The following is a 129,800-nucleotide window of genomic DNA, read 5'->3' on the forward strand; positions in this document are numbered from 1 at the left end:
TCAACGACGGAAAAGAACAGGAAAAGAGGGAGGGAGGGAAGGGGCCCCCAGGGGGCGCCAACGAGCAGGCTCCCGGGGCCGCGCGGAGCATGCGCACATTAGGGCGCTCGGGCTCCGGGCGCGGGTGACCGACTCTCCTTCCGGCTGAGGTTGACGACTGCTCCCCCGAGGGCCCTGTGGCCACCTGCGACCAGATCAGCCCTCAGCCAAGAAATGCAACTTAGCATGTGCGACACGCTTGCTTGGCCAACCAGTTCGCCCATTGCCCTCCCCAAGGCCCTTAGTGGCTTCTCACGTCCCCGCTGGCCGGGCGCCTGCCTCCCTCCCAGCAGACAGAGGGAAACGGTGCCCCGGCCACCCCAGCCTGACCCCCCAAAGGCAATTTCCGTGGAAGGTTGGGCCACCGTTTACCCACCCCTTCCCCCACTGGACACTCCGTGTGTCAATCACTCAGTGTTTCCAGGGCCAAGTGCTAGTTCATGCTCACAAAGGTGACTGTGGTTCCAGGCCCATTGCTGTCCCCACAGCCACCTTACACTGCGGCGCTATTATCGTCTTCGATTTATTTATTTTGAGGACTGGGGACTGAATTCAGGGGCACTGGACCACTGAGCCACCTCCCCAGCTCTATTTTGTGTTTAGAGACAGGGTCTCGCTGAGTTGCTTAGGGCCTCGATAAGTTGCTGAGGCTGGCTTTGAACTTGTGATCCTCCTGCCTCAGCCTCCCCAGCTGTTGGGGTTGTCTGCATATGCCATCGCGCTGGCTATTGTCATTTTACAGAAGGGGATGTCAAGGCACAGAGATCTTCAGGCCCTGGTCTTGGGTCCCATCACTGGGGATGAGCTGAAGGGGACTCAGCCATCCTTGGCTAAGTTCCAGCCCTGGTCTGGCCTCTGGTGGTCACCCCTGCCTCTGATTCCGACCTCCAGCTCCTCAAGCACCATGGGGGACCTCAGCTGCCTGCCTGGCCCCTGCCCTCCACCCTCTCTGGGTGAGTGGATTCCCAGAGCAGCTGGACCTGGGGGAGGGTGTTCCAAGTCCCCAGCCCTGAGGATGTCCCAGGGAGGATAGGACAAGGCAGGAAGCCAGGAAGGGGACCTGACTCAGGGTGGTCTCAGGGTGGGAGGAGGGGCTGGTCCAGGTGAGTGAGAGAGGCCAGGGGCGGGAGGAGGGGGAGGGCAGACCTGATCAGGACTGGGGTCCCTGGGGGCAGAGCCCTGGCCAGACCTTGGCGAGGGGTCCTAGCAGCACCTGCACAGGGTGGGTAGGGAGCCCAGGTGTGGAATGACGGGGCTCAACTGGGGGGATCACAAACTGATGGCCCTGGAGCCGGGAGGCCCCAGGAAAGTCCCTCCCTGGGTCCCTCTGGGCTGCTGGGCTTGCCTGTGTCTCCCTGGGTTCTCGGGGGGCTCTGGGGGCCTCTGGGATCTTGAAGATCTGCTGGGTGTCCCTGGGGGTGTCTGGGAAGATCCTGGTGTCTCTATCTAGAGCCATTTCTGGAGTCTTGGAGGTCTCTGTGCTGACAGGTGGCCCTGCCTGGGGCCCAGGTGTGGCAGGTGGGGAGGGGAGGGGACCCAGAGGTCTGCCCTTGGCCACCTCCTAGCTCCCTGCGTCAGGGTGGGGCCTGGCAAAGCCCACAGCTGGCCCCTTCCGGAGGCGGGGCTGGGGCTCCCAGGAGGGCCCAGACCCCAAGTCTTCCAGACTCCAGGTCCTTCAGGCCTGAGACCCCAAGGCCCCCAGATTCCCGGACCCTGGAGGCCCCAGAACCCCCAGGACCCCCTGAAAACCGAGCGTCCCAGGCCCCAGCTGCCCATCCCCCACCCTCTGTGGCAGTGCGTCTGGTGTCCCCTCATTTCCGTATTTCCTCATTTCCTCCTTTTCTGAGAGGCCCTGAGCTAGACACCCCACCCCCCAAGGCTGCCCGAGACATTCCCGGGCCCCTGGCCCCCTCCCAGGGCTTCTCCTCCACACAGCGCCTGGCTTCCGGGTCTGCATCCAGGGCCTCCAGGAGACTGCGCTCGCACGCCAGGGTGGAAACTGTGACCCGGCCCCAGGGAGGGTCTCTGTCCCCTTGGCTGCCACTCAGAGGTGACCATGGGTGTCTGTTCCTTGTGTTCCTTGTTTCACCCAGTTTCTTTATTCAAATGAAATCTAGAAATTTTTTGATGGACTTTTTTTTTTTTCCATTTAGCATTTTGGTGCTAAGGGACCGAAATTTTGTGTCCCTTTCCAAGATTGATATGTTGACATCTAGTCCCCTTTGGGATGGTAACAGGAGGTGGGTGCAGTATCAGGGATTGAACCCAGGGTTGCTCTGACACCCTGGCCTACAACCCCAGTCCTTTTTAATTTGTATTTGATTTATTTTTTTTTTTAAAGAGAGAGAGAATTTTGATATTTATTTATTTTTTTAGTTTTCGTGGGACACAGCATCTTTGTTGGTATGTGGTGCTGAGGATCGAACCCGGGCCGCACGCATGCCAGGGGAGCGCGCTACCGCTTGAGCCACATCCCCAGCCTTCCTTTTTATTTTTTTATTTTGAGATGGAGCCTCACCAATTTGCTGAGGCGGGCCTTGAACTTTGGATCCTCCTACCTCAGCCTCATGAGTTGCTGGAAATTCCAGATGTGTGCCACTGCTCCTGGCAATATCTGTGCTTCATAAGCCGCCCCCAGTTTATAGTATTTTTGTTACAGCAGCCTGAACTAAACCCCTGAAGACATCTGATGTCTACTCAGGTCTGTTCCCATCACAGGACCTTTGCACAGGCTGACCTTTTTCATGGAAGTCCTCCCACTTTCACACCTCCTTACTCAAAAGCTGTTTTCTCCATAAGAGCTTCCTTGATCACACCATTAAAAAGTTGCTATTAGCAGTGTTATGTACCTGTCATCCCAGTTACTTGGGAGGCTGAGGCAGGAGGATCACTTGAGCCCAGAAGTTCAAAACCAGCCTGGCCAATATTGAGAGACCCCATCTCTTAAAAAAAAAAAAAAAGTTGCTACCATCCTCTCTTCCTCCTGCGTCTATGTTTCTTTCTGTCTCTCCCGCTGCTTGGCTTACTCTATTTCCTGCTTCCTGATGGATTCTGGATCCCACAGCTTCCCTGTCCCCACCAGCTGTGACACCCCTCCCCCCCCAGGGCAGAGGTATATCTGTGTTGTTCACGCCTCTGTCCCCAGCTCTCAGACCCCTGCCCAGCTTAATAAGGACTGGTGGAGGCTGGGTGCCGTGGTGCACACCTGTAATCCCAGCGGCTTGGAGGCTGAGACAGGAGAATCTCAAGTTCAAAGGTAGCCTCAGCAACTCAGCGAGGCCTGTCTCTAAATACAGGGCCGGGCTCAGAGGTGAGCGCTCGCCTGGCACATGGGAGGCCCTGGGTTCCATCCTCAGCATCACGTGGCTGCGGGTGTCCCAAGGAAAAAAGAATAGACTTGAAGAAAACTAGTGAGTCTTTCCTTAGGGGCCCCAGAGATCCTTTCTTCTCATCACCCCCGGGAGAGAGGAACTCTGAGCGATGGTTTCTGTATAATAAACAAAGCTGGGGTGAATGATCTCACGCCTCTCGTCTTCTCTGCTTTCTATTTATTTTATTTTTGTTTTTTTTTTTAAGAGAGAGAGAGAGAATTTTTAAAATATTTATTTATTTATTTTTTTAGTTCTCGGTGGACACAACATCTTTGTTGGTATGTGGTGCTGAGGATCGAACCCGGGCCGCACGCATGCCAGGCGAGCGCGCTACCGCTTGAGCCACATCCCCAGCCCCTCTGCTTTCTATTTCATCTTTTTTTATATTTATTTTTTAGTTGTACACAGTGCATTTATTATTTTGTTCATTTATTTTTATGTGGTGCTGAAGATTGAACCCAGGGCCTCGCACATGCCAGGAGAGCGCTCACCACTGAGCCACAACCCTAGCCCTTGTTCCTTTTTTTTTTTTTAAGTAGGGTGAATTTATTTATTTGTTTTTATTTTTTGATACCAGGGATTGAGCCCAGGGGTGCCCCATCCCCAGCCTTTTTAGATTTTATTTAGAGACAGTTGCTTAGCGCCTGGCTCTTGCTGAGGCTGGCTTTGAACTAGCGATCCTCCTGCCTCAGCCTCCCGAGCCACTGGGATGATGGGCTCACGGGCGCCCTCGCCTGGCCATTTTAAGTTACTTCAAAGTGAATCACTGGGGCTGGGGGCGTGGTGGTGGGAGAGTGTACTTCGCAGGTGCAGGGAGGGCCCTGGGTTCCCACCTGGCGCCCAAACAAACACTTCAGGGCCATTTAGTCCATGTACCGTCGCCAGGATCCTGTCTCATTTTCAACCCAAGAGGAAACTGTCCCCACTAGGGCCACTCCCGCTCTCCTCCCTGGCCCCTGGCATCCATGCAACTGCTTTGCAGACTGAGAACTGTGTAGCTTCTGTCACTCAACACCCCCCACCCCCATCCCACTCCCGCCTCCCCGACTCAGCCAGGTTCGAGCCACCACCTCTCCGTGCCTCTTTGTGACCATGGTGTCCCGCGGCGGGACAGTTCACAATGCCCAGAGGCCCAAGGGGACATTCCCCAACACCATTCTGGGTCGCCTGCGTCCCCACTGTCCAGCCAACACAGACTGTCATTGTGCTTTTGGGTCTTTGCCCATCTGATAGGTGAACCATATCTCAGAGCTGGGATTTGTGATTTGCAATTTTCTTGTGAAGAGCAAGCTCGTTCCCCCCCGTCCCAGGTCTGAACCCTGGGTGCTCTACCTTGGAGCCACATCCCCAGCCCTTTTGATTTTATTTTGAGCCATGGTCTTACTGGGTTGCTGGGGCTGGCCTCAAACTTGATATCCTCCTGCCTCAGCCTCCTGGTGTGGGAATACAGGGGTGCACCATTGCACCCAGCTAGAGCAAGCATATTTAGGTGCATCGAGGAACAATTTCCAAGACTTCTGCAAGGTCTTGGCCCAAAATCTGTGACCATTCCTTTGAGTTTGGAGTAGACTCTCATCCTCTCAAAGTCCAGGAGAAACCTGTTAGCAATCACCCCATTTTACAGATGTGGAGGCTGAGGCTCAGAGTGGCTGGCGTCACTCAGTGAGTCGCGGCTGGAATGAATTTGAACCTGGCCTGTCTGACACCAGGGCCTGAGTGCAGCTGAGACCCTTTCCCAAATTGCACTTTGGTCACTGTCCCTCGGATGGAACGCTGGCCCTGGGAATAAAGCCCCGAGATTTAGCCTAGACTGCCTGCCCCTGCCCACACCACCAGCTCCTCCTGCCCTGGGATCTTTGTGCCTCAAATCTGCAATGTGCTCCTTTCTGTTAGTCACTTGAAGTCATTGTCCAAGCCTGAGAACCATGTCCCCTCCCACAGGAGCCCTCCTCTCAGCCCCTCCAACCCAGAGGCACCCTTGAACATAAGCTGGAGCTTTGTGTCTACACTGGCGGCTTGGAGCTTGGAGAGCCAACTGGATTCTAGGAATCCTCGGCAAACTCCTACCCATGTGTTGAAGCCCCGATCGTGACCCCTCCTCCTCCAGGAAGCCTTCCTTCCAGGATCCTGTCCCTCCTTGTGGCCCTGCACAGACTCCATGGAGCAGGTGTGTGGGTCCAGCTCTGTTCTCTCCCAAGGCGGGTGCCCTGGAGGCCCGGGTCCTGGCTGAGGCCCCTCACGAGGCGGTCATGAGTCGTGTTTGTTGAGTGACTCGATGAAGCACAGGGGGAGTCACCTGAACTGAGATCTGGGAGTCTGTTGACGAGGTGGCAGGCAGTTGAGGTCCAGATGGGGGACGTGAGGTCACTGGGTTCCAGCAAGAGGGAAGTGGGACCCTGGGCCTCCCCTCCTCCCCTCCTGAGAGACCGCGGCCCTGCCGAGGGCGGGTCTCACTGCCATCTTCAGTCTTCCCCTCTGCGCTCCACCCGGCCACCAGTTCCTCTTCCCCAGAGTCGCTGGTGCGAGGCCTGAGGAGCACTTGCCACCACCCCCTCCGGGCGCTCGGCGCGGGCGTGAGCCTCTTGTGGGCACCAGAGGCTTCCTGCACGGCCGAGGCAAAGGCGCGGGGACCCGATCCGAAAGGTCAGACCCAGGCGCTTGGCTTCGGTCCTGGGATGGGGCTGCGAGCCGAGCGGGGACCCTTTCCGCAGCCCCATCCCAGGATCCGAGTTCTGGGAGAGACCCTGAGCTGGGCCGGGGGAGGGGCTAGCCGTTCCCAGAGCAGCCGCTCATTTGCATAGGGTCCCGTCTTGGCCAATGAGGGGGCCCAAAGAGGAAACCCGGCGAGGCCCGAAGGTCGGGGGTGGAGGGGCTGACAGCGCAGGGTCTCCTCTCTGCCTTCCCAGCCCGCGAGGGACTGTGGTCGCGTCCCCATTCTGCAGAGGGGAAGACTGAGCCCCAGCGTCCCTAGCCAACCAAGAGGGCGACAGACCCGGGGCTGCATTCAACTATTTCAGCAGAGGCCGCGGCTGGTTTGAGACAGCAACAGAGGCGGGAGGGTGAGGGCAACCACAGGCCTTTGAATCGGGCCATTCTCCACCCAGGTTGCCTGAATGGGGGGCGCCCTGGCGTGGGTGCTGCCGGTGCGGTCGCTGCTGCTGCTGCTGCTGCTGCTGCTGCTGCTGAACCCAGGAAATCAGGGATGGTCATGCAGCCTGTTCTCAGGGCCAATGCCCGTGGACTGGACCAGGGAGTTTGAGGGCACCTGCCTGAATTTCAGTGGCCTGCTCCGGAGCGGATCCTCCAACCAGTCTCTCCCGAGCCTGCCCTCCAACCAGTCTCTCCGGGCCAGCGGCCTGCAGATCCTGGACTTGTCCGCCAATGACCTGCGGGAGCTCCCGCCGCTCTTCTTTGCCCACCTCGACAAGCTGCAGCTCCTGGATGTGACAGGCAACCGGCTGAGCAGGGTGGACGGGGCGCTGGCCCTGCGCTGTGGCCTTGAGCTGAGGGCAGACTGCAGCTGTGCCATGCTGCCCTGGCACCAGGTCTGGCAGAGCAACTGCTCTGGACAGCAAGCTCCGCAGTGCCTGCTCAGGGCCACTGGGGCCTGGCAGAACCTCTCAGCCTTCCTGGAACCCAACTGTGCCCCTGGCCTGTCCCCAGTGACTATTGGGGCCATTGCGGCCGGTGGGGCCCTATTTCTTGGACTTGCTGTCGCTGGTCCACTGCTGGTCTGGAGGCTCCGGGGGAGCCGAGGGGCCAGGAGCCTGGGCCCGGGCAAAGCCTCGGGTGCTCAGGATGGCTCCAGACCCAGCTCGGGCTCACAGCCAAGGTACAGCAGCCGCAGCCTGGGCACCAAGCCCCCAGGGGCCACCCTGCACCGCATCTCCGTGCCTGACTATGAGAACATATTCCTGGACCAGCAAGAGGACAAGCACCAATGGGCTGGACATGGGTGAGTGACCCCCAGCCTCGCCTGCAGGGGCTCATGGTGACGTTCCTGACCCACAGAGCAGGATGCAAATCCCAGCTGTGCCAGACGGGCATGGGGACACGCACCTGTAGTCCCAGCTACTCTGGGGACGGAGGCAGGAGGATCCTTGTAGCCCCAGGGTTTGAGGCCAACCTGGGCAACATAGCAAGACCCTGTCGAAAAAAAAAACAAAAACCAGCCAGGCGTGGAGAGCAAGTGCCTGTCATCCCAGAGGCTCAGGAGGCTGAGGCAGGAGGATCTCGAGTTCAAAGCCAGCCTCAGCAAAAGTGAGGCTCTAAGCCACTCAGTGAGACCCTGTCTCTAAATAAAATATAAAATAGGGCTGGGATGGGGCTCAGTGGTCACGTGCCCCTGAGTTCAATCCCTGGTACAAAAAAAAAAAAAAATCCTAGATCTTCTGCAGCCTGGGTGACCTCAGGCAAGTAGCTTTCCTTCTCTGGGCCTCAGTCTTCTGTAAGATGAGAAGGAGTTGGGGTAAGAATTACATAAGTCTTGGTGTGGGATCAGCGCCCATTCTGTGACCTGCAAACCCAGTTTCTGACTTCGGAGGATGGGGAGAGGGGTGAGTCTGAGGGACAGTGAGGGCTCTGTGGTAGTGGTGAGCAGCTAGGATTCAGGTCCTGGGTGATACAGACTTTCTCTGAAACTCCATTTCCGTCCCCATAAAATGGGGACAGCCCTCCCATCTCCTTTGACACACATAAGATGCTAAACAGGTCATCTGGGTTCCTCTCCCCTAACCCCAGCCTCTAGAAGATTTTACTGGGCTTCAATAGATGAATTCAACTTTCCTGGATTGGAGAAGAGAGAGGTGGTGCACACCTATAACCCCAGGGGCTCAGGAGGCTGAGGCAGGAGGATCACAAGCTCAAGGCAGCCTCAGCAACTTAGTGGACTCCGACTCAAAATGAAAAATTTGAAAAGGACTGGGGATGTGGCTCAGTGGTTAGCACCCCTGGGTTCAATCCCAAGTACAACTACAACTAAAAGGGAGAGGGAAAGAGAGAGAGAGAAAAAAGAGAGAGAGAGACAGAGACAGGAGGGAATTTCAAGGGTTGAGGCCCCAAGGTGGGGAAGAACAGAGACTCCATGGTCAACAGTTCCTGAGAGGGCAAGATGTGAGGCTCAGCTCAGCGTGGTGGTGCACGCCAGCCATCCCAGGTAGCCATTCACACTTTAGTAAGAGTTGCTTGGCCCACATAAGTGGCTGCAGAGGCTGGACAGAGCTGGGAGTCACAGTTGATCTTGTGCCTCTTCTGACTCACTACGTGACCTGGGCCGGTCATTCCTAGGCCTCCCAGGACCTCCATTTCTGCAACCAGAAAACAGGGTGAAAGTGACCTTCGCCTCCACCCAGGGTGTTATCGGAGGCCAGGTTGGTCCTGAAAGGACATGAGGGCCAGGCGAGTGTCCCCCACAGGGTGCCGTGGGAAGCCCATGCCTTCGAGTCCCTTCCCAAGACCACTTCTGCTTTTGAACCATATTTGCAACTGCTTTGCATATTTTCTCCTTTCTCATCAACAGCCCTGAGTTCCCTTCCTGCCGGGCTGCCTGGAATCTCCCAGTTCCTCCCAGCTATAAATATATATGTTTGGGATTTTTTTGACACTGTTGACCATGGAACCCGGGGCCTTACATATGCGAGGCAAATGCTCTGCCACTGAGCCACATCCCCAGTCTTCTTTATTTTATTTTGAGACAAAGTCTTGCTAAGTTGCCCTGGCTGGCCTTGAACTCATGATCCTCCTACCTCAGCCTCCCAAGTAGCTGAAATGAGAGGTGTGTGCCGCTGCCCCTGGCTCAAGGTAGCCATTTATCAAGAGGAGGTGTTAGGATGTTCTGGACAGAGTTCTCCCGGGGTCTCAACGTAACTGGACATTCTAGGCAGCTTATGGACTCCTTGACTCCTTCCATGGATGCCAAAACTCAGACTCAGAATTTTTGTTTTTTTTAATATGTACCAGGGATTGAACCCAGAGCCACTTAACCACTGAGCCATATCCCAAGCCACCACCACCCCCCCCTTTTTTTCCCCCTAATTTTGAGACAGGATCTTGCTAAGTTGCTGAGGCCGGCCTTGAACTCAGGATCCTCCTGCCTCAGCCTCCCAAGCCATTGGGATGGCAGCCTGCACCACTGTGCCTGGTCAGAAATTGATTTTGAGGTGGGAGCCTCAGTCCCCTGTTGCTTCAGGGGACCTGGGCCAGACAAACATCCCATTTATAGGATTTTTTCAAGAGGAAACTGAAATCTACAATTTTTATGTGAAAAAGGGGAGCTACCTCGACTTTAGGGAAGGAAGAAATAAAACAACCACCTCCCCCCAAAACCCCCACCGCGGTGCCGGTCCGGAGGCGAGGTTCGGAGGCTGAACCCGCGGGTCCCTGAGTCAGTGGCTCCTCCCTCCCCAAGGCGACCTCCGTCGGGCAGATGTGGAGACGTGGTGCCTTCCCTTCCCCGCCACCCCGTCCTCCCCCAGCTCACCGCCGTGTGTCTGTCCCCAGGGCTCAGGCTGCAGAGGAAGGCGACTTCTATGTGAACTTCGAGGGCGGCCACGGCGACTCGCATCCCGTCTACTGCAACCTGCTGTCCCTGCGCCGCGCCACCGGGGCCGGGGAGGCGCGCGCCACCCCCAGGCGCTGAGCCGGTGGCGGAGCCTTGGTCCTCCAGGCCCTGCTGGGGCCCCGGGCCTCAGTCTCCCCGTGGGACCAATGGGGACAGAGAAGGTCCATCCTGGAGAAGGGCCATCCTTTGACAACACCATGTCACCCCCCTCTCGATGTCGCGGAGGTGCTCAATAAATGCTTTGGGACACACACGCGGCTGGCTCAGTGCCTGTGGGTTCCTCCTGGCGGGCACTCCCCACGCTCCCCAGACCACGGCTCCAGCTGAGATCCCCAGGCCCCCACCCCCAGCCCTGCCCTGTGCCCTGCCCTCGCCCCCTTCCCAGGTGTCCAGGCTGGGCCCTGACCCTGAAGTGGCACCCCCCGCCTTTCTTCCCAGAAAAGTCTTCACTCGGCTTCTCCAGAAATCTTCCCCATGGCTGATTTGGGGACTGTCAGCAAAAAAGTTTCTGCAAAAGAGTTCAACGTAGAGAAACTTCCCGTTTTACTTGGCCACTGGCCGGGAGGATACCAGCACTCCAGGTGCTGGACACCCCTTACTAGTTTTCACAGACGTAGCCAGTCTAGTAGTTTGTAGAAATGTGCAAACAAGGCCTCTGGCCCTGAGCTGGGCTTCACAGAGATGTCTACATTTTTAAGATAAGTCACCAACTGGGCTCCATGGTGACAGCTGGCAGGGGGAGGGAAGAAAGGGGAGAAGAAGCTCTCCCTTCTCAGGGGTTGTCCTTGAAGGGTTAACTTGCCCAGAACAGTGAAAGAAAAAGCTGCTTTTCTGTGAACTTCTGCAGACTGTGAACTTCTGGGCCCCTCCCCTTACATGCTGGGTATAAAACTCTGAAACCCCCTGAACTCGGGGTTCAGGGGATGGATTGATGACAGCAAAAGCTGTGCCCTCTGAGCCTGGCTGCAGCCAAATACAACTGCTTCCTGCTGTCCTCGGTGCCCTGCCTGTCTGTCCCTACAACAACCCCACCGGAGGGAACATTGGCTCCAAAAGCTTCTTTCTTTCTTTCTTTCTTTCTTTTATTATTATTATTTTATTTATTTATTTATTTTTTTTTGCTGTCATCCCAGTGACGGACCCAGGCACACTTTACCACTGAGCCACGTCCCCAGCCCCTTTTCTTTTTCTTTTTTTTTTTTTAAAGAGAGAGTGAGAGGAGAGAGAGAGAGAGAGAAGAGAGAATTTTTTTTTTTAATATTTATTTTTTAGTTCTCGGCGGACACAACATCTTTGTTTGTATGTGGTGCTGAGGATCGAACCCAGGCTGCACACATACCAGGCGAGCGCGCTACCGCTGAGCCACATCCCCAGCCCCCCCAGCCCCTTTTCTTTCTTCTTTTGAGACAGCGTCTTGCTGAGTTGCTTGGAGCTTCACTAAGTTGCTGAGGCTGACTTTGAACTTGTGATGCTCCTGCCCCAGCCTCCTGCGTCACTGGGGTTACAAGGCATGTGCCCAGCTCCCAGTCCTTTCATTTTTTAAATGAGACAGGGCCTCACCAAGTTGCTGAGGCTGGCCTGAAACGTGATCCTCCTGCCTCAGCCTCCTGAGGAGCTGGGATAGTAGGTATGTGCCAGGAAGCCCCACCTGCCTGACCCTCTTAACCCACCTTCCTTCCCTCACTAGTGAACCACCGGGGTTGAGTCTCCACACATTTCCTCTACAGTGCCCACTTTCTTAGGATTTTTGGTGTGGTGCTGGGATGGCACCTAGGGCCTTGCCCAGGCCAGGGGAGCTTCACCACTGAAGTGCGCCCAGCCCCCCAGGATTCCCTCCAGACTCCTGTGTCTCCCCCACTCCATCAGATCATCAACAATGGCTCTTGTCTGTGTGGTTACTGCTGCATGCTCAGTGCCCAGCCAGAAGCTGGCACAAAGCTGGCACTCACGAAATACATGCAGGGACACCTACTGTCATTCAGGTTGGCTTCCATGGCAGTGGCATTCCCAGGGACACAGCTCATTGCTGGAGATCCTCTATCCCTCCCGAGCCCCCTTCAGTATTCCCCTCCAAGGCCCAGAGGGGGACAGGCTGGTAGGTGGGGTGCTGCCTTCAGCACACCTCAGCAAACGCCAAGAAGATGCTTATGGAACCTGGGAGATGTGATGTGCATGAAAGTGTTCTTCACCACTTATTTATTTCTCCCTGCTCTTTTTATATGAAAGAGCGGAGGTATCATTAACATGGAAGGAAATGCCACAAACAGGAGGGGTGGTGGGTCTCTTCAGGGAGGGGCGGGGGTACAAAATGATGAACTCGATGGCAGATGGGTCTGGCTCTGGGCGGCCTGTGCTTGGAAAGGTGACTCCACTCTGGGGCAGAGACAGAGAGCCACCTCTGTCCCCCAGAGAAGAGTACTGAGAGATGAGGAAAGACAGAGGCAGACTGAGACCCCAAAGGGTCCCAGAAACAGAAGAAAATATAGAGACAGAGAATCCCCAGAGCAGTCAGGGAGACCTCCCTGGCCATGGACACCTCTGGTGGCTGCTGTTTGAAGGACATCCTGCCACCCACGCTCCAAACCTTCCACTCCCCCCTCCCAGCTCCCCTGGGGACACTGAGGCCAGGAGCTGGGAATCTTTCCCAGGTCCCCCAGCCCCATCCTGGACGAGAATCAGTTCAGACAGCTCCATTTTTATTACATATCCAGAGTTTTTAATAAATACACCTTCCACCGGGCGTCTCCCAGGCCGAGACCCCAATAAGTTAATAATAAATACGTCATAAATAGGCGGGAGGGCGGAGGGAGGCAGCGGGAGTGAGCTGACGGTCAGGACCTGCGGGCCCCCTCCACAGGCGGGACCACTGAGGCCACTTCCATTGCGCAGGCGCCGGACTGAGTGGGGCCGGGGCTGCTCATGCGCAGTGGCAGGCTTTGGCCTGGAGGTCGTCGTAGGTCCTGAGCGAGACGCCGCGGTCGGTCTTGTGCAGGAGGACGACGAGGTCGTAGCTGGAGGGCACACAGCACGGGGCGGGCACCGCGTCCGGCCTCAGGCCGTGCAGACGCGCTTTGATCTGCGCATGCGTGTTGGCCGCCTGGTAGTGGCTGGGGCACTCGCCGACGCACACGCTCACCTGCAGCTCGCGCGGCGACAGCACCCAATCAGTCCAGCCCAAGTCCTCCAGCGTCGCTCGGACTGTCTGCAGGCGACAGCAACGCCCGGGCCCGAGCGGGCAACCGTCCGAGTCGCGAGCACGCGCGCTGCGGGGCCCCCTGGCGGCTCGTGCCAGCAAATGCAGTTCCAGCTGAGGCCCGGCGGAGGGCGACAGTGCCAGTGGCAGGTCCGCAGGCGGCGACAGTCCCAAATGTAGCGAGGGTGCCCGGGATCCTCTGAGGCTGAGCTGATGCTTCAGCGGCCGCGTCACGTCCCACGACTTCGTCTGTGTCGGGGACAGCCGGAGCAGGGCCCGGTGCACGCGGTAGGCCTCCGGGAGACCCTCTGTCAGTGAGGCCCGGGAGAGGCGCAGGTGCACGTGGCCGTCGGAGCCGAGTCGCACTGGGAAAAAAAGAGATCAGAGAGTTGGTCACCCTACTGTGCGCGAGGAATAGGGGTTACCATGCTGCCAACACACCAAGCAGGACCCCACCACAGGGCCTTTGCACAGCTTCTTCCCAGGAATCTCAGCGTGGCTGTGCCCCATCCCTTTAGACCACCCAAATAACAACCATCTTGTTTTATTTCGTGGTAAGTACTTCATCTTCCCTAGAATCTCAGTCCCTCTTGGCTGGGTTGCCACCGTGCCGGGCACACAGTGTACACAGTAAATATCTGAAGGAATGAATGTATATCCAATAATCGGTGAATCTGAGATTCAAATCTTGGCCTGCTTCCTTCTCATTAAAGAAGAAAAAAATCATTTATTTATTTATTGGGGTTGGATGTTACTGTGTCGCCCAGGCTAGCCTTGACCTCCTGGGCTCAAGTGATCCTCCTGCCTCAGCCTCCCAAGGAGCTAGGACTACAGGCACAGACCACTGAGCTAAGCTCAAAAATACCTCACAGGAGGTCTGAGCCTGATTCTACAAACTTGCCAAGACCAAGGAGTGAGGAGCACCAAGCCCCCCATTATTCCAGATGACTTGGTCCCAAAAACACAGTCCCCCAGGGTGGTGCAAGTGTGGAGGGTCTGCGGAGACCCGTCTGAAAGCCTGCAACCCAGCTCTAGGCTCAGCGAGGGCTAGAGATCTACCAGGAGTCACACAGCAGGGCAAGGATTGGGAGCGTGTGGGGAAGTGCCCTTCTCTGCCAGACCCCTGCTTCCACCCCTCCTTGGTCCCAGCGGCGCCCCCTGGAGCCTCCGTGGAGGGTGCGCAGAGGGAGAACCTCCCTCCCCTGTTGGGGCGCCTGCCCCGCGACTCCAACATCTTGCTGAGGGATTGCGTCAGATTCCCATCCGGCTCCTGCAGGTTCTGCTGGTCGCTGGCCGCCCCGCTGCTCCCTCATCCCTCCTCCTGGACCTCTGGGCAGGGACAGGGACCAGCCTGGCCACCGGGTCCCCGAGGTACCCAGGCCCTGTGCGCACTCGGGGGACATGGCATCTCTGAGCCTGGCTTTGCACATCTGCAGCCCCTGACTGAGGTCCCACCCCGGGGGGAGCCTGGCCCTGGCCCGTTGCAAACAGGTGGCGGCCACCTAGCCCATCGGACTCCGGAGGGGACAGAGAGTTCCCACCCACCCATTTCAGAGGCGGGAAAACTGGCGCCTCGAGGCGGGGCCTGGGCCCGTGGGACCGTCAGACACGGGGGAGCCCCGGGGTCCCCAGGGCCACTCACCTTCTGGGCTGAGGATTCGCACGGCGGGGGCGGGGCCGGGCGCGGCGTCGCGCGAGCGCTGCTGTCCCCGGAGCCTGGCCCGCAGGTCCTCGTAGCGCATCCTCAACTCCCGGGACCAGGGATCGGGCTCGGCCTCGGGGTGGGTGTCCGATGGCCCCGGGAGGCCGGGTCGGCGCGGCTCGGCCAGGGACACCGCGTCGCCCGACGGCGGCCACCAGATCACCAGGAGCAGCAGCAGCAGCAGCAGCAGCTGCGGTCGGGGCGGAGGCGCGGGTCCCCGCCGGGGCCGCCGGGGCCGCGCTGTCGGGGCTGTCGCTGAGGCTGAGGCTCCGGGCTGGGGCATGGCGGGCTGCTGGCTGCGCTGCGAGACTTGACAGCGACGTTGAACAGCGGCCTTTATAGTCCCGGACTTTGTCCGCCCCGCCTGCCGCCCCGCCTGCCCCTGGGCGCCCCCGGGAGGTGCTGGGGGACGGAGTCTCCGGGACAAGCCCGGGCTCCTCCCCGAGCAGGGACAGATCCCAGCCGCGGGGCTGTGGGAACATGATTTTGTGCAAAGACCAGGACTGTGGGAAATTGCAGGCAGGAGCCGAGAGGTGGCCTCCCCCAGGGGGACTCCCGCGCCCCTCTCCGTGGGATCAAAGGCTGAAGAGGGTGAAAAACAAAGGAAGCCGAGGAGCAAGGTCAAAGCTGGGAAGGGCGAGTTCAGGCTTCACTGTCCCCACCAGGATAATGGCCTTTCTCTGAGGAGGTGGCCAGATGAAGTGTCAAGGACAGCATTAGGGACCTAGTCAGTGCTCAATAAACTGCTATTGCGGTGACTCGGCCTCCCGGAGAACTCCTACTCCCTCTTCAAAACCCTGTTCCAGAAACCCCTCCTCCAGGGAGCTGCCTCTGACCTGCCCTGGGCTGCTCAGCGGTGCTGATCCTCCTGCCCCCCTCCTCCCTGTCCCTAGCGCTGTCTCCTTTGGGGACAGGAGTGCATCTTCTCTCCAGTGCTGCAGTCTCCTGGTTGGTCCCAAAACAGAGGCAGCAGGAAACTGGAGTCCTAAGGTGTGAGGGCGGGGGCTGGTGTCAGTCAGGCCCAGTCACCGGACGGGAGAGTTGGGGTGCCCAGGAGCGCCCTGCCCCCTGCTCAGGACTCCTGGCCCCGACACCGCCTCATGGCTGCTTCCAGCTTCCCGGGCACAGAAAGGCTGGGCCGTGCCCACGGGTACCCACTGCACACCTCTCGCTGTGTGTGCCCAGACAAGCCTCCAGCCCCACCCTGGAGGTCGAAGCCTCTGTCCCACGGGGTCACGACTGTGCTGTGGCGGGGGAGAGGTCCCCCGTGAGACACTCTGGGCATATCATAGGTGCTCAGGAAACGTGCCTCTCAGTTCCATCCTGACTGCTTGGTTGGGAGGAGGAGCCTCTGGCCTTGCCCCCCACCCACGTGGTACATACAGTAGGCGCTCAATGAAGGGTGCCACTCGGAGGAGGCTGAAAGCTGGCAGGCTACGAGGACACTCCCCCACATGTGGCCCGTCAGGAGAGATGAGTAATCCTGATGCGCGTGGCCTTGAGCAGGTCACGAGGGTCACCGAGACCCAGGCTTGTTCTGGGGTGGCATTGGGGCCAAGGGACACTGCCCAAGTTGGCAGCTTTTCAAGTTCAATAGCGGAGATGGGATGGCTGCGGTCATGCACTCCCAGCTGGGCCCTGTCCAGACACCCCTCTTGTTCTACAGGGAGATGCAGGGGATCAAAAGGTGCATAATAAGTGCTCCTTCTTCCAAACCCTGATCCGACCCCCTCCTGCAGGGAGCAGCCCCCCCCCCACTGTGCCGGCCAGCAGTGCTCATCCTCCACGAGGTCTGCCCGTCCCTGGCCCCTGCTCCCCGTACTGGGGCCCCTTGAGGGCAGGGACGCACCTTCTCTGTGCTCCAGTCTCTTGGCGGGGCCCAGAATGGAGGTGGCAGGGAATCGAGGCGCTGGGGTGGCACAGCGGGGAGGGCTGGTGTCAGGTCCAGCCATCAGATGTGGCGGCCAGGGGTGCCCCAGGAGCCCTCCCCCCACCTTCTGTCCATGCTCAGGGCTCCTGGCCCCCGACACCGCCCAGGGCCGCTTCCAGTTGTGGGTGGGCCGCCGTGCCAGGCCACGATGACGAGGAGTGTGTCTGGGGGTGACAGGTGTGAGCAGGCAAGCAGCTCTGGGGCTCCCTGAGTGCCCAGGACTCCCAGGGCCTGCAGGCCTCCCCTCCGCAGCACACACCACTTGCCGAGTGGGCTCCTGCCCGGCACCCAAGGCGGGCACCAGCCTGTCCTGTGGGGTTACCCCGGGACCATGGCAGGGCTCTAGATGTCCCCCATGTGACACTCTGAGTACATAGTAGGTGCTCAGTAAATGCACCTGCTCACACCTGTCGATTCTATCCAGTCTGTGGCCGGGTGGGGAGTGGGTCAGGCGAATCTTGCCTTTCAAACGCAGGGCTCCTGGGGGTGAGGGACCCAAGCCCAGGCCAGGCCAGGGGTCCTGGAGTCCGTCAGACGAGCACAGAAGGGAGAGGGCTGGGATGGGGTTCCCGAGGCAGCTTCCTGTCACCCCAGGGCTGCCCTGGAGGCCATTTCTCTCTGCCTCCCAATTGTGAAGCACCAAGAAAAATCAACTCAACATCCATCAAAGTTTAAAGTTTACCACTCACTGGGTGTGGTGAGGCACTCCTGTTATCCCAGGACCTCAGGAGGCTGAGGCAGGAGGATCGCAGAGTTTGAGGCCAGATTTTTCATGTGCTGGGGATTAAACCCAGGGACCTGTCTACCACAGAGCCACATCCCCCGCCCTTTCTATTGTTTTAGTTTGAGACAGGGTCTTGCTAAGTAGCCAGGCTGGCCTCAAACTTGTGACCCTCCTACCTCAGCCTCCCGAGTGGTCAAATAAAATTTTCAAAAGGACAGAGGGGTGGCTCAGTGGTAGAGCACTTGCCTGGCATGTGCCAGGCCCCGGGTTCGGTTCCCAGAACCACAGAGTGATAAGCAAATAATAAATAAATACATAAAACATGTGATGCAGGGCTGGGGCTGGGGCTCAGTGGTGGAGCGCTTCCTGGCACGTGTGAGGCACAGGGTCTGACTCTCAGCACCACACATGAATAAATAAAATAAAGGTCCATCAACAACTAAAAAGTATTTTTAAAATGTCCGATGCAGTGGCCTTTAGCACATTCATTGTGTAGTATAAGCATTGCCTTACATCTTCCAGAACATTCCATCACCAGCCCCTGGAGCTGCTGGCCTATTTTCTGTCCCTGTGCAGTCATGGGTTCTGGACTGTTCATGTCAAGGGGGTGGCCCACTGGTGGCCTTTGCCTCTGGCCTTTGGGCTGAGCGTCGTGGTTTGGGGCTCGCGTTGAGGCAGGTGTGGGCACTGCGGTCCGGGCACCACGCCTGGATGGCGCACTCACCCTGGCGGACATGAGGCTCTTGCACCTTGTGGCTCTCGGCCGCTGCGAGTGCGTGAGCACCAAGATTCCTGCCCCTGCGTTCGGTTCCTTTGGGTTTGTGTCCAGAGGTAGAATTGCCGAGTCTCGTGATGATGAGGCTTAAGGTGTTTTTTGGAGGCTGCTGGGCAGGGACCCCGGGGCTCCGCAGGCTAAGCACATGCTCTTCCCCGGGCTCCGCTCCAGCCCACACCTGGAGAGTGTCCGCACCTCCACCTGCTTTAAAAGTTTTATCAACATGAGTTATATAAGTAGGGCGCAGAGGCTCAAGCCTGTCAGCCCAGCAGCTCCGGAGGCTGAGGCAGGAGGATCCTGAGTTCAAAGTCAGCCTCAGCAACAGCAAGGTGCTAAGCAACTCAGTGAGACCCTGACTGTAAAGAAAATGCAAAATAGGGCTGGGGTGTGGCTCAGTGGCCGAGGGCCCCTGAGTTCCATCCCCAGAAATCCCCCCTTCTAAAAATGATGAGTTACATGAGACCAAAAGGATCAGTCTGAGGTGTTTAGTTCAATGACATTTTTATAAATGGTGTCTCCATGAGACTTCTCAGGGATGAAGTTCCAGAACATTCTTCCTGGCCCCAGGGAACACCTCCCTAACATCACCCTCCCGACCTCTAGATAACATGGATGCGTTGCCCGTTTCCCACCGTGACCTGAACAGAAGCAGCCGCAAGCTCCTCTCCCACCTGGGGCCCTTCACTCAGCCCAGGTTCATGAGCGATGGCGTTTTGGGGTCTCTCTGTTTGGGTTCATCCTTTTCCCTTGTTATGTAATATTCCACGGCACATGCCCAGAGTGGAGCTGCCAGGTCGGGAATGGGCATCTGTCACTTTAAGAGCGGGGTCAGTAAATAGCTCACTTCATTCATGGAATTTCCCCCAGGGGCATAAAAGCCATGAGTCCCCTGGAGAAGGGCCACCTGTCAGGTTTCCGCTCCACCAAGCTCCAGAGCTCGTGGCTGGGCCGACTCCCCAAATTCTGTAAACGATGACCTCATTCGTGGCCATTCCCGTGGCTGAGCTGCACGGGGCGCCGCAGCCAGCCAGGGGTGACCTCAGCCCTGGGGACCCTGACTGTCCCCGGGGGTGCAGGAGGTGGAGGTCAACTGCGGGGCCGGCTCAGGTGGCTCCTCTGCCTGGTGGGGCCCCGGCCCACGCAGGCTCTCGGTCCCCGGTCCCCGGGTCGCCTCGTTGCCAGGGAAACCAGAGCCTCCCGCTGAACGGGACGAGCCGGACTGTTTCCAAAGTCCAGCGAGTCCCAGGGGGACAGGGTGGATGGCTGTCCTGTCACTCGCTGTGACCTCCCTGGGGGTCGGCGTGTGCCTGGGTCCTGAGGAGTCCCCACCGCTGGCTCTGGGGGGCACCTGGCTCAGTCCCTGTGTTGCCGGGCAGATCTGGGGACCGTTACTAAGGACCCCCAAGCAGTGGCCACCTCTGGAGAGGGACGGCTCTGAGCTCGCAGGCCCTCCGCCAGCCGCCGTCCAACACCAGGAGCCATCGTCACCTGTCCTGGGCCGTGGTGCTTAGCCTCAGCCGCATCTGGAGCCAGTCAGGCTCAGGCAGGTGGCGGGATGGAAGGGCCTTGCCGCCACCCGCTCCTCTCAAGCCCCAGCCCCACGGCCCTCCTGCCCCCTCCTGTCCCCTCCTGAGCCCCTCCTGTCCCCCCCAGCTCCTCCAGGCTGACAGTGCCTCCTGCCATCTGCCTCTGCCTCCCCCACCAGGGCCTTCTCAGTGACCTTGACGTCCACTCCACGGGTGAGACACTAGGACCAAGGTCCCAGGCTGGGAGGCAGCGGGGCTGGGTGGACCCCTGCAGGCAGCCCCAGCCCACCCCACCCCAAGCCTGTGGGGTACGGGCAGAGGGAGCCCCAGGACGGGGCTGGAGACAGGAGGCCCAGGTTCAGGGCCCCGCTCTGCGGCGCCGGGCTGTGTGATGGGAGCAGGACTGGGCCTTTCTGTGCCAGCTTCGTCAACATTCTGAGCTGTCCCAGGTCACACCTCAGGACCAAGGGCTCCTTCTGCGCGCTCACAGGGCTCTGAAGGGACATGTTCATTCGCTCAGTGGATGGAGCCACAAGTCTTCCTTAAATCCCTGTGAACAAGGCTTCCAGGCCAAAGAAAGAAAGAGAGAGGCGTGGAGGGAGAAGAGGGAAGGGAGCAGGTGGAGGGGCACAGCAGGTGCAAAGGCCCGGGGCGGGAGCTTCTCAGGCAGCTCTAGGCACTGGGTTGGCCCAGGGCCTGGAAAGCCAACCCGGGACCAAGAGGATATTGACAGCAGGTGACTGGCTTCTCAGCTGGGACCTGGGCCAACTCATGCACATCCCAGAATATTTTCTTTGTCAAAGGTGGCTTCCTCCCCTAGACAGATTTATCTGCATTTCCTGCAGTTAGGGTTAGATTGAAAGTCATGAGCATGGAAATGAACCTCCAAAAGTGCTGGGTTGATGGCAAGAGTGACATTTGTCTATTTATTTGTTCAGTGGTGCTGCGGATGGAACCCAGGGACTCCTGCATGCTAGGCAAGCTGAGCTGCAACCCCAGTCCCTTCTCAAGACTCTTGAGTCTTGAGAAGTTGCTGAGGCTGGCCTCCAATTTAGGATCCTCCTGCCTCAGCCTCCCGATGCCAGGATGACAGGTGTGCACCATGGTGCCTGGCTACAATTGTCTTAAATATGCTCAAAGAGCTAAAGGTAAACGAAAGAAAAGAACTAAAGGAAGTCAGGGAAGGTAAACATACAGAAGGACACCATCCACGTGTGTTTCTGAGGAGCAGCCCATTCACACAACACGAACAGAGAGACGCAGCGCACGCTCAGCTTCCCTCCACCCACAGGGACCACACAAGGAAGCAAGGCCCAGAGGCGCAGCTCAGCGGGCTGCTTGCCCAGCAGGAGCAGGACCCCAGGCCCAGGCCCAGCGCTACAAGAAAGGGGCGGGGGAGAGAGAGAGTGAGAAAAGAAGAGAAAGGAAAAGAAATCCAAACGCCTGGCACATGGAGTGGGACCGTGGTGAGCCAGGGAGCATCTGAGGACAGACAGACACATAGGACCTGGGGTGATGCAGCCACAGGCCGAGGGAGGCCAAGGATGGCCAGCAGCCACCAGAAGCCAGGAGAGCGGTGTCCTGGGACAGACTCTCCTTCAGCGCCCGCAGAGGGACCCAGCATGGCCACTGCCCTGACTGAGCTTTTGGCCTCCGTGGAGGAGGCTGAGGCCGTGGAGGATCCGTTTCTGTCGCGAGTTTTTTATTCATCTGTTTTGTGGCGCTGGGATGGAGCCCGGGCCTAGATGAGCGCCAACCACCGAGAACCTGGGCCCTTCCTGTCGTTGAAGTCCCCGTTTGGCTGTCCCCTCCCCCCTCTCCCCCGCCCCCCAGTGGGCCTGGTGTGACATCCCTGGGGCCTTCAGATGTCCAGGAAACTCCGGGGTCCGCTGCACAGGAAGTCCCTTCTCTCAGTCCATAATCCATTGGTTTATTTTGGCTCCGGGAACTGAATCCAGGAGCTTGACCACTGGGCACAGCCCGCCCTCCCTGAGCTGCCGAGGCCAGCTCCGAACTCGCCATCCTCCTGCCTCAGCCTCCCGAGCTGCTGGGATGACAGGCCTGCGGCTCCGTGGTCATCTTTTTGGTTTCTTTATTGACATCCAGACATTTGAAGCTGTGATCGCGTCTCGTTTCTGTCCCGAGCCTCCAGGGTTTCACCTTGTGGCGGTCAAGGTCGGTCGAGGGCGTGTGGCAACTCAGCAGGCTGTTAAGGAAGTGAAGGGTTGGCTTCCCCCAGGTGTGACCTCCCTTCCCTTCTGGGTCTCTGCCAGGTCCCCTGAGGGTGTCCAGTGAGGGGGGACAGATGGTGACAGCTGAGCATGACTCAGCAGGTCTGGGCCGTGGGGGAGGAGTGGTCAGTCAGCCCTGGGACCGGCTGTGCGGGTTCCTGCCTGGGGGTGGGGGCGCAGGGCAGCCGGAGCCCAACAGGAAGTGGGTCACCTCGGGATCCAGCGCGAGGCCCCACGTGCCTCCTGCCGGAACCCAGCAGCTGGGCCACCTCCATCTCCCTCCTGCGCTCCCCGCACCCCACATCCTGCTTGGTACCCTTGCGCCTCTGTCCTAATGCTATTCACTGTGTGCATTGATGGAGCACCTGCTGGATGCCAGGCCCTGACCGAGCTTGGACCTAGAGCCCTACCAGGTGGGTGCAGGGACCAGCTTCATGTCACAAGGAAACACTGAGGCCCTCAGGGCACAGCCCAGGCTGGGTCCCTTGGCACAGAGCCAGTTATGCCTGTGACAAGTTCCTAGAGAAACTGCATCCGCCACAAGGTCCTGCAGCCGGCCTGCCCTTGGCCAGCGGGAACGTGGAGATGGCGGAGAGGAGGAAGGTTGCAGGCCAAGTGCAAGTTCGTGGGGCGACATTAGTCCTTTAAGAGCCCTTTACCTCCTTCACCAGCTGCGTCCCTGGACTTCTGCGTCTGGCCTCCCTCCTCCTGACCAGTACGGGAGGCAGTGCTCGGGCCTCCACCAGCCACGCACCTCAGAGGCCCAGGAGGAGCTCTGCCCGTCGCCCCCCCCACCCGGGCCACCAGACTTGGTCAATGTACCAAGGTCACCTTCTTTTGTCCTGTGACTAGGAAATCCATGGACCCTCTTCAACCGTGGGACACGTCCTTCAGCCGACCCTGAACCCACTTCCCAGACCACGGCCGCTCACGTTTGCTCCAAAATAAACTATTCTATTTGAAAATGCTGTTTACGTCCCAGCTATTATTTTTATTTATTTATTTTGCGTGGTGCTGAGGACGGGCCCAGGGCCTCGCCATGCTGCCTGAGCGCTCTGCCACCGCAACATTGTCTTATGTCCTTTAAGAGTTCCTTTCTGCCTGCGTCCTGCTCTCTCTGTCCCTCGCCCTCTCTGTCTGTTCCCAGCCCTCTGTGTCTCCTGCTCTCTGCTCCCGCCCCTCCCTCTCCTGTCTGCCCGCCATGGGCACTGCACACTGGGGGTGGCAGGGCGACCCTCCCATTTCCGGGGCATGGACATGTCTGGGCAGGTCCCGGCTCCAGTCCCTGGCGGGAAGGAAAGCACCTGAAGGCGGAGGGGGCGGGGGAGGGCTCCCCAGGGCCCAGGGCCAGACTTTGCCCCTCGGCTCCCTCTGGGCCTGGGACCTTCAGTGAGTTCCCAGGATGACCTCAGCATGGCCCCCAAACTCTGGGTTCGGAGGGGTCCCGGGAGCTCTCCAGGCTTGACGCAGGGGCTGGGAGAGGCCTCCTGGACAGGAGGACGGGAACACAGAGAGCCTCGTGTCTCCAGAAAGGAGGGGACGGGTTCGAATCCCAGCAGAGGAGTCGGGCTTTCCCCTGGGGACAAAGGGGCCAAAGAGGGTGTCAGAGACCCCAGAGCTGAGACTCCTGCCTCTGCCTAAGGCGAGGCCCCGGATGGGACTGAACTGGCCTCTCCCAGCCCCTCCCTGGCATGCGCCCGCCCAGGACCCTTCAGCTGCCCCTGAATCCCCGACAGCTGGGACCCTGTGCCCTGCACTGCCAGCCTGGGGGCTGCTGCGTCCTTCTGGGTCCCCAGAGTAGGACCCACACACAGTGGGTGTGACTAGAGCAGCCCCAGGGTGAGAGCCTCCTGAGGCAGGGACAGGGTCCCAGGGACCCACATTCCCAGCTCACAGCACCCCCTCTCCCTCCTGTGACTTACCACCGTCCCAGAGCAGGGCCAGGCTCGGGAGACACAGGCCCAGGCAGACCCCCCCTCCACAGAACCTGCTGGCTGCCACCCAGAGTGCTGTGATGCAGGGCGCACAGGCAGCCCTAGGAGGCAGAAGAGGTGCCTGGCATCCAGGAGGGCTTTCCTGGAAGAGGAGACAACTGTGTCGACGAAGCCGCAGCTCTGTGCCCGGCACCCGGGGAAGGCCCCTGAGGTAGGGGGAGAGCGAGGCTCGGAGACGCAACGGGAGGCCAGGTCCCTCTTGGGCTTCTGAAGGCCCTTAGGACCACACGCAGCCTCCCCCTGCCCACCCCAGGAGGCCACTGTTTTGGACACAGCTCCTGTTCGAGGCCCTGGGCTGCCCAGGCTTAAAATCAAAATGGAGTCCCTCACACTAAAGCTCCCTGTCCCTGAAAGAGGTGGAATTAAGCTGTTTACATGATCTTCCAAGAATTCAGGATCAGCAGCCAAGTTGACCGAACAGGAGGCCAAAGAGGCACCACCACGAAGTCCCTTCTGCTTTAATTCTTTTGCAAAAAACCTTATCAAGGTCTGGGGTGCAGCTCAGAGGTGAAGGGGTTCCCTACACGCCCAGGGCCCTGGGGAAAGAAAGGAAGGGAGGGAGGGAGGGAGGGAGGGAGGAAAGGAATAGGAGGGAGAAGATGATACCCCAGAGCTTTGTCAGGCGGCGTGACCCGTCCAGGGTCACGTCCCTCTAACTGCCACATGGTTGAGTGTGTCCCCAAGGGGTATGTGCTGCAAGTCTGGTCCTCAGTGTGGTGGCGTGGAGGGGGACCCTTGAAGAGATTAATGCAGTTCTTTTGGGATCCTGGTTAGTTCCCCCCAAGAGGGGTTTGTTGTAAGAAGAGAGAGCGTCTCCCCACCGACCCCTCCCTCTCATGCGGATTTCCACCATCGTGTGTCCGCCATGTTGTGATGGGGCCAGAGGCCTCCACCAGAGCCCGACAGATGGGGCCTCCTGATCTTGGACTTTCAGCTTCTAAAATTGTGAACGAACAAATCTCTTTACAAAGCACCTAATGTCAGTACGTGTTACAGAAAACCAAATCTCCTTCCTCCCCCAGGGCCAGGAGGGGCTCTCTCTGAAGTTCCTGTGTTAGTCCGTTTTGTGTGGCTATGACAAAAGACCTGAGATAATCCACACAGTAAGAGAGAAGCTTAATTTGGGATCATGGTTTCAGAGGGTTCAGTCCATAACTGCTTGGTCCCCTTGCTTTGGGCCTGTGGCAGAAGGTCCATGGTGGCAGAAGCACATGGTGGAGGAGGCCTGTTCACTTCCTGGCAGCTGGGAAGCAGGAGAGGAAGAGGAGGGGCCAGGTCCCGGGAGGGCACACCCCATGACCTCACTTCCTCCCCTGAGGCCCCACCCCTAAAGGCTCCACCACCTCCCAGTGGTGCCTCAGGCTGGCGATAAAGCCTTTAATTCCAGGGCTTTGGAGGACATTTCTGATTGAAAGCAGAGCCTTTCCAGCCGAGGAAGGTCTTCCAAAAGAAATGCCATTGTTTTGAGCCTTTTCCCTAAAATCCATTAACCAGGAAAGATGAAGCTCGGATGTCAGGACAGAAGGCTGGGACATGTCACCACACCCAGACAGGCATTGTCACAGCCTGTCTTCTCTTCAGTTTCCAAAGAGAATCATTTACAAACTGGAATGTGTTCTTTGGACCTGTTCAATTCCCATAAAAGTCACTTCTTACCCCTCTGAAATTGCCCACAATGTTAGCCAACTTTTTGTCACTGTAACAAAATGCCTGAGGGACTCGATTTTTAAAGAGGAAAGGTTGATTTTGGTTCAGAGTTTTGAAGGTTTCAGTCCATGGTCAGCTGGCTGTTGCTTTGGGCCTGTGGCAGGGCAAAGCTGCTTACCTCATGGCCAGGATGCTAGAGAGAGAGAGAGGAAGGCCTAGGGTCCCTTAGTCCCCTGCAAGGGCACCCCCAATGACCTAAGTAAGACCTCTCCCTGGCCCATCTCCCAAGGACACTGAGCTGGAGACAAATCTTTGAACAAATGGGTCTTTGGGGACATTCAGGTCCCACTGCTAGCAGCCCACGACCCCTCCTCTGTGCAGAAGATGTCTAATCGTCAAACCTCTGGCTCTTCTTTGACGGCCACAGGTTACGGTGCTCTGTGCTCTGGGCTTGTTAACACCTTGTTTTTCTCTCTCTTTATTTCATTTGTTTATTTCTGGGCAGTGCTAGGGATCAAACCAGGCCTCACCGATGAGCCACTTCCCAGCCCTTTTCAAGTTTTCTGATGGTAAGACAGGGTCTCCCTAAGTAGCTCAGGGCCTCGCTAAGGGCTGAACTTGGCCTTGAACTTGGATCTCCCTGCCTCACCTCTGAGTCATATCATATCTTAATAAATTTCTGATCAATCTGTTTTCAATTCAGTTCAGTGAATTTTCAAAGGAGTCGGGGAGTCTCTCTCACCCCTAGAGCACCTCTGTGCCACCCAGACACCCCTCAGTGTTGGAGATGGGGTCTTGCTACGTGGCCCAGACTGGCCTTGAACTCCTGGGCTCAAGTGGCTCTCCTGTGGGTGGTGCCACCACTGCACTGGCCTGGGCCACCCCTAGGTCTCCTGTCTGAGAAACTGCAAAACAAGAGTAGCTTGGAAAAGCTGCCCTTTTGTACAGGACACTGGCATCTGTAAAGGACACTGTCGTTGTGACCGGTCCCTGGGTGAGCGCTCCTGCAAGTCATCCTGCTTTTTTGCTATAGTTTCTTTCTTCCTTTTTTGTGGTGCTGGGGATGGACCCCGGGCTTCACGCATACACACATGCTGTCGCTGAGCCCGTGGTTTGGGTCTTCAAGGTCCCCAAAGAGCCCTGTATTAACGGCTTGGTTCTCAGCATGGTACTCCTGGACGGTGGAGACAGCTTTCCAAGGTGTGGCCCAGGCCAGCTCAGGGGTGGCACCACCTACAGTCCCAACTACTTGGGAGGCTGAGGCAGGAGGCTCACTTGAGCCCAGGAGTTCAAGGCCGGTCTGGGCAACATAGCAAGACCCCATCTCAAAAAATAAGCAAACAAAAAAGACTCTGGGTTCTCAGTGGCTCCAAGGCTTCCCTCTCCCATGGGCCTCATGTCCCCCCAAATGCTTTCCTGACTACTAAAGCCCCACCTCAGGGTGATTCTTGAGACATCCATGGAGCCGGGGGGTGGGGGGGGTCTTCATCCAGGACAAGGTCAGACATGATCGAGGAAAGATCCTGTTGTGTTCCGAAAACTGATCAGCTCTGGAGAGTCTGGTCTGGCTCATGCCCCAGCCCCCTCTTCTCCACAGCTGTGGCATGAAGACGGGGGGGGGGGGGGGGGGGGGGGGGGGCTTCCACAGGTGGGGCCCGAGTTTCCTTGTCTGTATAAGGGGCCATGCCACCCACTGTTGGGGGTTATACATGTACAGGTTGACAAAGATCATGGTTCTAATTCTAGCACCTGCTCCCCCTTGCTGTGTGACCATGAGCAAGTTCCTCAACCACTCTATGCATTAAAACAAAGGCCACTGGTTTTTATTTGTTTTTGCCATACTGGGCATCGAACCCGGGGCCTCACGCATGCTAGGTGAGTGCTTTACCGCTGAGACACCCCTGACCCCAAGGACACAATACCTTTATTCATTTATTTTTATGTGGTGCTGAGGATCGAACCCAGGGTCTTGCACATTCGAGGCAAGCGCTCTACCGCTGAGCCACAACCCCAGCCTGTCACCTGGATTTGAGGACAGAGAACAGGCAATAAGAAGTCCTCTCTTCTGGGGTACAGTAGTGACAGCTACTCAGGAGGCTGAGGCAGGAGGATCTCAAGTTTGAGGCCAGCCTCAGCAACTTAGCGAGATCCTGTCTCAAGATAAAAAATGAGAGGGGCTGGGGATGTGGCTTGGTGACAAAGCACCCCTGGGTTCAGTCCTCAGTAGCAAAAACACCACAAAATCCCTCTTCTCATTCATTCAGCACCCTCTTCACAGCTGCCACGAGCCGAGTACCACGTCCTCCACCCGGGATGGAAAACCTAGTGAGAGGCGTCCCCTCTGCCCACTGACGCCCCAGGCTGCGATGACCGCCACCAATGCCAGCCTCACACAAGGACACACAGAAAATGACACATTTCAACTATTTTATTTGCTTCTGGGGTGTCAAGGGTGGGGTCTCCCAGAGCCCAGCAGACCCTCCTCTGCTCCCAGGGACCCCGGACACGGAACGGGGTCTCAGACAAGGCACTGGCAGGCCCTCAGGTGGGGGGAAGCCACACTGGGGACGGAGGGGCGGGGCCTCCCCAGGGGACAGAAAACAGTCACTTTCAGCAAGAACAACTATTTCCTAGGAATCGAGAACAAAATGAAAACCTGAGATTTGGGCGGGCCCCAGAACAAGCCAGGCAGAAAGGGGGCCCCTTCCTAAGGCCCAGCTGTGGCCTCTCCTCGTGGGCCAGGACGGGGACGCCACAGGCCGTGAGGAACCCAGAGCCGGGGGACTTCAAGACAAAACCCTGGCGCGGGCCAACCTGGGTCCAGGTGGAGGGGGCCGTGGCCACTGCCAGCACCAGGACTGTCCCCTTCTCTGTGCCCCGGGAGCACGGGAGCAGGGCAGGCACTTCTGTGTGTCGCTGGGCAACAGGAGAAAGGTCAGGGGAAGTGGGGGAGGGGGAGGGAGGGGGAGAGGACAGGAGGGGGCTGGGCTGCGCCTCCAAGGTCCTCAGAGGGCCCAGACTGTGTGACAACCAGCCCAGACACAGGCCACCGGGATGGGGACGCCTGGGTGAGGGCGTTCAGCACCCCCCACCCCCAGGCCTGAGCCCTGCAGACAGGGACGTCGGCCAGGCCTGCCCCCAGGAGCCTGTGCCCAGGGTCTTGGGGGTCCCCAACTTCCCCACGGCAAACACACTCCCCCCCTCGCCCCCAGCCCGGCCCCGCGAGGATTTGCACCTGGAGAAGGAGACAAAGCCCTTTCACTGTCCCCGGCCACTCCGGGCGCCCACGTCTGTCTGTGAGGCCATTGGTGCCCGAGGCCGGCTGCAGCCTCCGAGGCTGCCCTGCAGTCTGGGGCAGAGGCTGAGGCCACAGAGAAGAAAGGAGCTTTGTCCCCGACTTCTGGGTGCAGACGCTGTGAGGGGGCGGGGAGGTCAAAGGTCAACAGTCTAGACAGGCAGCCCCGAGAGGCGGGGGTGGGCTGGATCTCCTGCAGCCCCTCCAGCCCCAGAGCCACACACCAGGTGGCCCTGCTCCCCAGGAGGCTCCTAGGACAAACTGCCCCCCTGCCTCGGAGCAGACCCTGGCTGTTCTAGATGTTTCCACGCCAGCAAAGAATAGAGCAGGGGATTTCCCTTCGCTGAAACTATTGCAATGTGACATTTTCCCTTTATTTTCTTTCTTTTTTTTTTTTTGGTCCTGGAGATTGAACCCGGTGGCCTTAACCACTGAGCCACATCCCCAGCCCTTTTTGAGACAGGGTCTTGCCAAGTCGCTAAGGGCCTCACTAAGCTGCTGAGATCAGCCTTGAACTTGCGATCCTCCTGCCTCAGCCTCCTGAGTTACTGGAATCACAAGTGCGTGCCAACCCCGTGCCTGGCACAACATGACATTTTCTTAAAAAATCTGGCACTGACTGGGAATTCATGACTCAGCCCTCCTTCCCCTGGCCAGCCTTGCGTGAGTGGCCTCGGGGACCTTGTGTGCTCCAGTCCTTGACCGGGCAGGTGACCCCAAGCTCAGTTCACAGGTCAGACTTCCCCTCGCCCTTCTCCCCTCCCACCCCCCAGTCTCACTTCCTTCTCAGGCTACAGCCCTGCACACGCCACCCACCTCCTCCCCAGGCCCCAGGGCGCAGGAGACACAGAGGTCACAGGCTGTGGCATCTGTGAAAAAGGAGCCATCGTCAGGTCAGCTCACCGTCCCCTCCTCAGCACCCCAGGGGCTCCCCCGCTGCTTCCCACAGACCCACCCAGCGTCACCTCCCTCCTCCCCAGCTGCCCGCCACGTCCCCAGCTGCCCGCCATGTCCCCAGCTGCCTGCCACGTCCCCAGCCTGACTCTCCACCATGAACACCGTTATCACCTTTCCCATCTCAGACTGACCGTCTGCCAGCTCCCCGGGTCTGAAGATGAGGGGGGACAGGGAGACTGGGTCCTCCCTTCTCACACAGGGACCAACACAGACAGACCGACCACGGAGTGAGCCATGAGTTCGCCCAACAGAAACGTCACAAAACGTCACCCCCTGAGGAAATAAAAGCTGGCAGGACGTGAGTGACGTGTTTAATGGCATCTGATGACGTGAGAGCCGCCCCGTGTTGCGCATGGCAGGGGCAGCTCATGAGGAAGGCAGGACGTCACACCTCTGAGGGGCAGAGCCACACAGGACCAGGAACACAGGGAGGGACAGGGACAAGAGCTGGAAAGGTCTGGGCAGGTGCCCAGAGAGCCCAGGACCGCCCCTCCTGCCCGGGGGCCTCTGGGGGACAGAGATGGCCCGACGGAGCCTGGGTCGGTCTGAATGAGATCCCTCGGCCCCACGTCCCGAGAGCCCCACGTCCTTCTGTCACAGAAGCCGCTGAGTACATGGCTCTCTGGAGACCCTGTGCTCAGGCGGGGGACTTGGGGGACAGTGCCCAACAGAGCAAGGGCTGGCATGGAGGTGGCAGGGTCCCAATCACCTTAACCTGCCAGCCACAGTCCAGCCCGCTGCCCAGAGCAGAGCCGGGTCACACAACCGTGCCGCTGGCCTCCCAGGGAGAGCCAGGGCTCAGGACATGGTGGCAAAGACCTGCCAGGTCCCAGAGGACCACCGCCCGGTCCCAGATGGCCAGGCGACCATGCGACCATGTGGCAGGTCCGCGAGGCCCCACCGACCTGGGAACGGGAGGGAAGGGGAAGGGAGTCAGAGAGCCCAGCCAGCCACCTGGGGCTGCAGAACACCTGCAGAACACCTGGACCCAAGCAGGACTCAACCAGGTACAGGGTCCAGCGGGCACCCTCCCAGGGCAACAGGGAAACCTCGTCCCCAGAGAAAAGCCGATGGTTCCCCAGACGCGCGTCTTCCTCCCTTGGTGGCACTGCTACAGGAGGACGCTCTCTCCTGCAGGTGTCAGGATCGGGCTGAGCGTAGCCACCTGCTAAGGGAGGCCGCCAAGTTCAGAGTGGGCAGGGAGCGAGGTAGAGCGACTCCGGAGTCCTGGGGGCGTCCCAGAGACCACTCACATGAAGCCCACCAGGGCCCGCCAGTTCCTGCAGGGACACGTGGGGACACTCCAGGACGCCAGCTCCAGGCCCCAAGCCCAGATGCCCAGCGAGGTGGCGGCTACTTTAGGTGTCAAAGGACCCCCAGCGGCCCAGAGCGGCTGTCCCATGGGTGCAGGAGGCCTCCAGGGACGGCGCACGGCTCTGGTGTCAAGGGACCAGGTCCCCGTGGCTGCACTGTGGCCTGGCCACTGTTGTCCCGACACAAAGACAAGAGTCAAGTCCAGTTTTGGGGGCCAGAGGCCAAAGAGGCCACACCCTGGGAAAAAGAAAAGGCCCGTCTGTCCTCAGCTGAGCCAAGGGTTGGCAAAGGGGACATCAGTGGCTCTTGGCTCCCAGCTCCCACGACTGTCCTCAAAAATAGAAAAAAAGAGAGAATAAAACCAGCCGTCCCAGGGCGGCCCCATCTGGGGCCACCCAAGCTTTGGGGGACAGTTTTGGGCTGAGACTCTTCATGAGACTTAAATTTGAGAGAAACCAGCCAGGAGCCGGGGGCTGGCTCTCCTCCACCCACAGACGAGGGAGGCAGAGGAGCAGGCGGCCGGCAGGAGGTCACAGAGCATGGGCCACCTGACCAGGAGTCTCTGGACGTCTGGGCCCACTGGTTACCTCCTGGCTGGGGCGGCTGTGTCCCCCAGTGCACAGGGGAACAGGAGAAGTCCCAGCCTCTGCTTCAAGTCCACCAGAGCTTCTGCAGAGGGAGAGGAGCTGGGTGACCCGGACGACCGCTTGTCTTCCTGGCCAGGCCCCTGAGGGCGATGTCCCTCTTGGGTCCAGCGGGGCGAGGTCCTGGGAGGCCTGCGGCTCTCAGTGTTTGTGGCAGTAGCTGAGTTTGTCTTCTGACTGCTCCAGCAGGTCCAGCATCTCCTCGATGATGGCCCGCAGCGCCCTGCCCAGCTGGTCGGCGTTGTAGGGCTTGCCCAGCGGGGGCACGTGGACGAAGGCCGAGCGGCCGTGGCTCTGGTACAGGGAGGTGTAGTAGGTGAAGTCACACAGGTACCTGACCCACAGGACACGGGAGCAAGGACAAACCAGGTCAGCCCGGCGACATGCAGGTGGCCGAGCATCCGACCCGCGGGAAGACACCCCGGGCACACAGCGATCTGCCAAATGGGAGACCACTGTCCCCTTCCCCACCGGCAAGCACGGAAAACCGGGCTAACTCCAAGTGCTGGGGTCCATGTGGAGAAGTGGGCAGGGTGGGACGGTGCTGGTGGGAACCACAGCTGCCTGTCCCCGGGGAAGGCGACAGCACGGGCTAGTGAAATCCTAACCGTGCGGACTTTTCAACCTGGCATTTCCAGGTTCGAGAATCTCCTCTTGGGAAACATCCGCACGAGGGTCCAGGAGAGTAAAAAACAAGGACCTTCACGGTTACGTAACAAGGCAGAAAAACTGACGGCAATCTCCACGTCTGCTAACGGAGGGGGCTTGATGGACTTTGGTTCTCCCCGCCCAGTGGAATACTACGAAGTCGTCCACAAGGAAGGCAGCAGAGTGCGGGGAGCAGAGAACCCACCGAGATGCATGTTGGCTGCTCCCAAATGGAAACTGGGGAAGGGGATTCCCAGGGAGATGCATGTGATGTGCCCCACCCACGTGAAAACAAAGCAAAGCCAGATGAAGTCCTAGACCAGGTTACGGGGACCTGGTCCAATCCCATGGATAACACTGCCCAGGGATTCTCAAGACCCTCCACATGGTGAGTAGTATTTGCACAAAACCTATACACGTCCTCCCGGGGGCTTCAGTCCTCTCTAGAAGACTTAGAATATCAGATACAACGGAGATACTATGGGGTCATCGTTATCCTGTGATGCCGGGGAATGACCAGGAAAAACACCGGTCAGCACAGATGCACGCAGCGTCGACCCTCCAACACAGAGGCCAACAGTGGCAACTAGTTCTGTGCTTCATGTATGTTGAGTGCTCCATCCAAAAAGGCCAAAGCCGACAGACTGGGCTTGCCAGTACCAGCCTCAGCCAGCCAGGGAGACCCCCTCACACCCACCACAGGGCCCACAGCACCCTACCTGCCGGCATCCTGCGAGATGGTCACTGTCACATCCAGACCCAGTGTGGTGACCCTCTTGCACACCGCATCCATGTCAATGATGGAGTCGATGCTCTCAGGCCCGTCCTCCACGCAGCACTGAGAGCCAGGACAGAAGCGGCAGTTGTCCAGTCCCTTGTAGCCCTTGTTGTGTCCACACTTCTCCAGTGTGACTGTGGTTGCCATGCCCGATACCCCCACATGCACCACCAGCTGCAGATAAATAGGTAGAGCTTAACACAGCCTGGCCATGGGACTGGGGGTGACCCTGGGCCAAAGAGAACGGCAACCCCGCCTCTGCTCTGCCTGGGGTACACGGTTTCTGACTTCTTGCTGCTGGAATAGACCTTGCAGTCACTCTCGCAGAAAAGGTTACCAAACAAAACATGCAAGGGAATGAACACTCAAGGGTGCTTACGGCTGCTTTGTGTGCCCTTACAAATATTGCAAACAACCTAATTAGCCATTCCTGAGTGGAGGATAAATAAACAATGAAACTTTACGCAGCTGTTAAAATGCCCAAGGCAGTTTTAAATGGAATAATCCTCAACACTTGTTGCCAAGTGCAAAAGGCATAGCTTCTAGGCATCTAGCCTGAAAGGTATCCAAGATGAAAGGAAAATGGTCACTTCTCTTCATAAGTAACTTTATTTTACACATAAATTTGGATTGTTTAGAAAAGTAAGATTCAAATCTGGGTGCCACCTCCCCCCAAAACCCCCAAACCCCAAAGCAAATGAAAGCAAGAAAAAGCCCAGAAACCAGTATGCCCAGTAGGAACAGAACAACTCCACAAATGACCCAAAATTCCCCAGCCATGAGGCTAATAATGCCAGATGTTATCCCAGAGACTCAGGAGGCTAAGGCTAGAGGATCACAAGTTTGAGGCCAGCCTTGACAACTTAACAAGACGCTGTCTCAAATCAACTGAAACAGGGCCAGGGATGTAGCTCAGAGGTGCAGCAGGTTCCATCCTCAGTGCCACAAAAACTAAAATTTAGGCTGAAAAGAATAAAACAAAATGAATAATTCATAAAATACAGTTTAGGCTGAAGAACCTGCTGTTTCTTCTCGTAGCTACCCATGGCCACAAGTGCCTTCTAGGCCCGGGATATGTACACTCAAGAGTGAACTGTGTCCTTTGTGGAAAATGTAGTCCAAGTATAGAAAACCGGCACAAAAGACTGTAAAATATCTCATCAGTAACTTTTCCCCTAAAGGCTGGGGGTGTGGCTCAGGGACTCGGCACTTGCCTAGCACACACGAGGTCCAGGGTCCAGTCCCAGCACCACAAAAAAATAAACATCAAAAAAGGCGTGGGAAGGCCACCCACGCCACCTGGGATACAGAAGTGCACTCCAGGATGTTTACACAGTGACAAAATCACCTGACCCATCTCTCAAAATATATCCCCACATTAAGCAACACAGGAACATGTGACGGTAATTTGCTTTTATTTGTTAAACTGGACGAAGACAAGATTACCTAAATGTCACAGGAGGGGAAAGCATCTATGGAACCCCTGGTCCACAAGCTTCCAGGACCCCCTCTCCAAGACAGAGAAAACTCCACCTGAGACCAGTGAAGAGGCGTCCTTGGAAAAGGAGATGCCTGCCAGGTACAGTGGCGCTCATCTGCAATCCCAGAGACTCGGAGGCTGAGGCAGGAGGATTGCCAAATTCAAGGCCAGCCTCCACAACTTCCCCTGACTCAAAAAATAAAAAAAGGGCTGGGGGCGTGGCTCAGTGGTAGAGCACTGGCCTAGATTTTGGGATGCCTGGGTTCCATTCCAACATTGGCAATAAAAATAAATAAATAATAATAATAATAATAATAATAATAAATCAAATTAAAAAGGAAGACCCTCTGGCCCGCTCTGGAGCCCCTAAAGGAGGCACGCGGGAAGGCAGGAGGCCTAGGACCCCACTTCCCAGCTAGGCTCCGCCCACCATCTTGGCTGGGCGGCAGGACCCGTGATGGGAGGCCAGCACTGCTGCCCCCTGGACTTCCTTTTCCGCCCCAGGCGGTCTGGGACACGTGACCCAGGCTTGGCAAATCAGAGTAGGCCTCTCCTCTTCCACCACAGTGATTGGCTCAAGGGCCAGCACGTGACCCCAGCTAGCCAATCAGGATCAACCGTGGACCTTGGGGAAATACTGGGGGGAAGGTTCTCTTCCTGTCCAGGGGCTAAAATGCGAGGTCGCCGAGCTGCCGCCACCTGTACCCCCAGAGGCGCTTCCCAGCACAGAGCAGAGCGCAGCTGAGGGCCGGAGGATGCGGACAGCGCTGGGGGGACCTGGATCAAACCTCCCCTGAAGCCCACACGCTTTTCTGTTCAAATCACATCGAGAGGGGCTTGGGCACTCTGTCATTTATGGTTTTTTTGGTGCTGGACATTGAACCCTGGGGTGCTTAACCCCCAGCCACTGCCTCACCGTCTTTATTTTTTATTTTAAAATAGGGTTTTGTAAGTTGCCGAGGCTGACCTTGAACTTGTGATCCTCCTGCCTCAGCCTCCTGAACTTGTGATCCTCCTGCCTCAGCCTCCGGGTCGCACCTGCCCTGCTTCTGTTTTTGCGGTCCTGGGGGTGAACCAGGGCTGTGCACGCGGACACCTGCCCTGCCACTGAGCTGCACGACCTGACCCTGCAGCTCCTGAAAGTCACTTGTAACCAAACCCAAGTCCTCACTGAGGGACAGAACCAGGCTGTGAGGTCCCAAAGACAGCGCTCCTCCCTCACAGAGACCAGAAAAGCAGGTCCCTTTTGAGGCGGGGGCTCTGGCACTGCCCTGATGGAAGGAGGCGGGCCACACAGCGTCCCTGGGTGTGGTGGAGCCCCGGGAAGCCCCGCCCTCCTCACCTGAGGACTGTGCTTCTCCCACAGGGCGGGGATGAGCCTCTGCACCGTTTTGTACTCAACCGGAATCTCGTACACGTGCAGGTCCACGCTGTCACCAAGACCCAGCTTCTCCAGCTCCTGGAGGAGAACAGAGGGAGGCTCGTGATACCGGTGAGGGCCGCAAGGAGAATGCGCTCCTGGGGACAGGCTTGCTTGTCCTCAGGACACAGGCAACGGCCCTGACCGCTCCGTGGAACAGGCGGAGACGTATTCTGTGTCCCATGGCTGCGTCTCCCCTCTCTCATCACGTCTCAAAGGAAGGTGGCATGAGTGTTGTTAGAGCCAGGCTCCTGGGTTTGAACCTCACCTGTGTGACCTTAGGCAAGATGCTTAACTTCTCTGAGCCTCAGTTTCCACATCTGTAAAACGGGGGTAATAAAGTCCTTCCCTTACAAGGGAGTTGTTAAGAATTAAACGGACCAATTGACACAGTTCCAAGCAATGCCAGGCACATTTTAAGTGTTCAAATAATGTTAGTTGCCATTACTAATATGGTTTTGTTGTTGTTGTTGCTGTTTTGGTTCAGGGGATGGAACCCAGGGCTTTACATATGCTAGGGAAATGCTCCACCCCTGAGCTACATCCCCAGTCCCCCTTTGTTGTTCCGGATAAAAATTATTTTAGACTTGGTGCGTGGTAGGGAGCAAGTTCTCAGTATAGGTTTGCAGATGGACTCCACTCTTGAGGGAGCTTCCAATCATCTCAGGCTTGAGATGAAAAAGGTCAGAGGGATCGCCAGGTACAGTGTGTGATCCCAGGGCCTGGGGAGGTTGAGGCAGAAGGATCTGAAGTTCAAGGTCAGGCACAGAAACTTAGACACTAAGTAATTTAGCAAGACTCTGCCTTAGAACGCGCGTGGTGGTGCATGCCTGTAATCCCAGAGGCTGAGACGAGTTCAAAGCCAGCCTCAGCAACTTAGCGAGGCACTAAGCAACTCAGTAAGACCCTGTTTCTAGATAAAATACAAAATAGGCCTGGGGAGGTGGCTCAGTGGTTGAGTGCCCTTGAGTTTAATCCCTGGTACCCACTCTCCCAAAAGAGTTTGAGGATCGAGAGACGGAGCAGGTGTGGTGCCTGCAGCTCCAGCCTTGGGCCTCCCTGCCTCCACTGCTTTCTACACCATCAAACCCCGATTCCCGTGCCTGCTCCCATCACAGCTGCTTGCAGTGGGGTGACATCCTGATAGCCGCATGGGGCCTGCCTCACCTGCTGTGCACCAGCTTAGCCACACTGTGCACTGTAGTGTGGCTTGATTCCCCTGATACAGGGCTGGCTGGGATCCAGGCCTGCCGCCACCCAGCATCATGACAGGGGATCATTAGCCCAGAGAAAATCTGTATTAGTCCATTTTCTGTTACTATAACAAAATGCCTGAGGCTGGGTTACTTTATAAAGAAAGGGGGTTTATTTAGCTCATTGTTCTGAAGCTTGAGGGCCTGGCTCAGGCTTTGGCTGAGCTCTGGTGAGGATCTCAAGGGTAGAAGCAGGTGCGAGGTCACACGGCAAAGCAGGACACCAGACGGCAGTTAGGGGTCAGGCTCAAACCCAGGGGTGCTCTTCCACCAAGGTCCATCCCCGGCCCTTATATTATTTGAGACCAGAGCTCACTAGTTGCCCAGGCTGGACTTGGACTTGAGATCCTCCTGCCTCGGCCTCCCAAGTAGCAGGGATGACAGGCCTGAGCCACTGGCCTGGTTCGGCTCACCCTTCTCTCACAGCCTTCTCTGGAGGACCAGCCAGGGTCCCTGAAACTGCCTGGGCTCCTTGTGCAGGGAGCAACCCGGCCGCCCACCCTCCCCACTGGGCCCCTCCTCCTGGAGGTCCACCATCTCTCTTTTTTTGGTGCTGGGGTGGAAGCCAGGGCCCTGTGCCTGCTAAACCCCGCCCCTGCCCTCCACAGGCCACACCCAGGACCAAGCCTCCGACCCGTGAACCCGGGGACACACTGCCACCATGTCCCAACCACGGCGCGTCCACCCTGTGTGCACAGCTCTCCCGCCAGCGGCGCGTCCAAGCTGCTGTCCAGCGTCCTGCCGTAGGAACCTTCTTATCATCAGAAGTCACCAGCTGCACTGCCACACAGGGGGCGAGGCCGCCGGCCACACAGAGACCCTTCTCCGGGGTTTCTCAGATGCACCCAAGTTTTCTGTGGCAAAGGGATTTGGAGACCTAGACCCCACCATGGCCACCAACAACCCCAACCCGTGAGCCCGGTCCTGCTCCGGGGATCTAGAATCGCTCAAGGATGGGGGAGCGACAGAACGCAGGCTGCGCACTCGGGGAGCCGGGGCCACCCCAGCACCCACCGCACAACATGGTGATGATGGTGATGATGAAGAATTGGATTACATCACATTCCTCCCCAGCTCCAGCCTTGTCCCAGATTAAATTGCAACTCTCCCGCGGTGGCCCTGGTGCCTGCAGGGGGCGCTCCTGTCATCTCCCCGCCCTGCTCTCCCCCCGCCCGCTGCCTCCTGCACCCCTACAGCCACAAGTCCCTCCTGGCCAGGGCCTCCATCTGCAGGCTCTGCTTCTCCCCCCACCTGTGACACTGCTGTATGCCCCGCCCCAGCTTCCTGCCTCCGGGAAGCCCTGAGTGGAGAGTGGCCCCTTGCCACTCTCCCCGTCCTGTCCCACGGGAAGGCTCCCTCACGCAGCAAGTGCTTGCTATGTGGTTGAGGAACCTCGTGGCTCAAGTTTGGACTGATGGCAACAGGACTGTGTGGTCCTGGGCATGTCCCCAAACCTCCTGCAGGAGTCTTACCTGCCTCAACTGTAAGTAGGGGCTGGCTGCGACCTCACTCTCCTTTTCATCCTTTGCCACATTTAAAGTGAGCTCCTGACCATTCACAGTCATCAAATGGTAGAAACAACCCAAACGCCCGACAACAGAGGGAGGATAAATGAAATGCGGCCTGTTCGCCTGGTGGAACATTATGCAGCCATGAACAGGAATAGAGCTGGATGAACCTCCAAGACCATCCTGAGTAAAGAAGCCAGTCAGCACAGGAAACAGCACGTCCAGTTCCACTCATAGAAATGGACAGAACAGACACATCCATAGACAGAAGGCAGAGCAGTGGCTGCCAAGGACTGGGGGTGGGAGTAGCAAGTGATGGCTATTTGGGATGGGGTAATGGAATGTTCTGGAAAAGATAAGGTGATGGTTATGCTATTGGATGAATGTGCCAAGTGCCGATGCATTGTATGCTATCTACTTGTTTTTTTGCAGTACTGGGGATTGAGCCCAGGGTCACGTACATGCTAGGCTAGACACGTGCTCTGATCCTAAGCTTCACCCCAACCATCAAAATGATGACTAATTTTATGTTACATGAATCTCACCTCAATTTAAGAAGAGGAAGAAGAAACAGTTCTTAACCGCAAGGTTGGCAGAGGGTAGCAATAAGGAGAATGGCCTCTCTAGAGTAGATGATCAACTTTGTTCCTTCCTTCCCCCACTGATTGGCTGGGTGTTGCTGGACAAGTTGCTCGCCCTCTCTGTGCCTCAGTGCTCTCATTTGTAAATGTGGTTAACAGTAGTGCCCACTGCACAGAGAGAAAAAAAATAACAGAAACGAAGGGCAAGTACCTAGATCCAAGCTAGCTCAGGGTTTTAACACACCAGTGGGCTTCCTTTAAGAAAACCTGGGGACTGGGGCGTGACTCAGTGGTACAGCAGGTGCTTGGCCTGTGTGAGGGCCTGGATTCCATCCCCAGCAAGTCAAAAAAAACAAAGAACAAAAATGAAAGCCACTCTGGCTACAGTTCAGCAATCAGATGAACCCTCTTGTCTGGAATATCTAGAAAGAAAAAAAAAAAGACAAAATACATAAACTTACGTTCTTCTCGTCAGGCCTCCCGAGACAGTATAGTGGAGCACCTGTTACAGAGCACGCCGCTGGATTAGGTATTGGCTGTGGTTTGGATGATTGTCCCCAGGGACCCAGGTATTAAACCCTGGTGCCAGCTGGGTACTGTGGCACACACCTGTCCTCCCAGCGGCTCGGGAGGCTGAGGCAGGAGGATTGTGAGTCCAGCCTCAGCAACTCATCGAGGCCTGCAGCGACTCAGTGAGACCCTGTCTCTAAATAAAACACAAAAACGGGCTGGGGATGCGGCTCAGTGGTGAAGCACCCCTGGGTTCAGTCCCTGGTACCAAGGGAAAAAACAGGGTGATGCCATTGGAGCTGGCAGAACCTCTGAGAGGCGGGGCCTGGTGAGAGGTGGCCGGGTCCCTGGAGTTGTGGCCGCCCCCTCTCTCCCCTTGGCCCTCTGGGCACGGTGAGGTAAGCAGCTCGGCTCCTGCCCAAACGACCCGTGTCACCAAGGCCCAAAGGCAGGGGTTCATCAATCCTGGACTGAACCCTCCCAACTGGGAGCCAAGGTAAACCTTTTCCCTTTAGAAGCTGATGACCTCAGTATTTGCTCTAGTGACAGAAGGCTGACACGGTACTCGACATCTAGAGGTGACCTCATCCTCGGAGGATGTGGGTTGGTTCACGGAAAGGTCACAGCATTTCATAGAAGGCACCTGAGCGCTCTGGGCGCTGGGATCCCAGGGGCCTTGGGATCAGCCTCAGACACTAGGGGACAACTGCAGCTGTGTCTGTGCAGCCCCAGAGAGAACCTCTTGCTGCAGGGTGTGTGTGTGTGTGTGTGTGTGTGTGTGTAGGAGCCCAGGAACAAGGCTGTTCTGATCCTGCTAACAAACCCAGAGGATGAGGTCGTTTCCAAGTACCTCGGCTGCCTTCCAGACAGAAGCCCAGAGGCGGTCACAGGAAATCCAAGAGGACCAGCATGTGGCAAGGACACGCTCACAGTGCCTGGCACCAAATCAGAGCTCACTAGGCACCAGGCGCAGTGGCGCACGCCTGTCATCCCAGCAGCTCGGGAGGCCGAGGCAGGAGGATCACGAGTTCAAAGCCAGCCTCAGCAAGAGCAAGACCCTAAGCAACTCGGTGAGGCCCTGTCTCTAAATAAAATGCAAAATAGGGCTGGGGGTGGGGCTCAGGGGTCGAGGGCCCCTGAGTTCCACCCCTGATTCCCCCCAAAAAAAAACAAAACAAAAACTCCAGAAGAAGGAGAAAAAATGATCAATAGAAGCAGGCCGAGAATTAGACAGTTGCCAATTTCTTAAGAGCCTGACAGATTGTGCGTCCCCTCATCCCCACCCCACCCTGGGCCCTCTCGCCACACTCCAGAGGGGGTCCTTTAAGACCCCCCTTCCGCCTCATGCACAACTATCCAATGAATCACAGTATGGAGACCCCTTATCTTTTTTTTTTAAGAGAGAGAGAATTTTTTTTTTTAATTTTTTTTTTTGAGAGAGAATTTCAATATTTATTTTTAGTTTTCGGCAGACACAACATCTTTCTTTGTATGTGGTGCTGAGGATTGAACCCAGGCCGCATGCATGCCAGGCGAGCGCGCTACCCCTTGAGCCACATCCCCAGCCCTGCCACATCCCTGCCCTCCTAATCTACAAGGATATGTTCCAGTGACCCCTGTGGATGCCGAAATCTCCGATACTACCCAATTCCATCTTAACTAAGCACTTAATTCCTTTTCTATCCCCCTCCAGTGCCAAGGATAGAACCCAGGGCCTGGCTCATACTAGGCAGCCTCTACCACTGAGCTATACCCCCAGCCCTTTTTGAGACAGAATCTCACTCATTTGCCCAGGTTGGCCTCAAATTTGTAATCCTCCTCCCTCAGCCTCCCAAGTAGCTGAGATCACAGGCATGTGCTGTTGCTCTTGGCCTCCTTTCCTATTTTAGCTAAGTATATAGCACACACTGTGGCCATTACTTCTGCACCAGAACTGGCACGAGTTTCTTTTTCCTTCTCTACAATTTAAAGGGCAGAAGAATCATTCTTTCCATAGATCAGAGCAAGCTCAATATCTGATTTCTTCTTTACTTATGAGCAAACTCTCACCTTTCCACTTCAGGCAGCACTTACAGCTTCTGTACGTCATATCTGAATTCTCAGCATCACTACTCTTACGCTTTGGGAGCACTATTAACTGTCAAGTTAGTAAGGATCACACAAGCACAATGGTACCAGGGCAGGCCATCTGGTAACTGAGATGGTTACTAAATGACTAATGAGTGGGTAGCATATACACTGTGGATACACTGAGCAAAAAGATGATTCACATCCCAGGTGGGATCAAGTAGGACAACAAAAGATTAATCAACCTACTCAGAACAGTACACATGTTATAACTTATGAATTGTCTATTTCTAGAATTTCCAACTTAATATTTTTTGGTCCATGATTGACTGTGGTAACTGAAACCAAGGAAAAGTAAAACCACAAATAAGGGGGCATTACTGTATTTATTTTCACATCAATTACAAACTTCAGTAATTATTTTCTCCACTCTGCAGTCTGTTTCAGAGATCCATCTGCATATCTACACTCTCTGCTGTATAATATTCCACCTCAGAAACTGGCTCTCATGGATTCAACCATTTTCTTATGTTGGAACATTGAAGTTTCCTCAATTGTATGCCATGCTGCAGTAAATGTACTTGTGCACATTTCTCACACAAATGCCAAGAAGTGGCATCACTCTCCTGCAAGATTCGTACATATTTATTATCGAGAAATATTGTTGGAATCCCAGCTACTCAGGAGACTGAAGCAGAAGGATCACAGGTTCAAGGTTAGCCTAGGCCACATAGTGAGAACCTGCCTAAAAAAAAAAAAAAAAAAAAAAAAAAACTTAAGGTAGCTTAGTGGTAGAACACCCCTGGGTTCAATCCTCAGCCCTGAAAGAAGAAAAAATGACTTGGGCTCTACACTGAATGCGTTAACTCACTCATGTGACTAATGGATTAATGGGTCATTTGCCAAGTGGGACTGCCCTAAGAGCTATGTGTGGCTGGATTCCCCCCCTCCGTTACCTGTCTCTTGCCATATGATGTCCTGCTGTGGCCTCCGAATTCTGCCAGCAGGAAGGCCACCCTTATTGATAAGACCTCTGAGCCTTGGAGGGGAACCATGAACCAAAATTAACCTCTTTTCTTTATAATGTATTCAGTCTGTGATATTGTGTTACAGCAACAGAAAATACATTAAGACAGAGACCCACTGATCTCTTCTCTCTTAAAAATAAATCAATAGGCTGGGGATGTGGCTCAAGCGGTAGCGCGCTCGCCTGGCATGCGTGCGGCCCGGGTTCGATCCTCAGCACCACATACAGACAAAGATGTTGTATCTGCCGGTAACTAAAAAATAAATATTAAAATTCTCTTTCTCTCTCTCTGTCTCCTCTCTCACTCTCTTAAAAAAAAAAAAAAAAAAAAAAGAAGGAAAAAAGAAATAAATCAAATGTGCACCATGGTGGTGGATGTCTGTATTTCCAGCTCTTGGGAGGCTGAGGCAGTAGGTCTGCAAGTTCAAGGCCAACCTGGGAAACACAGGGAGACCCTGTCTCAAATAAAAAATAAAAAGGGCTGGAGGGCCGGGGCTGGGGCTCAGTGGCAGAGCACTTGCCTAGCATGCGTGAGGCACTGGGCTTGATCCCCAGCACCACAGAAAAATAAGCAAATAAAATAAATTGTGTGCAACTGAAAAAAAAAAAAGGCTGGGGGTGCTGGAGATGCAGCTCAGTGGTAGGAAACTGGCCTGGATGCAAAAGGCCCTGGGGCCCATCCTGCGGGGGAGGGGGAGCAGTTTCTCTGTAGGAACCTGGAGGAATCTCCAGGTGCGAATGGTGAGAGGGCGCCGCCTGCTGGACAACGAAGGAACGGCCGCGGGCAGCGGCACGGATGGACTGTGCAGAAACTCACTTGGCTCTTGGGCTCCTTCTCCTTGTCGCAGTTCTGGGGATTGAACCCAGGGAGCTCTACCGCTGAGCACATCCCCAGCCCTTTTTCCTTTATCTTGAGACAGGGTCTCCCTGTGTTATCCTTGGTCTGGAACCCGCGATCCTCCCGCGTCAGCCTCCTGTGTAGCTGGGGTTGAGTTTGACTATGAACCAAGTCAGCGCTTCCCAAGATCAGAAAGAAAACCCACCCACAGCCCCTCTCCTCCACACCCGGTTCCTGCCCTTCCCCTCCAGGAGCTCAAGGTCATGTCTTGAGTCCCAGGCCACAGGTGCTGTTTTTAAAATCAGGACGGAAACCTGGACTAAAGAAAAGCAGCAAGACCCACACGGTGGCCCACACCTGTAATCCCAGGGGCCGGGAGGCTGAGGCAGGAGGATCGCGAGTTCAAAGCCAGCCTCAGCCACAGCAACAGCCTCATCCCTCCAAAAAAAGATATCTAAAACCACCTAATTTTTAAATATTTGTATATTTTAAAAATTATTTTATAGCACTTCCTTCTTTCCCTCTGCCCACCCCAAAATATTTTCAAGTTACTCCTTAGAAAACAAGTCATTTTTAAAATTTATTTTTGCCCAGCCTGGCCTCCTGCCTCAGCCTCCCGAGACTCCAGGAGTGCCCCACCGTGTCATGGGATACTTTGTGGTCACAAAGGACAACAGGGGAACTTTTCAGGGAAAAATCCAGCAGATCCCACCTCAAGTCACAGAAGGAGGTCAAAGGCACCAGTGACAAGACGCAGTCACAGCTGGTGTCTCCTGATAGGACCCACCAAGAAGGTTACACCCAGAAATGGAATTCTCACCCAGAAATGCAGCGCCTGAGGCTAATCGTGAGGAAACAGTGACAAACCTGCAGCAGAGACGGTCCACACAGTGACTGGGCGCTTCTCACCACACGTCAACCCCCAGACAGCAGGGAAGAGGGGGAGAGTGTGCAGAACAGAGGGGCTGGGGGAGGGGAGACTGCTCTGGAAGGCTCTCCCTGTGGAAGGCGAGATCCGAAAACAGGCTGCAGAGTTCAGAGCTGCACTGACATGAAATCAGTCTGAGCCTGATCAGGACCCTTTTAGGGCATTCACTATGAACTGCTTAGGGGCACGGGGTGGCATGTCAGCAGTGACCCTTCTGTGACTCAGAGAAAAATTCTATTTAAAGAGAAAGAGCCAATGTAATAAAAGATCGACGTTTGGGGAAGCCGGCGATGGAGCTCTGCTCCCAGATGAGAGGCGCAGACTTGAGGTCCCTGTTAGGAAGAGTGACATGGTGACAAGTGTATAAATGTTTCTCTGATTTTCATCAGAGTGAGAAAACAGTTATAACCTGACTTGCAAAAAACAAAAGGAACCAACACACAGACTCTCCCTCCCGCTTCCTGAAGCGCCACCGGCCAGAGCCCCGGGTCAATCATCTACCAGGTTTGTTCTTGCCGTCCCTAAATCCTGTCAACCATGACCCTGTCCTCCCCTGCCTGGATCCTTTCTGCTCTCCTGTGGCCCTGGTGGAACGTTCTGGCAATGCAAAGCACTGTTAGGAGACAGGAATGAACAGGATCCGCGTCCCAGGCCGAGGACTTTAAAGACCACTTTTACGTGTTCAGAGTCCCTTCGCCAAGCGTGCTGCCCATGGCCTGGCCACCTGCAAGCCCAGCCAGCCCGGTGGCTCGATTTAGTGGCACTGCACTGACTCACTGGTGCAGGGGACATGAAGGTAACCAACTCTACAAATCTTCTGGGGGCCACCAGGACATATGACCTGCTGAGACCAGATGCCCAGCTCAGGGAGCCAGACCTCCCTACCCACCCTCTCCTGGCCTCTCTTCCTTCCAAGGAGTGGGCGCGACATGCCCCATGACTTCACCCCCTGAACACCATCGCCACTGGGAGATGTTTCCCAAGCACATGGGGACTCACCCACGTTAATTTTTCTTTTTCTTTTCTTTTCTTTTCTTTTTTTTTTTTTTTTTGTGCCAGGGATTGAACCCAAGGGTCCTTGATCACTTAATCCCTGAGCCACATCCCCAACTCTTTTTATTTTTATTTTTTAAATTTTGAGACAGGGTCTTGCTAGGTTGCTTACTGCCTTACTGTATTAGTGAGGCTGGCCTCGAACCTGTGATCCTCCTGCCTTAGCCTCCCAAGCTGCTGGGATTACAGACACACATCATGACCTCTGACTCGCTTTGATGATTTGAGGCAGAAAATGAGGTGGCCTGGCAAAGGAGCCATGGAGGGAGTCGTCTTCCTGGCCTGATAGTTGCTCCTCATGTCTCTGGATCCCACCCAAGTAGGAGGGAAAGTCTCAACTAAGAAAATCAACATCAAGGGGCTGGGATTGTGGCTCAGTGGTAGAGCGCTTGCCTAGCATGTGAGAGGCCCTGGGTTCGATCCTCAGCACCACATAAAAATAAATAAATGAAATAAAGCTATCTTGTCCAGTTACAAACAAAAAATAAATTAAAAAAAAAAAAAGAGAGAGAGAGAACCACCATCAAGCCCTGTGGTGATGCATGCCGGTCCTACCAGCAGTTTGGGAGGGTGAGGCAGGAGGATGGAAAGTTCAAGGCCAGCCTCAGCAACTTAGTCCCTGAGACCCTGTGTCAAAAAATAAAAAGGGCAGGGCTGGGGCTGGGGGTAGGGCGCTTGTCTAGCCTGTGCAAGGTCCCGGGTTCCATTCCCAGCACCAAGACCAAAAAAGAACCCAGGATCGTAAAAAATGTCACATATGACGACCCTGCTTAGGATGGCACTCCCTCTGGGGCAGGCTGGGGAGCGACGGGTGAGGGGCACGTCCCTGTCCCGGCATCTGCTCATGTGAATTGTTCCCTGGTTTTCAAAACGGGGAGAGCCCCACGGGGAAGATCTGGATGAATTCTTTGCCTCTGGACGCATCCTCTTCCAACCCGGCAGGACGGGTCTCTTGGGGAGGCGGGGTGCTGCAGCGCACCCCGAGTCCCGCAGTCCTCGGCAGCGGCCCGGGCTGGGGCTGGGCTGGGGCGCCCCGACGCGCATTGTCCCCGCCCCGTCTACCTGACAAGACCCCGCTGCCCGCGCCGCGCCTGACCGATTCCCTTGACCCCACGACAAAGACCCTCTTTGTTCGCTGGTAATATCCTTAGCAGGTCTGTCTAGACTCACTGTGGCAGTAATTGTCCCGGGATGTCACCACGGTTCTGTGACCCGCTCAGGCAGGGAATGCTACAGACAGCCCCAGCCTAGCGCTCCCTGGCCCTCCACACCCACCTGAGCCGGTGTCCCAGCCCATCACCCCAGGTCTAGGGGAGCAGGGACACGTGAAGGGCACAGGCCTCCTGCAGGAGGTGCTGGGAGGAGGGAGGGGTGTATCTCAGCCCCTGGGGAGGCTGAGGCAGGAGGATCACAAGTTTGGGGTCAGTCTGGACAACTCGGACCCGTCTCAAAAAAAAGTAGCTCCGAGGCTGGGCGCTCCTGGGTCCCATCCCCCCACTGGGGTCAGCCACCATCCTGGGGAAACATTAAACGGGGAGCTCTCTCCCAACTCCCACTTCCCAAATGAGGCTGGTGGAAACAGTTCACTCTCTGTGGGGTGCGGCCCCCCCAAGGCACGAAGAAGAAGAGTCAGGAGAGAGAAAGGGTGCAGCGCGGAGACAGAGCCGGCCGCCGGTCCCCACTGGGGACAGGTGCTCCTTCCACACAGGAACTCTTGGGCTTCTGAAAATTCAGTGAGGCCACAAAGCAATGGCAGCTGGCACCTTCAGGTGCAGGGGGACACCCGTCCACTGTCGCCTGCCTGCAGCTGCTGTGGACACCAAGAACAGCCCAAGGCTTATCTTCTTGAAGGATGGGGCTGGCCATCCAAGCCTTTTGTAACAGGCCAATCTGCCTTCATCCAGGGCAATGGAAAAGAACCCACGGCAGCTGCAAGCCACCCCGGGGACACGTCTCACAGATCCCGAGCAGCCACAGGTCACTAATGGTGCCAAGTTCGAAATCGGCAAAACTCACCAAGCAGCGAGCAAGTCAGCAGAGGGCTTAATACCTGGGCCTGGGGCGCAGCCAGGAAGGGATACAAGGGGCTTCTTGGAGCAAACATGGAAGAACCACAGAATGTTCTAGATCTTGATCCAGACTCGGGGTGCACATACATAAGACTTCACTGATCCTACACACAAGTGCCTCCAGTCTGCGTGTTTGTTTTTAAAGGGAAGCAACCAGATCTGAGAAGACCAGCATCTTTTAATCCGGGGAATGGAGGAGAACCTCCTTATTTCATAAACTTCAGGAACAGAGTGGCACATGGAAAGGTCAGGCCTGGAGAGACGAGGAACCCAGCAGAAAGGGCTTTCCCCCAGGGCCACAGGATGAAAAGCTGCCAGCCTCCACCAGGAGCCCCGAAGCTCAGAGGGATTTCCAAAGATTGTTTAATTGATTTTTCTTCTATTTAGATGCAGATCGCAGTGTCTGGGGCCCAGGAATTCAGACACTCGGCTTTGTGTCCACTCAGCCCCGTGAAGGCTCCTGTCTGAAACTTGTACAAAGCCAGACACACAAGTCTTCAGAAACACGCTGTTTCTTTTTGTCTGGGGCTCCGGGGAGCGGGTGCGCAAGACAGGCCTCGGACACGCTCCCATCTGCAGGGTCCCGGGACCCCGGCCCTCCATCCTGCTTGCAGAGTGGGGTGGGAAAAGAAGGGGGGAAGCAGCCAAGACTCTGAGGTCTCGAGTAGGGGGTGATAAAATAGTGGGGAGGAGGCAGCTGGGGCTCAACACCCTGAGAGTTCCATTTGGATTTCTCTCCAAATCCAGGAGTCTGGGCTGAGAAGCATGGAACACTTTAAATCAGGCAGCTAATGGGCTGATTTATATAAGGGGGAAACATGTCTCCCTTTCTCTCTAGTCATTGTTCCCTAGCTGCCTCCAAACGCCCCATATGGCATAGAAATGAGGACAATTCTGCAGGCTGGCACCCTGCTCGGGACACCAGGGAGGACACCCCCTCCCTGCCTCCACTAGGCAGATTTTTTCCATTCCCAATTACTGGAAGGTGACAGTCAGGGTCATTGTACCCTCTCCTACAGGTTTAAGACACCTCCCCCAACCATGTCCCCATCTGGTCTCCCAAACCTTGGAGACACCTGACCAAATACCAGGGCCTCCTCAGGTTGGCCATCTGGAGACCAACCAGAGTCCCGGTTTGAGTAAATGCAGATGATTTTTGATAAAAAGAGATGAAGATTCCCTATTTGGATGCTTTCTAGGTAAAGAGGGGCCCAGCCCCACTTATGCACCTGTGCTGTGGAAACAGGTAACCCTGACATTCGTGTCACAACCCCCCAGGACCCAGTATGTAGCTCCCAGCCAGAGCTTGGGGGGACTTCTGAAGCCGTGCCACTCCCGTTTCCTCGTTGTGTGACCTCAGATAACTCCCTTGATCTCTTCCCCAGGCCTCAGTTTCTACATCCATAAAGTGGCCACAAGAATAACTGCAACTACCTTGCAGGGGGAATTGAGAGAATTCAAGAGAGCCGGGCAGAAAAAGGCACATGCAGCGGCGGCGAGGACTCTGTGAGGGGTGTGTACCAGCCTTGAATATTTCGAAGGAGACTTTCTTCAGGGCCAAGTATTTCTGGAGGAGCCCGGCTCCAGGCCCGACTCCTCCCCTCGGGATCTGAGTTACCTGGACTGCAATCCAGCTGGCGTTCACAGTGTGTTCCCCAAAAGGGCCGAACCCTGAAAAGTAGTAAGAGCAACGTGTTACCGTAGAGCGTCCTTCCCAGCCTGTCCCAGGACTTCTTTTGAATCCCAGCTCAGTGTCCCCCTCCTCTGCCTGTGTGCTTTCAAATGAAGTCCAGGAGTCCTGTCTTCACGTCCCCCTGACTCTCATTTCTCACACCCAGCAAGAGGCCAGGAGCCTCCATTTGCCCCAGAAAAAAAAGCTGGTCTCCTCCTTTCTCAAGTTCTTTCACCATCCTCCACCCACCCTACAACTATTTTATCACCCTCCAGTGTTCGGAGTCTCCTGACTCTGGAGACACAGGGCCTTAGGCACTCCGTGAATCACCGCTGTGTAAGGAATGACCCAAGTCATCTGCATGACAGTGACATTCAGCCTCTCAACTTTCCTTTAAGGCAAGGCTACTTCCTGGCCCCACTTTACAGGAGCAAGGACTGAGGCACAGGGGTCAATCCAGATGCAAAGGTCACAGTGCAAGAAGATGGAAGAGCCGGGATTCCAACTCCCATCCGGGAGGGTTCACAGCCTGAGCCTCCCTCTGCTAACCACGGGGTCATACTAAACTAAGCATCTCTTAGAGCAGGGCCAGCTGGGTAAGGGTTCCTTATGAGGTCAATGTCATGGGAGAGAGACAGTGCCCTGGGATAGCAGGTGGGAGCAGCAGTTCAAGAGGGGACCTCCGACTCCCTCCTTCCACAGATTCTTTGAGTCCCAGCTCAGTCACTTACAAGTGGGGTGACCTCTGTGGGCCTCCGTTTCTCTTTACACAAAATGGGACCCTGTGAAGATGTCAAGAACCCAGGAAAGGAAAATGCCCTGGGGCAAGGGATGCAGTTCAGCGACAGAACCCAGCACAGAGCCAGCCTGCATAATGAGAGCCAGAGTAAGAGATAACAAGACTGAGGGCAGCTGCAGGGGGCAGGGACGCTCCACACCTGTTAGGAAGGGGAATGGCTTCCTCCAATTTCCTGGGACTTACAGCAGGCCCGCCTCTAGACTCCTAGGCTCACAAAACACCTGTTGGAACGTTTTCTTTTTCTTTTTTTTTTTCTTTTTTGTGGTGCTGGGGCTCAAGCCTGGGGCTCCGTGCCTGAGGCAAGCGCTCTGCCTGATCTGTATCCCCAGCCCGGAGCGTTTCATTGACTCCCCCCCCCCCAACCTCTCTGGAGAGCAAGTCAAAATGCCCCTGCACACGCACACACACTCCGGGGCCTGGCGGATGTTGACGGGCCACTTGGCCCCCGAGGTGGAGTCTCAGCGAAGAGGAACAGTTGGTTTCAAGAGAATCAGTGACAGCTGGAGCTTGGCGCACCGAAAACAATCCAGGCTGAAAAGGTTTTGGCTGAGACAGTCCCTGGGACGGCCAGGAGGGAGCCCGGCGCCCTCGGACCTTGAACCCCTACCAGCCCCTGCCCGAGGGGAGCAGCCCCCCGTTAACTCAGCACCGGGGAGCAGCGGTTGGGAGGTTCATTTGTCACGGGGGCACTTCCTGCCCGTAAGTCAGCCTTTGTCCCCTGGGGCCAGGGGGTGGGGACAAGCCCGATCTCGGGAAGGGTAGGAAGGCAGGGTCCAGTCCAGTCCGCTGGCTGGGCAAACAGAACAAGCAGGTAGGTCCCTGGAGGGTCACTGTCCTCAGGGGTACGAAAGGACTCCAGAGGGGGCCTGATCCACGCGGGGTACTTGCCCGGACCCTTCCCCAGCAAGTCCCGCCTGTCCTGACCCCCCGTCCCGGGGACCGCGGAGGCGCCCCCTCCTCCACTTTCCAGGTCGCCCGAACTGAGCTGGACTCCCCCGGGCGATGACATCTTCCCAACCTGGGACGACGTGCAGCACCTGCCCGGTCCGGCCCGCCACCCCGGAGCCGCCCACCAGCCCCGGCCGCTGCATACCGGTCACCACCACCGCCTTCCTGGGCTGTTCCATGGCGGGATCCGGCTGCGCCTCGGACCCGCTGCTGTGGGGACTGGCGAGTCCGCCGCCGCCCCAGCCGCCGCCGGGACTCCGCGCAACCCCGCCCGGGCCCCGCCCCCGGCCCCGCCCCCGGGCGCCCGCTCGGCGTGCGCGCCCCCGGCCACACCCCCAGCCTCTCCCCCAGCCACGCCCCAGTCGGGCTTTCGGGACGCAAGTTCCCAGTCCCGCCCCGGCCGGGCGCTCAACGTGCGCGCCCCCGCAGGTTCCAGCTGTACCCCGGCCGGCCGATCGGCGTGCGCGCCCCCGGGCTCCAGACGTCGCAGGCGCAGCCTGCTCGCCGCCACCCTCGGCTGCGCCCCAGGGCGCCCGCCCGGCGCTCACCAGCGGGTTTCCCTACCTGCCAGCGGGCTGCTCCGCCCCGCGGGGTGTGGCAGCTGACCGTCTAGGAGCCTGGCGCTGCGGACCCGCAGGTCGTTTGTACTGTCAGTATACATTAAGCGCCTACTGTATGCCTACTGCCCAAAATTGGGAGCAGGAAGAACCGGGGACAGTTCACCACCCGCTTATTCACGGTGTTTTGCACATGGGGAAACCAAGGCACAGCTCCAGACCATTTGCCCTGGGCCACTTCTGGAACTTGGAAGGGGTCACAGAAGCTGCATTCAGGCCAGGAAGTTGAGGGGAAGAGCGGAATTAAAGAGGAAAAGCACTGACTGCATTGGGCTGTTGCTAAGGAACAGCCCAATGTGGCCTCAGAGACCTCAGCTTCCCGTCTCCCCCACGCTGTCCCCGAGCCCAGCTGCCTCCTAAGGCCTAACACTGTGCCCTCTGCCTGCAACAGCCCCCAGGTACCTACCTGCAGCTGGACTGTTCCTCCTCCTTCTCCCTCCCCAGGGGCCCTCCCCAGGGGCCCTCCCCACCTTGTCCCTGGTGGTTACCTCCTCTGAAGGTCACCTATCTCCCGGTCACCTCCTGCAAGGGTTCTTTCCCACCCAAGCTGAAATTACCCCACCCACACCGAGGGTCCTTCTCATTTCCTGGTTCCATCTCTTTGTTAGCGGTGAAGCTCAGAAGTCACCCCTTTCTCCTCTCTGCCTTTCTGTTTAACTCCTCATTTCCATTGACAAAGGGATTAGACCTTCCAGAGCAGGAAGTGTCTGTTAGAGCTGCGACCTGGTACCCACAGCATCCCCTAGCGCAGGGTAAGCGCCCTGCCGACGTGCAGATTTCCTCCAAAAACAGCCAGAAAAGTACAGCTTGAGTTTCTGGCCAAGTCCTCAGAGACAGGGCTGGACCTTGGACTTGGATCTCTGGCTTCTCATTCCAAAGGCCTTGGCTCCGCCCCCATTCACCAGGACTCTGGGCGAGGACTGGCTCCCCCCTGCACCCTTCCAACGTCCAGGGCAGAATTCTCTGGACTGCCCCGGGGCTTTATTTGCGAGCTCAGGCTTGAGATCACATGCTCAGAAGCTATTTTGGTGTTTGGCAGCTTCAGGTAGAATTCAGAAAGTCTGAGAGCCAGCCTGGGCCGGTTGCGAGAGCAACAGCCAAGCCCATGAGAGCAGAGAGCTGACCAAAACACCCGCCCAAGTTTGTTGTTTTAAAATATTATGTGGATTTTTAACCTTTATTTTATTTATGTATTTTTATGTGGTGCTGACGATCGAACCCAGTGCCTCGCGCGTGCTAGGCAAACGCTCTTGCCACTGAGCCACATCCCCAGCCCCCAAGTCGCGTTTTATAGTTCAGATATTTATAGGCAGTCTTCCCTATCCACAGTTTCTACAGCCCCAGATTCAACTAACCCCTTATGAAAACTATTTGGAAAAAAAAAACAGTATCCGGCACCTACGGACCCTTTCCCTTCTCATTATTCCCTAAACAATATGGTACAACTATTCACCTGGCATTTATATGGCATTAAGTATTACAAATCATCAAGAAATTATTTAAAATTTATGGGAGAGCATGTGTTTGGTGGCACATGCCTGTAATCCCAGCTATTGGGAGACTGAAGCAGGAGAATCACAAGTTCAAGGTCAGCCTCAGTAACAGTGAGATCTGGTCTCAAAATAAATAAATAAATAAAAACAATGAATCAATAAAAGGGCTGGGGTTCAGCGCTATAGTGCCCCTGGGTTCAACCCCCCAGTACTGCAAACAAAAAACTAATAAAATGAAATCTATGGGAGGGTGGGCATAGGTTCTGCACAAATATCATGCTCTTTGATAGGAGGGACTTGAGCATCCAGATTTTGGTATCTGCAGAGGGTCCCGGAGCCTGTTCCCTGCGTCTATCAGGAATGACTGTAAGAAATGCCTGGTGCAGAGTCTCTTGCTAGGAATTGGGGACAGGCAGAGAGAGAGCCCGTGGCAGTTTGCCATTTCCCCTGCTGCACTGACAGAGGGTGACAGGAAGCAAAAACTCAGAGTCAGAGTGATGGGGAGAAATGGAGTCACACACTACTGTCCCATGTGACCGCTGATAAAGGGGAATCTTCAAGAACTGACCACACACAGGCTCGGAGCTAAGCACTTACAAAATTTCTCTCTCTCTCTCTCTCTCTCTCTCTTTTTTTTTTTTTTTGTACCAGGGATTAAACCCAGGGACTCTTTTTTTTTTAATATTTATTTTTTAGATGTAGATGGACACAATACAATGCCTTTATTTTTATGTGGTGCTGAGGATCGAACCCGGGTCTCGCCCCTGCTCGGGCAGTGCTCCACAGCTGAGCCACAATCCCAGCCCCTAAACCCGGAAACTTTTAACCACTGAGCCCCATCCCCCGCCCTTTTTATTTTATTTTTATTCTTTTTTATTTAGAGACAGGGTCTGGCTGAGTTGGTTAGGACCTCACGAAGTTGCTGGGGCTGGCTCTGAACTCTCAATCCTGCTGCCTCGGCCTCCCTAGCCGCTGGGACTACAGGCCTGCACTGCCGTCCTGGCTGGGAGGGACTATTTTTAGCCCATTCTGCAAAGTGAGCCAACTGAAACCCAGAGTAGTCAAGTCCCAGGTCCCACACGGGTGGGGCTGGGATTTGCAGCAGAAGTGAACAGACACATCCTTAGGGGAAGACCGTCCTCCCCAAAGTCCTTACTGGAGCTGCCAGGATGAAAGTTCAAGGGCAATCTGCAACAGTCCACCTGAGCAGGTGGAGGTGGAGGGCAGCAGGAGGAGGGGGTGGGAGGGGGGTGGGGAACGGGAGGGGTGGCCCCTGGGTAGGGTGCTTGCCCAACATGCAGGAGACCCCGGTCCATCACAACAAACAACAAGACTCCCACCTCACTGAAAAGTCAAGTGCAATAAAGCAGGCAGCTGCTGCGGAACAGCTTGGCAGTTCCTTGGGAAGTTAAACACAGATTTAATTTAGGACCAAGTAATTCCACTCCTAGATTTAGAACCAGAGCAACTGAAGACAGGTGTTCACAATGTTCATGACAGCACCATTCACAGTGGCTAAAAGGTTGAGTGAAACAAATTCCCAGCAATGAGGAAGTAAACTGTGGCATAATTTATACTATAGAATATTACTCAGCCCTAAAAAAGAGAGTGTAATATGGACACATGCCACAATGTGGGTGAACCTTGAAAACACCCTGAGTGCCAGGTACAGGGACACACACTATAATCCCAGCAGCTCCAGAGGCTGAGGCAGGAGGATGGCGATTTCAAAGCCAGCCTCAGCAACAACAAGGTTCTAAGCAACTCTTGAAGACTCTGTCTCTAAATAAAATACAAAACAGATAAAACAGGCTCAGGGAGATGGAAACAGGCTGGGGATGGGCTCAGTCATAAAGCACCACTGCATTCAGTCCCTGGTACAAAAAAAAAAAAAAAAAAAAAAGAGTTCAAGTCCAGTCTGAGCCTCTGAATGAATAAATAAATAACAAAAATTTAAAAAGCCAAGTGTGTAATGCAAAATGTAAAAGAAAGAAAGACACTTTCAATGTGTTCGTAAATGCATAAACTATCTAAGAAAGGAAACATGGGAAATTAACAATCCCATGGGTCCCTGGGAGGGAACCAGGATGGGGTGGGGTGGATGAGTACCCCAGTGGATGGAGTACCCTAATGTGTTTTGCATCCTATACACACATTAACCACTCAGAAATAAGTATATACATCTTCCTTTTTCTTAAAAAAAAATAGAGTTTTTTAAATTGTTGATAAATACTATAACATAAAATTTACCATCTGAACCATTTGAATGTCTAGTTCAGCAGCATTAAGAATAGTCATAATTGCCAGGTGGGGGAGGCTGAAGCAGGAGGATCTCAAGTTCAAAGCCGGCCTCAGCAACTTAGAGGCCCGAAGCAACTCAGCAAGACCCTGTCTTTATTTATTTTTTTTAAAGAGAGTGAGAGAGGAGAGAGAGAGAGAGAGAGAGAGAGAGAGAGAGAGAGAGAGAGAGAGAGAGAATCTTCCAACATTTATTTTCTAGTTCTCGGCGGACACAACATCTTTGTTGGTATGTGGTGCTGAGGATCGAACCCGGGCCGCACGCATGCCAGGCGAGCGCGCTGCCGCTTGAGCCACATCCCCGGCCCCAAGACCCTGTCTTTAAAATAATTTTTTTTTTTAAAAAAAAGGGCTGAGGATGTGGCTCAGTGATTAAGCTCAATTCCCATACAAAAAAATAAATAAATTGGGTCACCAGCTAGTCAGCTTTCTGTTAACTGTAACAAATAGCTGAGATAATTCACTTATAAAGAGAAAAGTATATTTTGGCTCATGGCCAGAGGTTTCGGCCCAGATTGGTTATCACCATGGCTGCTGGACCTGTGCTGTGAAGCCACAGCACATCATGGTGGGAGTTGGTGGCTGATCAGGATGCCCGAACTCATGGTTGAGATGCGAAAGAGAGAGGAAGACGAAGTAACTAAGGTCCCCCTGTCCAGCACACCCCAGTAACGGGACGACCTCGTGCTAGGTCCCACATTTTAAAGGAGCCACCACAAAGCTAGAAACTAAATCTTTTTTTTTTTTTTAAAGTTTAATAAATTTATTTTTAGTTGAGTTGGACACAGTACCTTTATTTTATTTATTTATTGTTATGTGGGGCTGAGGATCCAACCCAGGGCCTCGCACATGCTAAGCAAGCGCTCTACCGCTGGGCCCCAGCCCCAGTCCTGGGGAAACTAAATCTTGAATGCATGGGCTCTGGGGGACATTCCAGGACCAAACTGGCATACAAGAACAGATGAGGATTGCTGGGCACGGTGGCACATGTGATCTCAGCCACTCAGGAGGCTGAGGCAGGAGTATTACAAGTTTGAGGCCAAACTCAGCAACTTATTGAGACCATGTCTCAAAATCTCTGGGTTCAATCCCCAGTACCCCACCCTGAAAAACAAGAAAAGAAAAAGGAAAGAAAGGATGAGGGTTTATGAAGCACCAGTTTTAGCTAGATCCAGGGCTAAATAAAGGATGACTTTATAGTGGGGAAATGGCCAGGTCGTGTACATGAACCACATGGCTCCAGACTGCAATCCTAGAACACTCCAGCGAAGCCCCCAGATGGGCCAGGCCTGGGTCGTGTGTCCATGACGACGGTGGAAGGGAAACTACTGAACAGTCTCCTGTTAGAGGCCCATATAAACTCTCATACTCCGCTCCTGCAAGTCAGAGCCTGGAGGTCTTAAAATGCAATTGCAACGCAGCAGAAAGCAAATAATGCTGGAAGTCAGGGCCAGGTGCTGAAGTTCAAAGTATAAGAGATGGATGGCTAGATTTTGGAGGGCGGGCAGTTAGGGAAGAGGTCATGAGGCAGGTATGCACTGGTGAGGGTTGTTTTGGTTTCTTTTTTTTTTTTTTTATTGTGGAGTGAACCCAGCAGGATACTTTACCTTTCCGCTACATTCCAGTTCTTTTTATTCCTTTATTTTAAGACAGGGTCTTGCTAAATTGCTGAGGCTGGCCTCAAACTTGCAATCCTCCTGACTCAGCCTCCCAAGTGGCTGGGATTACAGGTATGTACCACAGCACCCAACTTAGTGTAGGTTCTTTTTTTCCCTTATTTTTAAAATTGGTGTGTTATAGTTGTACATAATGGTGGGATTTCTTGTTACACATTTGTACATGTACACAATAAAATTTGGCCAATATTGCCACAGGTGGTGGTGCACGGCTGTAATCCCAACAACTCTGGAGGCTGAGGCAGGAGGATCATGAGTTCAAAGCCAGCCTCAGCAAAGGTGAGGTGCTAAGTAACTCAGTTGAGACATTGGTCTCTAAATAAAATGTAAAATAGAGCTGGGGATGTAACTCAGTGGTTAAGTGCCCCTGAGTTCAATCTCCAGTATCTCCCCACAAACACACACACAAAACCCCAACTTAGCACAGGGGATGTGGCTCAGGGGTAGAGCACTTGCCTAGCATGCATAAAATCCTGGGTTCTATCACTAGCACCAGAGGAGGTTAAAAAACTTCTTGGGCTCACCTTAGTGGAAGGTTACAGCTCATGAGTTCAGGTATATATCCAGGAACTCACCTGTGCCCTTCTTTCCACTGATTAACTCCAGTGTGTTTTGTGTGTGTGTGTGTGTGTGTGTGTGTGTGTGTGTATTTCTGCAGAAAGTTTCACCCAGAATATTGATCTTGATGGCATTGAATTTTCATTATCTTATTTTATGCCTTTCAGCTTTCAGTGTTATTCTTATGCAGAGTTTTTATTTGTTTTTAGGTCCTGGGGATGGAACTCAGGGGACTTCACACATGCTAGGCTCCACCCCCAGGCTCCCAGGGCAGAGTTTCATTGGTCTTGATAAATCTTCTTTTAACCAATCCGGAGGCTAAGGGGAGGGCGAACTCTCAGGGGCCCACCTATGTTGACAGAGCTCACAAAAACTGCAGTAACCGAGGTCGGCCACATGGTGTCGCCCAAGCTGGGGTTTTAAGACTGTTCGCCTGTTGGGGGGAAAGGAAGACTTAGAAAAGTCTAGAAAAAGTCATAAAATGGTGACCCAGCATTCAATTTTCTTCCGACTTCCATCGCCATATTGATGCTGGGACATCGCCTGGACCCAGTTTCTCTTGTTTACATCCCTCGGGGCTTTGCCTTTGGCAAACGAGGCTTGGCCAGGCGCCGGGATCCCTCTAACCCAGTTGGCATCCCACCCGCGTCCTCCCGTCTCCGACCTCACCAGCGTGTCTGGGCCACCCAGAGCTGGCCCTGGGCAAAGCTCATCATGAACGTTGGCATCTCCTTCAATGCCTGGAATTCACACAGCCCTCCTCCTAGGGGAAGCCCCGCTCCCCAGCGGCCTCCCAGGAAGGGAGATGGGGATGAGGACTTCATCTCCCACGTCTCCTGAGCCACGTCCCCTCAGCCCTCAGCGTCCACAGGGGGCTGCCTGTTGTTAGGGACCCTGGGTTTTCTTAGACACTGGAGCCCCTTCTGTGTTGCAGGGCCAGCCCCCAGGGTCAGGGAATTCAGATGCCTCGGGAGCAGCCCTGAGCAATGATGTGAGGAACTTGGAGACTAACTGTGTTAGCCCCCTTTCCCCTGGGGCGGAACCACCATAAGGCTCAGGGTCCCTGAGGTCCCCAGTGGGACTGACCCCTATTGCCACCGCACCATCTGCTCCTTGACATCTCATGTAGGGCTCCTTCCTGCTCTGTCCTTTGTCCTGCTCAGCTCCAAAGGGGCTGCCTGGGATCACCTGTTAAATGAACCACATGCCCTTGAGTCTTTTTGTTTGTTTGTTTTTTAGTTGTAGATGGACACAATACCTTTATTAATTTAACACTTTTTACACCTTTATTTTATTTATCCATTTTTATGTGTGCGTAGCATCCAACCCAGGGCCTCACACGTGCTAGGCAAGCGCTCTACCACCCAGCTACACCCCAGCCCTGCCCTTGAGTCTTTACCTCAGCATTGGCTTCTGGGGGTGGGGGAAACCCCAACTTAAGACATAAGCTTCGTGGTCAGGTGCTCTAAAACTGGATCTCCAGTCTTGTCATGTGATTTCAGAAATTCTGTCTACTTCACGAAGTCATTGCCTGAATTCTGCCAACATCTCCCCCCCAAATTCCCTTTGGTGCCAGTTGCTTAAGGAAGTTGACTCCACACTCTTGATCCAGCCAGGGTCACCCCTGAGGTCCTCCTTCTGCCCCTGAGCAGACTTGACATTCTCCAACCCTGTGTTTTCGCTTTTCCTGCCATTTACCATTGCTGGGATTTTTCTTTGGGTTTTGATAGAAAATTTGTCTCAAACTGGCCTAAGCAAAGAAGAAAATTTCATGACTCAAAGAACAGCGAAGATCAGGTAAACTGGCTTCAGGCATGGCGGAATTCCTGTTTTTTTCTCCTGTCTGGATGTTGTCTTCATTCTGCAAACTGTAGGGAGGCCCGCTGTTGGTCCAGGAATTCTGGGGGCTCTCTGCTTTCTCTTTTGATCCACCAGCCAAGTAACCCTGCTCGTAGGAGGAACATGTCTGAGCTTCAAAGCTCTGTCCTAACAGAGTTCCCTCTCCCCTTAAAAAGAGGGAAGAGTTTAGTGCCCCAAGCCCTCTGGTGGAAGGCAACTAGGTATGTGGATTCCTGTTCTAGTCTTCCCAGATCTCAGAGGCCTAGTACAGGGCCATCTTTCATTAAGAAGTCAAGTATCAGGCCGGGCGCAGTGACGCACCCCCGTAATCTCAGCAGCTTGGGAGGCTGAGGCAGGAAGACCTCAGGTTCAAAGCCAGCCTCAGCAATGGTGAGGCCCTAAGCAACTCAGTGAGACCCTGCCTCTAAATAAAATACAAAATAGGGCTGGGGATCTGGCTCAGTGCCCGAGTTGAATTCCCAGTACCCCCTCAAAAAAAAAAAAAAAAAAAAGAAAGAAAGAAAGAAAGAAAGAAAGAAAGAAATTCTCCAATCTGCCTCAGAGACAAAGGTTTCTTTCAACTGGAAGCTACTGGTCCTGGGTGTGTTAAGAAAATGCTCTGCCCCTGTTCCGGGGCACCCCTCCCGGGCCCTCGACCTCCCGCTCCGCACGAGCAGCAGCGGAGAGGGGTGTCAGGATGAATGTGGGCACAGCACACAGCGAAGTGAACCCCAATACGCGGGTGATGAACAGCCGTGGCATCTGGCTCTCCTACGTGCTTGCCATTGGGCTTCTTCAAGAACTTCTCGGAAGTTCTTGACCATCACGCCCATTGTGCTGTACTTCCTAACCAGCTTCTACACCAAGTACGACCAGATCCATTTCATCCTCAACACTGTGTCTCTGATGAGCGTTCTCATCCCTAAGCTGCCCCAGCTCCATGGAGTCCGCATTTTTGGCATCAATAAGTACTGAAGGTGCAGCCCCTTCCCCAGCCTGGGGTGGCAGGGGAGGGGTGGAAGGCCTTTGCTGTGATTCTGAAGACAAGGAGCCTCTGGACACTGCCGGAGATGGGGATCACGCCTCTGGGCCTAGTTCCCCCTTGCTTCCCCAGTAGCCGACTTGGAGTAGCTTGTAGTGGGTTGGGGTGGGCCCCTGGGCTCTAACCCATTCTGATTTTTTGATTCTTTCCTTTTGCCTTTTGAATAGACTCCATGGGGTGGTCATGGAAGGGCTGGGCTCCCGGGCTGAACATGGACCTAGATCTCTGGGGTTGGGACAGGAGGCAAGGGAGAAATCCCTGCTTGCTTGTTTACCCTCAGGCAGCCAAAGCATTTTAACCCCTGTGAGGGAGCAGAGGAAGGTACGGCTTCTGAATTGTTTCCTTTTGGTTCTTCAGGCTATAGGACGACAGTGTATTTTTGTATCTATGGAAGCAAGTGTGTGACAGTACCTCACCCCCCTGGGTAGAGAGCTGTCTGATCCTAGTCCCAGGCTTTTGGTGGCTCTCCCGCACCCTACTCTGGGTGCTGGATGGGAGCGGGGAGGGTGAGGGGAGGTGGTGGTGGGGCATACATGGCCTGGTTCCATAGGCAAAGGGCCAGGGCTTTGCCATCTGGTCCCAGTGGAGGTTGGGGAGAGGGCAGTGGTGGGTAAGGGTGGGGTAGTGATCCGAGTCTGGGCCTCAGCAGTAGTGGAGGTATGTTGTAAAAGGGGAGTGGGCAGAAGCTAGTCCCACCTCCTCCTCACTCACAGAATGGTCTTGGGGAGAGGTTAGGGAAGTGGCTGTGGGTTTGAAACTCCTGGACTGGCGTGAGGGGCGGACTTGGGTGGAAGAGGCTATGTCATTGTGAGCACAGGTACAGTTTGACACTGTCCTCTGGGTGTGAGGAAGCTGCAACAGAAACAGTGGACAGTGGGGCCCTTCCATAGTCCCTCACCTTGTGACCTCCCTGTTCAGACTGGTGCCGTGCAGGGCCTTTTGAGGGACAGGTACACGTGGGGCTCTGAAACCACCTCCACTTGGTGGTGGGCTGAAGGGTCAGGCAGGGTGGTGGCTCAGCCACTGTCTCAATCCAAGGAGGGAGACAGGTGGGGCTGGCTAGAGAGGAGGCGCCTTCTCCCCTCGGGGTCCTACTGGGAGCATGTTACATTGAAAAGGCGTGAGTGCCTGAGCCCTCTGCTGGGGGCCTGAGGGAGGAGGAGAGTTCACTCATCCTGTTTTCTGCCTCCTATCCCATCCCCACCCCAAGTATCACAGGGAACTTTTACCTTAAATCTTTCTAAGCAAAGTGTGAATAGGATTTTTACTCCCTTTGTACAGTATTCTGAGAAACGCAAATAAAGGGCAATATGTTCCTGTATCAAAAGAAAAAAAAAGAAAATGCTCTGCCGCCAGTCCTGAGGCTCAGAAGGCTAGGACAGGGACCCCAGTGCACATTTACAGGCCTGAAGATCAAAGCATTAGGCCAAAGATGGATCTTTCCATGGGCACCCAAGTGAGTCTCTCCTAGAGAGTTAGGTACCCCCAAGGGTGTCAACTACAATCCCATCCGCAGGTTCCGCCTCCGTGGATTCAACCAAACACAGGCCTAAAATATTTGAGGGGCTGAGGTTGTGGCTCAGTGGTAGAGTGCTTGCCTACCACGTGTGAGGCACTGGGTTGGATCAGCACCACATACAAGTAAAATAAAGGTATTGTGTTCATCTACAACTAAAATAATACCAAAAATTTGAGAAAAAAATTTTAAGATGTACAGGCTCCCCCCAATTATTCCTTCCACAATACAATATAACAGCTATTTACATAGCATTTACATTGTGTTAGGCCGAATAGAGATGATTAAGAGCCTACAGGAAGATGTGTGTAGGTTCTCTGTAAATACAAAACCATTTTACATAAAGGATTTGAGCATCCTGGATTTTGGTATCTCCACGGGGTCCTGGAACCAATTCTGTGGATGCCAAGAGACACCTGTACATTTGTGCTCACCTTGGAGAAATGAACTATTTTTTTTTTTTTTAAAAAAAGGCTACATAGATAATACTTGGGTTGAGTGATATCCCTTAAAAACACATATCCAAGTCCTGATGTTCTGGTACTTGTGAATATGATCTTAATTAAAATAGGGTCTTTGCAGTGTAACAAGGACCTAGAGATGAGATTGCTCTGGATTTAGGGTGGGTTTAATATGACAAAGGAGTGTCCTTAAAAGAAAAGGAGAGGAGAAACAGAGAAGACGGAGGTGTGAAAAGACAAGAGGCAGCTATCAGAGTGATCAGAGTGACGCATCTACAAGCTGAGGAACAAGGATTGCTGACAATCACCAGAAAAGCCAGGAGGGAGAGGCAAGGGACAGATTGTCGTTCAGAGCCTCAGGGAGGAGTCAACCCTGTTGACACTTTGCAGAATTCTGGCCTCCCAAATAGAATATTGCGTTCTCCCCTCTCCCCCGCCCCGCATTTGTCCGTTTTGTTACTGGGGAATGAACCCGGGGACGCTTTCCCACTAAGCTACATCCCCAGCCCTTTTGAGACAGGGTCTCACTAAATGGCCTAGACTGGAGGGCGGCTTGGGACCCTCCCAAGTGGATGGGATTATAGGCGTGAGGCACCGCGTCAGGCTCACGATCTGTTTGCAGGCTCCCGGTTTTGGGCACAGCGCCCCCCCCCCCACCGCGGCTTTGCTTTCCCCGGTTTCAGTCACCCACGATCAACTGCAGTTCAAATCTACTAAATGGAAAAAGAAACTATTTAAAAATCATTTAAAATACATGAAGTGGAAAATTCCAGAAATAAACAACTCGTAAGATTTAAATTGTGCGTCATTCTGAGCAGCGTGATGCGATCTTGCGGTCCCCTCCGTCCTGCCCCATTAGGCACCTGGGTTGTAGGGACGGGCACTGTACGCCAGGGCCTGTTTTCGAAGGACCCTTATTTTACTTAATAATAACAAGGTTAATAGCAATAACGAGAATCGAAACACTAGGACCCCCAAGGGTGACATTAAGGACCTCCCAATAACCGCAGAGGCTCAATTTCTCCCTCTGTAGCAACCCTGGTGGCATTAACGGGCTTTGCCCACAGCGAGGAGCCCAGGAGACCAGCGGCGGGTTTCATTTGCGCATGCGTTCTTACCCACAATGCATCGTGAGCTGGCATGCGCTACTTTGCCCCCTTTTGCATCACTCGCCGGGGCACTTTACGACTTTTCCCTTAGTTCTCTGGCGGGAACACGGCCTGCCACGCCCACCATGCCCAGAAGGCCCCGCCCCTCTAGGCAAGGATTGGCTGTCTGTTCCTCAAGCCAGGTGCTGACTGGCTCGCGTCTCTGCCACTCCTTTTCAGCTTGGTGGCGCGCGGCGGGGCGGCTACCGGGAGGAGCGTGAGCGGCTGTGGCAGCGGCGGAAGTGGCCGGCGAGCCCTGTCCCCGCCAACAACATGGTGAGGGCAGGTCGACGGTGGGTTCTCCTGGAGGTGGGGGACGCGGCCATCCGGGACCCTCGGGGCGGGCGCTAGGGGCCGGGATAAATGTGCAGTGCAAGTCTTGTGTCCCGCCTGTGGCAGGCGGGAAACTGAGGCCCGAGGCAGCAGAGGCCTCCCCAGGGTACCCAGTTCGTCGCTATTCAGGAGTTTGGGGGTGGACGGACACATATTCACAATACAGCAACCGGCAGCGGTCGTCCTAATATGTCGGTGGGGTGACGGGACCCGCCAAAGGGCACCGCGAGTGAAGGGGAATGAAGTTTGGAGGGACACTGAGCGAAGTGGCCCAGGCTAATCTCATAGGTTACAGAAAGCTAGTGTGTCGAGAAGTAGGGATCAAGTGAAGCCCGTTTGGGGAGCTAGAGAGCTTGCGAAGTGTTCAGAATGTTGGCAGCACACACTTAGATGCCTCTGGCTTAAAACAGGCACAGGGAGGGGAATCGTTTCTCCCTGGGCCACACAGCACTTCACTCCAGGGAAAGGAGGGGTTCCTGTCCCCAGCCCTGGTGCAGAGGATGGAACCCAGGGCCTCAGTAGATGAGAGCTGTACCGCTAGGCTACTTCTTCAACCCTTTTTCAATTTTATTTTGAGACAAGGTCTTGTTAAATTATCCAGACTGGCCTCGAACTTGTGATCTTCTTCCCTTGGACTCCTCAGAACCCCGGATTACAGACATGTGCAGCATGCCCAGTAAAGGCGCATTTTAAGCCAGAGGGGGACAAAGGGAATCCTCCCCATTCACAGAAAGAGAAATTAAGGCCTGAGAATTCTGGGTGGGAAGGTTCTGGTGACTCTGGTGTACAGATACAGACACAGGAATTCAGAGCTGTAAGTCTCTTGGCCCATCACCATCCATCATTTAGTGAGAGAAATCAAGGATGTTGGTGGGGAAGTGACTTCCAGTCACTCCATGAGATGGTGAGGGATTCTGGAATAGCAGAAGAGGTCCCCAAGGGGTGGCTGCACATTTCTCAAACTAAGGATTAATGAAGGCTTCTAAGTGCTGCTGGCCAGTGCAGGAATTCACAGAGAGCCCCTCTCCCTGCTGCGTACCATCCAGTAGATGAAGTTGGCACTGTAGGATAGGCACCGGAAAGACCCATCTCTGTTCAGCTCCTTGACAGCAGATCTTCATTTTGTCCCCAACACATTAGCAGAGTCTAGAAAGTACACAAGGTACAGACTCAAGACTCTCATTCAGCCTCGTTCCGCCTCCTGAACATCCAGAGTCCCCAAGTCTCGACTTTCTAGGAGTTTCCTGGAGGAGAGCCAAGAGTAGACAGGCAAAACACCGTCACACATTCCCAGTCCCTGTGGTCAGATTGGAGCCAGAAGGAGCAGCCTGGGGGTGGGCGATCCTGAAAGGTTTCCTGAATGAGAGGCATTGGGTTAGTCCTCAATCCACCCCAACCTGAGGATTAGACCTCTGGAGTTCTAAGAAAGTCTAAAAACAGGAATCCTCTTACCTGAAACAACTTTTTCTAGCCTAAGATTTAGATTTCTGTCCCCTGGGTAGAAGACTCCCATCTCACTTGGCACTTTCCTGCTTTTTAAATTTTTTTTTGTGGTTCTGGGGATGGCAGCCATGGCCTCGCCCATACTCTGCCTGTGCTCTTGACACTGAGCTGCGCCCCTTCCTCCATCTTTTAAGTTCATCAGGATCCACCCCTTCCTCTGATCTCTGTCTGCAGCATGGTTTGGGAATGAGGACATAGAATAAGGCAAGATGCAGTCACTGCTCCAGGCCATTGTCACGTGGCTCCCTGTCCCTGTGCCACCTCTGTCCATCAGAGCCACCCTTGCCTTACCTGTGGGGTGGGGCAAGCATTCTGCTCTGTGTGCCTCCCTGGGTGGCAGTGCACTTCCCTCCTGTATTTATTCAGCAAATATTTACTGAGTCTCTTCTCCCTGGTCCCTGGCCCTGTGTGTGCTTGGCACTAGACAAAGCCCACACCCACTGAGTGTTCCAGTCTAGCCGGGGAGGCAGGTAATATATAAACAAGATAATTAGAGGCTGACGGCAGCCTGTGATGGAAACCAACAGCTACACAGCAGAGGGTGGCCATTAGGGCTTGGCCAGAGAAGGTGACGTTTTAGCAACCGCCAGCCACTGGAAGGGCACCCTGGGTGGAGGCCACAGCAGGGTAAAGGTTGGCCAGTTTGGCTGTGGCCTCAGACTGGCTTGGCTTACCAGGGGTGGGCTGTCAGGCTGTTCCTGTCCCATCTGTGTCTCAGATGTTTTGTTTTGTGTTTTTTCCCCCCTTCGGTGCTGGGGTTGAAACCAAAGGCCAGGTGTGTGCTAGATACCTGGTCTACCTCAGGGCCCCATCTGCATGTCCACTCTTGGATACGTTATGAATAGGGACCTGCCAGTCACAGCTGAGGAAACCATGGGTCCTCCTGGGCTCTGCTCCTGATAGTTGGCACACGTGAAGTCCTGAGAAGGACTGTCCCCAACAAGGAAAGCGTATGTACACTGTAGTATGACATCTGCTCACCTGCTGGCAGCAGGCATCTGTCCCTGCTGGGCTTTCCCAGGGACATGCTTTGCGTTCCTGGGCAGGTCCCTCCCGTGATGAGTGTTGGCATCTAAAATGAATGACTGCCAAGCCCATTTTTCTTCTTGGCATCAAGGGCCAGCGTGTTCCCTACCCCCTTCCCAGTGATCTGGGAGAAGCGCCCATGCATCTCCTCCCCCTGGGTCCAGGTGCCCGTTGTGGACGTAAGAAAGCAAGCAGGCCAGTGTGAGGCTCCTGAGTGTACCTACCGCCGGGGCAGTGTTGCTGGGCTACATCCCAAAGGCAAAGGCAGGAGCCCTCCCTAGCCCAGCCCGCCCACCAGGGCCCAGCAGCCACTCCTTCAGTGCTTGGCCTCTTCCTCCTTATCTTGCCTTTCCAGGAAGCCAGCACAGGAAGTGGGCTTGGGCCTGGCTTCCTGCTGGCTTGGGACCTCCTCCAGGCAGCTCTTCTCAGGAAGGGCCTGTGGGATGTAGGATTCCCTCCCCCAAGGCCTTCAAGTTCCACCCCAGGGAGGAGCAGCCACCTTGTGGCTGGGCCAGGACTCCCCTGCAAAGGCTTCTGGGGATTGGGCTGACTGGGATTCCAGAGTCACCCGGGCGAGGCGCACTGAAGCTCTGTCTTCTGTGAGGTGTTTTCTCAGCCCTGGGGCCCTCCGAGCCAGAACCTTCATCCTGGCCACACTGGGATGGACTCTGGACCCAGGCACTGCCACCTGAGTCACCCTTCTTTCTGGAAGCCCGGAGGCAGTCCCCAGGGAATGAGTCATTCTTTGTGTTTCCAAAATGAAAAGAGCTGATTTTTTTTTTTTCTCCCAGTTATAAAAATACTACCAAGGGCTGAAGGCGGAGTTCAGTGGTAGAGCCCAGCGTGCTTGAGATCCTGGGGCCCTGGGTTCAGCCCCAACACCAGGAAAAACAAAAACACCAAACTACCAGGCCAGGAAAAGGGGCATGTGCCTGTGGTGCCAGCTGCCTGTGCAGCTGAGGCAGGATTGCTTGAGCCCAGCCTGGGAACATAGCGAGACCCCATCTCAAAACAAAAATATTACATATTTGTCATGAAAGAGGAATTCAGTGGTAATAGAAAAAGGAAAAATCGAGTTATCTGTGTGTGTGTAAAGATTCCATCTGTTGTCTGCCATTGCCTGCAAAAAGAAGCAGGCTTTTTCTGGAATATTCTTCTGCCTTCATTTGGTGAATATCTTTGAACCCCCAGCTCAGATGTGTCCACTTCAGATTGGGGTTGACCCCTCAATAGGGCCTGGCAGTCAGTTGTGGGCCAGTGGGGCGTGGGCTTAGGCCAACCTGGGGCAGACAGGGTCAGGTTGGGCCTGTATCTTCCCAGCTGCCTGCCTTTCAGCAAGTTCCTTGGCCTCCGCACTGAAGCATCCTCGCCTCCATCCCGTCCGGTTGTCTCGGGCAGGGGAAATGGTCCTGGGCTGGGGTGGGGGTGGCTGCAGCCCCAAGTATAAGCGTGGTGTCTCAGTAACCCTAGGCGGTGGGTTCCAGGCCTCTCCTGGACACCCAGACCCACGCGGGTGCTCGGGTCCCTCGTGGACTAGGATCCCCGTGGCACCCGTGCGCGCCCCCAGTGGACATTCAGCCCTCCCTAGAGTCAGGAGACCCCGCGTGGCTGCCATGCTGTGTGCAGAGTTGGTATGCTGTGTGCAGAGTTGGTTCGATGTGTTGTTTGAGGAGTAATAACAAAATCCATGTCTCCAGTACAGACACAATTTTATTTTCTTCAAATATTTTCCATCTGCATTTGGTTGGGTACCCTTGATGCAGAGGCCAGTCACAGGCGCAGAGGCATCTTGGACACCATGTGGTCGAGTGGAAAATGCAGGCGACACAGGAACCGTGTTGTGATGCTGTCTATAAACCCGAAGGCAGGGCCCTGCTCTGCACTGGGTGTGGGTAAATGTAGCGAGAGTTGTGAAGAAATGACCAGAATGGTCAGCACCAAGGCCAGGTGGCAGCTGCCTCTGTGAGGGGAGGGCGTGTGAGACTCCTGGTCCAGGAGGTGGGTGTGTGTGGTGGGGTGGGCTGAGGGAGGAGAGGGCTGTCTTTGGGGTGGTCCAGGTTCGCTCCTCCACTCCCAAGGGGCATTGGGGGTGCTGGTCAGACAAGTCACGTGACTTTGTTTGCCTTGCAGCTTCCCTTGTCGCTACTGAAGACAGCTCAGAACCACCCCATGGTGAGTAGGTGCAGGGCTAAGGTGGCCTGTTCAGAAGGGACATGTGGAGGGTGGAGACAGGCCCCTTTGGATGGGGGATTTCCTGCTGGTCTCAACACCGAGGCTCATTCTCTCTTCCCTCCCACCCAAGATGTTTCTGCTCCTTAGGAAGGTGGCACACGCTGCCATATGCAGTGGCAGCTTGTGATCCCCGTCCCTTGAGCAGCCAGGACAAGAGAACTTGGTTAAAGGTCAGCCTGGGCAACTTAGTGAGATCCTCTCTCAAAATAATAAAAATGGCCTGGGCGCAGCTCAGTGGTGGAGCGCCACTGGGTTCAGCCCCCGCAGATATAAGGGAATCCAGGGCGGACTTTGCTCCCGAAACTACTTCTTCTTTTTTTTTTTAATTCTCAGCGGACACAACATCTTTGTTGGTATGTGGTGCTGAGGATCGAACCCAGGCCGCACGCATGCCAGGCGAGCGCGCTACCGCTTGAGCCACATCCCCAGCCCCCGAAACTACTTCTGTCTTCAATAGTACACGTGGCCGCTGTCCACGTCAGTGAGCTGTTTCTCTTACATTTTTTTCTTCAAGTGTAACCAACACGCCACACAGCGGAGCCGGCTCCACTGTGTGTTCCTTTGTTGCTGGAGCTCCCTCAGGCCTGGCCTCGGCACATGCGCTCGTGTCTGCCTTGAAGCGTACAATGCAGTGGCGTTAGCATGCGCACAGCTTGGGCAGAACATTCGTGGCCCCCAGAGGAGACCCTGTCCCCATTAGCAGTCTCTCCATTTCCCTTCCCCAGCCTGGTACAGCTACTGATCTGCTTTCTGTTCCGGGTGCACCCGTTCTGGACATTCCATACGAACATGGACGGAGAACACGTGGCCTTTCGTGTCTGGCCTCCTTCATGGACATTGTGTTTTGTTTTGTTTTGTTTTGTTTTGTTTTGTTTTGTTTTGTTTTGTTTTGTTTTTAAAGAGAGAGTGAGAGAGGAGAGAGAGAGAAAGAATTTTTAATATTTATTTATTTTTTTAGTTCTCGGCGGACACAACATCTTAGTTTGTATGTGGTGCTGAGGATCGAACCCCGGCCGCACGCATGCCAGGCGAGCGCGCTACCGCTTGAGCCACATCCCCAGCCCCAACATTGTGTTTTTTAATTTTTTTATTTTTAATTTTTTTTTTTAAAGAGAGAGTGAGGGGGGGGACAGAGAGAGAGAGAATTTTAACATTTATTTATTTTTTCTTAGTTCTCGGCGGACACAACATCTTCGTTTGTATGTGGTGCTGAGGATCAAACCCTGGCCGCACGCACGCTAGGCGAGCGCGCTACTGCTTGAGCCACATCCCCAGCCCCATGGACATTGTGTTTTTGAGGTTCACCCTATGATAGTGTGTCAGTGCTCCATTGTGGCCAGATGACATTCCATTGTAGGCAGACCACAATGTGTTCACACATTTATCTGTTAATGGGCTTTCTAACAATGTCCACTCTTGCACTGTCGCAAATAGTGTTACTGCAAATACACATCTTTATTCATATTGTCTCTCTTGGGCAGAGATCACAGTTGATTTTTTTTTTTTTTTTTTTTTTGGTGGTGGTACTGGGGCTGGAACCCAGGGTCTTGTGCATCTTGTGCATGTTAGGTACCTGATAGCCACTGAGCAGTGCCCCCCACTGTGATTCTTTTTTTTTTTTTTTTTTTTCAGTCTCAGCCTTTCCCCAGCAGTAGCATATTTAGAATGATGTGCTACTTACCTTTGTCCTCAAACCACATCAAAAAAGGCAATTATTGTTGCTGTGAGGAACAGCATTTCCAGGCCACCAAAGTCCACATAGCCAGGTGCGGTGACGCACACCTATAATCCCAGCAGCTCAGGAGGCTAAGGCAGGAGGATTGTGAGTTCAAAGCCAGCCTCAGCAAAAGCAAGGTGCTAAGCAACTCAGTGAGACCGTCTCTAAATAAAATACAAAATAGGGCTGGGGATGTGGCTCAGTGGTTGAGTGCCCTGAGTTCAATCCCTGGTACCCAAAAAAGAAATAAAAATTTTAAAAATCAGTGGTTAAGTGCATCTTGGTTTTAATCCCTATTTTTAAATTTTGTTTTTAAGTTTTAAAATATTTTTATTAAATATTTATTCAATATGAAGGTTTTTTTTAATATTTATTTTTTAGGTGTAGATGGACACAACACAATGCCTTTATTTTTATGAGGTGCTGAGGATCGAACCCGGGTCCCGACCATGCTAGGCGAGCGCTCTACCACTGAGCCATAATCCCAGCCCCCCAATATGAAGTTTTAAGTTTTATTTATTTAATTTGATTTATTTGTGGTACTGGGACTTGAGCCCAGGGCCTCAGGCCTGATAAGCATGTGCCCTGCCACTGACCTGTGCTCCTGACCCTAACCTGTGCTCCTAACTCCTGGATTTGAACCCCAGGACCACAAATGGGGGGGCGGGTAGTAGGCAAGTGCATGCCACTGAATTCTATCCCCAGCCTTTTTTATTTTTAATTTCAAGACAGGGTCTCATTAAGTTACTGAGGCTGGCCTTGAATGTGCCACCCTCCTGCATCAGCCTCTCAAATTGCTGGGACTGCAATTTGATTGCAGGCATTCACTGCTGCACTGGGCTTAAAAGATTTTTTTAAATGAATATATGAATATACAACCAGTGTCACTCCACATCGTGGACAACCACAAGAAGGCGAGGTTAGACTTCAAGTATGCCTGATACGTCAGAACATACTCCACTGTCGTGTATATCTAAAAAGAACAAATAAAGGCTTTTTTTTAAAAAAGGCCATCTGGAGCCGGGTGTGTGGCACACACCTGTTATCCCAGCGGCTCAGGAGGCTGAGGCAGGAGGATGGCGAGTTCAAAGCCAGCCTCAGTAAAAGCGAGGTGCTGAGCAGCTCAGTGAGACCCTGTCTCTAAATAAAATACAAAATAGGGCTCAGGATGGGACTCGGGTCGAATGCCCAAGTTCAATTGTACCCCACCCCCGAAAAAAAAAGGCCATCTAGAAAGAAAAAGTAAGTTGTTTTAATCAAATAAAAGTCACTGTCCCCTGGGGCTGGAGATGTGGCTCAAGCGGAATCACGCTCGCCTGGCATGAACTGGGCGCTGGGTTCGATCCTCAGCACCACATAAAAATAAAAAATAAATATGTTGTGTCCACTGAAAACTAAAAAATAAATATTTAAAAAAAAAAGTCACTGTCTTCATAGAAAGCCTGACGTCATCTCCACGGTGTGCAGAGCAAGCCGAGCTTGTCCTCAGGAAGGACCACTCTGGGGTCTGGTGCTGCAGGCCTGCTCTACGGGGGTCCCAACAAGGCCCTGGCAGTGGTTGCCAATGGGACTGGGGCCAGTGCTCAGGCTGCAGGCCACCGATGACCATCGTCCATTTCCCTTCTAGTTGGTGGAGCTCAAGAATGGGGAGACGTACAATGGGCACCTGGTGAGCTGTGACAACTGGATGAACATCAACCTGCGGGAGGTGATCTGCACGTCCAGGGTGAGGGCCCGGCCATCCCTGGAGGCGGTGGGGGAGGTTGAGGTGGCAGGGAGGGTGGAGGCCGTGCACCAATCGAGCGGTTTGGCAAGGGCCACCTTTGAGCCGGCAGCACTATCATGGGGTGGGGACTGGGTGGGCGCAGCATCCGGAGTGCACGCTGCCACCCAGCATTCTCACTTCCCAGTGGGCGGGAGCCCTGCGTGGGCCTTGTGGAAGGGTGATAGGAACCTTCAGCTACTGCTGAGGGCGGGGAGGAGTGGAGTCCCTGAAGCACCTGGGCTTTACACCTGTGGTACAGGAAAGCTGCCCTGTTGGGTGCTGACCACCCAGGTCATTCTGCCCACCTGCGTCGGCCACTATGTCTGTAGAGGCCACCCTTGGCCTAGAAGGACTTAGGCACTTACGGCACATGCATGGCTATGTGGCAGGGGCAGCTACCTCCATGGGAGAACTGACCCTCCCTGTCCACCTCTGCTGCCTTCAGCTGTGGATGCTGCCTGGACTCTGAGGGGCCACATGGTCAGGAAATGTCCAAGCCACTTCGGGGGGCAGCACCAAGGCCGAATGGCCCCGAGCCTCTGGCCAGTCCCTGAACCAGGAAGTGCCTCACTGGGAGCAGCTCTTGGCGAGTTTGGGCTGGGAGACTGTTCCCCTGGGAAACCAGGCCTCCACCACTCTTGACATGACCCAGATGGCACTGACAAGAAGGATGGGTGGGGACAGCTGCTCCTTCCTGTCAACCTGTGCTGATCTCTGTCCTCCCCATAGTTTGGGGGAGGAAGTGGTGGAGGGGAGAACAAGAGTGTCACCCAGGACTCACCTTGACAGAAGACAGTAGAATGTAAGAAGGGGGCCATTTGCCAGGTGTGGTGGCGCATGCCTGTCATCCCTGTGACTCAGGAGGATCATGAGTTCAAAGCCAGTTTCAGCGACTTAGCAAGGCCCTAGGCAACTTAGTGAGACCCAGTCTCTAAATAAAATATAAAAAGGGCTGGGGGTGTGGCTTTGTGGTTAAGCGCCCCTGGGTTCCATCCCCAGTACCAAAAAAACCAGAAGGGGGCCATCTCTCATCTGGATGGGCAGGCGCAGGGTGGCCCCTCCGTCGTAGACAGGCTTCTTGTGTCAGCACTGGGTGGGGGCCCTGGGTGGGGGTTCTGTGGTGGGCTGCTAGCAGTGCCTCCTGGTTTTCATCCCATGCTCTTCAACGGGTCTTGATGTGTCCACTGGGTTGTGAGGGACAGTGCCATGTGAATGGCCACACCATGTGTCTTTCTGTGTGCGGCTGGCAGCTCTTGTCTACCTTCAGGCCTTGGAATCACCGTGTGTCAAAGGGTGCGAGCCCCTAGTGTGCTGTTGACGCCTCCAGGTTCTGTGCCCTTAGCTCAGGCTGGATAATCCCCGGGCTTGGTCAGGCCTCCGCAACCTGCTCAGAGGGCAGCTGGGCTTCCCCTGAGTGGCCCTGCCCCAGCACCCGCAGTGGGCAGGAGGCCTCGGTGGCAGGCACACAATGTGGAGACCCTCGGAGCTGGAAACCTGGGGAGGTGGGAGGCTGTGGGCTCCCTGCTGTTAACCAGCCCCTGTGCCCAGGTCCCCAACGCTCCATCCACACAAGGACGGGACTCAGGCTGCACCCTGAGCTTCCTCGGAAGGCTCCTGTGTGTGTGTCTGGGTGGGCGTGGCCTCCCACCCCCTCTTCTTTCTTTTCCCCAGAAACACCTACGCATTTGTTTTGGAAAGCAGAGACACATTCAGGGAAGATGTGAGCTCTTGTCAGGGGAAAGACGTCTTTGGGGGTAAAGTAAGAAAGGGAGAACCTGGGTTCAAGGGAGAACATGGGTCATGGGGGTCAGGAGGAGCCCGCTACCCCCCCAGGAGAGCGAATGTCCAGAGGCCTCGGGAGGTTCCTGTGGTCCTGGGAAGACATGGAGCCCTTGCAGCCCATCTGTCCCTGCCAGGTCCTTCCACTGGCTGGACCAGACAGACCTAAGCACCAAGGAGTGTGGGTGACAGGAAACTGAGGGTTTGGGACGATGGGGACTGCTGAGGGCTAGGGCTATCTGGAGAGGAAAGGCAGGGACAGCACGTGGGAAGCCCTGGGAACAACCTGGGTGTGTGCTCCCTGTGGAAGGAGTGGCAAGGGCTGGGGGGATGGACAGCCAGCAAGGCTGGCCCCAGACCTCTGCAGCCATGCTGGGGACCTGGACCTCCTCTGTGGTTCCGGGGTGAGGCGCCAGCAGGAAGCTGCTGTGGTCTGCTGTCTGGAGGTGACGGAGGGAGGCGGCCACCTGGTTTGCATCTGTCCACAGACGGGCTGGGAAGTGGGCTGAACTCATCTGATAGAAGCAGCCCCAGGGCAGCGGGAGGGGGACTGGGAGGGGCAGGCCAGTGCTTGCTAGGTGTGTCCTGCTGTGGGAGGCAGTTGGCTGCTGGGTCCTCAGGTTGACGTTGAGGGTTTAGGCCTCACTTTGCTCCCCATCCTCAGTTGGCTTCTCTGAAAACTGGCATCACTTGGGCTGGGGATGTGGTTCAAGTGGTAGCGCGCTCGCCTGGCATGCATGCGGCCGGGTTTGATCCTCAGCACCACAAACAAACAAAAGATGTTGTGTCTGCCGAGAACTAAGAAATAAATATTAAAAAATTCCTTCTCTCTCTCCCTCTTTCTCTCTCTCTCTCTTAAAAAAAAAAAAAAAAAAACTGGCATCACTGAAAGCTGTCCTCACCACCCTCTTCACAAACCGTACAGGGTCACTGTGGTACTGCCCTTTGTCTCTGTGCCCAGCTCAGCCCTGCTGAGATCAGTCTTGGGTGAATGAATGAGTGGGGGCCTGTAGAGAGGGTCCCACGTGGAAGGTGGGGCTGGGGCAGCATTTGGTGTCGGGAACCCCTCACCCCTCTGGGCTTTGGGCTGCAGATAAAAAGCTTCAGCTGAGATTGGCAGAGCCTTGGCTTAGACTGGGGAGGGCGCCGTCCAAGCCTGGGGGAACCCCATCCCGCCAGCCAGGCTCAGCACCGGAGAGGCTGTCTTCCTGCAGCCTCGGGTCCCTCCTCAGTATGGAGCTGGGAGTCGGGAGAGAGCCCTCCTGGAGGCCAAACCCCTCCCGCAGCTTCCATGGGGGACCAGAGCTCCCTGAGGTGGGAACAGATGACGTCCCGGCCATCTGAGCCCCCATGGGACCACCCCCCGAGCGGGTCTGAGACTCCTACCAGGACTGGGCCTGCAGAGGTGAGTGACCCCAACCTCTTCCTCACACAGGATGGGGACAAGTTCTGGCGGATGCCCGAGTGCTACATTCGAGGCAGCACCATCAAGTACCTGCGCATCCCCGACGAGATCATCGACATGGTCAAGGAGGAGGTGGTGGCCAAGGGCCGGGGCCGCGGTGGCTTGCAGCAGCAGAAGCAGCAGAAAGGCCGCGGCATGGGGGGCGCTGGGCGAGGTAGGCTCCCTGCCCCCCTCAGTGCGCTGACCTGGGGCTGCCAGGGCCTCCCCACTGTGGGGACGAGCACGTGGTGTCTGTCCTGCCCGGTGTTGACATTCTTGACTGGTGTCATCATGGGCCTCCTCCCCCACAGGGAGCTGGGTCAGGACAGAGTGGCTGCCAGGGCTCTGCCAGGGCTCGTCTGTGCAGCAGCTGACGGTGCGAGTGTCGCCACTGGCCCTGCCACCTGCCAGGGCCTTCTCCTGGCAGTGAGCCTTGGCACCGTCTGTCAGGGAACAGCTGTGGTGGGGCGCCCCGGCTCCAGGTCCAGCCCTATCCGCTGTCTGGGTCCTGCCATCTCCGAGTGGCAGATGCACTGGGCGTGACAGGTCGCCTCCCTGAGCTTCAGTTTCCCCTCTGGAGAGTCTGGTGGTGCCCGCCTCTGGCTGCTGGCAGGACCCTGGCTCAGGCCTGGCATGGAACCCTGACTGCTCTGCAGGAAGCCAAGCCTTGCCCTTTTGGGTGGACACTGGCCTCGCTGCTTCCCCTGCCTGAGATTGTGAGTCTGGCATAAAGTTCAGTTTGTTCCACAGGCAGCTCAGGCCCCGCGGACCCTGTCCCTCCCACCCCATCCCAGCCTTGTGCTCGTGAGGCACCTGGGTTGTGTCCACCGCTGTAGGACACCTGTATGCCTGGCGGGGCTCCCGGCAAAGCAGGGTTCACTGGGGGTGCGAGTGGCTCACTGCGGGACCGCAGCTGGGAAGGGCACTGGAGCCAGCCCTGAGCCAAGGCTCATGAGATGGTCAGGAGCAGCTGGGAGAAGGGGCAGGAGGGCGAGGGGAGCAGGGCCCCTGGAGTCCCGGCCCAGCAGAGTTGGTTCTGCTGCTGAGATGTGAGGTCGAGCAGCCTGTGCTGGTGTCGTCCTCTGTCCCCACAGTGCCCAGGGCCCATCACTGGTGAGAGTCTGGACTCCCAAGTCTCAGCAAAGCCGGGATGACCCTGTCTTCACAGGTGGAGGGTCCCAGAGGAGGTGGGGATTCTTGTCTCCAGACCACAGATCAGGGCCTCCAGCCCAGCAGGCTCTGCAGAGGGGCCCAACAGTGGCACTGCACGTGGCTCAGGTGCTCAGTGAATGGCACTTGTTGGCGACAGCCTTCCTGGGGTTCCGAGCTCTGGCTGGGCTGCTCGAGTGTGTGCCCCGCATAGCTGGCTGCACTGAGGGACGTGGGGGGCCTGAAGCAGTGCCTGGCACCCCTGGAGCAATATCAGCCCTTGTCACAAGGAGAACATGCTCAGGCACCCACCCTCGCTTGCGCGGCAGAGGACCTTGGGGGCAGGATTGCTGTCCCCACTTCACAGCTGCAGCTGAGGCTCAGGGGACCGGTGACATGACCAGAGGCCAAGGCCCTGGATCCAGCCACAGCCCCTCTTTCTGTCCCACAGGTGTGTTTGGCGGCCGGGGCCGAGGTGGGATCCCTGGCACGGGCCGAGGCCAACCTGAAAAGAAGCCGGGCAGGCAGGCGGGCAAGCAGTGAGCGCCTCCCCACTGAGCCGCGGGCAGCGGTGTGGCTGTGGAGCCCGGAGAGGAGGGAAGAGCCAGGCGCGGGGACAATGCGCGCTGTTTTGTGGGATCCTCTTTAGGTGAAGTCCCCCCACGGGTTTTTTGTTTGTCTTTTAAACCAACGTTGTCGTTGTACGGTTGGGAATGTCGCTGGTGTTCTTGGTCCTGGGAGAAGCCCCCTCAGAGGGGAAGGTGCGGCAAGGAGCCTCGGGCCCTGGCCCTGGAGGCTCGGCCTCTCGTCTCCAGCCCCTGGAGCCCTGTGGCAGCTGAAAGTAAGGCGAGTTTTTGTCTGCAGCCCCCAGTCGTCTTGAACAGAGCCCCCAGGTCGCCTTTCCAAACAACAGGGACAAAGGACGGATGCCACAGAGCCTGTTCCCTTTTGCTTCCTTTCTCTTTGTGTTATAAAAATAAAAACAAAAATAAGTTCAGTACCAGTGCGACCCCTCATTCCCTTGAGCCACCAGGTAACCTAGTGTGTTGTGTCCACTGTCCCCAGACTCCGGAAATCAGCCCCCGTTAGGGCACTTCCCTTTCAGGGCTGTGGCCCATGTCACCAAGGGGAAGCCTCTCCACAGGACAGGGGCTCCTGTCTCTCCCATCCTAGGAGAGGCAGCTAGGGCTCGTCCCCCCAGCTTGTGGAGGTGGAGTGCCCTGGGCAGCAGCCAGGCGTGGCACCCTCTGTGGCCTGGACTCCCCCCTGTGCCCGGCTCGTCGGCACCTCCACCCTGGGGTTCACCAAGAGCCGCGGCCACGCAGGAACTCAGCACGATCCCAAGACTCTTGCCCTGTGTGTGGCGTCCACCTGAGACATGGAGTCAGCACTTTGGAAAAATGCTTCCAGTAGCATCGTCTGCCGAGTTTTCCTTCTGTAAGCAGACGCAGGAGCCGCAGGGCCAGACACCCAGACACGGTCGGCTGTCCCTGCGGGTGCTTTCTGCCCAGCTCCGTGTTGAAGCCTGCTCTGAGGGGCCTTGAAGCTAAAGGGGTGCTGCCCTGGGTCCAGTCCTTCTGGGACCTTTTGGGTCCTGTGTCTCACAGGTCTCTGCCTTTAGGATTCTTCTAGCCTGGTGCCCAGGACACTGGCCGTGGCCCTCTTGGGACCTGGTGCTGTGGGAATCCTTTTGTGGTGACAGAGCAGCACTTTGGGAGGGTTGGAGGTAGAGTCATGGGGCCAGCAGGTCTGGGGGAGGCCAGTCCCAAGCCTCGAAAAGCCGCCTTCCTCCACAGGGACATGGACAGTAGTCGTGGCCCTGGCCTAGACTAGAGCGGACAGGCTCAGGGGCCCCTGCTCGCTAGACAGGCAGCCCTTGGCATGGTCCCCCCTGTGCTGAGGGCCCAGGGGCCTAGGGCAGGGCGGAGGCTCCCCACTCCCAGCCCATAGAGGTCCCTGGGGTCAGGTCCCTCCCTGCTGGGGTCAGCTCTTGGGTGAGGCCCTGATGGAGTCCAGGAGCTCAGGGTCAGGCTCACAGGAAGCCCTGGAGGCCTTTCCCCTCCCCACTGGGCTCTGCCCAGGGTCGCCTCCCTCACCAGGCTGAACCAGCGCTCACTCAGAGCCTCAGAACCCCAGGCTCTCGCAGTCCGGGGCCTTTGGGGATCAGATAGTGGGTCTTTCAGGGGCTAATCCCTGGTGCCAGGCTGCGTAACCTGCGTAATCGCGGCTTCTCGCCTGCGTAGCCAGACGCGGAGCCGCTCTGACCTTTCCAGCCAGGCAGCTCCGGGCTCCCAGCCCAGTTCCCCTCTCGCCTGTGACGCGAGCACAGTGCCCTGGCCTGCCCCAGCGGCCTTCGCCTCCCCTCCTGAGGTGCTGCAGACGGGCCTCCAGGGCTGCCCCCTCCGGGCCTGGTGTCAGCACAGCCCAGATTTCTGTCTCTTCCTGGTTGGTTTTAGAGGACGAGCCTCGGCCTCTGCACAAAGAGAAACCAAAAGCACCAGCCCAGCTCCTGACCTAGACCTTCCGCGTCTTCCTGGGCTCCTGCTGGTCCATGGGGCCCGGGTCTGCACCCTGTCACCTGGCCAGCGAGGGGCCCCTCCTGTGCGGGGTTCTCATCCGCCCCCAGGACCTTCTCCCTGGCGCTGGCTTTCTGGCAGAGAGGCCCACGCACACGCCCTCGCTGCAGCACAGCGTGACTCAGCCGGGGGCTGAGCTGGGCAGGGCCACCCCCACCCCCTGCGCACTAGGAGGCACAGCCTGTTTCAGGGACACGTGCAGAGACTGTGGCTCCCAGGGCAGCAGTAGGAAGTGTCCCCTGCCACTCCCTTACCTGGCCACAGCAGACATCAGGGCTCTGCTGGGCTACCATGCTGCCCAGAGCCCCTGCCCCCGCATCGCCTCCCCTGCCCCTGCCCCTGTGGCTGGACCTGGGCCCAGCGCATCCTGGCATGGCAGTGAATGTGCCCTGCCATCCCTCCCTGAGGACAGAGGTGGTGGAGGTAAACCCAGCACCAACTCAGCCTGATGACCACGGCAGGCGCCAGGGGGACCTGGGGCATCCGCCCTGTCTCCATGCACTGGCAGCACGGCAGGGCCCCCGCCCTGAAGCCCTCCCCTTCCACAGTGGGCCAGCCGCAGGCACACCAGCTGCTGGGGGAAGAGGAAACTGAGGCCCCGGAGGAGGGTGGCGGCTGCACAGGTGACCAGGGAAGGCTTGAGTGAGGCCAGGGAGCCAACCGTCTGGGAGAAGGACTTCCAGACAAGGAACGACTGTGCAAAGGCCCTGTTCCCCAAAGATGGGAGCAAAGCAAGAGGGACAGGAAATGGGGAAGACGCAGGCCCTGAGTGACAAAGGAACCTTCCAGAACAGCTGGAGGCAAGAAATCAAGAGGCCAGAGCAGGCAAGGCCAGGGGCTCAACCCAGGGTGCAGGACAGAGGTCCATGGGGTCCAGCACGCTGGGGAGGGACCTCCTTCCCCAGACCAGAGGAGAGGCCTCTGAGGGGGCCTCACAGTCATACCAAGCCCCAAGCATGGGAAGCCCTGGGCTGCCGTGGCCCCTCCGGTGGGCGTGGAGTAAGATGTGGTCTGGGCATGAGCGGGGACTGAGGATGAGGAGCAGAGCCACTCAGCCCCCGCCTCAACCCTGCTGGTCCCTGTGGGTTTACAAAGCCACTTCAACTGGCACCTCCGAGGGTCCTCACAGAGAGAAACAGGCTCCAGGGACAGAAGCGGGTGCCCACAGCAGCCAGTGTTTATCTCTCCCCAAGGATGGGCTGAGCAGCTCTGGAACCCACCCCGGGGAGGCATCGCCACTCAGCCCAGGCACAGACAGGGTGAGCAACCTGCCCTGCATCACACAGCCCACTCCGCTCCCTCTGCAGCCGCCCCAGAGCTCCTCCCTCTGTTGCCTCTTGAATTCAGAGCACCCGGGTGACCTCTTCTGACTTAGGCGTGTCAGGCCCAAAATGAGGAGTCCAGAAGTGGCTGGGTCGGGCAGGTGAGGTCAGAGATCTGCTCCTGCCTAAAATGCATTCCCCTGGGCTGGGGGTGGAGCTCGGGAGTGGAGCGCTGGCCCAGCACGAAGGAGGCCCTGGGCTCCATCCAGGGCCACAAAAACTAAATTAAAGAAATCACTCTCCTGGCTCCAGCATCAGAGAGGCTCACGGTGCCTGGCAGGTGTGACCCACGTGCCGTGGTTTCCTCCCTGGTCATCAGGGGCCACAGCTTCCCCCACAGGACAGATGCTGGTAACCACCCTAGGACCAGCCTGGTATACAGCAAGTGTTCAATCAATGCAGGAAACACTCTGGCAACTTGAGAACACCTGCAGTGTGTCCACACATTCTTGGTTCTGATGCTGTGGGGTTGGTGAGAGGTTCTTCTTGTCCAAGGTGGTTTCCCTGCTGGTCCAGCCCTGGCTGGAAGCAATAGCCAGGTCACTGTCCTTTGTGACCAGAAGCCTGACCCTGGACCAGTGAGCATTCTCCTTGCAGGCCCAGGATTCTGCCTTGAGAACACCCTCCGGGCCTGGCCCAGCCTCTGGCCACACAGTGACTCACCCCTGCCCCGCCTCCACTGGAACCAGGCACCGAAATAGTCACCCTGGCTTGCTCTGGGGAGTGGCCGTGGAAATATTTCAGGGCTGCGTTCAATGCCTAAAAATAATCTCTGCGTCCTGAGTGTCTTCCCCTCCCCATTCCCTCTTCTGAACCACATGGGCCAGGACCTTTCACGCCACGCCCCTCGGCCCATGGAATGTCCCCAGCAAACAGAAGGAGCCCTGGCCTCCCTGTCTCCATGCTGCTGTGGAGCTACTCAGACACTTCCCAGGGCCCTGTCAACCGGGCCTTTCTGAGACCCCAGAAGTCTTTTTGGGGAGAGAAGGCCTGGCCTCAGTGACCTTGTCCAGGGAGACCTGTACTGCTCAAGAGTTCTTCCTTAAGCATTGAAAAATAGTACCAGGTCCAGTGTCCCTCACCTGTGATCCCAGGGCGCAGGAGGCTGAGCAGGAGGATCGAGGGTTCAAAGCCAGCCTCAGCCACTTATTAAAGCCCTAAGCAACTCAGTGAGACCCTGTCTCAAAAAAAATAATAAGAAGGCTGAGGATGCGGTCAGTGGGCTAGTGACCTGGGTTTGATCCCCAGTACAAAAAAAAAAAAAAAAAGAAAAATGTTCTGTTTGTATTCCCAAGATGACCTGAAGCAGGTCCCCAGCTGGACTGATCTCCACCCCTTTGCCCACCCACTGACCATGAGACCCCACGTAGATCGGGGTCCTTTCCTTCCCCTGGGTGGGTGGACAGTCCCCTCCATGACTTCCAATGGCCTCACCATCATCAACCTCCTGGTCACACTCAGTAGCCCCTGTGGCCTCAAAGAGTGGCCAACCACAAGCACTTCAGCTTCCTGGAGACCAGAAGGAGGTGAGGCAGGGGCCAGGGCTAGGGTCTTTCTGCCTTTCAGCCCATCAGTGGGGACCCAGGGTCTCAGTCCTCTGAGGCCACCGGCTGGAGAGTGCGGCAGGTGCAGACCCAGGAGCAGGTGCCCCAAGCTGTGGTGGAAAGGCAGCAAGTGGTGGTGACAGAGGAAGCCGGTGGCAGGTGCCCCAAGACGGCCTCCCTTCTCACTCCTCCCTGGGCAGGTGACAGAGCCAGGTCCCTGAACCCACACATTTCACGCTTTTTTCCCCTCCCTTTGGTACCAGGGATGGAACCCAGGGGCACTCAGCCACTGAGCCACACCCCCAGCCCTTTTTTATATTATTTAGAGAGAGTCTCACTGAGTTGCTGAGGCTGGCCTTGAGTTCGAGATCCTCCTGCCTCAGCCTCTGGAGCCGCTGGATCCCAGGTGCAGGAATGCACCTCCCTTCTCCCAGTACTGGGGACTGAGCCCAAGGGTGCTCTTCCCCCAGCTCCATCCCCAGCCATTGTTATGTTGTTTTTACCTGAGGACAGGGTCTGGCTAGTTGCCTTAGCCTCTCCGGTTGCTGGGTTTACAGGTGTGTGCCACCGTGGCAAGATTTCCTTAGTTTTAATCTCAAATGTAATGTTCCTGTTTGTAAAAACCGAAGTTAAGAGTCTCAACATGAAATTAGCTTTTTTTTTTTTTTTTTTTTGGTGCTGGGGAGGGAACTTAGCAAGCACGCTACCATGGAGCCACACCCCAAGCCTCCAATTTTTCGACACTTTTGGGTTCCAGCCACACTATAGCATGGGCCAGGGCTCCATTCCTCCTTCTTTGAACCCAGGGGCATTTTGCCATGGAGCCACATCCCCAGCCCTGTCTTAGTTCTTAGTTTTGAGACAGCCGTGCGCCACGGTGCCCGGTTTCATTCCTCCTTGTGGCTGAACTATATTCTGTTACAAGGACAGGCCACAGTTTTGCCTTTCGTTTTTACGGTGCTGGGGATGGAACCCAGGGCCTCGCACCCACAAGGCAAGCGCTGTGCCACTGTGCTGCCCCCCAGCCCCAGATCACGTGTGTTTACCCTTCATTTGCTGAGGGACAGTTCAGGCTGTTTGGATGGGAGTGTACGTTGAGGGTTAGGTGCAGTTCAAGCGCTTAATCCCCACCCCCAGCTCTAAAGTCATACACTATGAAATGCTCATTTGCACAGTTTTTCTTTGGGGAAATAAGGGTACAAGCCAAAAAGGAAACAGGCCATCTCCTAGGCTTTTATACTCTAAAGATGGAGTAGAGACAGAAAATAGGGAAAGCAAGAATGAAATACCATAAATGCCAGGTGAAGAACCAAAGGATCTTCCAGGCAGTGGGACGTGCAAAGGCCCTGAGGTAGGCAGAAGCTGATGTGGCTGGAAGTAGGACAAGTTGGGGGGAGGGGGAGGAGAGGGACAGATGGGGCCTGCAGGCTGTGGAAAAGAATCTAAGATGTACTCTGAGGTGGGGAAAGAGGGAGACTGAGACTCAGGAAGAGAGAGGGAGAGAGACTGGGAGCCCAAGGAAGAGATGGGGACTTAGCTTCTTGAGATCTGGGCCCCAATGGCCACGAAGGCTTCAGCCGCGTCTTGCAGCCCACCCCAGACCCCTCTGCGGTACTCTGACTTCACTAGCACAGGCCACCACCCTGCACCCAGAACAGTGTGGGCATACAGTAGGCACTCTATAGATGTTGGATGAAAGGGTAAACAGAGGGATGGACAGATGAGTGGATGTGGATGGACAAATGGACGGGCGGATGGGCTGGGCGGGTGGATGGATGAGCAGGTGGGTAGATGAATGGACGGTGGAGGAAGACTCGGTGCCGAGGTCGTGGCCCTGAGAAGCAGCATTTCCCACCCACCGTGCAGCAGGAGCCTGGTCAGGGGCCTGTGCAGTGATGGGTGGAGGGACAGCAAAGCCAGCCTCCGGGGGCCCAGCCCTCCACTGTAGCCTCACAAGATCTGGGTGGAGGCTGCGGGGCGGGCAGAGCAGGTGCTGCGCACAGGCCAGGCAGGGGCGGCCGGCGGGTACCAGATGCTGCTACTGCCTCTGCCGCTGAGTCAGTGTCACCATGGCAACTGGGCCTGCTGGGTGCTCCTGGGCACACCCCCTCACTGCAGCCACCACCACAGCCGCCTCCTGGCGGGGGCAGGGGAAGCAAGGACCTAGAGCTCTGGGCCCAGGTTCCCGGCAGCCTGGGGCCACATGCTGCCCTCCCACCCCCTCCGCAGCCCCTCCATCTCCTGGGAGTGGACAGGGTGGGGTCCCCAGATGAGGACAAGGTCTGCTTACTAGATATGAAGAAGCGGCTACAGTTGGGGGGCGAAGGGGAGAGGGGCCTCAGTAAGGAGCCACAGTAGGTGTGGAGAGGCAGGGGGGGGGGACACAGCTATCCCCAGACCTGAGCCTCCCCTGTCTCCTCTGGGGCATGGATGCTCATGGGGAAACTGAGGCAGGGAGGGAAACCGGGCTCCACCTGGGATGGCAAGGACTTGAACTTCCCTCTACCGGCTGTAGAGGATTGGGGTACCCCTGTGACCCCATCTCCTCTCCTCGCTGCTCACCTGACTGACTCCAGGACCCCTCCTTGATAATCCTCCAACACTTTGCAAATCCCTACTCCAGGGCCTTTGCACAAGCTCTTCCAGCTCCACAACCTGCTTCCCTCTGGTGTCTTCCAGGTACCCTCTCTGCTGACCTCAAGGACTCTCTGAATCCCCTCCCCAAACTCTTCCCCTCCCTCTCGGGGGATAGGGCAACCAGGCGGTGATGTGCCCGTGTCTGGCCCCTCCAACATGACCCAGAGCTGGAGGAACAGGGCAAGGACTTGGGGAGACCGATAGCTCCCTGGGCAGGGTTGACCCTCCATTGGGGCCACAAGACCCCATCAGACACCAGCAATCAGGGATCAAATCAGGCCAGGCGGCCAAGCCCCAGAGCTGGAGTCACCTCCAGGGCACCTGCCCCATGCCTCCAGGCCACACTGGGGCCTCCACCTCCCACTGACCATCTGGAGTCACCGAGTCCCCACCAGCCCTGGCGTGCTGCCCTGGCTAAGTCCCTTTACCTTGGCCATAGAGAAGTATTTATAGGGTCACCTCTTTTTGCTAAGGGGTGGTGTCATGTCCTCGGCCGAGGGCTGTGGTCCCTTCGCAAAACATGGATCTGGTTAAAAAACAATCATGTGTCTCATTTTGTTTGTGTCTTGGTCCGGGGATTGAATTCGGGCTTCATACATGCTAAGCAGAGGCTGGGTCACCCCTGAGCCCCAGCCCTCCCAGTCCTGTCCCCCGCTGGCCCTTGTCGCCTCTCACCTGCTTTCTCCTGGCACTCCGGGCCTCTCTTTCTCTGGCTCCTACAATTTTCCTCCCTCCTAGTCCCCCTCTCTCCTCCATCTCCTTCATTTCCTATCTCCTTATCTCCCCGGGTCACTAACTAGCTGTCCTATCTGGCTGTCACTGTGCTGTGGGGCTCCCATCAGGGGGTCTAGCTAGCCCAGCCCTGCAGAGCTCGGTGGGGCCTTGGCCTCGACCCTTCTGCTCATTTATCCCAGGTCTTGGCCGAGGGCCAGAAGGGCGCCCTGGGGGGGAAGGGGAAATTCCAGCGGCCCAAAGCCAGTCCCCTCCCCTGCTCAGAGTCCCCTCCAGGGCGCCGGCGGGAAAGGGGTTAACCAGGGAAGGGGTTAACTGCGCGCAGTCCCCTCCCCCCAGCCCTGCATTTAATTAGCAGCCCGGGCAGGGAGGGTGGGAGGAAGGGAGGGAGGGGGAGGCTGGAGGGGGAGGCGCGGGGAGGGGCGAGGCGGGGCGGAGGCCGCTGGAGGGGAGGGGGGGGAGGCGAGGCCGGGAGCCTGGAACCCACCCTGGATTCGAGTCTCGGCTGGCTGCTTCCCCCCACTTAAGCCTCTGCCACTCGGTTCTCTGCCATCCCCTCTCGGCGGCCGAGCGGAGCGCCGGCGGCTGGCGTCACTTGACCCCCCAGTTGTTCTGGGGAAACTGAGGCTCACGCAGCCTGGCCACTGGCCAGGACGCGGCTGGGGGCAAACGTTTATTTGGGCGGTTTTGCAGGGATGTGCCTGCGCACTGGAAAGCAAACCCCAAACCCACGTACCCGCCCCCACGGTCCTCCAGCCCCCGGAGCTGGGGGAACAGGAGGCGGCGGAGGGGACCAGGTGGCCTGCAGCCCGGGCTTGAGTACCAGTCAAGCAGGGCCCCTCCTGGTGCCTCGGGCTCCCCTCTGCGTGGCGCGCACGACAGCGCTGGAGGACACACTGCCCCCGACTCTCGCTGTGGGTCTCCTGCGCCGCGTGGGTTGCGGCCCCGAGGCCCAAACGTCCGCGTCTTCGCCGGGCCCTGACGTCGCGCTGACGCCACCAGCCCCCCTCCCCGCGGGGTCCGGCAGCCCAGAGTGGTTAACTCTTCCGCTGCCACACGAGACCCCCAGGGTCCTTTCTCCCTCCACTCCTCCCTGCCCGGAGAGGGTCCAGGCTGGGCCCCGACGTCGGAGTGTCCTGGGCGGACCTGGTGGACAGGCCCTTAGCCCGGGCTGTTCCCTTCGCCTGGAATGCGGCTCCAGTCCCAGGTCAAGCCCGTGTTTACTGGGCCCTGACCCCTCCGAGGCTGGGCGTGACCGCGTCTGGCTGGATCTCCCGGGCCCGGGGTGGGGCCCCTCCTCAGCCACTTGCTGTTTCAAGGTCAGTTTCTTCCCATTTTTCAGATGAGAACCAACAAAGTCCAGGGAACTTAGGGACGTCACCTAGAGAGGGGCCGAAAGCCCGGGCCCCAGCTCTGGCGGATCCCTGCCCCCACCCCATGCGGTGGCGGGGACTGTCTCGCTGCCGGGGAGAGGACCCCCGCAGGCCCCGCCCTGCCCCAGGGGAAGTGAGACTCGGGCCCTCCCCCGCATTCTCGCCACTTCCTCCCGGGGAGCGGCGGCGGCGGAGAGGGAGGAGGGGGTGACGGCCTGGGAGTTCAGGGAACCTGCCTTGGGTCGGGGACGGGGTCCCTCCATGATGACCATATATTTGGTAGAAGACTGGCACTAGATGCCCCACGCGCTTGGGCTGACGGATGGCAAATCTGCTTCTTCCTTGAGACCCTTCTTAAGCGACCTGTTGTCTGTTTGGATTCCTCGGTGTCCTCCCAGCTGGGTCCCAGAGCCTTCCACCCTATCTTCCCCTTCTGCTCTCCCGCGCCTACGCCACCGCTGGGATGCATCCCTGTCCTGCTGCCATGGTCTTCCCTGGGCCGGGGTAGAGGGGACTGGATTCCTCTGCGCTCCAGAGATTGAAGGCACACTTTGCTCAGAGCCTCAGTTTCTCTGCTGGGGACAAACGTCCCTCCAAGGGAACAATGTCTGGAAGACGGTTCCCAGTTTGACAGCAGGGATACACTTGCTCATCCGTTCATTCATTCCCTCCTGCTGCTGGGTGCCGGCCTGTTACCTCCTCCTTCATTCACTCTGTACACTCACAAACCACAGGTTGTCTGGGAAGGACTCAGTGGCTCACAGATATGTGGGTGGGGACAGCCCCAAGACCAGAGGTGGGATCTTCCATTTTACTAAGCTAACCTGAATCCTCCCCAGAGAGGCCCGGCAAGGTCCCCAGAGGCAGCAGCCTGTCACTTCAGTCTCAGCTGGAAAGGGGTCTGCACCTCTCTGAGCCATCCATAGGAGCCTGCGCAGTGACGCAGGCCAGGCCCACGGTAGTAGATCACCAGAGTGCTCCCCCAACTCCTGAGTTCCAATGTCAACTAGTCAGACACTGTGAGGACCTCGGGTGTGCTGGGGCCACTGAGCAGGCCTCTCTGGCTATGTTCTCACCTTCCTGGACGGCCTGCCTCCTTGAATGCCACTCAGACAGCCAGGCCTAGGCCCAAGTGTCCCTGGGACAGAATGCCGGGGCTCCTCGGTTTGTTTTTTTTCAGCTTCCTTCTATTTATGGCAAGAGAAAACGATTTTCCATTCCTGGTGGTGACACGAAGATCCCCTTTTGAAATATATTGAAATAGAAACAGAAAAGGGGGTAGAGAGTGACATGGCCCTAAAGGGTGCTTCTTGGCTATGACTTACTTCCTGTAACTCCCCCCTCAGCTCTAGGAGGGCTGGGGGCTGAAGAGCTGGGCCCAGCATGCCCAGCGCAGGCGCACCAGGGACTGTCCAATGAGCCAACCATGATGCCCCCAACCCAAATCCAAGCGCCTCCTCAAGGTGATCTAGTAACAGTGGATTCCTGATCTTCTGACCAACACCTACACACACCTGCTGGACCCCAACATCTGAACCTGTGAAAGGACCTAACTCCACTGGTGCATACAGCAGGTGCACATTCAGTGCACGCTGGGGGAATGCAGGCACTGCTCCTAGGAGCTCTTTCCTTCAGGTGCTAGAGACCTAAGGCTGGAGTCCTTCAGTCCCTTCACAAACACTGATCTGCGCCACTCCTTGAGACCTTTGAGGAGGCTGGGGGCACCAGTCTCAGGGACAACTGGACTCTGTTGTCATCAATGCGGGATGTGCCAGGTTCAATCAATGTCCAGGGGCCTGTTGCGCCCGCTGCCTTATTTGTAATATGGCCTTCTGAGGCTGAAGGAGCCGGTGCCACCCAAAGGACAGAAGCTGGGTCCCCTCCATAGGGCTAGTCAAACACCTGCACAGGGACGGGACAGGACGGCGGTTGCGGCTCCAGGGGAGGGCGGAAGCGGGGCAGTGGCGAGGGGGGAGCCGCAGCCCTCCGCGGTAACCTGATCCTCAGGAATGCGCCGAGGCCAGACGCGCCCCCAGCCCCAGGCCGCGGCCCCTCCCCCAGCCACCCCGCGGGATCCTGCCACCTGGGGGACTGTTCTCCGCCCCCAAGCCCTGCCCCCACTAGCCAGTTTGTTTTCAGGGCAGAGTTACCCTGTCCCAGCCCTGCAGGGTCCTGAGCTCTGGGGGACCATCCCCAGCAAGCCCCGCCCCCAGGAGGCCCCCTCGCCTTATCCCCCTTCTGCTCCTCTAACTCCTATTCTTTCCTCTCCCGGGGACTTTCTGTTTTATCAAGTCGATGGTAGGTCCCTGGGTGTTGAATAAAGACTGAAAATTCAGCCCAGTGGCAGATCACTCTAAACCAGAAAGTCGGTGTCTTAGTACTGGGCGGCGCAGAGGTCAGAACCTGGGCTGGCCAGACAGAAGGGGGAGGGCACATCAGACTCAGTGTCTGGAAGGCCAGGTCCCTCTCCAGCCCTGGCTGGGGGAGCCCAGGCAGGTCAGGTCGCCAGTCCTCCGCAGGCACTGCTCTGGGAAATCCGATTAAAATCTCACGATTTGCTGGGAAGATAAAAGTGAAAATATGGAGTCCAGGGCTGAGCCTGGTTAATGTCCCTTCCTCCAGCCTCATCTGGGACCCCACTGATTTTGGGACAAATACCACTTGGTGTTTGGTGAAAGCCTCACCATCTCTTTTCCACTTTGGCTCTGTGGCTGCCAATTTAATCCAGACTTGCTGCCCCCCAGCTCTCCATCAATGCGAAATGCTGGTCCTTGCCCCAGGGCCTTTGCACTTGCTGAACCTACTGCCTGGGACACTGATTTCCCCATTACTTGGTTATTTGCTCCAACTTCTCTTTCAGCATCATCTTCTAGGGTGCCCCTCACACACTAACACACTCTAAGACATCCTCTGCTTTACCAACGAGGCCACCATTTATTCTCCCAAAGGCTGCACTTATATTCCTGTTAGTCTGGGTGAGTGGAGGGTATGGAGGTTTGTCTCAATGTGTGTCCAAGCCAGTGCATGTGGAATAAGTGAGTTATCCCTAGTTCACTGCATGGATTAAGCGCACTCCCACCTTGTCTCAGGAAATCCCTGTCTCTGAGGGACCCCCAGTCTGGGAGGACTAAAGCTGGACAAGATAGCTGTTCCTCAACTTTATGGGATCAAGTTTGGGACAAATGGAGGGATGAGAATGGAATATCTTGGAGGACTCCCTAGCTGGGAGGAAGAAGAGGGCAGGGAAGGGGATTGGGCAGAGGGAACAGCAACTCAGGCAGAGGAACCCACAGAGGGGGGATAGACAGGCTGGCTGCCCAGGGCAGTTCTCTATACTGAGGCCGCGACCTCCCCTCTCCCTGTCTGGGAAAGACAAGGTTTGCTGCAGAGAGAGGACGGGTTTAGGGTTTAGCCAACCTTAGGGAGTCTAAGGGGACTCCTAGGAGGCATGATTAGGAAAGGCTTCTTGAGAGGAGGCAGTGGAGGTAGGTTTTGAAGGCTGAGTAGGAAGGAGTTTGCCAAGAAGCTCTGTAAGGGCAGTCCAAGCTGAGAGATCACAAAACCAAATGACTGCAGTTCAGTTTGGCCAAGTAATAATGAAGCAAAACAGTTATTGAATCCTTACTATTTCTTCAAATCCTCCCTAAAAAACAGTCCATGTGGTAAGTAAGCTTATTCACTCCTTTTTCTTAAGGCTGGAACCGAGGCTCACCAAGACAACACTTTGGCCTATGAAGGCCTACTTGCCTTGAGAAGGGTCACTTGGCCCAGGCTGGCTTGGCCCACAGTTCATCCCCCCACCTGCCAAGGTCAGGACTACACCTCCTTGCCTCCTACTCAATCCAGACTCTTAGAGAAACACCACCGTCTCTTTCAATCTAGTCCCACTACCAGAGGCTCAGACTGAGGCCCCTGGACAGGGATGTCTGGAGGCCAGGGGCAGGGGCTGGGTCTCCTTTCACTGGGGGTCACAGCCTCTCGGGGGAGGTTCGGGGAAGCACAGCAATCCTATCTGAGAGGTCCTGGAGGGGATGTCTGGCCATCTCTTCATTCTGGATGATTTCAAGGCTACAATGGGAATAAAGGGGAGGGGGATTCCCTGAGGACACACATTTGCAGGAGGAGGGGTGGTAGGGGTGTGATCAGGGAGAGGCCACCAGCACCGAAGTTTGTAAAGAACCTGAGGTGGGAAGGGGCTGGGCCCAGCAACTGGGAGATACAGAGAGGGCTGGAGGGGCTGAGGGGTGGGCGGGGAGCCTGAGGGATTGTGTGAACTGCAAGTTTGTCAGATCCAGATGTTTCCAGGATATCTGGAGCATAGGTGGGGCCGTCCTTCCCACCTCCCCTACAGCCCTTTTCCCAGGGAGCCTTAATGGTGGCCCATTAAGCCCTAACAGCCATGATCTACTAATAAGCAGGTAATAATTACTAGCTGGGATTCCTGCCTCATCAGCTCAGCCTCTGGAGTCGGGAAACCTGCCCAAGGACCCACATCAGGCCCTGGCAGACTCAAGGTTAAAAACGTGGGCGGCTGAGGGAAGCAGGAGCCCTGGTGCCCGGACTCCCAGGTTCCAGGACTCTGCTGGCGGAGAAACACTCCGGACGGGGTCACAGCCCAGGCCCTGCCATGATTCCTAACTACCTCTGGGCTGGCAGGTCACTCCCACCTTGCTGAGCCTCAGCTTGCCACCTGTAGAGGCAAGAAGTCCGACTTATCTACTGATTCCACGAAGTGGAAAAAATAAATAAATAAGGTCGGAAGCACTTCCAGAAACTTCTGGCTACCCTCCTCTTCCCTTCCCCATCTTTCCGGGGGTGGGGTGGGGGGAACAGCCGGTGTGGACGGAATGAAGAAAAGGACCTGCCCCCACCCGCAGTAAGCCCCCAGCCCGCTCTAAACCTCTCCAGAAGGAAGGAAAGGCCGTGGGCGCAGTGAGCTGGAGGCGCCAAGGACTTATTTATCCACCGGGATCCCATCCCCCTCCGGTCCCAGGAGGCCGGTACCACCCCCGCCTCCGCCTGGCTGGGGCCCCACGCGCGGACGCGGGGCGGGGCCTCGGAGAGGGCGGGGGCCCCGCGGGCTGGTGTCTGCTGGCCGGGCCCATCACGCCACCCGGGACGTGCCTTGGCGGGAGGCGGCGCTGGGGGCATCGGTCGTACACAGGGCTCCCAGGGCGGGGTGACCGGGCCTGAGCGTGCGGCCCGCCCCCATGACGTCAACCCACAAGGCAGCGCGCTGTTATGCCGTTTACCGCGCGTCGCCGGGACAACGGCGGCCGGGGTGGTGCAGACACCTTGACCCCGCCCCTTAATGCAAATGAGCGACGTCACCCGTACCCAATGGCGAGCAGGGGCGGTGAGCTCATCGCGCCGGGCCGAGGCTATAAGGGGGCGCCCAAACGGCGCGGCGCAGGAGCCGCCGCCAGCGGAGGGCCGGGCGCAGCGGCCTCGGCCGGGGCGGGCGCAGGGCCGAGCGGACGGGGGGGCGCGGGCCCCCCGGGAGGCCGCGGCCACTCCCCCCCGGGCCGGCGCGGCGGGGGAGGCGGAGGATGGAAACACCCTTCTACGGCGATGAGGCGCTGAGCGGCCTGGGCGGCGGCGCCAGTAGCAGCGGCGGCAACTTCGCGTCCCCGGGCCGCTTGTTCCCCGGGGCGCCCCCGACGGCGGCGGCCGGCAGCATGATGAAGAAGGACGCGCTGACGCTGAGCCTGAGCGAGCAGGTGGCGGCGGCGCTCAAGCCGGCGGCGGCGCCACCTCCGGCCCCCTTGCGCGCAGACGGCGCCCCCAGCGCGGCGCCCCCCGACGGCCTGCTATCGTCGCCCGACCTGGGGCTGCTCAAGCTCGCCTCTCCTGAGCTCGAGCGCCTCATCATCCAGTCCAACGGGCTGGTCACCACCACGCCGACGAGCACGCAGTTCCTCTACCCCAAGGTGGCGGCCAGCGAGGAGCAGGAGTTCGCCGAGGGCTTTGTCAAGGCCTTGGAGGATTTGCACAAGCAGAACCAGCTTGGCGCGGGTGCGGCCGCCGCTGCTGCGGCCGCCGCAGGAGGACCCTCTGGCACGGCATCGGGCGCCGCACCCCCAGGCGAGCTGGCCCCGGCCGCGGCCGCGCCGGAGGCACCCGTCTACGCGAACCTGAGCAGCTACGCGGGGGGCGCCGGGGGTGCCGGGGGCGCTGCGACGGTCGCCTTCGCCGCGGAGCCCGTTCCCTTCCCACCGCCGCCGCCCCCCGGCGCACTGGGGCCGCCGCGTCTGGCCGCGCTCAAGGACGAGCCACAGACGGTGCCCGACGTGCCAAGCTTTGGCGAGAGCCCGCCGCTGTCGCCCATCGACATGGACACGCAGGAGCGTATCAAGGCGGAGCGCAAGCGGCTGCGCAACCGCATCGCAGCCTCCAAGTGCCGCAAGCGCAAGCTGGAGCGCATCTCGCGCCTGGAGGAAAAAGTGAAGACGCTCAAGAGCCAGAACACGGAGCTGGCGTCCACCGCGAGCCTGCTGCGCGAGCAGGTGGCGCAGCTCAAGCAGAAAGTCCTCAGCCACGTCAACAGCGGCTGCCAGCTGCTGCCCCAGCACCAGGTGCCCGCGTACTGAGCCCGTGCACGGGGCGCATGCGCGGCCCCCCTCCTTGAGGGACGGGCTCGCGGGGGGGGGGCGTGGGCGCCCCGGACTTGGAGAGGGTGCGGCCCTGGCGACCCCCCTCCCCCAGGGTGCCCAGGACTTGGAGAGGACGCTGTCCCCGGGGGTGCCCAGAACTCGGAGAGGGCGCCCTGGACTTCGACAAGCTGGACCCCCTGCTCCTTGGGGGGGCGAGCGCATGACCCCCCCCTCGAGCTGCCTCTGTTCCCCGCGCGGCCGCCCCGTGTTGCACAAACCCGCGCCCCGGCAGCCCCTTCGTACACAGCGCTGCGGAAGGGGGCTCCGTGGGGCGCAGCCTCCAGCCTGCCTTTTCTTTTACTTTTTTTTTTTTTTTTTTTGCCTTTGGAAGAGAGAAGAACAGAGTGTTCGATTCTGCCCTATTTATGTTTCTACTCGGGAACAAACGGTTGTGTGTGCGTGTGTGTTTCCTTGTGTTGGTTTTTTAAAGAAATGGGAAGAAGAAAAAAAATACTACTCCTTTTCCTCGCTCTCGATACCCTCTTCTGTCCTTCCGACACCCCCGTGCCCTTTTTGTTCTTTTGTTTTTGTTTTGCTACGAGTCCACATTCCTGTTTGTAATCCTTCGTTCGCCCGGTTTTCTGTTTTCAGTAAAGTCTCGTTACGCCAGCTCCGATGTCCGCCTCCTTCTTCCCCCGCCGGGGCCTGAGGGGCTGGGCGGAGCCTGGCCTGCTCCCCTCCCCCCCACCTCCTGGCTCCTCCCCTAGTGGGAGGGCGCGGGGAGTGGCTCTGGGAGGGGCCTGCACATCTGGCGCGCAGCTAGCGCCACCTAGGCGCAGTGGGGCAGGCAGATGTCGGGTTGGGGGGGAACATCCAGCTTTTCTGTTTGGTCAGATCCTTTGCCTTCTGGAGAGGAAAGCTTGGGTGGTGGGTCTTTCCGGTCCAAGATGAGAGGAGGAAACAGATGTTTAACCTTGTGGGCCTCTTTCCCTGTCTGTGAAATGGGCAGAACAATTGAAGATCTTGGTCCCTGAAAATGTGAGGCTTATGAGTTCAGCTGCACGCAGTGCTGGGCTCGCGGTTGGTGCTCAGGGTAGAGGTTGATCATCCCTTGTTGGAAGGGGTGGGGCAGGGAGCTCTGAGGGCTCCATATCAGGAAGAAGGTGGTTGGAGCAGCACTGACCTAGAGGTGTGGTCACATGGACTTAAAAGCCAGGAGTTGGCAAATATTTTCCCTAAACATGACCTCCTCCCAACATTCTATTCTCATTTTGAGGGAACTTAAGGTTCAGAGAAGTTGAACAAGTGGAGACATCACAGTGTGTAGAGGACTGTGCAGGGACATTTGGACCCTGGGCTCCACCTCCAGAGACTTGAACCCAGGCTGCCCACTTCCCCTGCCAGTTTTGGCCTTTGATCTTAAAACCCTGTGCCTTGGGCTTATGACTGGAGCCAGGTGGAGTTGGTGCAGATGTACCCAGCCAGACCTGCTGGGGAAGGTCATTTTGCCCATTTTAGATGAATTGAGTACAAAGAAGGGCCTTTGGCCATCAAGAGTAGGGCCCTTTCTGACTCCAGGTCCCGTCCCTGTCCCCCCCCTCCCCCATTTTGCAAGGCTTCAGGAACTGTTCAGGGCTGTTTTTAACCACGTGACCTTGCCTTGTGCCAAGGTCAGGCAGATGTTTCAAGATGAGGGTACTCATTGATGCTGAGGTGGGGGAGCCTGTCAACACAGGAGATTTGGGGGGACAGAGTGTCACTCTTTGAGAGACCAAGTGCTGACTTAGGTACACAGTTGGGTGGCCTCAGCCCTGTCCCTGCCCTCACATCTCTGCTGTGAGATGGGTGTGTTCCAGGTGCATCTCCCAGGTGGGCGAGCCAGGTGCTTGGGGAGCAGTGGACAATGGTGGTAAAGAGGACCCTTGCAGCCCCAACTTCTAGGGAAGGGGCGGCCCAAGGAGGTTTGGGGATTCTGGGACTCTGCAGCCCCCGCCTGGGTGCATACCAGTGGTGATCTGAAGAGGAGCCAACAAGCTCCAGCCTTGACGGGCGTGAGGGACTTTTCTCTCTCTTGCTTGCAGTGGTGGCTCAGGCCGGGGTCCCTGCCTGCCCGGTGGCCTTCCACCCCAGCCCTGCAGGCTTGTTTTGTTGTGGGGTGCTTATCAAAACCCCAGACTTGGCCCCCAACTTGAAAACTTTGGAGGCAAAAAAATCCTTGACCACCTAGTTCCTGCAGGAGTCCGTGTCCCCCCCAGGGACCTTCCACCCAAACTCTCAGTGTCCTTTCCTCTGCCCGCAGGGCCTCTGCTGGGCTGCCTGTCTGGGGTCTTCCCCAACCACTCTGCCTCCCAGCTTCCCACCCCCTGGCTGGGCCAGCGCCCTACTAGCTCCTAAGGGGCCCGTGTTCCGCCATCCCTGTCCTGACTACTCAAGGCTGTTTCTTGGGCACATGTAGGGTCTCCTGTCACTGCTGAAACAGATGAAGGATGCTAAATCCTGTCCAACTGCCAAGTCCCTTATTTTGCTCCAAGTTACAGCCACAGTGTGGAGAAGACTTGGGAGGGGGTCTGAGGGGGCGAGGCTGGGCACCCCTTTTGCTTTTGTGCCCCCGCCCCCCCTGCCCCGTGGCTCCTAAGGGAGGCCATGCTGTGTGGCTTTGGCTGTTGCCTGCTGTTCTGAAGCCAAGGTGTGTGTCAGCCTTGGCTTGGCCAGCTGTGACTCACCCTGGGCCTTGGCCCAGCCCCGGGAGGTGACCCAAGGCATTGGCCTCACTTCCCCCACCAGGGCTGCAGCTCAGGGTTGGTGCCCACTTTTGCTCTACGGGAATCCCAAGAGGACTCAGGTTTGGCTGCACCCAAAGGAGCCCTCAGACTTGGAGCTAGGCCCAGCTGCCAGCCAAGCCTTCTAGGCTGTAGGTCAGAGCTCATTCCTCCCTAGCTCTGAACCCTGCCCTGGCTCCCTGGTGCCTTCTCAATAAAACTCAAACTCTTGAACTTCTTTTGACACTCTGCCCCCCCCCCCCCCAATCTCGTGTGTCCTATCCAGCTCCTGCAGATCTCTCACCCCCTCTTCCTCCAGCCACACCAGCCTTCTCCAGGGCCCCTAGTCATTGCCCAGCTCCTTCCAGCCTCAGGGCCTTTGCTCAGGCTGTGCCCTCTACCTGGGACACCCTTTGCCCAGCTCTCCCCGGGTTCTTTCCAAGTTCCTTCTCTTTTCCAGCTCAGGTTCCTGACTGGCCCATCCCATCCTGTTTGATTTCTTTCTACCTAACAGTTTTCTTTTTGTTTTGTTTTTTGGTGAGCAAAAAGAACGGGACTTATTCAAATGAGAAGAAAAGAGAAAGTGCTCCTGTGGGGAAGAGGGTTCCCCTAGGGGTCCCCCACCTAACAGTCTTGCTTCGGTACCAGGGATTTAACCCAGGGGCACTTTACCACTGAGCCACATCCCCAGCCCTTATTATTTTATTTTTTTAGTTTTGAGACAGGGTTGTTGCTAAATCTCAAACTTGAGATCCTCTTGCCTCAGGCTCCTGAGTCGCTGAGATTACAGACATGCACCTGGCTCCAACCTAATGGTTTTAAACCCCCAAATTATTTGTGTTGTTTTTTATATCCCTAAAGCAAGGGGCTGTTTCCAGCATACAGTAGGTGCTCAGCAAATGCCCAAGGGCCAAAAGACTGAATCTGCCTCTGGATACATGGATGGGGAGATTCCTGGGGTCCCCTCTGTGCTCAGAGCCTTGACTTTCTCCCCAGGAGGAGTAAGTGATAGGTAGCAACCACCATGACCTTTAGCCCTGGCCCACATCCTGCCCCCCAACCTGGTTCTGCCTTCTAGAACCCTCTCCCAGCAAGGGCTGGTAGGGATTGGCTGGGACTGGGCTGTGAGTCACAAAGCTGCCATGGCACCAGGGTCCCAAGGCTGGCCATTCGGGCTGGTGGGTTCAGCTTCGGGGGCACGTGAGTGGGGCTGGAGAGAGGGGCTCTGTGGGGGGGGTACACAGGGGACCCTGCTGTCCTCCGCTAGCCCCAGTGCCTCCTACCCCAGCCTGCTCTGGGCTTCTCTTGAGTGGTAGGTCGGCCACTTGGCAACCCCAAAGCCTTGACGGTGGCTTCATCTGCCCCGGGGGGGCGCGTCCTGAAGAGCCTGCTGTGTCCCTGGGGACCGAGGGACGGTGGTCTGAGCTCACTTCAGATGGGGGGACGGAGGCTCAGAGGGGTTTACTCCCTGTTGCTGAACCAGACTCCGAGTCTGTGTCCTGGGGGACCCTGTTCCCTGCCCGCGCCGTCCTGTTTCTCTCCCTCTCATCTGGTCACTCACTGGTCGGTCACAGGGTTCATGAAACCTCTGACCCTAGAATGGACCCCGAGGGATTCTGGGACAGCTGTTTTCAAGTTCTACAGCTGGGGCTGCCCTCATTCACCCAGCCACCCACCCAGCCGCCCATTCATTGAGTCATTCATAAAGCATCTCCTGAGCACCTACTGTATGCACTCTTCTATGGGATGTGGTTAAATACGGCAAAACTTAAAACAGTTGTCGCCACCCTGAGCAGCCCCTAGTCTAGTGGGAGAAAAGTCACAACAGAAAGCAGCAAGATAGGGGCTGGGGACGTAGCTCCGCAGGTAGAGAGCTTGCCTCACATGCACAAGGCCCTGGGTTCCGTCCCCAGCTCCGAAATGCGGCCACGATTGAGCCAACTCCAGGGGAGCCGGGAGAGCCGGGAGATGAGGATGCCCCACACCTGGTCCTTGGGCCAGTTTCCGCCCCACACCCGAGTTCCCAGCATCTGAGCCCTGCCTTCCCTTTGCAGGGGGGTCTTAAACCCAGCAGCTACAACCGCAGTAGCTTATTGTGATTCCATTACCCGCCCCTCCCAACATGCCGGGCGGGGGTCTTCTGATCACCCTGCAGGAGGGCAAGGGAGACCTGTGGAGGGGCTGCTTTGGTTCTAGAGCAGAGTCCGAGAGCCCACTTCCTACCCCAGGCTGCTTTGTGCTGAGGCCAGGTGGGTCACAAGGGGGCAGGGTTCGCCTTCCTAGGCAAAGAGCTGGGGACTGTGTTCTGTCCCACCAACACTGCTCACAGGACAGTCTAGACTTGAAGACTCAGTGAGCCAGAGGTGGTTCTTCTGGGGACCCCCTGATGTGACCACAGGCAGGTGACCTTACCTCTCTGAGCCTCCATTTCTCAGTGTGGAAATATCAGTGAAGCCTGAGGGGTTGACAGTGTCTTGGATTATCCATGTCTTTTTTTTTTTTTTTTTTTTTTAGTTGTAGTTGGTCACAACACCTTTATTTCACTTGTTTATTTTTGTATGTGGTGCTGAGGATCGAACCCAGGGTCTGGCACGTGCGAGGCGAACGTCCACAACCCCAGCCCCATTATCCATGTCTTGACTTTTTTTTTTTGTTGTTTTGTTTTTTGGAACTGGTATTGAACTCAGGGGCATTTGGCCACTGAGCCACATCCCCAGCCCTATTTTCCCTATTTTGTATTTTATTTAGAGACAGGGTCTTACTGAGGCTCTTGCTGAGGCTGGCTTTGAACTCGTGGTCCTCCTGCCTCAACCTCCGGAGCATGCGCACCATGATGCCCAGTGTGTGTGTCGGGGTTTGTTGTTGTTGTTATTGTTGTTGTTGCGTGGTGTTTTTTTTTTGGTACTGGGGATTGAGTCCAGAGCCTCATGCGTGATTGGCAGGTCCTCTACCCCTACTACTGAACTACAGCATCAGCCTATTTATTCAACTATTTTTATGTTCCCCCCTTTTTTTCTGGGACTCAAATTATACGTGTATTAGGCCTTTTAATATTGTTCACAGGTCCCTGAGGCTGGTGTGTGGCCCTTTTCCTCTGTGTTCTTCAGATTGGTTAATTTCTAGCTCTCTGTACTCAAGCTCACTGACTCATCTGTCATCTGTACTTGACCGTTTGGCCTACAAGTGAATTTTAAATTTTTCAGATATTGTCTTTTATTCAATTTCAGAATCTCCATCTCTTCACTCATTATGAGCTCTTTTTTTTTTCCCCCCAGGGATTGAACTTTGAACTCAGGGGCCCTTGTCCACTGAGTCACCTCCCCAGCCCTATTTAGTATTTTATTTAGAGACAGGGTCTCACTGAGTTGCTTAGGGCCTTGCTTTTGCTGAGGCTGGCTTTGAACTCGCAATCCTCCTGCCTCAGCCTCCTGAGCCACTGGGATTGTAGGCGTGCGCCACCATGCCGGCTGTAAGCCTGATTTTAATTTAGTATACAGTTGGCTGTCCATATCTATGGGTTCTGGGTGTGTGTATTGAATCAACTGCTGATTGAATGTATTTAAATCTATACTGAATATGTCAGTGAATTTTTTGGTCCTTATTCTCTCAACAGTACAGTATAACGACTATTTATATAGCATTCCTGTTGTATTAGATATTCTCAGTCATCTAGAGAAGATTCAAAGTCTCTGGGAAGACTGCATAGGTTCCCTCAAATCCTAGCCAGTTTATAGATGGGACATAAGTGTGCGTGGATCTTGGTGTCCACGGGGGCCTGTGGAGACAGAGGTACAGCTGTAATTAGAGGAGTTGTTCTCCAATCCTTATCTGACCCCAGAATTTTCAGCACCTTGGTTTACACTTCTTCCTTCCTTTCTTTGTATTTTTGTGGTGCTGGGGTTGAACCCAGGGCCTTTGCATATGAGGGGAGCACTGTACCAGCTGAGCTCTGTCCCCAGCCCTCAAGCTGTTTCTTGGAGGGCAGCTCTGGTCTCAGTTTGGTTCTGTTATTCCTACCTGGGCTGCTTAGAAACTGCCCACCCACGTGTGGTTCAAAGGTCCTGTCGTGATCGTGGTGGTTTATTTTATTTTATATTTATTTTTTAGTTGTACTTGGACCCGATACCTTTATTTTATTTCTTTTTTTTTAATTTTTTAATATTTATTTTTTAGTTCTCGGCGGACACAACATCTTTGTTGGTATGTGGTGCTGAGGATCGAACCCGGGCCGCACGCATGCCAGGCGAGCGCGCTACCGCTTCAGCCACATCCCCAGCCCTTTATTTTATTTCTTTATTTTTATGTGGTGCTGAGGATCCAACCCTGGGGCCTCGCACGTGCAAGGCAAGCGCTCTACCGCTGAGCCACGGCCCCAGCCCCTGGTTTATTTTATTTTATGTGTGTATTTTTGAGATGGGTTTTGGCTGGGTTGCTCCGGCTGGTCTCAAACTCCTGGGCTCGAGCGATCCCCCTGTTTCAGTGTTCCAGGTCAATGGGACTTCAGGTGTGCTGGGGATGGAACCCAGGGCCTTGCGCATGCCAGGCAAGCGCCCTGCCACTGACCTACACTCCCACCCAGATGGAGGGCTTTTCATCAGACTTTTTGAAAACCTTTCTGTGAGGAACCAGTTGGTGTTCCCGTAGGCTAAGCTCCTAAAAGCAGGAGAAACTCCCCAAAATCTGCCCATGGACTCGGATGTCGCTCAGTCGGTAGAGTGCTTGCCATGCATGCACAGGGCCCTGGGTTCAATCCCCAGCGCCATTAAAAAAAAAAAAAAAAAAGCCTATGAGCCAGGCACGGTGGCACACACCTGTAATCCCCAGCATCTTGAAGGCTGAGGCAGGAAGATTGCAAGTTCAAGGCCAGCCTCAGCAATGATAAGATACTAAGCCACTCAGTGAGACCCTGTCTCTAAATAAAATACAAAACGGGGCTGGGGATGTGGCTCCGTGGTCGAGTGCCCCTGAGTTCAATCCCTGGTATCAAAAAATAATAAAAAAAAAGAATCTGCCTGATTGGGAGTAGGGTATACAGCTCAGTGGCCGAGCACTTGCCTACCATGCTTGAGGCCCTGGGTTCCATCCCTAACACACACACACACACACACACACCAAAAAAAAAAAAAAAAAAAAAATCATGGTGCCTATGATTTTGTGATTTGCATTTTCCATTTAAGACTGTGTAGTGATTATTACCTCAACAGCCCTTAAAATAATTTTATGACTTGTTTTTGAAGATCCTGGATTGTCACGTGGACCTTTTTTTCTGCTGAGATAGGGTCTTGCTCTGTTGCCTATGTTGTTACTCGTAACAATTCATAAGGTTGAATTTCTGGGTTGTCTTCAAGATACTGTTTTTTTGTTTTTGTTTTTGTTTTTGTTTTTTGTACCAGGGGTTGAACTCAGTGTTACCCGACCACTGAGCCACACCCCCAGCCCTATTTAGAGACAGGGTCTCACTGCGTTGCTTAGTGCCTCGCTGTTGCTGAGGCTGGCTTTGAACTCATGATCCTCCTGCCTCAGCCTCCCGAGCCTCTGGGATGACAGATGTGCGCCACCTCGCCTGGCCCAAGATACTGTCAAACAGGGCCTGGGCTGGCAGAGCAATCGCGTAGCCAGTGTCGGGTCTTGGTTTTGCCCCGAGCCTGGGGGCGGGAACCATCCTGGATTCTATTTCTTCTCAGCCTTGGGTTGTCTTCACTTTTCCTTCTTCTAAGCAACAGTGAGGGATGACCTCACGGCGTCCTCTACTCATATCTGAATTCCTGCTGTTTCCTAGTATGTTCCTTCCTGTGGACTTTTTTTTTTTTTTTTTTTTTTTTTGAGGAATTCGGTGTTTTTTGCTTTTAACATTTCTTCTTGTGTTGGTTTTGAGGACAGAGCCAGCCAAGAGCAGTGTTGCTACACGGTGCATGTGATGAAGAGCTGAAGGCAGCCGCCTCTTACAGGCTGGCTTCTGAGATTGTACCTTCTTCTCCTGCTCCTCTTCCAACTCTATGACCCTCCAAGGTAAGGAGATGGCTGGGCCAGGGCTTTGGCTGATCCAGCCAGAGGAACAACATACTTTTCTGCTAAACAAGTATGTCCTGCTGCAGCTTGTGTGGGAGGACTATCTGATAGGGTCCCGACTGTGTGCGAGGTGATCATCACTACAGGGTCTTAAATGGAAAATGCAAATTACAAACCCAGAGGCACCAGGATTATTATTAGTATTATTTTTTGGTGTTAGGGATGGAACCCAGGGCCTGGAGCATGGTAGGCAAGTGCTCGGCCACGGAGCCGTATACTCTGCTCCCAATCAGGCAGATTCTTTTCTTTTCTTTTTTTTTTGAGATGGGATCTCACAGAGTTACTCACAGGTCCCAAGTTACTTCTGAAGGCCACAGTCATCCTCTCAGTCTGCCTTCTGCTCCTCCTCCCACCTGCAGTTGATCCAGCCACCCACCAGCCACATACACATCCATCCCATTCATCCACTCAGCTGCCCATCTACCTAATCATCCATCCATCCACCCATCCACCTGTCCATCCATCCATCTATCCATCCATTCATTCTTCTGTCTATCTACACGTCTGTCCATGCATCTAAGCATCCAACCATCATCCATCTATCCATCTGTCTTTCCGTTCATCCTCCATCCACCTATCCATCCACCCATCTATCCACCTATCCATCCACCCATCTATCCACCTATCCATCCACCCATCTATCCACCTATCCATCCACCCATCTATCTGTCCATCTGTCCATCCACCCACCCATCCATCCATCCATCCATTCATCCATCCACCCATCTGTCCATCTTTCTGTCTATCCATCCATCCACCCATCTGTCTATCCATCCATCCATCCATCTGTCCATCCATCCATCTATCATCCATCCATCCATCTGTCTATCCATCCACCCATCCACCTGTCCATCCATCCATCTATCCATCCGTTCATTCTTCTGTCTATCTACACGTCTTTCCATGCATCTAAGCATCCAACCATCATCCATCTATCCATCTGTCTTTCCGTTCATCCTCCATCCACCCATCCATCCACCCATCTATCCACCTATCCATCCACCCATCCATCCATCTGTCCATCCACCCATCTATCTGTCCATCTGTCCATCCACCCATCCATCCATCCATTCATCCATCTACCCATCTGTCCATCTTTCTGTCTATCCATCCATCCACCCATCTGTCCATCTTTCTGTCTATCCATCCATCCACCCATCTGTCCATCTTTCTGTCTATCCATCCATCCACCCATCTGTCTATCCATCCATCCATCCGTCCATCCATCCATCAATCTGTCCATCTTTCTGTCCATCCATCCATTCAGCCATCTGTCCATGCATCTATCCATCTATCCATCCATCTATCTATCCATCCATCTGTTCATCTGTCTGTCCATCCATCCATGCATCCTCTGTTCATTTTTCTGTCCATCCATCCACCCATTCATCCACCCATCTGTCCATCTTTCGGCCCATCCATCCATCTGTTCATCCATCCGTCCATCTGTCCAGCTGTCCATCCATCATCCGTCCATCCATCCACCCACCCATTCACCTGCCCATCTACGCATGCATTAATCTGTCCATCCACACATGTAGCCACTTCCACCCCTCAACCATCCATCTACCCACCCACCCCTGCATCCCCCTGTCTGTCCATCGACCTGTCCCCCCCACAGGCCCATCTGACCTGCTCAGGAACCAAGATGATGCAGCCGGCCGCACAGCTCCAGTTCATGAACCAGTTGTCACCGAGTGCGCAGTGCATCCCCCCACCCCAGCCCGTCCACTGCCTCCTGGACAAAGTGGGGAGAGCGTCTGCGCAGCAGTATGAGGCCCGCAAGTCCAAGGAGCAGCTTCCGCAACAGCCGGCTCAGAGCAAGACGGAGCCTCGCCGCATCCCGCGCCTCCGGGCGGTGGTGGAGAGTCAGGCCTTCAAGAACATCCTGGTGGACGAGATGGACATGATGCTGTCCCGGGCGGCCACCCTCATCCAAGCCAACTGGAGGGGCTACCGGCTCCGGCAGAAGCTCATCTCCCAGATGTTGGCGGCCAAGGCCATCCAGGAGGCCTGGCGGCGCTTCAACACGAGGCGCCTTCTCCGCTCGAGCAAGGTCACGGTGAAGAGGGTGAGCAGGGAGGAAGGAGACATCCCTTACCACCCGCCCCAGCAGGTGCGCTTCCAGCCCCCGGAAGACAAGCCCCCTCAGGTGCAGCCCGTCATGATGAGCAAGGAGACCCAGTTCCCGTCCTCCGACAGCCTCGTCACCTGCATCCCCCAGCTGGGTCTGCTGCAGCACCCCGCGGCCCAGGGCATGGCTGGGCCCAGAGTGCAGGCTCCCCACGGCCCCGGAGCCCACGGGGTGGCCTTCCTGCCACACCAGACCATGGCCATGAGACTTCCGAGCCCGGGGAGTCTAGATCCCAAATGCCAGCCGTGCCTGCTGACCAAGACCGTCAGGAGCTCCTGCCTCATCAGGCACCTGGAGGGGGACGCGGTGAAGACCAAGCACGTCACCACCAGAGCCACCAGAGCAGGGGCCCCAGAGCCACCCCCCTCGGGCAGGTATGGCCAGACAGTTCCTGGAACATTCAAGGCCCAGATCCAGGCCCACGTGGAAGCCGATGTCCACAAGACCCCACCCCAGGCCTTCCCAGCGTCCACCCCGAGCAAGACCCCACCCAAGACAAGTCCACTGGTTTCCATAACCAGGACGCAGGCCCAGGTGTCCCCCATTCCCACAGTGACCAAGACGCCACCTCAGACAGGTCCAGGACCCATGATGACAGTCATGAAGACGCTGGCCCAGACAGGCCCGTCGCCCACAGTGACCAGGACCCAAGCTCAGATGCGACAGACACCTTCACTCACCAACGCTCCTCTGCAGTCGCGGTTGGTGGCCACCATGGCCAAGATCCCCCCCCAGGTGTGCCTGTTGGCTTCGGTGATGAGGCCCCCGTGCCCGGCACGCCCAGGGGCCACCACAGCCAGGCCCCCGCCACAGACGTGCCCAGTGTCTGCCATGACGAAGCCCTCACCCCAGATCCGCCTGGTGACCGCCCCGACCAAAAACCAGACGCCAACTTGCCAAGCCGCCGCTGTGACCAAGACTCCGTCCCAGGTTTGCCCAGGTGCCTCCATAATGAAGCCTCCGCCCCAGACGCGCCTGGCGGCCATGATAACTAAGACCCCAGCCCAGATCCGCTCAGTGGCAGCGGTCCTCCGGACCCTGTGCCTGGTCCCTCCCGTCGTCGGCAATCTCAGAACGCCACCCCAAACGGCGGCGGGATCCCCCGGAATTCCCAGCGCGGGCTCCACAGTGCACCTGAACGCACAGAAGGGCAAGGTCATGGTGAACGTGAGGCAGACAGCCGGGGCCAAGGACTCATCCCACTCGTACCTGGCCGAGGGGAAGGTCCGGAGTGTCCCCCAGCCACACCTCGAAGCTGGGGCTCCCAAGCCATTGGCCAGGGGTCCCTTGGAACCCGAGAAGGTCAGGACCTGCCTCCAGAGGCAGGTGAAAAAGGAAACAGTGTCAAAGACCAACATGACCATGGAAATGACCCAGCCTTTGCCGTGGACGAAGGTGGCTGAGGACAGGAACAAGTCCCCGCCACAGGCACAGCAGAGGATAGAGCTCATCAAGGTGCAGTCCCAGGTGTACGTACCTGTAGAAGCAGCTGCGGCCCCGCCCCGGGCCCAGATGACCGCCCCTCTGACCAAGACCTTGGGCCAGGCGCGTCCATCTCCCAGGCAGGCCAAGGCCCTGCCCCAGGAGCAGCTGACCACACCCCTGACCAAGACCGTGACCCAGTTACCTCCAGCCACGGAGCAGGCCAAGGCCCTGTCCCCACCAGCACATCTGGCCACGTGTCCACCAACAGCCATGCCCCAGCCACACCTGGCCACGTGCCTGACGAAGACCACATCCCAAGTGCGTCTGACTTCTGAGCAGACCAAGGTCCTGTCCCAGGGACATCTGTCCACCACCCTGGCCAAAACCCTGCCCCAGCCCCCGCTGGCCGCACCTCTGATGACGGTGTCCCCACTGCACTCGGCCGCCAAGCAGCCCAAGGTTGGGCCCCCAGCACACCTGGCCCCGCCATCACCCAAGACCCCCTCCCAGGTGTACCCACCCTCCAGGCTGACCAAGACCCCGTCGCTGGCCCACCTCGTCACGTGTCTGACCAAGGCCCAGTCCCAGGTGCATCTGAGCTCGGGGACAGTGAAGATCCAGTCCCAAGCGCAGCTGCCCGTGGGGCTGACCAAGACACAGTCCCAGGCCCAGCTGGTCTCCCAGACCAAGTCCTTCTACACAGCTCACCAGTCCACGGACCTCAACAGCAAGACGCAGTCCCAGCCCCTCCTGACCGGGCCCAGGGCGTCTGTCCCCTCCTGCCAGCACCTGGGGGCGATGAGCTTCCTGTCCCGACCCAAGTCCGAGGACAGACCTGCCCAGCTCCAGCCCCAAGGCCACGTACAGAGCAAGACCACGCACGGCCCCTGCCCAGTGGCCTCAGAGGCCCAGGGCATGCTGGTACCTCTGATGACCTCCACCGGACACCCCACGTGCAACATCGAGCCCTGGGGTGACAGCGGAACGGCGCGGGCCCAGCCGCCGGTGGCCAGCCAGGCGGTGCCCTGTCAGGAGGCGGCGGCTTCCCAGATCGCCTCCCTGTGCGCGGAGCTGGCCGCTGTGCTGGGCTCCCAGGAGGACATCCGGGCCCTGCTGGCCAAAGCCCTCTCCCAGGGAGAAGTGCGGGCCGCTCTGAACCAAGCCCTGTCCAAGGATGTCCTGGGCACCACTGTGACCAAGGCGATGCCGCAGGGCATGCTGGGCATGGCCCTGGTGAAGGCGTTGTCCTGGGGTGAACTGGGCATCACCCTCTCCCGGGCGCTGTCCCGGGGCGAACTGCGCTCAGAACTCACCAAGGTCATGCAGGGCAAGTTGGCCGAAGTGCTCAGCAAGGCCCTGACCGACGAGGAGCGGGCGGCCCTCGGTCAAGCCCTGTGTCAGGGGGAGCTGGGTGCTGTCCTCAGCCAGTCTCTGTCCCAGGCCGCCTTGAGGACTGGAGCCATCCTCCCCAAGGCCTCCTCGAAAACTGTGGGCAGCGGGATGAGTCTGCTGCCCGCCTCGGTGGAGGTGGACTGCCGGGGGAACGCGTCGGCCGCGTGGGGATCCGCCGTGGGCCCCGGGAGACCGCAGCCCAGCAAGGTCAGGGTCTCCCAGGGTGGAGGCTGGGAGGACTTCACCAGGGGCCAGCACGCCGGGCTCCTGGAGGAGAGGGGGGACGGCGCCACGTGGGAGGGGTCACCCTGCTCGACACTGTTCCCTGTGGGCGTGTCCCTAACCGGTAGGATGGTCCCCAGCATCTCCCAGTATCCCATGGTCATGGGCCTGGACCTCATACAGCCCTGGGGGAGGGGGCCCGCGGGGGTCTCGTATCTGAGCCCCAGCATCAGAAAGAGAAGCAGGTGGCTGACCCCAGGGGCCAGCCCCGCCGCGGCGGGTGTGGAGGGCCCCCACTTGCCTAAGGCGCCCCGCGCTCAGCCACCCCCCAGCCTGTGGCAGTCCTTCATCGTCAACGGCATAGGCCCCAGCACAAGCCAGCCATCCGTGACATGTGACAGTACCCCGAGCTCCCACAGGCCACAGGTGGTCAGCAGGGTGGCCTCTCATTCGTGGGCGCTGTCAGGGAAGGGCAGCGGGGCCTTTGGTCGACCTCCGGGCAGTGTGGGAGGCAGGAGGGCGGTCCATTCCCAGCCGTCCTTCCCCGTCTGTCAGGATGCCGCTTGCTGGTGTCAGTTTTCGGGGGTCAGCAGGGTATCCCCCAAACACTCCCATCACCGCTCAGTGATCAGAGGTCAGAATCAGCTATGCAAGGCCCCTGAGGAGGCTCTGAGGAGGAGGCCCCAGCCTCCATGTCACAAGCCGGCCTTCCATGTTCCCAAGCAGGTAGTCACCAACATGACCTCGAGCTCCATGAGGACCACCATGGTGAGCAAGGTGCAGGCACCCAAGTGCCCGGCAGGTGGCAGTTTGTACCCAGGTCCCCCGGCCATCATGTTGGGACGAGGCCTTCCCTGGACGCCCACCCCTAGACCCAGGGGGGCTCTGACAAGGAATCCTCCCCGTCCCCGGGAGCATGTGGCTAGTCACCAAATGTCCCTTCTCAATGAGTTGGTGTCCAGTTTGCCCCAGCACCCAGACAACGTCCTGACGAGGAACTTCACCCCAGGCTCCGCGGTCCCCAGGCAGAACAACAGCGGGTCCCAGAGCTCTCTGCAGAGCTGCAGCTCCCCCAGCTTTTCCGCCCTGTCCGTGGCCAGCCTGACCGCTGTGGACCCGGTGGACCAGGCCCAGGCCGGCCTCGCAGACCAGGCCCCCCGGCCTGAGTCCCTCCCCGCTCAGGACGACAAGGGCAGATGCCAGAGGCTTGTGGATCCAGAAAAACCCGAAAGAGTGAGCCCCGGGCAGAAGATCCCCAACCTCTGCCGGCGCCCCCCTACTGTCCCCCCGCTCACCCCAGTCCTGAGCCGTGGCCCAGTGTCCAGCCACACAGCCTTGAGTGTCCACTGGGACTCCGAGGAACAGAAGAAGAACAGGTCCTCCCCGGGCCAGAGCTCCCTGGACCTGGTGGAGAGAGTCTCTCAGGAGACTTTCCGGCCAGGGCTGAGGAGGAGTCTGTCTCTGGGCACTGTGGTCCCTGTGGAGCATCAGCAGCCATCTCTGGCCACCAAGCTGGCTCTTAACCAGTCTCAGTCTCTATCGGCCAGTCGGGGAGCCCCAAACCTAGCCAAGTCAATCCTTTGCCAGCTGCCAGTGGGCGGCAGGCTGACCCGAAGCCGGTCCCAGCCGACGGTGTGCATTCAGGTGCCCTGCAGCAGAGCCCAGCCACTGGCCACCACTAGACCAGCCTCAAGCCCACCCCAGCCCAGAGTGGGTGGCAGGGTGTTCCTAGTAATCCCCAGCACGTCCTCGAGCAGCGAGGTGGCCTCTGGAGGTGTGTGTACCTCTGGGACTGGCAGGGAGACCCCTAGTAAAGCGCCCCCGTCTATGGCCAGTGAGATAGTCCCAAGGCCCTGCCACTTATCTGAGGCCAGTAGGGTCTCCACCAGCCTGGTCCCTGTAGCTAGGACCGATGGGGTCGGTCCCACACAGAGCCACCCCTCTGAGATCAGTGGGGTGACCCCCGGCCCAGCTCAGCCACCTTTGGCCAGTGGGGTGTCCCCAAACCTGGCTCAACCTTCTGTGGCCATTGGAGTGTCCTTAAACTTTGCCCAGCCACCTGTGGCCACTGGACCGCCCCCCGGCCTAGCCCAGTCACCTGTGGCCAGTGGGGCACCCCCAAACCTGGCTCCGCCGTCTCCGGGCACTGAAACGTCCCCCAGTCTAGCCCAGCCATCCAAGGCCAGTCAAGTGTCCCCGAGATTTGTCCAGCCTTCTGTGGACCACGGGTTGTCCCCCAGCCCAGCTCAGCTACCTGGGGTCAGCGGGGTGTTCTCAAGTTTTGTTAAAACTTCTCTGACCAGTGGGGTCTCCCCCAGCCCAACCCAGCCGTCTGTGGACAGTCGGGAGTCCCCTGGCCCGGCTCAGTCATCTTTGGCCACTGGGGTGTCCCCTGGCCCAGCTCTCCCATCGACAGCCAGTGGGACAGCCCCAACCTTTGCCCAACAATCTATGACTGTTCAGGTGTCCCCAAACCTTCCCCATAAGTCTGTGGCCAGCGGGATGACCCCAAGCCCAGCCCAGCCTTCCATAGCCATTGGGATGGCACAGCTCCTTGAACAACCTCCCGTGGCCCAGGGGATGTCCTCAAACCCTGGCCAGCCTTCTATGGCCAGTGGGATGTCCCCACATCCTGCCCCACCATCTTTGACCAGTGGAGTGTCCCCTGGCCTCCCTCATGCATTGATGTCCAGTGAGGTGTCCCCGCCCCTTGCCCAGCCTTCGATGACCCCCAGCCCACCCCACCCATCTGTGGCCAGTGGAGTGTCCCAAAGCCTAGCTCAACCTTGCGTGGCCACTGGGCTGTCCCCCACCTTTGCCCAGCCTTCTATGGCCCATGGGGTGTCCCCAAGGCCACCCCAAAGATCTACAGCCCCAGGGATGGTTCTGAGAATGTCCCAACCTCCTGTGGCCTTTGGGATGTCCCTAAGCTTGGCCAATCCTTCTGTTTCCCCTGGGGTAGCCCCAAGTATTGGCCAGCCTCCCATGGTCAGTGGGATGTCCCCAAGCCCACCCCACCTATCTCTGACCAGTGGGATGGCTCCGAGTCTAGATCAACCTGTGGCCAGTGGGGGGTCCCCAAGCCCACCCCAACGATGTACAGCCCACGGAGCGTCTCCAAGAGTGCCCCAGGCTTCTATGGCCAGTGCGCTGTCCCCCACCTTTGTCCAGCCTTCTATGACCAGTGCGGAGCCACCCACCCTTGAGCAGCCTTCTATGACCAGTGCGCTGTCCCCAAGCCTACCTCACCAACCGATGGCCAGTGCGCTGTCCCCAAGCCTACCTCACCAACCGATGGTCAGTGGGATGTCTCAGAGCCTAGCTCAACCTTCTGTGGCCAGCGGGGTGTCCCCAAGACCGTCCTACCAATCCACAGCCTATGCAGTAGCTCCGAGCCTGGCCCAGCCTTTTATAGACAGTGGGGTGTCCCCAAGTCTGGCCCAACTGTGTATGGCTATTGGGATGTCCCCAAGCTTGGTCCATCCTTCTATGACAAATGGGGTGTCCCCCAGCCTAGCTCACCCACTGGTAGCTGGTGGCTTATCTCCCATTCTGTCCCACCGACCTCTGGCCACTCATGTGGCTCCCAGCCCGGCCCATCTATCCATGGCCAGTGGGGTACCCCCAAGCTTTATCCACCCCTCCGTGGCCAGTGGCATGCACCCCTACCTGGCTCAGCCACCGGTGGCCAGTGAGGTGTCCCCGATCTTTGCTCAGCCTTTTATTGCCCACACGGCTCCCCCCAGCTTCGCCCAGCACCCGGTGCCCTGGGGAGTATCCCAAGGCCTGGCCCCACCCGCTGTGGCCAGTGAGGTGGCCCCCAGCCTAGCCCACCCAGTGTTGGCCAGTGGAGGGTATCCCATTCTGTCCCACCAACCGGTGGCCCCCAGCCTTATCCAAACACCTCCACCCAGTCCCCCCGTCTCCAGGCCAACCTGGGCCAACCACCCCTTTCTGGCTCCCGGGGCCTCCCCTCTTCTGGCCCAGGCCTCCATGGCTCATCTGGGGTCCCTGAGCCTGTCCCAGCCCTGCGTGGCCACCGGATTGGCCTGTGGTCTCTCCCAGCCATCCGTGATCTATGGGATGGGCCGGGGTCTCTGTGAGCCAAGCCCAGGGCCCCGGGTGGATGCGACCCTGCAGGCCTCACGGGTGAGTGCGGGTGCCCCCGGCCTGTGCCCTCCGTCCATCTTCCTCTCCCTCGGCTCGGGCAGGTCCTACTCCTGCGTGCCAGGGAGGCTGGGCCTGGGTCTGCACCAGCCTCCTCTGGATGTCGAGGTGGGCACGTGTGAGGACCCCGCCGTGGCAGATAGGGTGGTCTCCAACCTGCAGGACGCTCAGTTCAGCAAGGTGTCCCTTGGGCTCCACCAGCCGGCCAGTGGGTGGGGGAGGCACCCCATGGCGGTCTCCATGTCCGCTCCCAACCTCTACCACACGGATCTGACCAAGGAGGCGACCCAAGGGCCCAATGTGTTCCACTCGACTTGGCTCAAGGGCATGTCCGCCTGCTCCTCTGAGGGGCCCGCGGCCGCTGGCCTGCTGCTCAGTCTGTCCCAGGGGGCTAGCCCCGCGGGCCTGGCCAGGAGCATGTTCCAGAAGAACACGGTTCCTTCCATGGGCCCCAGCCCGTGTCAGGTGACGGATGGCCTGGTTCCCATGGCGTCCCAGGTCTTGGAGAGAGGGGTCTCTCTGACCCATGGAGAAACTTCCATGGCCTCAGGGCTGGACCCCAGCCGTCCCCGTGTCCCACTGCCCGGCAGACTGGGTACGAGCCAGGACCCGCTCTCCCTGTTTCATCTGGGCCTCAGAACCTCTCAGGCCACCATCCCGCTGCCAGTGCCATTAGACCACCAGCTGCCCCCCGTGCCCACAGGTGTCCCATCTAGTTACCCGTATGCACGTATTGTCCCTGAGGATTCTGTGATGGGGACAGCCAGCGGTCGCCTGGCCTCGAGTTCTGCAGGCCGTCGGCTGACCCCAGCCATGGTCCCGAACACTGTGGCTGATTTTGTGGCTTGTAGTCTTTCCCGAGGGTCTGTGATCCGGGGTATGGGTCAGAGCCTTCCCCGGGGGTCCATGGTCACTGGCATGGCCCAGAGTCGTCTTCTAGACCCCGCGGCCAGTGGCATGGCCCACAGTCTCCCCCCAGGGACAGGAGCCGGTAGGGTGGCCCCTCATCAATTGGCGGCATCGGGAGCTAAAGAGAAGAGGCTGGGCCTGGCCATGGGGCCTTTGGCTAGGTTCACTGCTCCGAGCCTGTCCCCGGGTTCGGTGGCCCACGGGGTAGGCCCAAGTGTCCCTCTTGGTTCTGTGAAAACCGGGGTCCAGAGTCCTCCGCAGGGGTCCATGCTCATCGGGCTCACCCCCCGGCCCTACCACGGAGCTGGGGAGGGCCCTGCGGCCCTGCTCCAGGCCACCCAGGCCTCCCATGCTGCTGGCCTGGCCCAGGTTCACCCTCAGGCCTCAGGAGCCCAGGGCACAACCAGGGGTCAGCAGCGAGTGCCCACAGTTCTGTCAAGAGCCTCGCCCTTTATTCAGGACCCTAGGATACTGACACTGGGGACCAGAGAGGACCCAACCAAATTGAAACCGAGAGAGTTAGGTGAGGCCCTAGCCCAGGAATCGGGATCCGACAGAGAGTCCAACAAATCCAAGGTCCTGGAGGTGACCCCCTGGATGTACCAGAGCCCCACGGACCATTATGCCGAGACTCCTCGAGGGCCCCCACGGGCAGAGGAGACACTTCCCAAAGGCCAGATGTCACTGCTGGGCCAGAGGGCTCCCGGCCAAGCCAGCGGCGTGGCTCCCATCCCTTTCCGGGCCAGGCACTCGATGACCAGTAGCTTCTCCACAAGTCTCCAACCCGACTCGGCCAGCCCCAGGGCGCCCCCCAGCACCTACCTCATCACCACCAGCAGGGCCCGTAGTCTGCAGGTGGGGACTGCAGTGGACAGGGTCATGCCACAGCCCCTGACTCCCGTGGTCTCTGACGACTTCTCCGCTCTGCAGCCCGAGTCCATGACTCACATGAGACCTCCAAGCCAGGGCTCACTGACTTCTGATATCGTCTTGATGTCACCCCATCTGGCCAGTCCCGTGGCCTCCAGTTTATATGCAGGGTCTGTGGCCAGGACGGAGAGCTCAGGTGTGCTCCAGAGGTCAGGGACCGGCAACGTGGCCCCCCACGTGCAGCCCTATCAATCCCTGGTTAAAAAAGCCGTGCCCGGTCACTCCCAGATGGCACCTGTCCCCAGTACACTCCAGAAACCCGTGTCCGGGAACCTGACCCAGACCAGCCTCAAGTCTCTCCGCCCTAAAAAATACTACCGACTCATTCATGGTAAACTTATTCCCGAGTTGCTAGAAGGTTCTATGACCACGGTGGTGCCCTCCAATCAGGTGCAGCGGCAGGAAACCCAGTCCCCCCTGGGCAGCCGCAGACACTCCCCTTGTGAACTGTGGGTGGGCAGGACACCCACTGTCCAGCCCAGTGATACAGCCTATGACCCCAGTGTCACTAGACTGTCCCCTGAGGTTCGGAGGGTGTCTCTGGGCTATACAACTTCACCCAGTGGCCTCTGGAGGCCCCTCCTCGAACAGGACTCCCATGAGTCCGTGCATCTTGTCACTAGACATCACAAGCCATTTCCGACCCCCTCTGTCCACCAGGGCCAGATCTCCCGTCATGCCGTGGGTCCTGTAGCTGGCCTTCACAAGCCATCCCTGGTCCCCACTGGACTCCAGGGCCCCGTGGATGCTGGCTTGGCCAGTGGTGTTCCCAGCGTAGCCGTCAGGCCCATGGACCACGCTGTGGCCCCCCAGAACATGTGGGAGACGGCCAGGGGCCCCGTGCCGTGGGACACCTTGGGCAGCGTGGCGGCGGTGAGCCCCAGACAGCCGGGGGAGCTGACGGTGTCCGTGCAGACCATGGAGAAGATCCTCGTCCGGGCCGCGGTGGTGATCCAGGCGTTCGCGCGCGGCTACCTGGTCCGCAGTACCATCCGGGTGTGGCATCAGTGCGCCACCGTCATCCAGGCGAGTTGGCGTGGCTTCTGCGTGCGACGGAACCTGGCCCGACTGTACCGAGCCACCACCATCATCCAGGCCGCCTGGCGAGGCTACTGCACCCGCAGGGACTGTGCCCAGCAGATGCTGCTCCCGGCCGTGTGGCTGGAGCTGGGCAGCAAGGTCCGGGCCGCCCCCGACCCCCGCTGTTTCCCGGGCAGCGAGGCCAGGCTGGGCTCCGACCACCGCTGCTTCCAGTCCTGCCAGCCTCACATCTGCAGCCTCTGCCAGTCGCTGAGCCCCGGGCTGGGCAACCCGCCCAGCGTGGTGATGCTCGTGGGCTCCAGTCCCCGCACGTGCCACATGTGCGGCCACACCCTGCCCACGCGGGTGGTGCACGGCATGGGCCGCAGCATCTCCAGCCAGGGGGGCCTGCTGTGGGCCTGCAGCTCCCCGAAGGCCTCCCAGGGCCTCTGCAGGTCACCCGGCCAGAACAGAGCGGCCATGGCCATCCAGTCGGCCTGGAGGGGCTTCAAGACCCGCCGCCAGCTCCGGCAGCAGCAGTCGGCAGCCAAGATGGTTCAGTCCAACTGGAGAGGCCACTACACCCGGAGCTGCCTCACCACGGACATGCTCCTGGGGTCGGGGGCCCCGCGGGACTGCTCAAGGGATCCCTCGCGACACAGCACCCACAGCACCCGGTCCGCGCGCTGGCCTGGCGTCTAGGACCCTGGCTGCGTGCCAGCAGAGGGACATATGGGAAGGACCGTGTGGCTCTCTGGGTCTGATGAATAAAGTCCTCCACAGCCTGGGTCCCGGGTCACGTGTTCTGGGTTAATGGGGCGTCTTGGGAATTGGGGGAGGGGATCCGGAACAGCCCAGGGGGAGGGGGCCCCAACGCTTCCAGCCACGTGGGTCTGTCCTGAAGGTCACGGTCTGCCAGGACGGCCTCTCAAGTGCCATCCTGTCCTTCCATGGCTAGCAGGGTGGCCGCTGGCCGGTCACTCCCGGATGAAAGCTGCCCCCTGCATACTTCAGAAACCCGAATCTGGGGACCCGGCCCAGAGCGGCCACCTTGAACACCTTGGCCTCGGGGCACCTGGGGCTGGAAGCACTGGCAGGTTCCAGGTCACCCCGATTGGGAGGGTGCCAGGCCCACCCACAGAGGGGGACAGTGACAGTCCCAGCCTCATGGGGCCTAGGATGGAGCTGCAGAAAAGGGAAGGGGCAGGGGTGCTCTGTGTGGGCAGCCTGGACGGAGAAGAGTCACACAGGGTGGAGGGAGCCCCAGAGGGGACGTTAGAGGGGTGGGGGCTGCGGGGGGAAGGGGAGCAGAGCGCCAGGGGTGCTGGGGGTTGGAGGGCTTCAGGGTGACGTCCAGGCAGGTTCCGGGAGGACTGGGGAGGGAATGGCACCCTGGAGGAGCGGGCGCCACCCCTGAGTCTGTGCCTGGTCTCTGCGCAGTACCAGCTGCCACCAGCAGGGGCGAGCTTGCGGTGGAAAGCGCACCTGGCGGCGCACCTGGCCACACACCTGGCGGCGCACCTGGCCACACACCTGGCGGCGCACCTGGCCACACACCTGGCAGAGCCTGCTGTGGCCCTCCCCGCTCAGAAATGGCGAGCTCCCAGCTGCTGCCGCTTCTGCTCCTGGCTCTGGCGCTGCTACGGAGGCCGCCAGGGAATTCCTCTATTCTTGCCTTTACAGGTGAGGGCAGGTAAGAGGGAGGCTGAGCTTCCAGAAGGCTGGTGGGGGGTGGGGACAGGGTACACTGCCTGGTCTCTGAGCCCCCGCTGAGGTCGCACTGCTCTCCCAGTCTCACAGGGATACCTGCCCTTTCCCCAGAAACAGGAGAGAACACCTCCAGCACCTCTGTGTGACAAGCCCCAGGGACACCAGACAACCAGTTGGAAGCTCTGTCTCTCACCCGTTTCTTTGAGCCCCGTCCCAAAGAGAGATTGGCCAGGACACCAGGGCCATGGGAAGGGCCTGGTATCAGGGGTTCACTTCCTGGTCATTCAGCCTCCACAGCTCCCAGAAATTCATCTTAGTGTCTGACTTAATTCCCTCCTGCTGCCCTATGAGACAGCTTCCCAACTTCCCCAGTGGGGAGAAGTGTTCGGTGCATCCCCTCCCCCAGTCATCCTTCCACCCTGCCATGGCTCCCTCTGGCCAGCCTTCAGCCCCAAACTACAATTCCAGAGCAAAGGTCACCTGGGTTGGGGTGTTTACTGCAGGCTGGGATTTGTTCATCCCAGTTTCGATAGCTCAGGAAGCTGAGGCTCCGACCCAGACGCAGATTAGACCCTGCTGACTTGGCGCACTCTGGCCTCCCGTCCTGGCGCACCATCTAGAAGCAGCCCTATGTTCTCTTCTGGCCAACTTTCCAGTAGCTCCTGAGCACCTCGTCTGTGCTGAGTGCTCAGTAGGGCTTGCACCTTCCTCCTCTTCCTTTTCCTCGCCCCCTGCTTTTCCTCAGTTTACTTTTAAAACTCGATTTCTTTAGAGTCCTGGCGAGTCTTGGGGTTCACTAGGGCCCCTGACTCATCTTCATTTCAGTAGAAACCTCTCATAGTCCGGATTCCTTCTCAAATGATGGTGGGAGGCAGCCTGGGGAAGCTGACCTATTATTCCTGGACTCTCTGAAGGTCCTTACAGGGCCTTCTGCCCAACTTCCTAGTCACCCAAGGCCAGACCTCTTCTACAATGAGCTGATATTCCTGACATTTAAAATGAGGGTGAAGTTGGGGTGTTACTCCAACCTCCTCTAGACTCACTTGTGTTCCCCTGGGGCCTGGGAGGCCCAGGGGGAAGGGGGCTGCAGACCCACCTGCCCCAGCCCCAGGGCCAGGGCTAAGTGTTATTTCCGCATTTCTGCTGCCTTTGGTGACTCAGGGAGAAAGCCGAGATCTGCCCAAGTCACAGTGAGGTGGGGTGTGGCCAGAGGCCACCGGGAATGAACCTGCAAGCACCTGAGGTGCCCAGCCACCTCGAGCTGGGCAGGAAGCCACCGTGGGAGATATCTGCCCCTCGGCTCCATGCCCGGACGGGGGGGGGGGGGGTACCTGGGTGTGGCTGGAGCCAGGCAGGGCTTTTCAGAGGTGTGACCCACCGAGGGTTCCCAGGGCCCAGGTCTCTCTGTCTCCCCATTAAAGTCGAGTGTAGGGCTGGGGTGAGGCTCAGTGGCAGAGCAATTGCCTGGCACGCGTGAGGCCCGGGTTCCATCCCCAGCGCTGCCAAGGACAAACAAGAGACAAAAGCAAGACCTCTCGGGTTTAGGCCAGCCTGCGGGGCAGCCTGCAATCCCCGCAGCTCGGGAGGCTGAGGCAGGAGGATCGCGAGTTCAAAGCCAGCCTCAGCAACTCAGTGAGACCCTGTCTCTAAATAAAATACAAAATAGGGCCGGGGATGTGACTTGGTGGTCGAGTGCCTCTGAGTTCAATCCCTGGAACCAACCCTGGGTTTAGCCCTGGAGACCCTCCAGATCCCTGAAGCGCAGAGGTGGCTCTGTGGGACAGAGAGTCACTGTTCACCATTATTCCAGGCCTGGGTGAGCTGAGGCAGGGACTTTCTGTAATCTCCATTTCACAGTAAAGGAAACCGAGTCCCAGAAAGTCATCCTGTCCCTGCTACTGGGGCTTGAACACAGGCTGGCCTCAGACTTGCAATCCTCCTGCCTCAGTCTCCTGAGTAGCTGGGATTACCGGCACCACCGCCGAGACTGACTGGAGTCCCACAAAGTGTCAAGGTGTTGTTCCGCCTGGGTGGCAGCCACTCCTCCACCTGGGGGCTTCTAGAGCTCTGGGGCAAGAGGCAGTGACTGGGAAAGCCCCCCCCCCAGGACACCTGGAATTGAACTTGAATCCTGGAGGGGGGGAGGGGGAACTTGACCTCTCCAGGGAGCCTGCTTCTCTCTGAACTCTCCTGTGGGGTCCTGGGAGGAGCTGAGCGGGCTCCCTCTCTCTCCTCTCTCTCCTTTGGGAGCTGGGGGTGGAACCCAGGGCCTTGCACATGCTCAGTACCTGTCCTGCCAGGAGTCCCTGCCCCAGGGCCAGCACCCCTTTGATCTAATCACAGGCTCCCAAACCCTGTCTTCTTTATTCTCAGGTGTTGCTTTTACATTGCTCTCGGAAAACAGAGCAACGACAGTGACTTCTACCAGCCCCACGTCCAGTTTAGAGTTCACCCCCACCAGCGCCCTAAGCCAGACAGCGCCCAGCCCCACCAGCCACACGAGCCCCCCAAATTCAGAGCCCACCCCCACCAGCGCCCTAAGCCAGACAGCACCCAGCCACACGAGCCCCCCAAATTCAGAGTCGACCCCCACCAGTTCCGTAAGCCAGACAGCACCCAGCCACACGAGCCCCCCAAATTCAGAGCCCACCCCCACCAGCGCCCTAAGCCACTCAGCGCCCAGCCCCACCAGCCCCACGAGCCCTAGCTCCTCAGATCCAGGGACAGCTCCCGCGTCTGCACCAGGGACAGTCACGCACCCCAGCGCTGGCCCCCCCAGTTTAGAGTTCACCTATTCCACTCAACCCAGCTCCACACACTTGAACTCCCACTGGATTTCCACTCCCCCCAGCCCTGGCCAGGGTAAGTAGGAAGAAATTGGGGCTCCTGGCGGCAGGGGGGGTGGGAGGGAGTAAGAGCTAACTGGGGTACCTGGATGCAGTTCTGGGGTTGACCACAAGGGGGAGGCACAGACCCAGGAGATTGCGGGGAAGGGCCCCCCTCCCCCACCCCATGGACCAAGGTGGTTCTAGGGGAGAGTCTGTGCCCATTAATGAAGGGTCCAGTATACGGGGACCTGGGGACCCACCGCTCTGGGCAGGAGAGACCGCAATACCCATGTGCAAAAGGGACAGGTGATCGATTCTATATTTGATTGTAAAATAACGAACTAGGGGCTGGGGCGTGGCCCAGCGGTAGAGCACGTGCCCACCTCGCACCAGGCTCTGGGTTCAAACCCAGTGCCACCAAAAACAAGCTCAGGGCCCTGGTGGGTGTCCCCGACGGGGGAGGGTGGGGCTCAGGGCTGACCCCGGCCTCTTCCCCAGGTGACCCTGGCGTCCCCACGTCACACAGAAACCCGGGCGTGGTGGTGGCCGTGTGCTTGTTGGTCTCTGTCCTCCTCATCGGGTCCGTGGTGATGGCCGTGAGGTCCTGTCACGGAGAAGCATCCAGGTTCCATAAGCTGGAGGAAGAGTCCATGGTGAGTGGGGGGCTCCGCCTGGCCAGGGGCGGGGAGGCAGGGCTTCCCACACAGGGCGAGCCTGCCGCCCAGCCTGATGACCACTGTGTGTTCCTTCTCCAGGGAAGTGAGAGCCAAAGGTCGTCCTTTGCCCGCCGCACACCAGAGTGACTGTCCTGGGGCCGAGAGGGACCGGGGCTCAGGTGGGGCTGGGACAGCTGAAGAAACCAGCCCCCTCCCGTGCTGCACTCGGCCAGGATCTGTAGCCACAGCTGCTTGGGAGGCTGAGGCAGGAGGATCGCTTGAGCCCAGGAGTTTGAGGCCAGCTTGAGCAACAGAGTGAGACCCCCATCTAAAAAATAAACAAAGTCCCTATGGTTCATCGGAGGCTTCCTGAGTCATAGATTCATGTGACCCACCTTACGGGGGGTGCTCACGTGTGCCGTAGCCTGTGCGGGGGGGCGTGTCCGTCATAGGGAGAGGGAGAGGCGGACAAGAACCAGGAGATGGCTGGGCACAATGGCTCAGGAGAGGCTGAGGCAGGAGGATCGCAAGTTGGAGGCCAGTTTTAGCAATTTCGTGAGGCCCTAAGCAACTCAGCCAGACCCTGTCTCTAAATAAAATACAAAAAAAGGCTGGGGATGTGGCTCCGTGGTTAAGCAGCCCTGGGTTCAGTCCCAGGTACCAACCCACCAACCAACAAATAAATAAATAAGTAAAAGAACCCGAGGGCCTCAGTGATCACCAGACGGCACTGAGGGTCAGAGGGTCACAGGTTGGGGCTGATGCTGCCCCCCACCCAGGGTCTGGTGTATCCAGGTTTGCAGGAAGGGTGGGGAGCTCTGTCTGAGAAGGTGAGGTCCAAGCAGAGACCTGAAGGTGGGAAGGAGCCACCTGGGAGAAAGCCAGAAAGGATGTCCTAGAAAGAAGACTCAAGCCTATGCAAAGGCCCTGTGGTAGGAAAACTTGGAAGTGTTTGATAAACATGCAGGAGGTGGGCAGGGTCACAGTGGGTGAGAGAAGTTGTGGGGGTCACTGGGCTGTGGGAGGGAGGATGGGTTTTACCCCAAAGGTGGGAGTCCATGAGGTGTTTCCAGCCTGCAAACATCAGAATGCAGTTGACCGAAACCTGGGAAAGATGGTCAGCTCCGGGGACAGGCTGGGACAGGGGCGGGTGGGGGGAAACTTTCCAGGAGGCAGAACGACCTGAGCAAAGGTCAGGGGGCAGGAAAGTGCCTGAGACACCCAGAGAGCAAGAAGTCCAGGCTCCCTGCCCCCCTCCTTCCCTGAGTCCCCTCAGTCCTGCTTCTCAGGGCCGGAGGTGAGGTCCCCTTTGCTCCCTCCCATGACACAGGGGAACACTGAGTCCACAGAGGGGCGTGCCTCTGGCTGGGGACCTTTCTACTGCCCGCACCACTTCCAGGACCCCCTGGACTCTCCAGCCCCAGGGGGACACTGAGGTCTTGGCCACGTGCTTTGGGCTGGGACCTGTCCCCACACTGTCTCCCTGACCACCTGGCTGTGCCGGGGACCCTCCAGCGGCTGAGGTCAAGTTCAGGGCGCACATGGAGGGCAGAGGCCCCTGGAGCCGTCATGCTCCGATGCTGTTGGGGGGCGGGGCCGGCGGGCAGCGGGGGAGGGGTGAATCATTAACCTGGAAGTGGGGGCGGGTGACACCCTCCTGCCGCCTCAGAGCCCCCACCCCAGCCGGACCATCATGGGACCCGGTTCTGGCTGTGGCTGGTCTCAGCGAGAGCTGCTGATGGGCCTGGTGTGGCCAGCCAGAGTGGACAGGTTTCTGGGGACCCCAGGGAGCCCCAGTGGCATCTCCAATTTCCTGAGGCCACATCTCCTGGGCTCCGGCTGGTAAGATCCCCGTCCGCCCTGGGGGCACCTCTCCCGCCTCCTCTCCCGCCCCCTTCCCTGGGTCTCTCAGAGTCTCTCCCTGTCACCCATCTCTCCTGGTCACCTGCAAACACACAACCAGCTGGACAGGACCCTGCCCACCCCCTGCCTTCCCTCCTCCCCTCCTCCCCTCCGGCTCGTCCTCTGCCCCCTGCCCCCTCCCCCCTGGGTCACGCACCTGTCGCTCTGGGCTGTTGGCAGCCAGGCGCTCAGACAGTTGAGGGACTGTGGGGTGTGGGGACCCTTCCTGGGCAGGCCCCTGGGAAGTGGCAGGTCTCGATTGGCGGCAGGGAAGAGCACCCACACAGAGCGAGAGCCTCTGCGTCTGCGGGGGTCCCAGTGGTGGGCGGGGCCTCCCGAGTCCCCCCCCCCCCAGCTGCGCCAGGAGCTGGAGGTGTCCCTCCGGGGCCTGGAGGGGGGAGACCCCTCAGCGCCAGCCCGGCTGCTGGGGAGGAGCATGTGGGGGCTGTGTCCCTGGACAGAGTCCCCACACTGGTGACGCGGTGTGACTCCAGCTACCTGGATTGTCCAGGGCGCCCAGGGGCAGCGGTAGGGGGCCGAGTGCAGGCGGAGCCGCAGCATGAGGCGCAGCAGGACGTCCCTGTCCTTCCTGATGACCGAGGTGAGCCGTGGGGCGGGGGGGGGGGGGGGGGGGGGGTGGCTGGGGCCTGGAGCCCAGGTCGTGGGGAGGAGCCCGGGGCCACCCAGGAGCTCGACTGCCTTGGGAACAGGGACCCCAGGCTGGGGGCAGGGAAAGGCAGGCTGCTCTCCGCCCGGCAGGCAGGGGCCAGGCCACACCTCCGCAGCAGGACCAGTGACCCGTCTGGGGAACCGAGGCGGGAGGGAAGACCAGGGGTAGGTGGCCGCGGGGGCCAGGAGGACAGGAGGCTGCTGGCTCCGAGACTCGGGTGTCAAGAACAGGCTGGGTCCACGTGGATCGAGGGACTCAGGGACATGCCAACCCAGGGTCCCCCCCAGCCGTCTGCAGAAAGCAGAGGGAACAGGGGAGAAAGAGGGGACCCCAGTTCCAGATTAGGAGACGGAGGCAGAGAGAATCCCCCTCCCTCACTGTGAGGCCAAGCAGGGTGGAACCCCACACGGAGCTCCTGGGACCCAGCTGGGACCCTCAGTGCCTGCCCCTGGGGCTGGTCTCATCTCCCCTCCCAGGACGTCCTCTCTAAAGTGGGAGCTTCCTAGTGCGCCCCAAACCCCCGGTTCCTGGCACGGAGCGTTCCGCCTGCAGAGCACCTGTGGTGTGCCGGGCCATGGCGGGGGAGATGGATGTTAAACCAGGAAAGGGCATAAATATGGGGGTGGGTGAGCATGCATCAGGCCCCCTGGCTGGGCAAGAAGAGCTTCTTGGAGGAGGTGATAGGTGAGCTGAAGAATGGATGTCAACCAGCAGCCACCAGGGAGAGGTGGGAGAAAGAGATCCCTGGCAGAGGGCCCAGCATGTGCAAAGGCCCTGAGGCAGGCTTAAGGAGATTGAAGGGGCTGGTGCAGCTGAAGCAGCGTGACCTAGGGATGTGGTGGGGGTGAGAGCTGGCAGTGGGAGGGCCCCTGGACACCCTAAGTCTTGGGGGCTGAGGGGTGTGCATTTTGTTCTAGGGGTGGCTTAGGGACAGATAAAGGTAACCCCAGCTACTCAGAAGGCAAGGCAGGAGGATCACCAGTTTGAGGCCAGCCCGGTATAACTTAGTGAGACCCTGACTCAAAAATAAGAAGGCCTGGGATATAGCTCAGTGGTAGGTGCCCCTGGTTCAACCCCCAGTAACCACACACACAAAAAAATAAAAATAAAAAAAAGAGAGAGAAAGAAAAAGAAAAGAAAGAAAGAAGAGAAACCTCGTCCTGACCCATTAACAGACGCAGTTGGTTTCTTCCCGGGGACCTGCTTGTCTGCCTCCCCCAGCACGAGCCAGATTTCATAATAACCCCAGACTCAAGCACCCAGCTGCTGCTCCAGGCTCCCCCTACAAGTCACATGACCCTCAAACTGAATTGGAGCAACCCCAGGGCTCAGTGTCTCCCTCCTCCACCACCCTAACCCCCCCAGGGAAAGATGCCCCCACCCAGGGGCCTGTGGCCACTGGGAAATGACCTTGTCAATCATAATCCCCATTAGCTACCCTTGACCCCCCTCCTGGGCACCCCAGGGCCAGGTCTATCTCTCTCAGCCTCCGACACATGCCCCGGGGCTGGGGAGCAGCGTTTCACCAGAGCACCTGGCTTCCAGCCCCAGCTCTGAAAAACCCCCCAATCCATGCATGAGCCTTCCTGTGGTCCACACACCCCGCAGACACTGTCCCAGCCTTTGCCCAATCCTGACGGTCCCCGCCCTCGAAGCAGGTTACATCCCCCGAGAGCTCACTGTCTCAGAATCCAACACCAGCTCCTTGCCCACCGAGGCCGGATTGGCCAGATCCCACCCGTGGCCACCTCCTGCCTTCGAAGCAGCCTCCTCTCTGTTCCGGAACCACCAACTTGCTCTGCGCAGGGCCTTTGCACATGCTGTTCCTTCTGCCAGGCCTGCTGCTCCCCTAGCTCTTTCCTGGCCGGTTCCTTCTCTTCCAGGTCTTAGCTCAAAGGGACATCCTCAGAAAGGTCCCTAACAGCTGGGCACAGAGGCACAGGCCCTTAATCCCAGCCACCCGGGAGCCTGAGGCCAGAGGATCACGGATTCAAAGTCAGCCAGGGCAACTCAGCAAGACCCTGTCTAGAAATAAAAAATAAAAAGAGCGGGGGATGTGGCTCCTGGTCCAGTGCCTCTGGGGTCCACCTGGGACACAGTCTCCAACAGCCCGTGGGAACCTATCACCTGCCAGTCTCCCCAGGCCCTTCCACCACTTCTCCTCTCTCTAGAACGACCTGAGCTCTCTTTTCAGTTGTTGAATAACTGAGCAAATGTGGGAGGGGGCTCTCCCACCTGGATTGTCCCCCCAAGTAGAAAATGGTCAGGTGCCGTCTTAGCTGGCCTCTGCTCTGGGGGACTCTGTCCCCAAGCACCCGCCTCTGCTTCTCCTGACACACCCTCCTGACCCCCTGGGGAGGCCTCAGGCTGAGGAGTTGGATTCCAGGTGAGGATTCAGGTCCCTGGGAGCGGGTGGGGACACTTACGCTCAAGTGGGGAGGACTGTCCAGTGTCCTGGGTCCTAGAAGGACAGGATCTTGCAAAGAGTTAAGTGACCCTCAGCCCCAAGCTATGGGATCCCCAAATGCCATGGGTCCCTTCCTGTCTGGGTTTTAGCGTCTGCGCCAGGACGTCGCAGTAAGAGGACCCACAGGCGCGGCCGGGCGCACAGCGGAGGACCCACCCGTGTCCCTCCTCCACCTCCTCCTCCCGCCTTCCCTGGCTCCAGCCTGGGACCTCCAGCACCGTGGGACCTCCGTTTCCCCCTCTGAAGGTTCAGTCTGAGGGTGGAGATGGACGCATGGTGGGACTCAGGAGCAGGGCAGTGACAGGTTGGGCCACGGTCGAATTGTCTCCTCCGGTCCCCCCCACACCCATCTTAAGGCCACGAGTTCCAGTTTTCTGCAGCACCCTGCGGTCAGCACCGTGGACAGATCCCCATGTTGCCTGCTGAGGGTGACCCCATCACCACCAGCCACCCTCAGGGATCCTTCCTCCAGGCGCCGTGGCACACACCTGTCATCCCAGCAGCTCAGGAGGCTGAGGCAGGAGGATCGCAAGTTCAAAGCCAGCCTCAGCGAAACGAGGTGCTAAGCAACTCAGGGAGACCCTGTCTCTAAGTAAAATATCTGAATACGGCCGGGGGTGGTCCGTGGTTAAGGGCCTCTGGGTTCGATTTCTGGTACAGAAACAGACAAACAAAAAACCGAAAACGGATTCTTCCTTCCTCCTGCCTCAGCCTCCTGAGCAGCTGGAACTACAGGCCTGGCTGGGCCACGCGCCCCCTTGTTAGTTTTCATTTCCGTTTTATAGATGGGGACATTGAGGCCAGCCTGAGACCACGTGGCGTGGACTGAACACAGGCCCATCATGCCGGGGGGCTCACCCCCAACTTGTCCCTTCAACCTGACTCTGAGCTTTCACAATGTGCCCCGCATTCCCCCAGCTGCACACCCCCAGCCTTTTTTATTTTTTTATTTTGAGACAAGGTCTCCCTTAGGGCCTCAAAAATGCTGAGGCTGGCTTTGAACTTGCAATCCTCGCGCCTCAGCCTCCCAAGCCACTGGGACTACGAGCGTGTGCCACGGAGCCTGGGCTTATTTCTGCAAATCTCAGTGGGGGTCAGGAACTGTGGCATTCCCTCAAGGCTGGGCTGGGGGTGCCACTCCGTGGTAGCGTTCTTGCTTAGCACCTGCAAAACCCCTGTGTCCCCTCCCTAGCACCCCAAAACAAACAAGCATCCCCTCGGTTGAGATCCACATCCCCTATTCCACAGATGCAGAAACTGAGGCTCAGAGAGACAAATCCACTCAGGATAGAAGTAGAACTGAAATAGAGCTCTCTGGACCAGTTCAGGTACCAGGGTGAGGCCACTGCAGAGCCCCTCTGTCCCGCGTCCAGGAACTTGCTCATATGTTGCCGGTGTCTGTCTCCCCAGCGGGCCCGGGAGTCAGCAGACTTTGGCTTGGCCCCCATGAGCCCCTGTGGAGCCGTTCGGAGACGTTTCTCAGGGACACCATTGCTGCCACCACTGTCAAGCCGCCTCGGGTCCCCCGGAGAGGCCGAGTCCAGTGCCTGCGTGGTGTTCACCATTGACGCTCAAGGGGTGGACAACATCCGTGGCCCGTCCCCAGGCAGGTGAGAAGGAAGAGGGGGGCCAAGAGCGTCCATCCCAGGAAAGGGAGAGCACATAGTGGGACTTCTCTTTACCGTATTCAAAAAGCAGTTACAAAGTCAGCACCTACTCTGTGCCAGGCTCTATACTGGGCACACAGAGGCGCTCACAGGCTGGTGCGAGAACAGAGTCCTACTCGGTGTAGACAGTGCAGGGTGATCTCTGCTCAGATCCACGGAGGCTGTTGGGAGGACGCGTCGGTAGAGGCAGCATCTGAGCTTAGCCGGAAGCATAAAGAGGTCAACCAGGGAAGAGTGAGCCAAGCCAGGGAACAGAATGTGCAAAGCCTCAGACTCAAGAAAATCAGGTGGTGAGAAGCTGAAAACAGACCAACATGGCGGGAGAGTGGGCAGGGAGCTCAGGGAGGGGGCCGGGGATGGCCACTCAGGACCTCACAGGGCACACGGGGAGCCACGGGTGTCCTGTAGGACAGGGAATTGGTCATAGTGGAATTTTTTTTAAATTCTCTGTGGCTGCCAATGGGAGAGAACTGACTGTCAAGGCCGGGGTGGGGGGGGGAATCAGGAAGAGACCCAGGAGGAGGCTTGGGTAAGGTCCTGGCAGGAGCCATGGGCCAGGGACAAGTGGGCTGGCCTGGCGGATATTTACCAAGTGGACACGGATTCACTGGCGGACACTAGCAGAGATGGGGCTGGGGACGGGTGTGCGTGACTCTGGTCCTTGGTGTGTGATTTCGCTTTGAATCCGAGATGCCATCCTCATTTCCATCGTCCACAATCACAAAGAGGCTTTGTGAGTAGAAGTGACAGAGCCAGTCAGTGGCATGGGACACAGGTGGCTCACTGTCAGCTCTGGGAGACAGAAGACAGAGAGTCAACCAAGGAAAGAACAGAGAGGGTGTCCCTAGTTATGCATCTCACAGCAAGATGGGGGGGGTGCTGGGGCCTGAGCTCAATTTTTCTAAGTCCCTTGTCCAGACACATTCCATTTCTCCCACCTGGAGACATTCGGGGAGGGAGACAGCCTCCATGGGGTCTCTCTCCTCTCTCTCTCTCTCTCTCTCTCTCTCTCTCTCTCTCTCTCTCTCATACTGGGTATTGAACCCAGGGGCACTTTACCACTGAGCCACTTCCCTAGCCTTTTTTATTTCTTATTTAGAGACACAGTCTCGCTGAGTTGCTAAGGCTGGCCTCAAACTTGCTATCCTCCTGCCTCAGCCTCCCGAGTCACTGGGATTACCGGTGTGTGCCTCAGCACCTGACTGGAAATATGCCCCTCAAAAGCTTCTGAGCCTCTGGAAATGTTGGGGCTCATCCTGTCCCCCAAATCACTAGCAGCTCCCAATGCCTTCCTGCCCTAAGCGAGCCCCCAGGGAACCTCCACCAGGCTTTGAGAACAGGACTACAAAGTCCCACCTCCTTCCTCCCTGCAACACCGCCCAGCCCTGCCCTTGTGCAAATCTACTCTGGTTAACCATGATGGAAATGTTCTCCTTCCTCCCTGCCACTTCCCGGGAATTACCCCTGAGACTCAGCTGCCTGGTGGGTGGACACTTGAGTTTCTAGAACTGTGCGGGAGGGGCAGGCTGCGATCTGGGGGCAGGAATCATAGCTGCGAGGTGGGCCCTGGGGTGGCGACTGGGGGCCAATGGGATCCCGCGGATTCCTCTGAGGGTCTGGGGGCTATAAAAGCCTGGGGGTCTCAGAGTGCTCCTGCTGCCTGCCTGGGCCCGGCATAAAGGTGGGTCACCTGCTTGCTCTCGGGTCCTAGCTCCTAGGGGCCCCGGAGTGGGGGGTCTTCGAGGCATCCCCAGGGTGGGTGTTGGAGAGAACCCACTCCCTTCTCTGCCATCCCGCGGGTGGCTCCTTGAATTCCCGGACAGAGGCTGTTCCCGGGTCCACTCCAGGCACCCAAGAGCCCTGCCACAGCCCTCCCGACTTCCCTGTCCCCTGGGACCCCTGCCCTGCGTGGGCGCGCGCTTAAGGCTCCGCAGCAGCCGGGCGCCTCAGCCTACCTCGCTGAGCTTGGCACGGAGACCGCCATCTGGACGTCCCCCGCGGGCCAGACCCTTGACTGCTTCTACTTGGCGTTGCCGCTGTCGCCCGGGAGGGTTGAGGACCCGCCGAGCTCAGCTCCTGTCCTGGGGTGCTCGGAATCCTGTCTTGGGGCCCTGGGTTGGGCACCGGGGGTCCTGGGCAGCACCTCGTTGCCTCATCCGCCCGGAGCCCCTGGGGAAGGGACAGCGCGTTGGCGCTGGGGGTGTCCGGAGCCCCTGCCTCCCGGCCTCCATTCCACACCTTCCAGGAGGACCATTTCCGTCCCCTCCACTCTAAGTCCTGTCTCGGCTCTTCCATCCAACCTTAGAGGGGACACAGACCGATTTTGGCGCCCGAGGTCCCCCAGCCCCCATCGCCAACCCCCTCACCCTGCGATCTTCTCGCCCTGTCCCCTTCGGTAGGGTCTGGACACCGGCAGCTTCTCCGCGCTGACCCCACCTCGAGCCCCTGCCTCCACCTTCTCCTGCCTCAGCACCCCCGGCGCGGACAGCTCCTCGCTGTCGCCTCCACCCCTGGCCCTGGCGGGACCCAGGCGCGGACCTCCCGGGCGCCTGATCGCGGGGACAGCTCCCGCGCCCTGCCCTCCTCGCGTCCCTCCCGGGCGCATGGAGACCCCGGGGGTCTGCGACGGGGCCGAGGCGTGCGGCGGGCCGAGCCGCGCTCGCAGCCGCCCGGGCGCACCCAGGCCCCCGAAGCACCTGTGGCGGCAGCCGCGGCGCCCGATCCGCATCCAGCTGCGCTTCCTTTCGGACCCGGACAAGCCCGCGGGCCGCCTCGAGCCGGACCGGAACCCGCGGCCCGGGCTCGGGAGGACGCGGCGCTCCTGGCCCACCTCCCCGCACCCGCGGTAGGTGGCGGGGCGCGGCGCGCGGGGCCTGGCGGGAGTGGGGGAGGGTCCTGCTCCTGGGGCGGGGGTCTCGCTGCGGGTGGCGGGAGGCAGCGCTGGGGGGGGGGCGGGGACAAAACTGTCCTGCACGAAGTGGAACTGGGGCTGGGCGCGCGGGCCGGGATTTCCTGCGGGT

At 57.3% G+C, this 129,800-nt stretch overlaps 6 protein-coding genes and 1 pseudogene across 13 annotated transcripts; 5 read left to right on the plus strand and 2 right to left on the minus strand.

Moving 5' to 3' along the window:
* Positions 1-5,954: 5,954 nt before the first annotated feature.
* On the plus strand, positions 5,955-10,208 carry Lrrc25 (leucine rich repeat containing 25). The gene is made up of 3 exons (XM_026389789.2): positions 5,955-6,053; positions 6,515-7,365; positions 9,909-10,208. The coding sequence occupies exons 2-3, from the start codon at positions 6,524-6,526 to the stop codon at positions 10,045-10,047; spliced, it is 981 nt and encodes a 326-aa protein (XP_026245574.1). The 5' UTR covers positions 5,955-6,053; positions 6,515-6,523; the 3' UTR covers positions 10,048-10,208.
* Positions 10,209-12,685: 2,477 nt separating this feature from the next.
* On the minus strand, positions 12,686-15,147 carry Gdf15 (growth differentiation factor 15). Its single transcript, XM_026389878.2, has 2 exons — positions 14,805-15,147; positions 12,686-13,527 (listed from the first exon to the last, which is right to left on the minus strand). Exons 1-2 carry the CDS (start codon positions 15,145-15,147, stop codon positions 12,887-12,889), a joined length of 984 nt encoding a protein of 327 aa, XP_026245663.2. The 3' UTR covers positions 12,686-12,886.
* A 12,954-nt stretch (positions 15,148-28,101) lies between these two features.
* Pgpep1 (pyroglutamyl-peptidase I) lies at positions 28,102-53,037 on the minus strand. Of its 6 annotated transcripts, none has more exons than XM_026389794.2 (5): positions 52,832-53,037; positions 49,680-49,732; positions 36,150-36,266; positions 33,269-33,501; positions 28,102-32,195 (listed from the first exon to the last, which is right to left on the minus strand). In XM_026389794.2, the coding sequence occupies exons 4-5, from the start codon at positions 33,472-33,474 to the stop codon at positions 31,841-31,843; spliced, it is 561 nt and encodes a 186-aa protein (XP_026245579.2). In that variant the 5' UTR covers positions 33,475-33,501; positions 36,150-36,266; positions 49,680-49,732; positions 52,832-53,037; the 3' UTR covers positions 28,102-31,840. The 6 variants fall into 6 exon arrangements, with proteins under 6 accessions (XP_026245579.2, XP_026245576.2, XP_026245581.2 ...); XM_026389791.2 differs by lacking the exon at positions 52,832-53,037 and adding an exon at positions 51,626-51,748; XM_026389792.2 differs by lacking the exon at positions 52,832-53,037 and adding an exon at positions 52,045-52,355 and having other exon boundaries at positions 31,953-32,235.
* A 7,548-nt stretch (positions 53,038-60,585) lies between these two features.
* Positions 60,586-61,356, plus strand: LOC113183490 (ORM1-like protein 3 pseudogene; annotated as a pseudogene).
* A 2,951-nt stretch (positions 61,357-64,307) lies between these two features.
* Positions 64,308-78,073, plus strand: Lsm4 (LSM4 homolog, U6 small nuclear RNA and mRNA degradation associated). Of its 3 annotated transcripts, XR_003300885.2 has the most exons (6): positions 64,308-64,404; positions 69,121-69,162; positions 72,567-72,665; positions 75,919-76,102; positions 77,528-77,725; positions 77,941-78,073. XR_003300885.2 is itself a non-coding variant. In XM_026389801.2 (5 exons), exons 1-5 carry the CDS (start codon positions 64,402-64,404, stop codon positions 77,617-77,619), a joined length of 420 nt encoding a protein of 139 aa, XP_026245586.1. In that variant the 5' UTR covers positions 64,308-64,401; the 3' UTR covers positions 77,620-78,073. The 3 variants fall into 3 exon arrangements, 2 of the variants coding, with proteins under 2 accessions (XP_026245586.1, XP_026245587.1); XM_026389801.2 differs by having other exon boundaries at positions 77,528-78,073; XM_026389802.2 differs by having other exon boundaries at positions 64,321-64,421; positions 77,528-78,073.
* A 14,655-nt stretch (positions 78,074-92,728) lies between these two features.
* On the plus strand, positions 92,729-94,522 carry Jund (JunD proto-oncogene, AP-1 transcription factor subunit). Its single transcript, XM_026389788.2, has one exon. The coding sequence runs from the start codon at positions 92,810-92,812 to the stop codon at positions 93,848-93,850; it is 1,041 nt and encodes a 346-aa protein (XP_026245573.1). The 5' UTR covers positions 92,729-92,809; the 3' UTR covers positions 93,851-94,522.
* Positions 94,523-102,608: 8,086 nt separating this feature from the next.
* On the plus strand, positions 102,609-115,582 carry Iqcn (IQ motif containing N). Its single transcript, XM_077796484.1, is given in 4 exon segments — positions 102,609-102,621; positions 104,303-104,412; positions 104,414-107,839; positions 114,596-115,582. Coding segments are annotated over 4 exon segments (4,536 nt in total).
* The last annotated feature ends 14,218 nt before the right edge of the window (positions 115,583-129,800 follow it).

Source organism: Urocitellus parryii, chromosome 3 (genome assembly GCF_045843805.1).
Source record: "Urocitellus parryii isolate mUroPar1 chromosome 3, mUroPar1.hap1, whole genome shotgun sequence".
Classification (NCBI taxonomy): domain Eukaryota; kingdom Metazoa; phylum Chordata; class Mammalia; order Rodentia; family Sciuridae; genus Urocitellus; species Urocitellus parryii.

What these genes read in the sequence shown, in the direction of transcription:
- Lrrc25 (XM_026389789.2), top strand. Translation starts at nt 6,524, where the DNA reads ATGGGGGGCGCCCTGGCGTGGGTGCTGCCGGTGCGGTCGCTGCTGCTG. An exon ending in CACCAATGGGCTGGACATGG is followed by an intron (nt 7,366 to 9,908) that starts GTGAGTGACCCC and finishes GTCTGTCCCCAG; the next exon opens with GGCTCAGGCTGCAGAGGAAG.
- Gdf15 (XM_026389878.2), bottom strand. Translation starts at nt 15,147, where the DNA reads ATGCCCCAGCCCGGAGCCTCAGCCTCAGCGACAGCCCCGACAGCGCGG. An exon ending in GCGAATCCTCAGCCCAGAAG is followed by an intron (nt 13,528 to 14,804) that starts GTGAGTGGCCCT and finishes TTTTTTTCCCAG; the next exon opens with TGCGACTCGGCTCCGACGGC.
- Pgpep1 (XM_026389791.2), bottom strand. Translation starts at nt 51,659, where the DNA reads ATGGAACAGCCCAGGAAGGCGGTGGTGGTGACCG. An exon ending in CCAGCTGGATTGCAGTCCAG is followed by an intron (nt 36,267 to 49,679) that starts GTAACTCAGATC and finishes GTTCTCCTCCAG; the next exon opens with GAGCTGGAGAAGCTGGGTCT. An exon ending in GGGAGAAGCACAGTCCTCAG is followed by an intron (nt 33,502 to 36,149) that starts GTGAGGAGGGCG and finishes ATTTATCTGCAG; the next exon opens with CTGGTGGTGCATGTGGGGGT.
- Lsm4 (XM_026389801.2), top strand. An exon ending in CAGCTCAGAACCACCCCATG is followed by an intron (nt 69,163 to 72,566) that starts GTGAGTAGGTGC and finishes TTTCCCTTCTAG; the next exon opens with TTGGTGGAGCTCAAGAATGG. An exon ending in AGGTGATCTGCACGTCCAGG is followed by an intron (nt 72,666 to 75,918) that starts GTGAGGGCCCGG and finishes TTCCTCACACAG; the next exon opens with GATGGGGACAAGTTCTGGCG.
- Jund (XM_026389788.2), top strand. Translation starts at nt 92,810, where the DNA reads ATGGAAACACCCTTCTACGGCGATGAGGCGCTGAGCGGCCTGGGCGGC.